We start from the raw sequence: 144179 nt of genomic DNA on the forward strand, positions 1-144179 counted from the left end.
TGGGCACTTAGGTTGCTTCGAAGTCTTATGTATTGTGAATAATGCTGCACTGAACATAGGAGTGCATGCATTGTTTTGAATGAGTGTTTTCATGTTATTTGGATAAACACCCAGAAGTGGAAAAGCTGGATCATATCATATTTCTATTTTTAATTTTTTGAGAAATCTCCATACTGTTTTCCATAGTGGCTGGACCAGTTTGCATTCCCACCAGCAGTGTATGAGGGTTCCCTCCACATCCTCTCCAACACTTGTTATTTCTTGCCTTTCTAATAATAGCCATTCTGATGGGTGTGAGGTGATATCTCATTGTAGTTTTTGATTTGCATTTCCCTAGTAATTAGTGATGTTGAACATCTTTTCGTGTGCCTGTTGGCCATCTGTATAACTTCTTTGGAAAAATGTCTGTTCATATCCTCTGCCCATTTTTTGATTGGGTTTTTTGTTGTTGAGTTGTATGAGTTCTTTATATATTTTGGATATTAACCTCTTCTCAGATATATGATTTGAAAATATCTTCTCCCAGTTGGTGGATTGTCTTTTTGTTTTATGATGGTTTCTTTTGCCTTGCAGAAGCTTTTTAGTCTGATGAAGTCCTATCTGTATATTTTTTATTTTGTTTCCTTTGCCTGAGGAGACATGATATTCAAAAAGATACTAAGAATGTACCGGCCATGTCTTCTCCTAGGAGTTTTATGGTTTCAAATCTTAGCTTCAAGTCTTTAATTCACTTTGAGTTAATTTTTGTGTAAAGTATAAGATAATGGTCTACTTTCATTATTTTGAATGTGGCTGTCCAGTTTCCCCAACACCATTTTTTGAAGAGACTTTCTTTTCTCCGTTGTATGTTCTTGACTCCTTTGTTGAAGATTAGCTGTCCATAGATGTGTGGTTCTTTCCCTGGGTGTTCAATTCTGTTCCATTGATCTGTGTGTCTGTTTTTGTGCCAGTACCGTGCTGTTTTGATTACTATAGCTTTGTAGTATATTTTGAAATCGGGGAGTGTGATACTTCATTCTTTTTTCTCAGGATTGCTTTGGCTATTCAGAGTCTTTTGGTGTTACACGTAAATTTTAGGATTCTTTATTCTATTTCCATGAAGAACGTCATTAGGATGCTGATTGGGATTGCATTGAATCTGTAGATTGCTTTAGATAATATAGACATTTTAACTATGTTAATTCTTGCAATCCATGAACACGGAATATCTTACCATTTCTCTATGTATTCTTCAATTTCTTTCAACAATGTCTTATAGTTTTCAGTGTACAGGTCTTTTACCTCCATGGCGAAGTTTATTCCTAAGTATTGTATTCTTTTTGTTATGATTGTGAATGGAATTGTATTCTTGATTTCTCTTTCTGCTTGTTCATTGTTATTGTATAGGAACACAACTGATTTTTGTATGTCGATTTTGTGCCCTGCAACTTTACTGTATTCTTTAATAGTTTTTTGGTGGATTCTTTAGGGTTTTCTATATATAGAATAATGTCATCCACAAATAGTGACAGTTTTCCTTCTTCCTTTCCAATTTAGATATGTTCTCTTTCTTTTTTCTTGTCTAATTGCTCTGGCTAGGACTTCCAATACTATGTTGAATAAGAGTGGTGAGAGTGGGCATCCTTGTCTTGCTCCTGTTCTTAGAGGAGCAGCTTTCAGTTTTTCACCATTGAATATGATATTGGCTGTAGGTTTGTCATACATGGACTTTATTATGTTGAGGTAACCTTCCTTTTATACCCATTTTATTGAGAATTTTTATCATAAATAGATGTTTAATCTTGTCAAATGCTTTCTCTGCATCTATTGATACGATCATGGGATTTATATTATTCATTTTGTTAATGTAGTGTATCACATTGATTGATTTGCAGATATTGAACCATCCCTGTGTCCCTGGAATAAATCCTGCTTGATCATAGTATATGATTCTTTTAATGTACTGTGGTTGTATGTGTTTCTTGTGTTAACAGTAAAGTATTTGTATTTTTGTAAAGTGATTTCTTTTATCACTATGTCATTTATAACACTCTATTTCACCTGTATTTCTTGAGATAATGCCATTTAATTCACTACAATAACCAATAACAAATTTAGCATAGTGGTTCTTCCACCTCCCTCCTTGAATTGTGTGCTAGAGCTGTTGTTCAAAGTACCACAAACTGGGGGGGCTTAAACAACAGAAATTTCTTGTCTCATAGTTCTGGAGGCCAGACATTCAAGATCAAGGTGTTGGCAGGGTTGGTTCCTTCTGAGGGTTGGGAGGGAAAGAGCTATCCCCGGCCTCTCTTCCAGCTTCTGGTAGCCTCAGACATTCCTTGGCAGGTAGACGGTGCTCTCCCTGTGTCTTCACATCATCTTCCCTCCGTATGTGTCTGTCTCTGAGTCCAAATTGCCCCTTTTTATAAAGATGCAGTCATATTGGTTAGGGCCCACCTAATTACTTCATTTGAACTTGATTATCTGCAAAGACCCTGTTTTCCAAATAAGGCCACATTCATAGTTAGTAGGCAATAGGATTTCAACATCTTTTGTCGGGGGGAAATTCCTGTCCCCTATTTCCTTCGCTATTCTTTCAGCAGTGTCTACTCTTCCCTCCACTTCTTCATTTCTGTGATAATTTTGTCTTTATTTCCACTTCTTTCTGAGCTGTCTTGAGCTTTTGTATGTCTGCTTTTAATTTGTTTCCTATAGTGATAATTGCATCATTAGATTTGTGTAATTCATGACAAAATATTTGGTCTAAATTTTCATCTGATGTATAGAAATATTTTTCTGGAGAGTGTTTTATGATTTCCCTTTTTTCTGTTCTTTTCATCCATTTTTTTCCTCGTTGTCTCTGTGTAGCTCCTATGCTGGTTCCATTCTGATTACTCACTTTCGAATGAATTGAGTTTTTACTGGATCAGCTGTTCATGGAAGGTCAATGCGGGAAAGGGGCAAGACCATGTTTCAAGTTAGGGAAATTTTTAAAAACAATTCTGGGATATATGTGGGAAAGTCATTTAGTCTCTTCTCCCTCATCTCCAACCAGATAAAATCATTCACAATGTAAATTGTCTCTTTTCCTACCTCCTTATGGACAGGTGATGATGATGATGATGATGATGATGATGATGATGAAGAGGAGGAGGAGGAGGTGGTGGAGGTGGGAGTAGCCTAGTCTAAGGGATTCTTCTTTAAACTTACTTCCTATATTTTTTGGAATCAACCTGTGCATCCCATTCCCCACAGTTACAAAATAATTACAAAATTATTTTGATTTTGTACTTCAGCATATGCCCTCAGCCTTGGTGAAATGCCTCTGCCAATTCTTTCTGAGATCTACAGTCCTGGGTGATCTCTCCCTCTCTGAATTTTCCTGAATCCTTGACTAATTCTCTTTGCTTTTGGCATTCTTTGCCAACTTTGAGGTTTAGGGTTTCAACTATTTCTTATTGAATATTATGAATATTTTATTGAATATTATGCTTGTGTTTGTGTTTCTCCTCCTTGCAGTTTTTGGGTAATTTTCTGAGAGAGAATGCATAATTCTGCTTTTACACCTCTGTATTTAATTCAAAAGTTGGAATCTGCATTTTGCAATCTCCTCCAGTGTTATAGTTTTAAAGATGACCACAAATTCTTTGACATTCTTCCCACTGAGAGGTGAAGTCTAATTTCCTTTCCCTTTGAATCTGGACTGGCTTTAGTCTCTCACTGAGAGAAACTCACTTGTAACAGAATGTGATGGAAACAACATTGCGTGACTCCTGAGGTAAGTCAGAGAGGCCATGCAGCTTCTGCCTTGTTTGCTGGAACACTTGCTCTTGGAGCCCTGAGCCATCATGTAAGAAAGCTGACTGCTTAAGGCTGCCATGCTGTGAGGAAGCCCAAACCACATAGAAAGGCTAAATGAAAAAACTGCATTGATAATTCCAGTTGAGCTCAGCCTTTGAGTCATCCCAGCCCAAGTACCAGACGCTGGTGAAGAAGACTCTGCTTTATTCCAGCCTCCAGTCATTTGGGACATCCCCAACTGCTGAAATCTTTTCAACTGCGTCACCTAGACGTTGCGAAGCAGAGTCAAGTTATCCTCCCTATATTCTGTCTAGATTCTTTACCCACAGAAGCCCTAAGCATAACAAAATGACTGATGTCTTATGCAACTAATTTGGAGGAGGTTTATTATGCAGCAATAGGCAATCAGAATGCCTGATGATACTTTTGCACAATAAAATTTGAGAACTGCTGTCTAGGATAATTTCCACTGCATTCAAGAAAGTCGATGCGGTGGCTTTGTGCTGTTTGAAGCTGGCTAAGCTAGAGCTACATTTCTCAGAATTTTCCTCCTGTGTGGTTCTGGGTTGGGATTTGTCACAAAGAAATTTGGGCAATATTTGAAAGGTGGAAGGGAAGAAGCAGTCATTTCTAGTGCTCTAAAGTGTAGAGCATCAGTTGCTATTGTAACTCAGACATGTTAGGGCTGATTTGCTGGTTTGCCTTGTTGGCACGTGGCAGAAGCCTGTAGCTTCTTCAGCTCCCGATGGACCTTTTCCTTTGGCTTCTTTGAGTCCTCAGCCAGGTGAAAGGGCAGCTCCATGATGAAAGATTCCAGAGACCGGGAGAGTTAGCACATCCCTGGGACAAAACAGTGAATGAGGACTGCTGCCCATCCCCCATTAAAAAAAAAAGCTTTGGTCCCTTTTACTGCGAGGAATTGAACAGAATGCACTTGCTAGGTCAGTACCATATACCAATGACGGAGGCTGTCTTGTTCTGTTTCAGTGAAGGTATCACATCTGCTATGACAACTGTGATTCAGACCACCACTTGGTTAAGCTTATGCAAGTTCATAGTAGTCAACCGGGAGCTGTCAGAGTCAATCTTGTTTCTTTTTTTAGAGTCAGAGAGGTGAATTAAAGAAAGATATGATGGGGACCATCATCCCTGCCTCCTTTAATTCTTTGAAAGTGGTGCTAATTTCTGTAATTCTTTCCAGTAAGTGGCATTCCTTCTGATATACTATCACAACTGGAAGGGGAGGCAGGTGATTTCAGAGCCTTTTACTTGGCCATTTCTACCAGAGTGTCTTTTATTCAACAGGTCAAGGAGGAGGTCTGAGCATTTTTCCAGTTTGTAAGTATAACTATCCCAAGGATGCACTAAGTGGCCTGACAATGCCTGGAAGGTTCATGTACCCATTGCACCCACTGAGAGGTTAGGTAAGCACTCCATTTATCTCCTGGCTTTTATAAGTTTCCACTCTTACTTGGGGACTATGATGGCATTTCAGGTCCCCTGGCATCAGTATTAGCCCAGACTGTGTATCCAATGGCCCTCAAAAGGTTTGAGTGTTCCCCTTTCCCTATGTATCTGGGAAATGGCTGCAGGTCCCTTTGAGTAACAAATGGGGAGGTGCTTGTTGTATGTACTTTCAGTGGCATGCAGGGTCCTTTATCAAGGGGATTAGGCTTCCTCTTCAATCTGTAGGCTCTGGGTCTGAGAACTGCCCTAGATCTGGAAAATGGGATTACAAGTACCCATGGTAGTGACTGATATCAGCCTTTTGCTCACTAGCTTTCAATTTTTGTGTGGTTATATAAACCAAGTAATATTCTAATCTGTTGCCTCTATATTGCTCCTGGTAACCCCATGGCCTATTAGCCATTGCCACAGATCCTGATAGATCAAGGGACCTTGACTATCACTTCAGCCTTGGTCTGTATCACAATAATTATGTTCACCTTGACTCTTAAGATTAGGTGCTACCATCTGGCCTCTGCTATTCTGGAATCCTATCACCCTGGTTGATGATAGAGTGCCCAATTCCATGGCAGAATCTCCTGCAACTGACTGTGATATACAGAGGACAGTTACTGCTGAACTTGTCAAAGGTGCTGGTGCCCCATCACCAGTGTTATACCTTATTGCTGTTGTGATGGGAGTTCCCTCTGGGCCTTCCTGGGGAACCTAGTTAGGCAGCAGTTTCTCTGATTCATAAAACAATCATTCTAACATTTATGCTTTCCTGAGCCTGCTAATACCTTCCTCAATGCTCTGTCAGGGCAGTTCCAGCATTTCTGTCTCATGGCAGGCCAACGTTGTGTCCAAGCTTCAAGGAGTCATCCCAACAGTATTTGAGAATGGACTTTAGGTGTCTTTGTCAGGACAGTAAGCCCCAGGTCATGAAAGAGTGCTCCCATGTCAATAATTGCTCCCTTATCCTGGGTTATATTCTTCCCTCTCTGTCTAACATCCTTAAGCTCCACTCTCGTACATGCCCTAGTTCCTGCTGATACGTGTTGGCCAGGCATTCAAATTCAGTGGGTGTATATACAGTATGCTTCCAGAATTTGCCTCTTGGGTTGTGCTGTGACTTGTACCTAGTCATTGGTTTGAAGACAATTAGGGAAGGTGGAGCCAGATCTTGAGGAAGACAAGCACCATTTCGTGAAGTACCTGGCTCAGGTGAGTTCTTTTGGGAGTCTCCAATTGAATGGGGGCTGTTCTCCTACAGCAAGGGGGAAGGGAGCTGCTTTTGTCAAACTGGAGGATTAAGAGGAAATTGAGGTTCAAGGTTGTTAGGCCCATGCACCCAGATATCCCCATCTTAGGTCTCTGATTTTTACTTTCATCCTATCAGGTCCTTGACCTTGACATGAGACCTGTGTAGGCTGTCGTTCAGTATTCTTTGAGCTCTGCTAGTCTAATAATTAAATCCTGCACTTGATTTTCAGTAGAGTCTGCCCTCTGTGACTACAAAGAATAAGGACCTCTTTAAACACTGCCATGGAGGCTTTCTCAATTTCACAGGATGTCTTGAGTTGTCTGGTTAACCCGAGTTCATCTTTTTATTTTTATTTTTTTCTTCAAGGCTTCTAAGGTCATAAACAAAAGCCAGCCAACTCCATAGTCTTTATAATTACAGTTATGCATTTCTTAATGGCAAGGATATGTTCTGAGAAATGAGTCATTAGGTGATTTCACTTTAGTGCCAACATCATAGAGTATATTCACAGAAACCCAGATAGTATAGCCTACTACACACCTAAGCTATAAGGCACTAAATCTTATGGGACCACTGTTGCATATGCAGTCTATAATTGACTGAAATGTCATTATGCGGCATGTGATTATATCTTTCTTACTTATCATCAGTAATGGAGTCCTTACCAATGTCTGACTGGTAAGTGACTCAGTTCCAGAATCTCATTCTGAGGGTCTTCTTTATAGAACTACTTCTACTACCAACTATTTTAGCCTAGGTTCTTCAAAAATGCAGAGCCTGAGGGGCTGGCCCTGTGGTGTAGCGGTTAAGTTTGCATGCTCTGCTTTGGCAGCCCAGGTTCACAGGTTTGGGTCCTGGGTGTGGACTTGCACACTTCTTATCTAAGCCATGCTGTGGCAGCATCTCACATATAAAATAGAGGAAGATTGGGACAGATGTTAGCTCAGTGACAATCTTCCTCAGCAAAAAAAAAAAAAAGAAAAAGAAAAAGAAAAAAAAAGAAAGAAAGAAAGAAAAGAAAAGTGCAGAGCCTGAGACAAGAACTTGCATGATGGTCATTATTTTGGAAAATGATCCTACAAGGAACAGAATAGAAAAGAATGAAGGAGGAAAGGAAGGAAAAATAACCTAAGAGCACCTCACTGAGTTGATCCCACTGTGGGGACCTAGAGGTTAATCCTGCTAGGGACTCTCTGGGAAGTCATGTAGAGTGTGCATAAAAATTGTCTGCTTGAAAGGGAAGAAGGAAATATTTATCACTGACTCCTGTTCTTGTACAAGGATTGCCCCTTGGGGTATTAACTCTTGCATTTCCGGTTTTCGGAAAAATTATTTGGTTCTTTTGTATCCTCTAAAGGTGATCAGTAATGCTTTTTTTTAAAGTATCATTATAAATTTATGGATTTTAACATATTTTATATGTCTTTCTCTATTGCAGTCACTATTGTTATTGATAACGTTCTACCTCTGTCTCTCGGGATCCTTTTCAAATTGTTTCGATTTTGACCGCCAGGAGCGCCTTCATATTGGTTCTTGAGACCTTTCGACATGACTCCAGTAGACTTCAATAGCTTCCTTGTTTTCTAGTATGACTAAGTATTCCAGATGGGAAGTGATCCATCTTTCTGAGGAGCCCCGGTTTCTTGTGAGAAATGGCATTTAGAGATTATAGTGTGAGCATTAGGGATCCTCATCAGCTTGGTCATTGCTTCCAGGCTTTTTCCCTGGGCAGAGCTAGAATATGTATTCTTGTGTGAAAAAGAAAGATACTTCATGAGTTAATACTCATATTTCCAATTCAAATAAAATATTATAGCTTTTTTTTGCCTAACTTCTTTGATTTTATATTTGTATTTCTTTACTCTTACTTATTAAGATAACTAATTTACTTTAACTTATTCTGTGTGTATATAATAATTTCAAAGCTTATTAACAAATTAAATATTTGCTTTATCCTATTATATGCATGTGTATAATAGTTTCATACTTTTGTTATTAGCAATATGACCAGGAATAAGATTTAAGGTTTCTTTGCAATTCTATTTTTTCCTTTAGAATATATCCCACTGGGAAGTTACAGTCAAACTGCTGTATTTTGAAGCTATTGAATTAATATTTCCTATATAGTTAAGACATCAACTTGACATATTTGATATTTTGTTTTCAATTTTCAGGGAATTATATTTTCCCATCTTGATTTAATTTTGTTTTACAATTATGTAAACCGTTTACATGGTTTCTAAGTTAGAAGTATAAAGCAAAGTAGGTTCGAGAAGTTCAGCTTCTCACCCTGTTCCCTCTAACCTGCTTCTTCTTTCCTCCTAAAAATAACCATTTTTCCATTGCATTTTAATTTATACTTCCATTTTTGAAAATATATGCATTTTAAAAATATTTCCTCCATTTTTAGGTAAAAGGTAGAATACTATACACTTTATCCTGGGCCCTACTTTTTTCACTTAACTGTACATCATAGAATTCACTCCATGGTGGTACACAGAAATGTTATTCCTTTCCACAGCTGCATAGTTCTCTATTGTGTGAATTTGCCCAGATATAGATTGAAGGTGGCACCAATAGATTTGGAGTCAGTAACTAGAAGGATAGAATTATCACTTATTGCAGTGGGGAAAACTGCAAAAGGAACATGTTTTGGGGGGAACGTCAGGAGTTTGGGTGAGGACACATTTTGTTTGATGTGCCTGTTGGACATCCAAGAAGAGCTATGAGTAGATAGTTTTGTCTATATGAGTCTGGAGTTCAAGAGGGAGGTACTGTCTGGACATATGTATACCTTGGAAGTGAATAGCCAGGGAGTGTGGTGAAGGAGTGGAGGAGTAGTTGTTCCAGGCTGGTCCGTTCTCCTCTGTTTTCATTAACTCTTAACTCTAGCTGAGATTTTGATTGCCTGATTTTACCCCCTGGACCTCTATTTCACTGATTTTCCTGGTGAACAGGAAGGCCATCATTGCCTCAAAGCAGAGTAGGGAAGAGGCAAGAGGAAACGGCAACTTGTTTTCACTAACCTATTTCTCCTTGCCAGTCTTCCGCCCCAGCTGTAGCCAACCCCACCCCCTTCAGGTGCGCTCTTTCCAGCTCCCCGGAGGTTTCTACTGTCGCTGTCGTTAGTTCCTGGAATCATGCTCCCTTTAAGCTTTTCCTTGGCTGATTCTGGGGAAGGGTGCCAGCATCTGTGCCAGGTTTCCCTCTTTGCAGGAACTTGAAATTCTATTCGATTTTTAAAATTAAACAAGGGAGGGGCTGGCCCCGTGGCCGAGTGGTTAAGTGTTTCGTTGGTTTGAATCCTGGGCGCGGACATGGCACTGCTCATCAAACCACTCTGAGGCAGCGTCCCACATGCCACAACTAGAAGGACCCACAATGAAGAATATACAACTATGTACCGGGGGAGCTTTGGGGAGAAAAAGGAAAAAATAAAATCTTTAAATAAAAAATTAAACAAGGGAAAGGAATATTTATTTTTTTAAGAGACGAAAGATGAGGAAACTCTGGTTTATCATCTATTTCAAATATCCTGCGAAGACATCCCAAAGAGACTGAACCTGATTGGAGTCAAGCTGAGGGAAACAGGGATTCCATAAAGCCTGGAACTGCATCCTGGGTGAGAAAATAAAAAATTGACTGCTGCTAGGAAAAAAAGTAATCTTTGTGAGGGAATGTTATAATATAAACACTCTGAAATTTGACTGTGGGTCAGCCTGTGTAATGTCTCCTTAAGGGGTATTTCCCCAGTCTGTAGTAAGCAAGGAGGAAGATAGCAGAGTTCATCACGAACAATTACATAGGAAAGTTATAATCAGTGTTAGATATAATCACCATTAAAATAAACAGAAGGGGGTATAAAATTAAACCAGATGACATAATTTGAGGTTAATAAAATTTAAATAGATATTATAAAAGTATTTCAATGGAAATTCATATCTACATTTTATATAATTTCTCTTGATGGACTATGTCCTTAATATGTTTTCTTTTTTCCTTTCTATTTCTGTTCTGGTGGCAACTTTAAATTTTTCTATGAGAAATGCACACATTATCCACTAATACAAGTGAATATGGAGTTGAAAGTGAACGTACTCCTGTAACAGCACTCTCCTTTCATGGAGACAACACAGCACACCTCCCAGAGATAACCGCTCTTGACAGTTTTGTATTTATCTTTCCTGTCTTAGCACTGGGTGGCTTATAAACAACAGAAATTTATTTATCACAGTTCTGGAGCCTGGGAAGTCCAAGATCAAGGTGCCAGCAGATTTGGTGTCTGGTGAGAACCTTCTTCCTGGTTCATAAATGGCTGTCTACTTGCTGTGTCCTCACATGGCAAAGGGGTAAGGGAGCTCTGTGAGGTCTCTTTTATTAGGGCACTAATCCCATTAGGCCCTCATGACCTAATCACTTCCAAATATCATCACATTGGGGATTAGGTTTCAACATGTGAATTTTGGGAGCACACAAACATTCAGTCCATTGCACCTTTTTATATACATTAAACATTTTTTACATGTACACAGATATACGGACATACACCCACAAGATTACACACACACACATGTCTCTCTGAAACTTTTGATAGGCATGTTCCCTTATTAGCACATTTAAGTCTATGTCATTATTTTAAGTAACTGAAATTCCTTTTTTGCATATACTAATAAATTACATTTTTATTTCATTGAAATGACACAAAAAGATAAAGTTGAAAGAATCATACCTTATTTTATTCTTTTAAAATTAAAGCATTATAAGGATGGTTCAACATCTGCAAATCAATCCATGTGATATACCATATTAACAAAATGAGGAAGAAAAACTACATGATCATCTCAATAGACACAGAGAAAGCATTTGACAAGATCCAACATCCATTTATGATAAAAATGCTCAATAAAATGGGTGCAGAAGGAAAGTACCTCAACATAATAAAGGCCATATATGACAAACACATAGACAACAACATACTCAGTGGAGAAAAACTGAAAACCATCCCTCTGAGAACAGGAACAAGACAAGATTGTCCACTCTCACCACTCTTATTCAACGTAGTACTGGAGGTTTTGGCCAGAGCAATTAGGCAGGAAAAAGAAATAAAAGAAATCCAAATAGGCAATGAAGAAGTGAAACTCTCACTGTTTGCAGAGAACATGATTTTATATATACAAAACCCTAAAAAATCAATCAGAAAGCTACTAGAAATAATCAACAATTACAGCAAAGTTGCAGGGTATAAAATCAACTTACATAAAAACCAATTGCATTTCTATACTCTAATAATGAACTAACAGAAAGAGAACTCAAGAAAACAATCCCATTCACAGTTGCAACAAAAAGAATAAAATATCTAGGAATAAATTTAACCAAGGAAGTGAAAGACCTATACAATGAAAACTACAAGACTTTCCTAAAAGAAATTGCTGACAACAGAAAGAAATGGAAAGACATTCCATGCACATGGATTGGAAGAGTAAACATAGTTCAAATGTCCATACTACCCAAAGCAATCTACAGATTCAATGCAATCCCAATCAGAATCCCACTGACATTCTCCACAGAAATAGAACAAAGAATCCTAAAATTCATCTGGGGCAACAAAAGACTCCAAATTGCTAAAGCAATCCTGAGAAAAAAGAACACAGCTGGAAGCATCACAATCCCTGACTTCAAAACATACTACAAAGCTACAGTAATCAAAACAGTATGGTACCGATACAAAAACAGGCACACAGATCAATGGAACAGAAATAAAACCACACATCTACAGATAGCTAATTTTCGACAAAGGAGCTGAGAACATACAATGGAGAAAGGAAATTCTCTTCAACAAATGGTGTTGGGAAAACTGGACAGCCACATGTAAAAGAATGAAAGTAGCCCATTCTCTTACACCATTCACAAAAATAAACTCAAAATGGATCAAAGACAGAGGTAAGACCAGAAATCATGAATTCTAGAGGAAAATATAGGCAGTACACTCTGACATCAGTCTTAAAAGCATCTTTTCAGATACCATGTCTTCTCAGACAAGGGAAACAATAGAAAGAATAAACAAATGGTACTTCATCAGCCTGAAGAGCTTCTACAAGGCAAGGGAAAGTAGGATTGAAATGAAAAGACACCCACCAACAGGGAAAAAATATTTGCAAATCATATATCCAACAAAGTGTTAATCTCCATAATATATAAAGAGCTCACAAACTCAACAACAAAAAATCAAACAACCCGATCAAAAAGTGGGCAGAGGATATGAACAGACATTTTTCCAAAGAAGATATGCAGATGACCAATAGGCACATGAAAAGATGCTCATCATCACTGATCATCAGGGAAATGCAAATCAAAACTCCGCTGAGATATCACCTTATGCCTGTTAGAATGGCTATAATAACCAAGACAAAAAATAACAAATGTTGGAGAGGTTGTGGAGAAAAAGGAACCCTCATACACTGCTGGTGGGAATGCAAACTGATCCAGCCACTATGGAAAACAGTATGTAGATTTCTCAAAAAATTAAAAATAGAGATACCATATTACCCAGCCATCCCACTACTGGGTATCTATCGAAAGAACTTGAAATCAGCAATTCCAAAAGTCCCATGCACTCCTGTGTTCATTGCAGCATTATTCACAGTAGCCAAGATGTGGAAGCAACCTAAGTGCCCACTGACTGATGACTGGATAAAGAAGACATGGTATATATATATAATGGAATACTACTCAGCCATAAAAAATGACAAAATCGTCCCATTCACAGCATGGATGGGCCTTGAGGGTATTACATTAAGTGAAATAAGCCAGATAGGGAAAGACAAACACTGTATGATTCCACTCATATGTGGAAGATAAACACATGGACAAAGAGAACAGATTAGTGGTTACCAGGGGAAAAGGGGGAGGGGGCAGGGGGTGGGCACAAAGGGTGAAGGGGCCCACCCATAAGATGACTGACAAATAATAATGTACAACTGAAATTTCACAATGTTGTAAACTATTGTAATCTCAATTAAAAAACATTGTTGGTGAAACATCTGTTCCCAGCAGGCTGAGAAGAGCAGATTGGTGAGCTCTGTCCGTGACTAAGGACAGCTGTAAACATACTTATAAACCCCAGATAATTTAGGGGGGAAAAAATCTCTTCTCTCTAAGGAATGTGAGGCTTGATTGCTGGAGAAATTAATGTTAAAGGATACGCGTTGCATTGGGAGACAAAACTTCATGTACTTAAGGCAAAGGGAAGGGGGGAGAAAAGAAAACATATTTTTGATAGAAAAGAGGAAATAACTTCAAACAAGATGTCTTAAGAAGCCTGCCTGAGTATTTCCTGCATTTTAAGGATCGCCGTGGGGAATGGGGATTAGGCCTTGTTCCCCAGGCTTCAGAAGGGAGAGTTAGAATTGCTGGGTGGTGGTCACGGGTCACCGTCACAAAGTTACCCAACAGTGGATTATCTGCTGCATGCCATGAGCTCTCAGGAGCCGATCAAGCCCAAGCAGAGATGAAACGACCGAGGATTACAGAAGCAATTCCCACTCGGTGGGGATTAGATTTGCAGACCTCTGAGAGACCTTCCAACAGTAAGATCCAATGTTATTACAAGAAACAACTACACACTCAAATTCCCTTCAGCAAGGCTGACACGCGACATGTGGGTGGGAGTGAGGTGGGGCGGCTCTGTGTGGTGGGGAGACTGTTGGCGGGCGTGGAGGGCCTGGGGGAATATTTCTATCAGGGCCTCACCAATATAAACAGTTTGATTGAAAATGTATTGCAAAATTCACGGGTGTTGGGGGGAGCGGGGTTGCAGAGCTCCCCTCAGGAGAGAAACAGGAGCTGGCAGGGGTATGTTTTGCCTGAATGGCACCTCACCCTACTTGGTCCTAGGTGCAGGAGGGGACTCAGAACATTGCAAGGAAGACACTTTAAAGCCTGGTGTGCCCTGAGGCATAAGGCCCAGAACAGGAGCTCCTTTTGCCCTCGTGTGAAGGCTGTGCTGCCCTTGAGTCTGAAATGGTCATTCTGGATTTACTTAGAAAGCATGAAATTAAAGTTGGTAGATGAATGATATCTGAGGCAAATACATTGAGTGTGATCAAGATTAAAGAAGATTTTTTGTTTATTATTCCATTTTAAATTTTTGCCAAATTTTCCCCTTCATTTAAATTAAAACTTAAGAACATGTGGTTTACCATGTACCAGGAATGTAAAGAGATGATATATTATCAATGAAATTAATATTTTAAAACCTGGATAATGATGTAATGGAAGAGAGATTGAAAATTAAATTGTTATTTCACTTGGAAAGAATTATATAATATTCTTCAGTATCTAATATTTCTAGCTCTAGTTTCAAGGTGAAAGAGAGATGTACACAGATTTTCTCAATAAGAGAACTCGATCGTAAAAAAGGCTGAGAAAAAAAGACGTTTGTATTATTAAAGAACAAGTTAATGTTATGTGAATGTCCTCTACCAGAAATCTATTTGTCTTAAAGATTATTAGTGAAGGAGAAAGTAGTTTTATGTTAATAAAAATCTCTGGAATAAGACAAAGGATTTCACGACTTTACGGCCAAGGTATTAAAAGGAAACATAAAAATAAATGTCTTTCACAGGCATGGGAAAGTGGCTTTATGGACAATCTCCTGAATAAAAACATAAAATGTTACCCCTGGAGGGCAGTAGAATGAAAATAAAGTGTTTGTGATGGTAATAAGAAAATAGCTCTAAGAATCCTACCTAATAGTCTTTAACGCTATTGACAAGGCAAATGACAACAAAAAATTTCAGGTCTTCAACTCCAAGGTAAGAGAGAAGGAAGAATAAATACGTCTAATTTTATGGAAGAGTAGCCGCTTGCAATGTCATTTCTCTAAGAAATCTTCCTCGGTTTTGTTTTTAGGCTCTTCCAAAGTTTGGGCAAATGCCCTTTATCAGCTCTGACTGAACCTCGATGCTTTTGACCTTGAGAGAGAAATTTCAGACAGCAAGAGCTAGAGGCCAGCAGAAGATTTCCTATCATCTTTATGACCTGTGTAGCTCCTGTCCTCTGCCTGAGGATTTCTTTCTTTTTTTAAAAAAAAATTATTTTGTTGAGGTCATATTGGTTTATAACATTGGGTAATTTCAGATGTGTGTTATTATATATCAGTTTCTATATAGACTGCGTTGTGCTCACCACCAGTAGTCTAATTTTTATCCATCATTTGCCCAATCCCGACCCCCTTCCCCTCTGGTAGCCACTAATCTATTCTCTTTATCCATGTGTTTTTATCTTCTACATATTACAGAAATCATACAGTCTTTGTCTTTCTCTGTCTGGCTTATTTCCTTAACATAGTACCCTCAAGGTCCATCCATGTCACAAATGGCACAATTTTTTTCCTTTTTATGGCTGAGTAGTATTCCATTGTATATATATACCACATCTTCTTTATCCATTCTTCAACTGATGGGCACTTGGGTTACTTCCACGTCTTGGTTATTGTAAATAATGCTGCAATGAACATAGGGGTGCATAAATCTCTTTGAATTATTGATTTCAAGTTCTTTGGGTAAATACCCAGTAGTAGAATAGCTGGGTCATATGGTATTTCTATTTTTAATTTTTTGAGAAATCTCCATACTGTTTTCCGTAGTGGCTGCACGAGTTTGCATTTCCACCAGCAGTGTATGAGGGTTCCCTTTTCTCCATATCTTCTCCAACATTTGTTATTTTTTGTCTTGTTAACTATAGCCATTCTGACAAGTATAAGGAGATATCCCATTGTAGTTTTGATTTGCATTCCCTAATAATTGTGAAGTTTAACATCTTTTCATTGGCTTGTTGGCCATCTGTGTATGTTCTTTGGAAAAATGTCTGTTCATATCCTCTGCCCATTTTTTGATTGGGTTGATTGTTTTTTTGTTGAGTTGTATGAGTTCTTTATATACTTTGGAAGTTAACCCCTCATCAGATATATGAGTTGGAAATATTTTCTGTCAGTTGTTGGGTGGTCTTTTTGTTTTGTTCATGGTTTCCTTTGCCTTGCAGAAGCTTTTTAGTCTGATGTAGTCCCATTTGTTTATTTTTTCTTTTGTTTCCCTTGCCTGAATAGGCATGGTATTTGAGAAGATGCTACTAAGAATGATGTCAAAGAGTGTACTGCCTGTATTTTCTTCTAGAATTTTTATGGTTTCATGTCTTACCTTCAAGTCTTTAATCTATTTTGAGTTAATTTTTGTGTATGGTGTAAGATAATGGTCTGCTTTCATTCTTTTGTATGTGGCTGTACAATTTTCACAACACTATTTATTGAAGAGACTTTCCTTTTCTCCATTGTATGTTCTTGACTCCTTTGTCAAAGATTACCTGTCCCTAGATGTATGGTTTTATTTCTGGGTTTTCAGTTCTGTTCCATTGATCCATGTGTCTGTTTATGTGCAGTTCCATGCTGTTTTGATTCCTATAGCTTTGCAGTATGTCTTGAGTTCAGGGACTGTGATACCTCCAGCTTTGTTATGTCCTCTTGGTGGAAGGTCCCTTTTATCATTATATACTGCTCTTCTTTGTCTCTCAATGTCTTTTTTTATCTTGAAGTCTATTTTGTCTCATATAATCATGGCAACACCCGCTTTCTTTTGCTTGTATCGTCTTCCATCGATTCACTACGAACCTATGTTTATGGAGCTGAGATGTGCTTCCTGGAGGCAGCATATTGTCAGGTCTTGTTTTTTAATCCATCCAGCCGTTCTGTGTCTTTTGATTGGAGAATTCAATCCATTTACATTAGAGTGATTATTGATATATGAAGGCTTAATATTGCCATTTTATCTCTTGTTTTCCAGTTGTTCTATATTCCATTGTTTCTTTTCCCTTGTATTTCTGACTGCCATTTCAGTTTGGTGGTTTGCTGTGATGGTTTTCTCAGTTTTCTCTTTATTTATGACTTGTGGCTCTGCTATGATTTTTTGTTTAGTGGTTACCATGATGTTTGTATAAAAGATCTCATAGATGAGGTAGTCTATTTTCTGATAACCTCTTATCTCCATTAGCCTAAGCAGGTTCTATCCCTTTCCTCTTCTCCTTGTGAGTTATCGTCCCCCATCTGAGAATTGTCACAAATTCTTCTTTCTTGTGTTGTGAATTTGTGACTAAATTGAAGCATTTATAATTGCTTTTGACCCTTTCCTTCCCTTTATCTTTTATTTCATAATTAAGTATTTACTAACCTATTCTAATATAGAGCTGCAACTTTCTGATTCTATCTGTCTGTTTATCTCCTTGCTCAAGGGTTTGCAAGCCATTGCTTTTGAGTTTCAGATGGGAGGGCTCCTTTAAATGTTTCTTGTAAGGCAGGTCTAGTGGTGATGAACTCCCTTTTGCTTATCTGGGAAAGCCTTTACTTCTCCATCATATCTGAAGGATAGTTTTACTGGAATAGAGTATTCTTGACTGATAGTTTTGGTCTTTCAGTATTTTAAATATATCATTCCAGTCTCTCCTAGCCTGTAAGTTTTCTGCTGAGAAATCTGCTGAAAGCCTGATAGAGATTCCTCTGTAGGTTATTTTCTTCTACCTTGCTGCCCTTAATATTTTTTCTTTGTCATTGGCTTTTGCCAGTTTTAATATTATATGACTTGGAGAAGGTCTTTTTCATTGATGTAATTAGGAATTCTTTTGGCTCATGTAAGTCCAGTTCTTTCCCCAGGTTTGGGAAGTTCTCAGCTATTATTTCTTTGAACAAGCTCTCTGCTCCTTCCTCCTTCCCTTCTCCCTCTTGAATACCTATAATGCTTATGTTGTTTTTCCTAATTGAGTTGGATATTTCTCAGAGAATTTCTTCTTTTTAAAAAAACTTAGTTCTTTGTCCTCCTCTACCTGAGCTTGTCTATATTTCTATCCCCTAAATCACTAATTCCTTCCTTCATAATATCAGCTCCATTTTTATGGTTTCTAGATTATTTTTTATCTCATTAATTGTGTTCTTCATATCCAGAATTTCTGTTTGGTTTGTTTTTTAGAGCTTCAATCTGTTTGGTGAAGTGTTCCGTCTGCACATTAATTTTAATCCTGAGCTCATCAAACTGTCTTTCTGAGTTTTCTTGTAACTTGAGTTTCTTCATGACAACCATTTTGAATTCTCTGTCATTTAGATTGTAAATTTCTGTGACTTAAGGATTGGTTTCTGGAGACTTCTCATTTTCCTTCTGCTCTGAAGTGTTACTGTAGTTCTTCATGGTGTTTGATGAATTGATCCTTTGCTGGCACATTTGTGGTAGTATCAGATTGCAGATTCCACTTGCCACCACCGGAGGGGGGCAGGAGCTATTTTCTGATTCTGCCCCATCTGCTGGAAGTTGTGCCAGTAGGGCTGCTCTGCATTTGCATGGGCTGGCCTCAGCTGCTTGGTGTGTCATGCACACATACACAGGTGAGGCCTCTGTGCTCCACTGACAGGGTGATTTTGTGCAAGCAGAACTGCTACACTCAGCAGGCGACTGGTGAGCTGCTGTGCTAGAGGGGAAGGGTGCTTCCTTTTTTGTGGCTGGCTCTGTGCTTGTGGGTGGCTTGCCCCAGCCACTGTGCTTGGTGAGTGTGGCTTCCTTGTGGGGGCTGCTGCTGCCGCTCAGCATGGAGTGTTCCTACAGGTGGGGCTACTGCCGCACAGTGGGTGCTCCCATGGGCTGGGCCGTCACTCCAAAAGTGTTCGTGATGTGCAGGCTTGGCTGCCCCCACCTCCTCTTACAGTTTCCTGGCTTCTGTGTGAGGACCTGTGACCTGGATCCCTGCCTCTGGGGAGAGGTAGGGGTCTGCTCACTCAGTTCCACTGCTTCCTGGGGGTCCGGTCCCCTTCCGATGTATGGCTGCGTGGATCTCTCAGGCATCCTGTTGTGCTGTTTAGGGAATCCTCTGTTGGTTAATGAATGTCCATTTAGTTGTAACTTAGAGGGGAGAGACAAAGAGGAACAACTCACTCTGCCATGATGCTGATGTCTGGATATCTTCCTTAAAGCTCCCAATGGCCCTCAGCCCAGACTCAGTGTGTCTCTGTCCAGACTTGGTATGTCTTTGTCCATCAGGACATGGATGAGAGAGGGCAATTGAGTGTCTGCTGGCATGACCTGGTGACTTTTCTAAGGAGTAGGATTGTTTTTGACTCCATATATGACTTTGCTCAGAGCAGATACTGTGGGCTCATGGAGATATTCCATCATAACCTCTACTTCATTTGGGTCACCAAGGGTCAAGTTTATTCCTGTCGCTTAGAAACATGAAAACATACAAGCATGGTTTCTCCATAACGAGAGACTTTTAATAGTAAAGCTATTAAAAATCCACCTTCTGCTCCCGTGCGTCAGATGTACAGCCTGGCTTCTGGGAAGAGGTTTATGCATCTTCAGTACCTTGTTTAAGAACAATAATTAGGAATGGTCTGTTAATCCCATCTGCTTCCCATGAGAAGAAAGAATTGCTACATGGCTGGATTAGGGTCTCTGATTCTATCCATGTTGAGATACATGCAACAACTAGGATAGGTGTTAACAGTTGGAGTAGAGAAGAAGAAAGTAGCTTGGGGGAGAATCTCTTTAAGACAAGGCAAAAAGAAGACAAAATAATATCATTGGGAAAACCTGGTGTATAAGAGAACAGAACTTCACACCTATCAAGCAGAGACACACAAAAAGAATATCTATGATAGGTTGAAGGTTTAGGGGGCGAATCAATCAATACCCATCTTCCCTGCATAGCTCTGACTGAACCGAGAATAAACTGAAGAGATGGGCGGATGGAGATAAAAATATCAGCTTCGTTATGGAAAGAAAGCTAGACTGAATGACATGGCCTAGATCTGTGGCCAAAAGGGCTTGCAAATTCTTTCTTTGAATTAGAGAGTTACTCAGTCTGGCATAGCAGGACAACTAAAAGCCCCTAAGCGACAGCAGAGAATAGACCAAAATGCATGCTCTGAAGGTAGGCAGACCAGTCCTGGTCTTTTATTCCTTGATCTCTCTGCAGCATTTAAAACAATTGATAACACTGTCACCCTCAAACACTTTTTTCTTTTGGCTTCCAGGGTACCAAATTCTCTTGGTTAGCCTTTGATCTCACTAGCTACTCCTACTGGTTTCCTCTGCTGGTTCTTCCTCTCCTCCATGAACTGTGGGTGTTGAAATGCTGCAGCGCTCAATCTCCCGTCCCCTCTCCTCCTCTCCCCTATCACACTCACTCTTTTAGTGATCTCATTCAGATATGGGCTACATCCTCATGACTCCCAAATTTACGTCTCCACCTAGGACTTCTCCCTGACCTCCTGATTCTTACATCCAACCACCTAATCACCATTTCCACTTACATGCCCAATTGGATGTCCAGTTTAGCACATCCCAGACAAACCTTGATCTTGCCTTGCTAGCCTGCTCCTCTCTGTCTCCCCTTCTCTAGTTTTCTAGTTGCTCAGGTCAAAAGCCTCAAAGTCTCCTTGATTCCTCTTTCTCTCACACTTCACAGCCAATTCATCAGCAAATCCTGTGCCTCTACCTTCAAAATAAATTAAGAATCTTACGACTTCTCCCCAGCTCCACTGCCACAACCCTCATCTAAGCCACCATCAATTCTCACCTGGAGTAGCCGAAGCTGTTCACCACCTCTACTACCCCATGGTGTAGTCTCAAAACAGCAAAGTTATCCAAAAGGATCCTTTCAAAATCCAAGTCAAATATACAACTCTGTGCCCAAAAACTTTCAAAGGTTTCCTATTTAACATAGACTAAAAGCCAAAGTCTTTACTTATGCCTACAAATTCTACATAACCTATTTCTGCTCTGGCCATATCTGACTTCATCTCTTGCTAGTCTCTCCCTAGAACCATCTTTTCCAGCCACATTCTTGCTAGTCCTCAAACAGACCAGGCGTGCTTCTACCTCAGAGGCTTTTCACTTGCTATTCAGGCTGCCTTGATGAATCTTTGTTCAAATGTCATCCTTTTACTGAGGGCTTCTCTAAGCATTCTATTTAAAATTGGACCCCCGCCCCCACACACACATCATCAGCAACTTCCACACTTCATTTCCCCTCCCTATTGTATTTTCCTCCATAATGTTTATCACCTTGTGACATAGCATATATTTTATTTACTTATCTACCTTCTCCTCTGCCTGGCTCCACTGCTCCCACAAACATATACACCACAAGGGAAGGGTTTTTGTCTGTTTTGTTTGATCTTACATCCACAGCATCTAAAATAGGTCCCGGAAGGTAGCAGTCACTCAAATATTTGTTGAACGAATAATTTTAAAAAGGAGGAATGAATAAATGAGTCCCAAACGGAAAGAAGCTTTGCTAAGCATGTCCTCCTTCCTTCTTCTGAATACATCAGTCAGAAAACTCACTGCTTCCATGATGCTGTAGTGGGAATCCCTCCATATAGAAATCTGCGGACTGGGAAATAAGTGTTCCCCCAAAAAGTGATGGAGGGAAGTTAAAAACCCATTACAAAACATCTCCTCAAATAAGACCAAGTCTTCAAGACTGGGGAAGTGGAGGACAGATTAGCTTCATACAAAATTTCTTCCTACAAAAAAGGTGAAGAACAAAACTCAGATTTTCTTTATTAAGTCAGCAAAAGAAAGAAAATGAGACATTTGTGATAGAAAGGAGGCAACACCTTTATGCAAAATCTCATTTCTAACCCACCTTTGGTCTTTAAGACTAGGGCAAGAAAGTCAGTAGGAGGAAGGAAATAATAAAAATGAGAGCAGAAATAAATGAAATAGAGACTAAAAAAACAATAGAAAGGATAAATGAAATTAAGAGGTGATTCTTTGAGAAGATAAACAAAATTGGCAAACTCTTAGCAAGACTCATTAGGAAAAAAGAGAGAAGACAAATAAATAAAATTAGAAATGAAAGAGGAGAAATTACCATGGATACCACAAAAATACAAAGGATTATAAGAGAATACTATGAGAAGCTATATGCCAACAAGTTGGATAACCTAGAATAAACGGATAAATTCTTAGACTCATACAACCTCCCAAAACTGAATCAAGAAGAAATAGAAAATCTGAATAGACCAATCACAAGTAAAGAGATTGAAACAATAATCAAAAACCTCCCAAAAAACAAAATTCCAGGACCAGATGGCTTCTCTGGTGAATTCCACTGAACATTCAAAGAAGATTTAATACCTATCCTTCTCAAACTATTCTGAAATATTGAATAAGATGGAATGCTGCCTACCTCATTCTACAAGGTCAACATTACCCTGATACCAGAACCAGACAAAGACTACACAAAAAAGGAAAATTACAGGTCGTTATCACTGATGAACATGGATGCAAAAATCCTCAACAAAATATTAGCAAATTGAATACAACAATACACTGAAAGGATCATACACCATGATCAAGTGAGATTTATTCCAGGGACATAGGATGGCTCAACACGTGCAAGTCAATCAATGTGACACATCACATTAACAAAATGAGGAATAAAAATCACACAATTATCTCAATAGATGCAGAGAAAGCATTTAACAAGATCCAACATCCATTTATGATAAAAACTCTCAATAAAATGGGTATGGAAGGAAAGTACCTCAATATAATAAAGGCCATATAAGACAAACTCACAGCCAGCATCATACTTAATGGTAAAAAACTGAAAGCCATCTCTCTGAGAATAGGAACAAGGCAAGGGCACCCACTGTCACCCCTCCTATTCAACATAGGACTGGAGGTAGTGGCCAAAGCAATTAGGCAAGAAAAAGAAATAATAGCCATCCAAATTGGAAAGGAAGAAGTAAAACTCTTGCTGTTTGTGGATGACATGATTCTATATATAGAAAATCCTAAAGAATCCACCAGAAAACTATTAGAAATAATCAACTGCAGCAAAGTTGCAGGGTACAAAATCAACTTATAGAAATCAGTTGTACTTCTATACAGTAATAATGAACTAACAGAAAGAGAAGTCAAAAATACAATCCAATTTACAATTGCAACAAAAAGAACAAAATATCTAGCAGAAAATTTAACCAAGGAGGTGAAAGACCAACATACTGAAAACTATAAGACGTTATTGAAAGAAATCGAAGAAGACAAAAAGAAATGGAAAGATATTCCATGTTCATGGATTGGAAGAATAAACGTAGTTAAAATGTCCATATTACCCAAAGCAATCTACAGATTCAATGCAATCCCAATCAGAATTCCAACGACATTCTTCACAGATATAGAACAAAGAACGCTAAAATTTATGTGGAACAACAAAAGACCCTTAATAACCAAAGCAATCCTGAGAAAAAAGAACAAAGCTGGAGATATCACGATCCCTGACTTCAAAATATACTACAAAGCTATAATAATCAAAACAGCATGGCACTGGCAGAAAAAAGGACACAGATCAATGGAACAGAATTTAAAGCCCAGAAATAAAACCATACATCTAGCGACAGCTGATCTTTGACAAAGGAGACAAGAACCTTCAGTAGAGAAAGGAAAGTCTCTTCAATAAACGGTGTTGGGAAAACTGGACAGCTGTCTGCAAAAGAATGAAAGTAGACCATTCTCTTACACCATACATAAAAATTAACTCAAACTTGATTAACGACTTGAAGGTAAGATCTGAAACCATAAAAATTCTAGAAGGAAATGTAGGGAGTACACTCTATGACATCATTCTTAGCAGTATCTTTTCAAATACCATGCCTATTCAGGCAAGGGAAACAAAAGAAAAAATAAACAAATGGGACTACATCAGACTAAAAAGCTTCTGCAAGGCAAAGGAAACTATGAACAAAATGAAAAGACAACCCATAAGTGGGAGAAAATATTTCAAATCATATATCTGACCAGGGGTTAGTTTCCAAAATATATAAAGAACTCACACAACTTAACAACAAAAAAACAACCCAATCAAAAAATGGGCAGAGGATATGAACATTTTTCCAATGAAGACATACAGATGGCCAACAGGCACATGAAAAGACATTTAACGTCACTAATTATTAGAGAATGCAAATCAAAACTACAATGAGATTTCATCTCACACCCATCTGAATGGCTATAATTAACAAGACAAAAAATAATAAATGTTGGAGAGGATGTGGAGAAAAGGGAACCCACACGCTGCTGATGGGAATGCAGACTGGTGCAGTCATTATAGAAAACAGTATGGAGATTTCTTCAAAAAATTAAAACTAGAAATACCATGTGACCCAGCTCTCCCACTACTAGGTATTTATCTGAAGAACATGAAATCAACAATTCAGAGAGATTTATGCACCCCTATGCTCATTGCAGCATTATTCACAATAGCCAAGATGTGGAAGTAACCCAAGTGCCCATCAACAGATGAATGGATCAAGAAGATGTGGTATATATATATATACAATAGAATACTATTCAGCCATAAAAAAATATACAATAGTGCCGTTTGTGACAGCCTAGATGGACCTTGAGGGCATTATGCTAAGTGAAATAAGCTTGGCAGAGAAAGACAAACACTGTATGATTTCCTTCATATGAGGAAGATAAACACGTGCATAAGGAGAACAGATTAGTGGTTACCAGAGGAGGAGGAGGTCAGGGGAGGGCAAAGAGGTAAAGGGGCACATATGTATGGCAATGCAAAAAACTAGACTATTGGTGGTGAGCACGATACAGTCTATATAGAAACTGAAAAATAAGAATGTACACCTGAAATTTACACAATGTTATAAGCCAATGTGTCCTCAATAAAATAATTTTAAAGAAAAGACTGGGGCAGAGAATAAAAAGTAACTACTCAGATGAAAGAATAAAATTTCTAAGTCTTGAAGACTAACATATAAAAGGAGAATATTCATGGTAAGAAAGAAAAAAGAAGAAATGAGTGAGATTTTCTGAACTGTATAAGTAAAAAGCAACTTTATACCTAATTTCTGGAAAAATGTCCTAGAGACTTTAGTTCTTTAAGGACAAGCTCTCGGAAGGAAAACAAAATAAAAGAAAAAATAATGAATGAAGATATTTAGTGGCAAAGGGAGAGTAGATTTATTTGTCTGACAACCTTTGCATGGTTTGTGGCTATTACATCCTTTCAGCTCTGCCATTGTGATTGCTCCTCTCAAAACCTCAAATAACACCCTAGATACGAATTAAGAATCACATCAAGTACTGTGTCATGTTTAACCCCAGGCTGATGAACCCAGCTCGTTGCCAAACCCAGAAATCCAGCCAGAAGTAAAGGGTGATCAGGTTTTATTAGATTACTTTAGAGGCAAGATTATAATGAAAAATCTTTAAGAAATAATTTTTTGGTTTAATGTAATTCATAAAATTACATTATAACAGTGTACTTCAAATAAGGAAAGCTGAAAGTATTAACTGTATAGGAATGAGAATAATGGATAGTATCTACTATAATTGTGTGTTAGGGAGAACTTACTTTTATTCAGTATACCTCATAAGATGGCCATTTACCTTCCCCTCATCGCAGACCAATATAGAGGGAAAGAGTTCATTTCCAAACATTGTGTGTTGGGCTGTCATTTAAGGTGCAGTTTCCACATAGCCCAGTGGTATCGCTCAAGGTGGAGAGAGCCAGGGAACCTCAGTGTCTGTGTGTGATTTGGTCCAGTCTTCTGATGAGATGCTGAGCTCTGGCTGCAGGGAGACTGGCTGCTGGAGGGGCAGGTATGCGTCAGGCCGGGCACAGGCCTATGGTCAGGCTCACAGGAGAAGAAATATAAGTTCTGTAAGGTTTAGTAGTTCATATAATAAGAGGAAAATAAACAGCACCTGTATTTTTTTTCTTGCCAGAACAGGAAATCAGGTGAAAAGTCAGAATTTGTGCATTCATTGTGTCTGAGAGTCAAGGCATGAGCAACCTAACGCATCATGACCTCTTTGTTGTAACTGGTCTCCCTGTCTCCACTCTTGTTTTTCTCCAATTTATTCTCCACATAGCAGCCAATTAGATCACATCACTTTTTGATTAAAGTCCTTCAATATCATGGCCTTCCATGTGTCCGCATGATCTGGCTTCTGCCTACCTCTTGCTTCTCAGCACCAGCTCTTTGCAACTATCCTCCAGGCACACTGGTTTCCTCCATAGAACCAAAGTCTTTTCTGACTTGGGCCTTCACACACTCTGTTCTTCACTCTCTACACAGCCAACTTCTACCCATTCTTCAGGTCTCAGCTTGAGTATCGGTTTCTCACAGGGCCACTTCCTCGCCCACTAGCTAATCTATGTTCTTATCACACAGATTAGTGAACAGTGCTTATTACAATTTATAATGATATATTATTTACTACTTGCTTAATGTCCGACTCCCCGACTAGACTGCAAGGCCTTCGAAGGCAAGGATCTTGCTGGCTTTGTCCACTATTTTATGTCCAGCTCTGCAGAAAGAATTGCCTAGGAGTGGCCCTTGAGAAGGACATAGCCAGTGGACTCCAGGAGCAGGGCACTTGATGTCAAGGGTCAACGTTTCTTATTCTGTGTTATGATTCCTTATGGAGATACAGAGATGAGATGACCGAGGTAATTATCAGAAAAGTTGAGTCCACCTAACTGGAGGGGGAGGGGAGAAGTGCCAGCCATGAGGCATGTGCGGAGTGTGTAAGCACTGTTAAGGGATAAACATGCAGAGGGCCTGGGTTTCCTGACGTTGTGCAGGCTGGGTGCTTGGACCATGGCGTGGGTGTGAAGAGCAGCAGTGAAAGAACTTGAGAGCATTTGGATGACATGACTCAAGGAATGTGAACTTAGAAGAAAAGTTTTATTAATTATAAAAAGTCCCCCCTCCTTTTTTTAAAAACTATTTTTCTAAATTGATTTCATCTTCTCCCATAATGTGCTAGTCATTCATTCATGAATTCTCATTTATCCAATAAACATCTGCGGCAATGTGCTCTGCATTGTATAGAGCTGAAAAAGATGCAGAAATCTCACTTCTACTCTTTAAGAACTCAACATTTAGATTTAGACATATATTCAAATCATTACAATACACAGCCATCTGTGATAAATACTCTAAGAAGGGCAGAAGAATGAAGTGTTCCAGTATGTCAGTTAGATGACCAGTGGTACCCTAATTTATTGACTTTTAGAACATTACTTACGACTTAACCAGTGAGCTAGAACTGCAGAACTAAAATGACTCAATGAGGGGTGTAGTCTAAATATTAAAAGATCAGTTCTGCATAGGTCCTGCCCAATCAGAGCACTCTGACTAATCCGCTAGGACTCCTGGCCAATTAGAACACATGTTGGCCAAATATCAGCTACATTCAACACTGAACACCTTCCATGAATCAGGTACTGCCCTAAAGGGGTTTTTAGTCTGGTTACCATGCTATAAGTGAGGCAGGGGTTACAAATAGTCTTCAATTTTTAGGCCAAATCAAACTGATAGGTGGCGGTACCTTGGATAGCTGAGGTGAGGACTCTAAAGCTGAGTGCAGGCTCACCGTGAAAGAGTGTGGTGACTGACAGTTGCCATGATGAAGAAAGGACAAACTGTAGCACACGTACCATGTATTTGATGTCCTTGCTTGTGATTAAAAAAACAGACAAACCTGCATTCCTCCTTCAAGCACGTAGGAACTGTGTGACTTGAGGCAAGTGGCTTTATCTATCTAGTTTATATACCCTCGTTGTAAGATTGGGGTAGTAATACCTATTTCATAGGACTATTGTGAGAATTAAACAGGACAGTATTGGAAGGACAGTATGGAGAACATTCTGTGAGAATTCCATTGTATGAAGTGACAGCTTCAATGAAAAGATTCTGCCCACTGTAGGATGGAGGTGAGATTCCAGCCTCACATTGAGGCTAACAACAGAAGGAGGAAAGAAAAGGAAGAGGAGAAAGCTTAAAAGTGAGAGAGACCCAAGAGGGTCCTGGTGGAGTAAGATGCAGTGATGGAGCCAAGAGCAGAGAGCTGGGAGAAGAGACGTGTCCAACAGATTTTTTTGGTGAAATGCTGTATGCCCTGTGACCCCTCCCCCCAACCCCTTGAATCTTCAGGAAAACTACACAAGTCACAATATGCTTGGTTCACTGGATTGTTTTTGGAAGTTGGTGAAGGGTCGAATTTTGGATTAAGGTTGGCTAGGGTCCAAAACAGTGTCTTCTCTTGTGAGTGAAGGTGGTAGCTATGGCCATGCCCATTACAACCACAACTGCTTTCGTAGACACACAAACAAGCTATGATGAGAGCCTGGAGGAAGGAGAGCTGCGTTGTCCTGGGTGGGTCTGTCCTTAATTACACTCTCATTCTTAAACACATGTTCCAGCCAGAGACTTGTTAAGAAGAAGCCTTTGTTTAAATCTCAGGGCCCAGAAAGCATTTTACAGTCTAGACTCAAGAAAGTTCCATAATCTAAACTGGATGAGTCCTTATGCTTTATTAAAGGACGCTCTGGGAACACAAACCTGTTTGTCTTCCTGATAAGCTATGCAACTCCTGGCCAGAGAGTCAAGTTTTCTGTAAGGAGAAGTGAGTATGCCACTTGTAAAAGCCCTTTTCCATCTTCCTGATTCAAATGCAAGGCCGATTTCATGGGATCCTTGACATTTGCGTCTAACTCCAAAATAATCTTTGAGGAGTACTTCTGCTTTTCTCAATCTCCCTGCTCTTGTTGCTATTTGCTACAGTACTTTCTTTTTGCTCTTTTGATCTCACACTTATTATTGCTTCCTGATTCTATCTCTTTGGCACCAGGGTAGCAGAGGGTACTACTCTGAGCCTGAGACGGGTCTGCCAGTGAGTGCAGCTTGTCCATGCCCCACTGACAGATGTAGGAATGGCTCCAGAAATCTGTGGAAGGGCTGAGGACCCTCCAAGGAGAGCTTTACCTTACACATGGTGACAGGTTCTAACTCAGGACATCAAGCTTAATTCAGGAACAAAGCTTTAGTCTCTAGAGGAGAAAGGCAATTCTAAGACCAGTGCTGGAACCCCCTCCCACCACCAAGAACTCAGCTCTATGTCCCATAAATGTAGGGTGACTAGTATAGCAGAGACTGGCTAGATGCTCCCAAACTGTTTCCTTTTCTTCCTGGCACATACCTTCCTGGCATACACACTCTGTGTCTGAGTTCTGGCCAAATCTATGTGGGCAGAAGTCACAGATACCACCTCCAGGCTTGGCCCGTAAAACATCCTGCATGATCAGGAGATGCAAATAACCCAGTGGAGGACTCCAAGGCCCTAAGGATGAAGAAGCCTGGACGGCAGGAGCCTGGGTCCTGAATGACTGGGAGGAATAGAGCCCCAGTGCTGCCTGTCTCTGTCCTCACCTTGACTGTGACACAAGCAGATATGAACTCTTATTCTCTAAAACCACTGAAATTGTGAAATTGTTATAGCAATAACTTTGCTCTGATTGACTTACTAAGTAAAAATGGAAAGCTCTGTTTAATGAAAATACTGCATCTGACCTTGAAGAATAGGCAGCATTGTGTTGGTATTTTTCTAATAAAGAGTAACATAAAGAGAAGGGAGAGGCAGTCTTTTCTAGTCGCCATTCTCTGAACAGCTTTGACATTTTAACAGCACTAAAATATGAAGTGGCATTGACTAGTGGGAGATATAGGAAGAAGTCACAAGTTTTGAAAGGAGGCAGAAATGGCCACGAGGCCTCTCAGTCTCAGTGGTACCAAGAGGGGGAGGTGGCAGCTGCTGGTGGACACAGTGGTACTTGTTCCAAGAGGAAGCGGTGAAAGCTAGTAGCAGGGTCAGGAACAGCAGAAGTGGCCACGGTGTCCAGGGAATGGTAAGTATTAAATGACCAGACTTGATCATGAGCCCATGTGGGACGCTTAGAGATTTTAAGCAATACTTGAGATATCACAATGGTGGTAAGAACCAGCGAATATGGGATCCCTCTATAAGGTTCTGGAACGAGGGAAGGGTGGGGAAGAATACTCCCACTGCAGATCAATGTAGGAAGAATAGAAGGGGCTCTTCTGGTTTCAGCTGTGATTTTCGTAAACAGAATTTCTTCTCTTTATAGCAGTCAGGCAGGTTAGACTGTCCACAGGCGTCCCTCCCCAGCCACCCTTGTCTCACTTCTCAGGGAGGCAAGCCAAGCTGGGAAGCCAGGAAGCCCCGGGCATTTGCTTTTCCCACAGTGATCTCAGTAGGTGTTCGGGCAGTGAAGCCACTTGCATTCCACCAGGTAACTAGAGAGGAATCTGCAGATTTTCTTCATCTAAAGGGCAAAGTTCCCTATTCATTTGGTGGCTGCTTTGAAATTTCTCCTTTAATTGGAAGAAAAGATGTTAAATTTGAGAGACACTGTTCTAAGCTGTGGTTCCTGTGGTAAAATGGGAAAAAAATGTAGAAGGATGGGAGAGATTTCCAGAGGCGGCAAGGAAGACAAAGAGGAAGAAACCCAGGGAGCTGGGAGGCGGGGATTCCTCGGCAGCTGCTTCCTCCTGAAAATTGTCTGGGCGAAACTGGGGGGACTATGGGGAGAGTGGGAACGCCATAAAGATTAGGCACGGAGAGCTGAGAGCTGCAGATGCCACATCTATGGGATGTGTATGCACTCACAGACGTTTATATGCATACACATAACCCTGTGTACACACACAGGTATTCTGGATGACTACACAGTCTGGAGCAAAGTTTTAATCAAACTTTAAACCGTACAATTTTATTTTACTTCTTCTGTGATTTTACAATCACATAAGAAGGGACTCTCCTAGAATATACCCTTTCACTAAGAAAAGTGGACATATTTTCTCCTTTTTCCCTATCCTGTGTAACCTGACTCTTCCGGTCCACCTGCACCCTCTCCTAGAAATGCAAGTTCCAGTTCTTCTGCAGCAAAAACAGACATGTCCTACATCCTGCTCGCCTTAAAGCTTATTTTTCTCGGTTTTCATATCTCAGGAATGTGTCCAGTTAGCTAATCTGATATCAGGCACGCCACTACTGGCTTATTGTGACTTGTAGTGCTTTTCCTCCTAGATGACCTACATAGATGTACAGTATGGTTTTTAACCATACCTCCAGAGAAGTGGCAAACAGTAGAAATTTTGGGTATTGTTGAATGCTGAAAGAATAAATAAATAAATTACGAACTCATCAAAATATTATAAAATTTATCTGTTATTAAGTGATTAAATTGTCAAAAATTAATAAATTATTAATATAAAGAAGAGCTAACACTTATAAAACACCAGGTGCCATGCACTGTTCTAAGTACTTTGAATGTATGGACTTAATTCTCAGGACAACTCTGTGGAATTGGACCTATTTCATCCCCATTTTGCAAATGAGGGAACTGAGGTAGACAGAGATTAAGTAACTAGTCCTAGATCTGGAGGCTAGGAAATGGTGGAGCTGGGATTTGACCTCATGTGGCCTGGCTCCAGAATTTGTGCTCTGTCAGAATTGGTCACATTTTTTCGTGGGGAAAAGGGTGTTGGGGATGGCTGTTAGAGACTCTCTGATTACACCCACGAGATAGTCCTATTGATGGGTTCTCATGGGAATGAGGCGGCATCCTAGCGAGAGGTATCTTAGAGTTTTTGTTTGACACTAAGTTGTCACATCACCTTTCTAGATCTCAGTTTTCTTTTCAATAAAACGAGGGTGGACTAGATGGCATCTAAGGTCCGTTCTAGTTCTAAGATAAATAACATCTTCAGCATAACTAAAATGCTGATCTCTTGGTGCCTGTGGGGAAGAGGCAGGTGAGTTCTTGCTTCCTAGACCCTTCACGCAAGAAGCTGAGGGGTAGGGTGCTGAGCAGACACCTGGAAAGAACTGGTAACAAGAGATGAGTGTTAGTGCTCCAGGAAACCTCCATCTTTGCCTAAGAAACATAAATTCTCACAGTAAGCTTGCGAAATAGGTAGTACAGTCTCCATTTTAAAAATGAAGCTGAAGCTTAGTCATACCAAGTGACTTGTCTAAGATGGCCCAATGAGTAAAGGATGCAGGCAAGATTCAAATCCCGTCTGTTTGACTCCAAAGCCCAAGCGCATTTCACAACCCGAGCCTCCGTTAATATCCATCTCATTCCTTTCTCCCTGCAAGCCTAGGGGGCAGTTTTTATTTCCCCATTTCACTGAGGAGGAAAGCGAGACTCAGAGTGGCAAAGCTACCAGCCAAGCAAGGGGTCCGGCTCGGAGAGGGCGGGAGAAAAGGCTGCAGACGCTGGCACGTGGCTGCGGATGCCGCAGCCCGGCGCCTCCTCCCGGCCCTCCTCGGCTGCGCGGCTCCCACCTTTCCAGGTCCCAGACGCGCGCACGACCCGCGCCGAACTACACTTCCCGGCAGGACGCGGGCGCGCGCACGCGCACTGGGGCCTCAGCCATGGCGACCGTGCTGTCCAGAGCGCTTAAGCTCCCGGGTAAGGAGGCGCAGCCTCGCGACCACCCGGCCCGCGCTGGGCCTGGGGAGACAGGGAGGCCAGGCTCTGGGGGCGAAGCCGGTTGGGGCCTGGCTCCAACCTGGGCGGAGCTGCAGAGGCGCGGAGGCGACGCGATGCAGCCCCCGCGGGCTAGGGTCCATGCGCCACCAGGGGGCGAGAGGGGCGCCCGGCGAGTGGCGGGTCGCGGGCGTGGGGCGAGCCTGGGAGACTCGGGGCTAGGGGCCGCTGGAGGCGCGCGGGGCAGGTGACCGGGAGCTGGTGGGCGCGCTGGCGCCGGCGACTGTCAGAGCGCGCGTCGCCGCCGTCCCAAGGGGTGGGCTGGTGAAGGGAGCATCCTTTCCCGAGCGCCGCGAAGGATGTACCGCAGGGTGTCCAGCTCCCGCTGTCTTGGGCTGGACCTGGGCGGGGGCAGGGAGCGGCAGGGCGACAAGAGACCCTCGGGAGTAGCCTCTGCACTTAATAACTACATTGACGCAGCCATGAGGTAGGTGGGACAGGGACTTCTCCTTCTAGTTTGCAGAAGAGGAAAATGAGAGTTATTTGGCTAATTGACTTGTCCAATTGGAAAAGCCTGGACTTGAACGCAGAGGGTCTTTTGACTCTACATCCTGGGCTTTTGATTCCACTTGGTCAGCCTCTGGCTGTCGAGGCTAAGCACTTAGGAGAGAAATGATTTGGCACCGCATGTTGCAGATACTGGACGGAATATTCTTTAAGGAGGCACTGGTGGTGATGACAGCTTCCAGAGCTAATTCAGGACTTTGGGCAGCAGCTCCAAGTTTTTTTTTTTTTCCCTTTCTCTTAAACCTCCGGAATGGGACTGTGCTGCTAGAAACTTGCTATTTTAATAAAAGTATATGTATTCTGCCCAAATAAATTTTAAACATTATGGCTTTAAAAAATGTTATGGTTCTACCTAAATAAATTTTAAACATTAAACTATAAACACTTGTTTGCTGATAACTTAAGATGTCAGTGGGAAAAGCAGTTCCTTTCACTGACATGTTAGAAAGGGCTCGTTGGGTGTCTGGTGGAGGTCCAGTATAAGGCTGCCGAGATCGCAGCGTCCTTGTTCTCAAGGAGCGTCCAGGGTGCTGTATTGTGCCATGGATGACACTGGGTTGGATATGAATTTGATATGAATTTGCATTTCTGTCCCCAGACTTCATGACCTCAGACATTTTTTTTTCACATGCGCTCATGAGAACATTGGAAGGAACATTGATAATATCTATCTTGGAATGTGTATGTAACTTGCAATGAAATGTGGGACATGTCCCTTTACCTGAGGATTAATTAACTTGGAAGAGTGTAGTCCAGTGTATTCTAAGTAGGATGATCATGTTTAGCTTTATTTCTTTATTTCTTTTAGATTCCCAGTTTTTTTTTTCAGCATACGGAATTGGTATTCTCTGAGGATGGGAATGCAGGAAAATCTTGCTTTTGAAACTCTTGAGCTCGTTTGCATTGTCAGATCCTGAGGCTGTGTGTTCTTACTCTCTGGAGTATTCAGTTGCAGTGACGTGGGCTGACAGACAGGGTAGGGAAAGCACAGTCTGGGCCTGGGGCCTGTGTGAGGACAGCAGCTTGGCCCTGAGCAGTCAGGTGTGTGTGATACTGTTTTTGGCCCAGATAGGACAGACAACCATATGTTCTTTTATGTAATGTGGTTGTTTTTTTTCCTTGTCTCCCTCTTGCCCTTTCTCTCCTCCACCCCAAATAAAATTTTTAGCTTTTCTATTAGGGAGAAGTTGTTGCTTTCTCATAGCTCTTTTTAGATATCTTGTCATTGGGACTGTGAGGCTGCTGTCCTGTTTGGCTACTGTGTTGTTACCTTAGTTAATCCTCACTGGTTTTTTTTCAAATTAAGGTATAATTGACATATAATATTACAGTATATTAGTTTCAGGGGTACAACATAATGATTTGACATTTGTGTATATTGAGAAATGATCACCACAGTGACATCCTCACTATTTTTATGTGTAAGGAAGCAGACTAGAATGGTGACTAAGAGCCTGAGACAGGCTTGGGTTCAAATGCATTCTTTACCAGATGAGTTACTTCATCTCATTCAGCTTTAGTTTCTTCATGTGTAATAATAATGTTTTTATGGAACATTCACTCTGTGCCACTCACTCTTCTATGTGTTTACCTCATAGGGTTATTTGGCATAGTGGGAGAGATGGATGTGCGTGAGAGGTTTGTTAACCTTTGACTCGGTAATTATTCAGTGTTAGCTGTTGTTATTATCATCATTAGCACCGTGATCATTTGTGAATGTGATACCTGAAGGGAGGCCTGAGGTAACCGGGCTGATGACAGATGTTGTCAGCCTCATGAAGAAAGAACAGGTGCTGGGAATGTATTTCAGCCTTAGAGCCTTCCAGAAGCCCAGGATAGAAAGATGTTTGGCTCACATGCATAGAATGAGGTTAATTAGTAACAGAAGGACAATGTAACATTCATAAAGCAGCCTGTGGGACAGCTTATCTCTTAAGTATATATTTTTTTAGTCTCTTTTAAAGTTTGAAGGTCAAACACTGAAGGGAATATCAGAGCACAGTATTATTATAATGGTTTGTTTTATTATGTGTAACTTGGATCAACTAATCCATGATGTGAAATCTTTACCTTTAGTTGTGGTAAAGTGTATGGTATAGTCTGTGTATAGTATAATACTGTTATAGAATAGTATATCATAGTATATTTCCCTGAAGACATTCGAGGATGGCACACTTGCATCTCTTGCCTATTTATGTTTTCTTCTATATCATTTTGGGAATACTATTTAACCAGCATCTTTGGTCTTCCCAAGCGGAAAAGTGATAGCCATGGAAAGCTCATTTATATAGATGTATTATGAAATCGCTGTCCTCTCTTTTATTCTTGAGAGCCTTTCATTGACTAAAAAATCTGAGTGGTGGTTGAAATCAGAGAAGTGAGCTGTGAAGTGTGAATGTTTCCAGCTCCTCAGCTCAAGTATAACTTCAGGCCAGTCACTGTACTCTATACGTCACTCTCTCTTGCTGTCTTCTGTAAATAGATTGAAAAATTGTTGACTTAGGAGTTCTCTCATCAAAACTTTCAGTCCGTAATAATTAAGCTGAAGTTTGTCTTTGCACTATCTGAAAAACTATACATTAATCAGCTAACAGTAAATATCCTTCTCAAGAGTTAGGTCAAGAACTGGCCCTACTCTTCTATGATCTTTTAAGGAAAGACTCGAGAGCCTGGTAGTCTCTGAGTTCTCGCATGCTTGCCTTTATACTTCAAAGATGTCCTGTCTGGGTCAGAGGTCTTAAACTTTGTACCCTGTGTTCTTTCTCAGAGGACGTTTTACACATTGCCGCACTATGTTTTGTAATGTATGTAACTGTGGAGAAGTCAGCCTGATATTTGTTCCTATCATTAGTGTCTCAATTCTTTTTCCCTTAGCTGGGCTGCTCATAGGATTCTTTCTCTGTTTTTGAAGTTCGGTGCCTTTACTAGGACATGTTTCAATAGTGATTACGATGCATCAGTTTTTCTTGGGACTCAGTGTACCCTTTATTCTACAGTTTTAGGTCTTGCTTTATTGCAGGAACTTTTTGGATGTATCTTTTAAATATTGTTTTTGGTTCCATTTTCTTTTCTGTTTTCTTCTTCAGTTATGCGTATATTGGGTCACCTTTGTGCTATCTGTCCCTTTCTTTTCATTCTTTTTAAATAAAGCCTTGATCTTTTCCAGAGGAGGCACATAGCTAGTCAGTTCAGACCTCGAAGCCAGGCTGCCTAGGTTTGAATCCTTGCAGTATTACTTACTTGCCGTTTAACTATGGGCCAGTTACTTAAACTTCCAAACTTAAGTTTCCTCATCTTTATTTATTTATTTATTATTTATTTTTTTTCCTAAAGATTGGCACCTGAGCTAACATCTGTTGCCACTCTTTTTCCCTTTTTTTTTCCTTCTTCTTCTTCTCTCCAAAGCCCCCCAGTACATAATTGTATATTCTAGTTGTGAGTGCCTTTGGTTGTGCTATGTGGGACGCCACCTCAGCATGGCCTGACGAGCTGTGCCATGTCCGCACCCAGGATCCAAACCAGCGAAACCCTGGGCCACCAAAGCAGAGCATGGGAACTTATCCACGCAGCACGGGGCCGGTCCCCTCCTCATCTTTAAAATGGAGGTAACGATGTGTCTACCTCAAAGAGCTGTTATGAAGATGTACAAAGATGAGGCATTACCAGGGCTTGGAAGAGTACATAGTAAATGCTTAGAACTGCCAGCCATTGTTATTTCCGTTTCATTTTGCTTGATTTTCTCCAGTCCACCGTTTATGGCTCTGACTCTGTTTTCAGCCGTGTCTGTTATTTTTGCTGGTCCCGATGAGGATCAGCCCTGTCTGTTTACTTTTCATCTCTATTGAATTGTCATTCCTTCTTAGAAAGGTTATGCTTTTTCTTTGAGCCCTTATTTCAGAGAAGCCTATTTTCTTTAATTTCTTGGATCTCACCGGGAAGTATCTGTTCATTATTTCTTCCATTTCATGGTATGGTTTGTCCAGCACTTGTTCTTGAGCTGATTTTGTTTGCTATGTTTTGCTGTAAATTCTTTCTTGAATGTAGAACTGTTTAGTATCTTACAGAATGAGTTCTAGTGATGGCTCCTTTTTGATTATTAATCATATTTAAATGGGCAGTTGTTTCACAGCTAGCTGTTGGCTCAGATATGGGCTGAGCCTGGGGCCCGGGGAGTGCACCAGGGCAGCTGGAAGCTGGAATTTCATCTCCACCTGTTAACTCAGGTCCCTTTCCCACCAGTGCTCTCCCTCGTGGATGTCTCTATCCTGGCTAGTGGGGCTGCTGGTGTGTCACAGGGCCTGAGAGTGCTGATACAACATTTACTTCTCCTTGTTTCTTGTGACGGTTTTCAGTTTATCACCCCTGAGCTCCACCTTCCCCTTTGTTGCCTGAGCTCTGAAAGTGGACCTGGGCCCTTTAAATACCAAGTTTCTCCTTCCTTGGATGCAGTCTATCTATCCTAGCTACCTGGTAGAGTTCCCTTGCCATCTATTTACTCTCCTATCATTGTTTAATGTTTGTTTATATTAAACCTGTCCTCGATGCTATCTAGTTTCTGTCTCCTGATTGGACCCAGGCTGTCAAAAAAAAAAAAAAAATCCATCTCTTCAGAACTAATTGTGCTTCCAGTTGCTTTTCTAGCCCACTGTGCTGACCACCTAGCTCACTTCTTGTAAAGAGAGAGGCTCATGCTTTTTCTCACTCAGTCTTAACCTCACTTTGACTCTCTGGTGTTGAATGGGGCTCATTGGTGCTTCTGGGACCCCACATTTTGACTTTCCAAGCAAGAGGTTACTGGTTTAGCTATATATCTGTGGAACAAACGTGGTAGTATAACTTAGTGGTTAGAACGGTGGACTCTGTAATTCAATTGCCTGAGTTTGGATCCTGGCTCTTATTTCTAGTTCTGTGATCTTAGGGCACTTACCTCTCTATATTTTCGAAAAATTTTCTTGTTGATAAAAGGGGGATAATAATAATACCTACCTCCTAGGGTTGTGAGGATTAAATGAATTAATACATGTAAGTACTTGAACCAGTGCCTGGAATGGTAGGCGCTCAGTGAATTTCCAGTTATCATCATTGTCATCATCGTTGTCGTCGTCATTGTTACTTCTGTGAACTCTGCTGTTGCTGGAGACCTGAGATATATGTGTCTATTCTTCCTGTGCTTTGTCAGTTGGATACCAGTTTCACTGCACTTGGCAACAGTTTTTCATAAATTGTAGTTTGGGAATGTGGCTGTTTTCTATTTTTTTCTATTTTAATCCCCTCCTCTCGGTTTTAGGGAGGGGACTGACAGAAATACCTTCCTTTGCCATCATGATGTAGAAGCGTCTAATCTTTTTAAAGGACTAATTTAACAGCAGCTTTATTTTTTAAAGAATGCTCTCAAATTATTTTTATAGGTTTATTAAAGATTTTATAATTTTCTGTAGCATATGCAGCCAGTTTTCTTCCTGCCTGTGATAGTCTTTGGTACAATAAAAATGCATTTCCTTTGAGCTGTTTTGTTAGCCAGTATTTTGGAAATGATTTCACTTTCGCAAAGGTCCTGTTTTAGGCTGATCTGTGTGTTGCAAGGTGGAAATTGACTAGCAAGATTGAATTTAGTAATTGTTGATTTTTTCACTTGATGCTAAAAATCCAACTGTACAATTATAGGAAGGCTTAAGTGTAGACAGCGCTTGGAAGTTTTAGTTGAATCAGTTGTGTTATGTGACTGCCAGGAAAGCTGGGACTATCTTAGGTTACAGTGATTGAATTGTAGTGTACTCTCCGGAGTAGGGAGGACACAGCTCTCCCTCACTTGCCCTGGTCAGACTGCGCCCCAGGCATTGTATCTACTTCTGGCAACCATACTTTAAAAAGCATAGATGTGTTACAATGTGTCCAGAGGAGAGTGGAGGGTGCCTGAAACAACACTTCTTCAAGTAATGGGTTGAAGAGGTGGAGATATTTCACCTGGAGATGAGAAGACTGGATGAGGGCAGCTGGGAGATAGAACTCCAACAATAATAATGGAAGCTGAAATTCATTGAGAGTGACTATAAGCCAGGCACTAAGGAGCACTTGTATGTTATCTTATTTAATCCTCCTAACAATCATATGAGGTAGGAACAATAATCATCTCACTTTGTAAACGGGGAAATTGAGGCTTACTAAAGTTAAGACACTTAATTGAGATCACACAGTTAGTAAGAGAGCCAGAATTTGACTTTGTTTTGCATTATTGTGAAGACTTGAGCTCTTAAACACCATATGTTTCTTATGATTGGTGTCTTCGAGTGTTTGAAGGACTTGCATCTGGGAGAGGGGTCCCAGAAATTAAAACTAGGGCAGGTAATTGGCAAGTGCCTGGAAATAGATCCTTGAAACAGTGTAAGGAACAGTTTCCTAGACTGCAGGGCAGTGAATTCCCTCTTGCTGCCTATGTGCACGTGTATGCTGAGTGACTGCTTGGTGGGTGTTTGTAAGGAGTTGCGAGTTTGAAATAGGGGTGGGGGCGGATTATGTGATCCTCAAAATCTCTTCCGACCCTGAGGTTTGGGGCTGCTGGGTATGTGTTTTCCTCTTTGTCAGGTGTATTTGTTTTTAAAATTTTTAAAATTGTGATAAAGTACGGATAACAAAATTTACTATCTTAAACATTTTTGACTGTACGGTTCGGTATTGTTAATTATATTCACACCGTTGTGCAACTCATCTCCAGAATTCATTCATCTTGCAAAGCTGAAACTTTATATACCTTAAATAACAACTCCCCATTGACCTCTACCCCAGGGCCTGGAAACCACCATTCTACTTTCTGTTTCTATGAATTTGACTACAGATAAGCAGAGTCATACAGTGTCTGTCTTTTGTGACTGGCTTATTTCACTTAGCATAATGTACTCAGGATTCATCTGTGTTGTAATGGGTGTCAGAATTTCCTTACTCTTTAAGGCTGAATGATATTCCATTGTATGTATATAGCACATTTGTTTTTATCCTGTCAGATGTATTCTTTTAGTTAAAAAAAACACTTTGAAAAGTATTAGAGTTAATTTTATTACAACCACCTATGGTTCTGTTTGCAAATTATTATAAATAAAGTTACCTGGGATGGGTAGGAAATGATATGCCCTAATTAATAAAATAATTTGGTTCATGAAGTAGGTCTATAAATTAGAGGTTATCTTGAATCTGTACTGACTCTGTGGCATGTCCTTGAAGTACTATTCTGAATTAAATTGCTAATAATTGGTTTATTTCTTACAATTTATGCCTTTAAAAATCAAGTCCTTGGGGCCGGCCCGGTGGTGCAGCAGTTAAGGTCGCACATTCTGCTTCTTGGCAGCCCCGGGTTCGCCGGTTCAGATCCTGGCTGCAGACATGGCACCACTTGGCAAAAGCCATGCTGTGGTAGGGATCCCATGTGTAAAGTAGAGGAAGATGGGCATGGATGTTAGCTCAGGGCCAGTCTTCCTCAGCAAAAAGAGGAGGATTGGCAGTAGTTAGCTCAGGGCTAATCTTCCTCAAAAAAAAAATCAAATCCAGTATTTATTGGACAAAATGAATAGCTTTGAAATTGAAAGTACATAGAAATTTCTAGTTAATAGAATGCTAGATTACTCAGTATCTTCTGTGTGTTTTTTGCATAGTACTTAATGTTTAAAATAATTCTCTGGAGTGTTCATTTTTTAATCAAACATTTATTGACTTTCTTTGTACCAAACGCTAAACTTCACACTAAAGATTTTAATTCCCATATTGATCTCAGTATAGTGTTTTATTGCTTCATTTTGTGTCTTAGAGCAAACTGAGACGTATGTATGGAGTGCCATCATTCCAGATCACAGTGAGCAGAGGAAGACACTGAGCATCAAGAATTCTTCTTTTTCCCTTTTCTTTAAAGTTTTTTTTTTTTGAGGAAGATTAGCCCTGAGCTAACATCTGCTGCCAATCCTCCTCTTTTTGCCGAGGAAGCCTGGCCCTGAGCTCACATCCGTGCCCATCTTCCTCTACTTTATATGTGGGACGCCTACCACAGCATGGCCTGACAAGCGGTGCCATGTCCATACCTGGGATCCGAACTGGTGAACCCTGGGCCGCCGAGAAGCAGAACGTGCGAACTTAACCACTGCACCACCGGGCCGGCCCCTTCTTTTTCCCTTTTTTATTAGCTGGGTTGTATATTCTTTTTTATATTTCTTCTTAACAAAAGATTTAACAATAGAGTTTACGTTAGTAACAGGTGACCAGATAATTTCAAAAAACAGAAACTTTTTCTTGGTTTTTACTTGGTTGTAGCATGAAATAAAGGCATAAAATCATCCAGTTGTTGGCAGTGAGGGCCAAGGGGTGGCTAGGGCGGAGGCATGCTTAAGCCCTTGGGTAATTTCCACCTCTTCGCCACCCTAAATAAGCACAGGTCTAAGTAAAAACAGGGTGCCTGTTGTGTAAACCAGCTTCAAGACAAGTCCTCTGCTTCTGCATCCCTGCTCCATCCCGCCCCTCCCAGAACACGTGGGCAGAAGGTAAACACCGGTGACCGGGACATGTGCTAAAAGGGCACTAGAATCACAGGAGGGTTCTCAGAAGGGGAGTTTCAGTAAAGCATCTCCAGGTGACATTTAATGTTTGACGGTCTAAGTGTTTCCATAGAGACAATGGGGAAGCCATGCAAATATTGCGCTGTGAGCAGCAGTGTACAGAGAGCAATTGTTCTCAAAGTTTAGGAAATCCCAGGAAAGACTGGAACATCACAGATCCAAGAACATGGCAGGAAATATGCACAATATGCACATTAGGCGCATGGAGGTTTGATGCAAGAGCTGTGGTCTTTTTCATTAGTGAGATGCAAACAAATTGAGAGTTTTTTTTTTTTAACTAAAAAGGTATTTGAAATTTGCTACTTTCTTTGTTTCCTTTCCAATTTTTTTACTCATTTGAAAGCAGTAATTCGAGAACACTGTGATTTTCTTTCTTCCCCCGTTCTTCATCCCCTTTGCTGGCATCTGTTTTATAGGTAGCCATGCAGGTCCAGACTTGAAAACCTAGATTCGTTGTTTTCTCTGTTCTCCTAGGTGTTTGCAGTTGCCGTGTGTTTGGAGAGGGTTTCTCCTTCCTCATTCTCCTTGACTCTGTCTATCTGTCTTTTCAGGGAAGAAGAGCCCGGACCTGGGGGAGTATGATCCGCTCACACAGGCTGACAGCGACGAGAGTGAGGATGATCTTGTGCTTAACCTGCAGCAGAAAAATGGAGGGGTCAAAAATGGGAAGAGTCCTCTGGGAGAAGCACCAGAGCCCGACTCGGATGCTGAGGTTGCAGGGGCTGCAAAGCCACGTCATTTGGAGGTCACCGCAGAGGGCTACCCCTCGGACCCCCTTGGGGGCCTGGAGCAGAAGGCAACCTCTTCCATTGTATCTTATGTGCGCACATCGGTCTTTCTGCTGACTCTGGTGATCTCAATGATCCTGGTGCTTGTGTGTGCTTTCCTGATCCCCTGTCCTCCCAGGGATCTGCATAGCACTTGGAGCCGCCACTTGGGCCCCCAGGGAGGTGAGTTGCAGGATTTTCTGGCCCAATTCCTTAAAACTTCATGATTACGTGTAATCCTGTAAGATTTCTGATTACACTGAAAATTTCCTCTGAGTCTTTAAAGATTAATGTGTGTTGTACAGCATTTTTTCCCCATGTGGGGAGGTAGCTAGAAGGTTACGCTTTGAAATAAAACAAAAAGATGCATTGATCCAGCTTTCAAAACTTGGGAAGATCACTGCTTTGTTGTGTGTGTTAGCCTTGGTCTTAGTGAGATGCAGAGAGGGCAGAGCATTGGTTTGGTGGGTCCTGCTATGTAGCTGGCACTAAGGGAGAGCAGAGCTGTCGGAAGGGCTGTTGGCAGACAAGGGTGAGGCTCCAGGCCTGGCCAGACCAGAGGCCAGTGCTCTTGTAGGACCCTCAGGCATTTGTTAATTATAGAGGCCTGACCTCATTTGAATTTTAACATAATTTCAAGTACATACAAGAGAGTCGCTTTCTTGCAGCAACTTTTCTGTCTTGCTCCTAATGGTTAGCGTGGTGCTACTCAAGTAATTCTAGCCATTTTGTCTCATTTTGGAGCAGGTTTCTTTAAAACAGCTTGCTCTGGGTCGGTCACGGGGACTAGGTCTAACCTGTCAGCGCTTAGCAGTCCTGTCTCTTGTGAACTGCATCAGGCTGAAGGGGTTCAGAACACATCACCCCGAAACATGTCACTTTGGCACGTTGATTATTTTGAGTTAAAGGCAGTTGAAAAAAGCGGATGCAAGAAGGGCACTCTGACCTGCAATTTGTCCTGAAAGCAGGAAATGAAACTGTCATGTGAAAGATGTCCTTCCTGTACCAGGAGGAAAGAAACATTCTTCTCACCAGAGACGGGGCGTTGAGGCCAAGGGAAGTCTGTGCAGACAGACCCCTTATCTTCCTGTCATCTCCTCATGTATTGTAGTTATTTTTCCACGGTGCCATTCTGTTCAACCTAGGATATAAGCGCTTAGGTCTAGACGCCTCCTTGGGTCTTCATTTTCCTGTGGGGACTCCCATGTGTATGTACGTATCAAACGAAATTTGAGTGCTTTTCTCTTGTTAATCTGTTTTACATCAGTCCCAACTAGAAACCCTAAGAGGGTAGAGGAAAGATTTTCCTTCCTCTACGATATTCCCAGACCCCTGTATCATCTCGGCCTAGAACTATTTTATCTCTGACACTTCTCTGATCTTAGTTGGATTGTCTTCTGATGAGTTCTCTGTTCTTGTTTTTGCTTTCTCTTAAGGCAAAACTGGGTGGATGTGGCTTATGATATGTTCCTACCACGCAGAATGTCTCTCCTTCTCTTCCTTTCTTTTTTGATTTTTCTAACTGAGCTCTTGTAATATATATATAGAGTGTAAAGACTAGTAACAAATTGTTGGCATATCCTCCACCCAGTTTAAGAAATAGGACGTTATAAAGGCCTCTGAAATCCCGTTTTCCTCCTTACCATATCCTCCTCTGTCCACCAAAGGATTCCACTCTCTTGAGTTTTTTGTCAATATTTCTTTACTTTTCTTTAAAATTTTACCACATAGATATATCTCCCTAAACTATATATTCTTTGATTTTGCCTGTTTTTGAACTTTACATAAATATAATCATATAGTCTTCTTTGACTTGCTGGTTCTTTATTCTTTGAGGCTCATCCGTATTGATGTATTGTAACCGGTTTATTCATTTTCACCACTGTCTAATTTTCCATGGTGTGACCATCCCATGATATATTGATCCATTTTGCTGTAGATGAGCATTTAGATGGCTTTTATTTTTTAAAAAATAGATAATGCTGCTGAGAAGATTCTTGTGCATGTTTCCTGATACAACGTATAAGAATTTCTCTAGGGCATAAACCTAGGAGTGAAGCAGTCCTAGTGGTTTATGTTTAATTACTTTCCATAGCGTTTGTACCAGTTTACACTGCCACTGGTGAGTTCTCTCCACATTCGGCAGGCATCCTCTGACTCACCACTGTTGGGGGTCGGGGTGGCACTACCTACCTTGTCACTGCCAGGTGGGGATGAAAGTCCTGGCTCCCCACCTGGCCTTCTCTGGGGTGGTGGGGAGGGTGCCTTGTTACAGGCAAGGGTGGAAGTCTAGGCTCCCACTTGGCCGTTGCTGTGGGGTAGGGGTGGGGCTGCCTCTTATCTGTGGTGTTCAGTTGGAGTAGAGCAGTTATCATCTAACATTTTTCTGTCTTGCTGTGCTGTGCCCCTCCTGGTCCTTTGGCCAAGGGAGCCAGCTTTTCTTGGGGCTTTTGTCTGTACCTGTTGGCTTCTGCAGCATCCTGGCTGGGATATATGAGGCCAAAAGAAGACCCAGGGAATCATCACCTTGTCATTCCTTGGGTCTTGCAGTCTCTAGCTAGGTTGCCTTCTCTCCACCGAGTCTTCTCATGTTTGTTTTATATATAATGTCCAGGGATTTTAGCTATACTTAGTGAGAGGAATAGGCAGAATTGTGTCTACTCTATCCTACCTGGGAAACAGAAGTCTGCCTGGTTTTTATGGAGGTGCTGGCAGCGCTCTGCATCCATTGCCTTTTTAACCTAGAGCAGAGAACTGGTTTGTGGTAACTTGCTAAGGATTTTTTCAATGTGTTTCTCAGGTGGGGACCTGTCTCCATTGGAGTTGGCTGATGTGAACGGAGATGGCCTGCGGGATGTACTTCTCTCCTTTGTAGCTTCAAGGAATGGGAGTGCAGTCGGTAAGAGATGTGTCTTCCATAGGCTGCAGTGGGAGAAGCTCATTGTTGGGGGGTGGGGGGGCGCTGTGAGCTAAGAAAAGGCATCAGGTTTGTCTCCTGAGGGGCATGTGGAAAAGGGTCTGCAGTGAATTGTCATCACAGATCTGCCATACACGATAAATCTCATCAGAAAACTCCTGCATGTAAGTAAAGCTCCTTTCAAGAAATTGTGGAGAGCTCTAGCTGGAGGGAGCTTTTAGTGGTCACCCAATCCAGTGAAGAACTGGAGATCCAGAGAAGTGGCTTGTCCACACACCTGCCGTGAAGAGCATTAGTACTTAGGGTCTTGAGTTTTCTCCAAGTCAATTTTCTGTTGCCTCTTAGATTGTAATAAATGTTGACTCTATCCTACCTCCCCATCCCTGGCAGGAAGCTTTTGTTCATGTTCTAGCATACCTTTACACACATACGTCTCGATGGGGTGTTTTCCTTTTACTCCTTCTGTTTACTCCTCTATCTCTTCTCTCTTTCCTGCTCTCTGCAGGATGGGAGGCTGGCCTGTATACATCACATCAGCAGGATCCCCTGCCTGCAGACTTCCAGTTTGGTTTGGCCAAGGGGAGCATAGGCAAGAAACTGGAGGCAAGGAGGAGAGTGAGGAGACAGTATTTATTCCCCTGGCTTCCTCCTTGCTGGGGTCACCTCAGGCTGGCTGCATCCTTTGTCATAGATCACAGCCTCTCTCAAGGTGGTCCTCTTACAGGACTTTCTTTTTCTGGATTCCAGGAATTGCTTCCTCCACTGTCTCTTTGGGCCTGTGAGTGGTAACAGTTTTGAGGGACTGGACTCCCTTGTGGTTCCTCTACACCCTGACCACATCTTTGTAAAGGCTTATTATTAAACCTTCCACAACTTACCCTAACTGAGCCTGCTGTTTTCTGGAGCCCCAACTAATGTACATGTCAACTGCAGAAAAAAGTTGCATTTTGTGCATTTTGAGCTTAGGTACATAGGGGCTTTTGGTTTGTCCTGCAACCTCCGTTAAAGGGGATTCGAACTGCAGTCTGTAAACTGATACAGGAACTCTAGTTTGAGACGAGGCTGCCCTCGTAACTACTTTTTAATCATTCAGGCCCTGGAATAAACATCTAGGTATGTTTTAGAGAATTGTAGGCTGCGTGCCTCTCTGATGTTATCAGAAATACCTTTCTGGGGCTTGTGCAGTAGGTGGAAGCAGTTTGGGCATACATCTATTACAGAGAGAACCTCCAGCCAAGAAACTGACTTTTATAGGATGTTGAATCTTAATTAGATTTTTTTCCTGCCTATGACTCATTAGTCTTTGAAGTAAAAATTTCCCCCATCCACTTTCAGAATTAGAGATTTTTGTTTTAGTCATTTGGTATTTTGCATGGTTTGCTACACATCAGGACTCATAATGACAAGGTCATGGGTTTTTACTCAATATAGACTGGCCTGATTTGGCCACAGATTGTAAAAATAATAACATAGCTAACATACGGTACTTTCTATGTGCTATTTACCATTGTGAGTGCATAACATATGTGATGAATGAATTTATCCCTCAACACAATCCAATGAGGTAGTTTATATTTTATCCCATTTGCAGATGGGGAAACTGAGACATGGTGAGGTGAAGCAACTTGCCCAACATCCCACAGCTGGTAATTAGTAGAGCTGGGATCAAAATCCTGGGAGGCTGGTTCTGGAATTCCTGTCTTTGACCCTTATGCCAAACTGCTGTGCCCATAACCCCAGCCAGTGGGTTCAAAGACCTGTGCCACTGAGCATAAGAAGGATTTAGTTTTTTAATTTGTTCATTTGTTCATCTCTTCATTCAACAACTGTGTGTTGAATGTCTGCTGTGCACCTTATATAGAACTGTGCTGTTTATATTGAGTTGAACAAGATGAGCATGGTTTCTGCCTCAAGGAGTCATGGTCTAGTGGGGAGGGGATAAGCTATCACCACCTGGAGAAAGATGAGTCTGAGAATTGAAAGGGAGTAAGCAGTGTCATTAAGTAGGAAGAACAGCACAGTATATTAATCACAGCATTCCTGGGAAGTCTGGAAGTTAACATCTATGACTGATTTGTCATATGTGTCACTGCGTCTCACAACAAGGTCTGAAACGGTGAGCCACAGTTTGTCACTTGTTTTTAGGTTGTATATTTAGATGAGAGTACTGAAGAGTAAGTACAGTGACGCTCTAAGGCTCACATTTTCTTATCTGTATTAGTTGTTGCTGGAAGTAGAAATTGTGTGAGATGGGTCATTATCCCTCTTCGGAAAGTGAATGTAAAACTGGCAAGAGAGAAAGTCATTACTCTGATGTGTTAATTAAGTGACATAAAGGATTATTTATTAGAGAGCTGAGCTGCTCTAATCCTTTACCAGCTGTCCTTGGACCTGGGTATGAAGTTTTCCCAAGTATTCTTTCCTGGCTGAGGCCAAATCAGCTGATTCCATGGAACTCTAGACCAGGAAGACCTGCTGATCATTGCTAAGTGTAATCTTCCGATTTATTTTTAAAAAATATTTTTTTCTGCTCTCAGGCAGCATTTGCTAGTGGTGATTAGAATCTAGGTATTTTATGTGTTCTGCACATATTCTAGATCAGTGTCACTTTGCTGAACATACCTTTCCCTCCTGATTCTTTTGTTCTCAACAACTGCTTTCCCATATTCTTGATTTTGCTCCTGTCTTTTATTCAGCAGACAGTTGGTTGCTGTATGTGCTAGGCACTTTGCAAGGCACCAAGGATACAGAAATTAATGTGACAGTCTTTATCCTTAAGGATATCACTCTAGTGGCGGCTGAGGGGACAGAATGTGGACAAGTGTGTTGGCAAGGTGCAAGAGTGGAGATGCATACAAGGCAGCCTGGCAGAGGCCCACAGCCTCTCGTCTTACATGACGATGTGTTGAGCAGCTGTGACAAGTGCTCTGCTTTCAGACCTTGTTGCCAGAAATATGGGACGGAGCTGAATACACAGGTGTGGGTTGCTGCCTTCCACCATTTACTTTTGGTTTCCTGGCTGCCTGCTCATCTCTCCCTCCTATCTCTTCTGCCTCCTTTCCTCTCTCATCTCTCTTGTGTGCTTTTAGGTGTCTCAAGGCCAGCTGCTGTTCTCGTGTGCCTTTCGGGGATGAATGGCAGCACGCTCTGGTCTACTCCCCTCCCTGAGGAGGCCCGAGATGTTACATGTATGGATCTGATGCCAGGAAGCGTGGCTGAAACCATCTGCCTCGTAACAGGGACACACAAGATGCTCAGTGTATTCAATGCGACATCAGGTAAAGATCATTTGCCGCAGAAGATCTCTGCTCTAAGGAGCCATAATCTCAGACCAGAACAATCTGGTGGGGAAGGGACCTTTCCACTCTCCTGTGGTGGAAAGTCTGAGTTCCTTCTCTGGAAGGTGGGTATTAAGGGAAGCAAGAGAAATGGTTTGAGGAGATTGAGTAATAGATCCACGGCTCAACCTGTTTGGTGATAGGATGGGGCTGACCTGAGTTACCCAAACAGAAACTGCCCTGAGGCCTTTGGTTTCCAAAGAGTTTCCCGACCCTGTTCTTTGTACCAAAGACAGCTGAGCTCTCTCTCTTCATATTGGATATGCATGGGGGCCATGTGTAAACTTGGGCATTAATACGTAAAAGCATGTCAGTGAAGAAACCAAGGTTTGTTGAGGCGTGTTGATTTAGCCTTTTAACTTCTTATTGCATTCAGACACACATGGCAAAAGGAGGGAAAAAGAGTTGAATGCAGTGTTCCTACAGAACCATAAATATACTGTCAGTATGCTTGTTAACACCTTGGACTCGAGTGCAGTTGAATAAATAGCGTCCTTCCCAGTTTGAGAGGTTGGAGTTTGGTGGTGGGGTACTTCTGAGTGAAAAAAATTGGAATACAAGTTAACTCTAGAACTGAAGTCATTTTGGAAACCTATGATTTCTTTGCTCTTGTGAACATATGGTAGAAGGAGAGAGGGTTGGTCGCCTGTGGATGGTTCCTTAATAATTGAAATAATCTCTAACAGATCAGTTCCTCTGCCCCAGACAAATAAGCTCCTCTTTCTTGAAGAGACTTCAGCACCTCCATTTTATCTAAAAACTCTAGGTGTGAAATTATTACATGGATTTGTTAGCCAGATACTTGAGGATTTCAGCTCATACTCCCTGCTTCCTTCCTCCCCATTGAGATAAAAACTAAAGGAAAGAAGTAAATGAGAGCTGCCATCTGTCTTTCAGCTCACTGAGTTTCTCTTTTCTGGCCTTGGAGCATTGTGTCTGCCTTCTCCAGAGGCCATAACTGTGACCATCCTGTTTGTCCTTCCCTAGGGAAAGCCATTTGGACTTTAAAACCAGACTACTTATCCAACGGTACCCTGGCCGCCCCAGGCGTAGTGCTGCCGGACTTGGACGGAGATGGCGTTAGAGATCTTGTGGTTCTGGCCATTGGAGATTCGCAGGTACGCTCCACGTTAAATGGTCCTCGTTTCTTATAAGGAATGCTTCAACTTTAGTTGTCCCACTTCCTAGGATTGTTATTATAAATGCTGCTTGAAACTTTCTTTTTATGAGGGCTTAGGTTTAAATAAATTCTCCTTGTGAGAGTAAGTGAGTAAATTACCATTCTGAACCCATTTTCCAGGGGGTCTCATTATGTTTCCGTTGACTGTGGTATAGTTGGGCTTTGGAGCCTGATAGGCCTGTGTTTGAATTCCTGCTCTGCTGCCTGTAGCTCCGTGGCCTTGGGCCAGCCGCACAACCTGCCCGGGCCCTGGTGTCTTCATATGTGACGTGGGAATGTTATATCTCCTTGCACGATTGTTATGAAAGTTAGACCAACGTATTTAAAGGGCCTTGAGTAGGGCCTAGTTTTCACCATGTGTATGTATTGTTGGTTTTATTATATTACATGTATTTAACTTTTATTTCAACAGTAAACCAGAAAGACAGACTGATAGAAAGTTCATAAAATACATATAGAAAAAGTTATAAGTTGGACAAGAAATAACAACAATGACCAAAGAAAGGAGAGTTGCAGTTTAGGCTGTGACAATACAGACTTTGACTCTAATACAGTGGTCCTTGAATTACGCTTCTCAATTTTGCTTTGCTTGAACTACAGTATACTGGAACTAGTTATCCTCTGCACAGATAAAATAGTAGTAGGTTTTTCCTTGAATCACAGGAAAGAATACATTAATGAACAGAACTATCTCAATTTTGTTTTTATTCCTGAAGCGTTTCTCGGAGCTTATGTCAAAGGTTCTCTAAAATGTTTTCTCAGACTTCGCAGCGTGAGTCTGCCAGGAAATCCTTGTAGACAAAAGAATTGAAGAGTTGGCAAAGAATGTTTGTGGAAAAATGTGAATAAGGTTATCTTGCCTCATTTGATAGCTTATTTTCATTTTTATGGACCATGTGTTTGCTATGGTGATTTTTGTAGTGCATATATAGAGGGGAGTTATAAAATCTACCAGTAAAATTCCTTAGGATAGAATTAAATCTATCAGTATTTTATGGTTTTCTGCCCAAGAGCATCGTAAACCAATTCAGAGTGCTCCACCCATCCCGAGTTTTGAGAAGCGCTGCTCTAGTGCACCAGGCCGTACTTTCTGTTCATGAGATGAGAGGAAAGAAGGTAGACGCTGAGGGAAATTTCTGAAGGCTACTCAGTTTTCGGGGTTGTTTCTGTTAGTTTTTCTTCAGCCAGCCAGTTGGTCTCGAAGTAGACTGAACCAAAAATTCAGGAACTATTCACATAATCTTTTTTTTTTTTTAATGAGGTAACCTTGGTTTTTAACATTATATAAATTTCAGGTGTACATCGCTGTATTTCAACTTCTGTGTAGATTTGTGACAACATGGATGGACCTTGAGGGTATTATGCTAAGTGAAATAAGTCAGACAGAGAAAGACAAATACTGTATGGTTTCACTCACATATCTTTTTTATCCCAGTCACTGTGAATAAACAGACGGGGTCCAGGGAAAATGTCAATGATTATATCCATCAGGGAGTGATCCAAAGTGGAAAGTAAGGGACTTGCTTTTTAATGGAGGTGTGGTTAGCAGAGGCATAGCAAGACATTGAACAAGTTTATATATCCCGAACACGTTTAAAAATCTTGGTCTTCATACCCCTGCTGGCTGCGGCTTAGCCAGCGGTGGTTGATGGGAGGGAGGGCCAGGCCTTCAGGGACTCTCTATGGTGGGAAGTCTCTATTAGAGGAGTTGGCTTCTTGCCTGCTCCTACTCTGTCTTTTTTTTTGTCTCTACCAAAAACCAAAAAACCGTTTATTGCCAACTTGCCTCACAGAATGTGCTCATTTGCATAACAGTGTACAGACATGGAATAGTCTCTGTTCTGCCTGAAAAGTGATAGACAGTAGTAGAAACACCTAGAGAAGCAATGGGTTTAGAGCAGTAGCTTCACATTTATACATCTTTTGACCTCTATACCAGCAACAGAGAACCTGAGGAACCTGTTTCCTCTGAGCCACAGGTATGGAAGGCTCTCTCCTCACAAGGAATGAAACGTCTTAGGTCTCTGAGTTAGAGTGATTGCATTCTTAGATCTGGGTTTAGAGTGAGGTGGGCTTGGGAGAACGGGACCTGGTTTGGGGTTAGAGAACTGATCTGGTCTAGAACATTAGTGGGAGGGGAAAAGCCATGTGGCTGACGCTTTCCCACCAAGCAGTAATCTCTGTTTCAGTATTCCAGACACATTGGCACCCACACTCTCCTTCAGTACTCAGGCTGATGGGAATAATGTGTGAGACAGTTCATTTCATTTTTGGTTAGCTCTAGAAAATTCTGTCATATTGGTGAGAAATTTGCTTTCTCATAGCTTCCATTCATTGTGCCGGCCTCAGCCCCATAGTGCTACTCTGAATGAATCTAATCCTTTTTCTACATGAAAGCCCTTTAGCCGTTAGCCTGGACCCTCCAAGCCTGCTGCTCTCAAGGCTAAATATCCCCAATTTCTCCTCCCGTTTCTCCTGCAACATGAATGCCAGACCCCTGTCTTTCTTGATTTCTTTCCCTTTGTACTCCTGTTTGTCCCATGTCTCTTTTAAAATGTAGTACCCCTATCTGAAAACTGTATTCCGTTTGTAATATAACCAGTTACATCAACATAAGGAAATTGTTACTTCTTTTGATATATAGACTCTGTATTTCTATAAATGCAGCCAAAGATTGTGATAGCCTTTCTAAGATTCAGTTTTGTTTATAATCAAACACCCACATCTTTTAATTAATCAATTAATTAATGGCCCAACTTCTTCCAGAGTTTGACCCATCTTTCAGCCTAAGACTTTTTTGAATTTTGAGTTTGTCCTACAGCATATTAGTTATCTTTCAGCTTTGTGATGAGCCTGAATTCCATTCATTCGAGTCTTTGATAAGAATGGTTATAGGCGTGGAGCAATAGCAGAATGCTGTGACATTCCACTGAAAACTTCCTTCTGGGTTGGCATTGACCCTTTCTCTGGGTTCGCTGAAAACCACGTCTCTTTATCTTATCCATGAATTTTGTCAAACTCTTTACTGAAGTCAAGATATCAGTACAGGCCTTATATTTCCCAACTGGTGACTCTATTCCCAAAAGAAAATCTTGTAGAGCACGGGTTGGCATCTGTGGCCTGTAGGCCAAATTTGGCCCACTGCTTATTTTTGTAATTAAAGTTTTATTGGGACACAGTTATGCCTATTCATTTGTGTATTATCTATGGCTGCCTTCATGCTATAGCGGCAGAGTAGAGTAGTTGCTGCAGAAGCCATCTGGCTCACAAAACCTAAAATATTACTGTCTGGCCCTTCACGGAAAGTTTGCTGGTCTCTGCTTGAGAGTAAGGTTGACAGTAGCCAGGCCAGACAGGTATGTTACCATGGGAGAGCGCTGCCTGCATTGGTTCTCGTTGGGACCAAATATGCCTGGGGATTTCGGGGTATGAGAGTAGAGAGCCGGGGGTCAGCTGTCTATATTTAGCTCTTGGCTAGAATTCTGTGCCTTAGGGGACTGTTCATCAGCAACAACTATGTTTCAGAGAAATTGCCCGCGCCACCATCGAGATGCCCTTTGCACGTATCTAACAGGAGAATGGGACCTTCGCCTCACTTTGTTACTTCTAGGGAAATAAGTGAAGCAGGTTTGGCTTTGTGCTTTCCAACCTGGGGACGTGTTTCTGAACCTTTAGCTAGTGAGGAAGCAATGACTGTCTGGAAAAACTATTTGATTAGGAAAAGATAGGGCTTCTCTTGACCTGACCCCCTTCTTTCACTTCTTCAGCCAGATCTGTGCTTTCTGCTGGTATCTGGCCGGACGGGGCATCCAGTGGGCCGACCTGTGAAGTACAACATCGTGGGAGTGGGGAATCTGATTGGTCCTCAGGTTTACATCACTGCAAATGGGGCTGTCTACATCCTGTTTGGCTTTGGTAAGAAGCAAGTCTTGTTTTTGCTAGTATTCCCTGTTGATGTAGGTAATTAGGCCTCCTTTGTGAGACAGTGTGAAGGCTCAGGAATTGCTGACATCAGGTCTCTCATCACCTCCTATTGCAGGGGCCTCTCATTCTCCCCCACCTATTGCTTTACCAGCTGCCTTCTCCAAAGAGAAGACTCTTTGTCCAGCATCTGCTTAATCACTTCCCTGTTCGCTCCATGTTGGACCAGTCTGGGTGGGCTGTATTAGAGGCATCTGATCAGGCTCTGTGTCTCTCACTCAGATCCTCACCCTGGGAGAGTTCTATTAAATTCCACTTCTTGGTGTTGGTTCTTCCTGTGGTGCTAGGAAATATCCAGGCTGTCGCCCTGAGGGACATTTTTGTTCAGGCCCAAAATCGAGACAGCTCACCGCCTTCTCTGCAGATAGAAGAGCCAGAGTGGGAGAAGCGAAGAGCCATCAACCTGTCTGAGCTCATTGACATTTACAGGTAGGGTACACGTCTGACCTCGTCACAGTGAGAGCTCCTGAGATGTCAGGTGCTGTGGCATCTCTGAGTTTGGTTGGGCTGCTGAATGTGTGGGCAGAGGTTTGGGGAAAACAGTGTTCGCCTTAATATGCCATCTTCCGATCTGGTTAACATGAGTGAGGAATTTTCTTCTCTTGGTAACATAATGTGTTGAGATCTATGTGTTGGTGACCATGATGTGTGATCACTTTGCACAAGGAAGGGTATTTGTCTAGGGTTCCGAGTCAGGGTGGGGTAGGGTGAAGCTGGGGAACTTTCAGGTAGAGAGAGAGAGATTTTTAAAAAACAACTGTTTATAAAACTGTACGGAAGTGTCTGCCCTACTCTTCTGCTGTATTTTTCTCTTAGTTGAAGAATCATTTTGGCAGAAGCAAGGATGGCATCCATGAAATCTTATTTTTTATTCTTGTTTATTTCTTAACTAAAAGCATGCAGTTTGTCATATGAGGTGGATTTTATGCATTTAACTCTAGGCCTGGGTAATAATTGTCTTCATTCTTTTCTACCAGAAGTTTCCAATTATTTTCTAGCATTTTCTTAGGCAATCTCATATTATTTCAGTGAATCTGATAGATGTTAAATAGAGTGGTCCCAGGTGTACAGAGAAAGAAATAATTTGAGGAGGTGTCTACCAAGAGTTGCTGTCCAAGCTTAATGACAGTTTCAAGCTCCTGTGCAGATCTCCATCTGCATTCCCTGCCACTCTGCTTGGCTCTGGTATCTTCCCCAGAGGATCCAGCGTGAGAGATGTGGCTCTGTGGCACTTCTCCTGTGAGCTGCTTTAGAACCTGCTTGAATGTTCTAGGGATCTTGGTTTCTAAAGGTCAAGAAAATGAGATTCATCTGGAATGACAGAGTGCCCCACTGGATAAGATAGTGGTGGGAGGTGAATTATACAAACATGTACATTGAAAGAAAAAGCCAAAATAAGTGGGTCAAGAATCCTGTCCAAGCCGGAGACTAACTGTTGGGGTCTTGTTTAATTCAGTGACGGTGTTGAGCTACTCCAGATGGTGAAGGCACCGGACGCCAACTGCAGCAACCTCCTGATTACCACCGGACAAGGCCTCGTCCTGCTTCGGGGGCAGAATCTTACACCGTACTGGACAGTGAGCCTTCAAGGCCTGCGCAGGTTCGCAGTGTGCTCCTCCTCACGTTTGCTGTTTTGATCCACTTTCTCACGTTTAAAAGTTGCCCAGAGTCCTTGTTTGATATCTGCGGCCAATGCTGGAGGAGCGGGGGAAGGAGGTCCTTGTTTTCCTATTTTTCTTCTTCACTGTTCACTGCCTTCTTTGTTCTGATCTGTAGCCAGCCTACTCCTGGGTATTTCACTGACGATGAGACGTTAGACTTCCTTCTGCAGATCGAGGATGGAGTTGGGATGAGAAAGGTAAAACTTTGGGACTCAAATCAATCAAAACATATATAGAGTATATACCTTGTATCCAGCCTTGCACTAGGCATTGTGAGAAATGAAAAGAACCTAAACTATGGTCCCTTCCTTCAAAGAACTCAAAGTCTGGCTTAGTGGAGAAAATGAAAACTCACAATTCAGTGTTAAAATCTATAGCATTGGAAGCTTTTCTACCTAACCTCCTTCCTGTGCAGGAGTTCCTTCTTCTGGATGCTTAACTTACAATTGGGCAGTAGGAGCCTTCTGAAGACTCTTGGTGGGGAAAGGCAGGTGTAAATCAGTTTAATGCTTCAATACATATATTCCTAGATTCAGGGAAGGTGGGATTCTGGGGCGGCTGGGTTGTTATGGAGGAGTTAGGGAAGCAGGGAAAGACGAGTTGTATTTCTGTGAGGAGGGGTGGGTGGGAAGGCCTGCCAGGTCAGGAACACCAAGATCAGGGGCCCAGACACAGAGTGTTCCAAGGACCCTGAATAGGTCTTTCTGATCTTACGTGAGGTTGCAAAGATAGACAATTTTCATTCCTTTAACGTTACAGGCAGAATTAGAGTTTTTAAAATTTGTTTTTTATGATTGACCGAGCTTTTTGGTTAGTCTTCACTGTAAAATATGTGTTTATATATTGCACACTGTTCCCTGAGAGCGAATCCAACAAACACTTAATCATCACCTCTGATGTGTGCCAAGCTGTGTGCTCGATGCACAGATGATGTCTTTGGGGACACAATGCTAACGAAGACAAGACCACTGTCTTGTGTAGCTCGTAGCCGTTGGGGTTCCTGTACACACGCAGCTCTACCCCATCGTGGTAAGTGCTGTAATGGAGGTTCACACAGTGCCGCAGGGATGCAGGGAGCCGAGAGAGTGACGGGAGTCAAGAGGTGCTTTGTGTTGGTTGGGGTTAGTTGTGCAGAATCGTGAGAGCAGAGAAGAGGTTTGCTGGATAGACAGACAAGGATGGGCTGACAGGCATTCCCGCCGGAGAGATCCGAATGAGCTCAGCTGGTGGAGGGCCCCGAAAGGCTGCAGGATTTGGATGAGGGACTGGAGGCAGCAGGGTTATTGTTCACGAGCAGAGGACAGAGCCGGTGACACAAGCTCACTGCAGGGAGAGTCTTCCAGCAGAGCCATCCAGGACAAAAGCAATGTCTGATTCCATTTCAAAGAAAATTCAGCTAGAGTTGGAAATGTTCATTGGCATTCCTAGCAGGATTAAGGGAGAAGGGTAGAGTATACAGGTTGGTTAAGAGCTGAGATGCTGAGGGTTCAGACCTGGGTTTTAATCCTGGCTCCACTACTTCTCGGTGACCTTGGTCAAGTTTCGTAATCTCTCCTAGCTGCAGTTTCTGTATCTATAAAACAGGAGTAGTAATACTGCCTACCATCATAGGGTTATTGTGGCAGTGAAATGAAATAATGTGTGTGACTGGATAAAACTATTTAGCGCAGTGTCTCTAGACTTCTTTTCTTCCCAAGACTACCTACCAAAGGGAATCCTGAACTGCCAGCCTGTTTTCCCCCTCTGCTTGGTCAGAGGAGTTTTTCTCTCCAGGTGGTTCCAAGGCCTTTTGTGAGGCAGAGTCTGAGTGTGGACAGAGAAGGGTGGGACCCGAGAGAGTGGAAGAATAGGGACATGATGGTCGGAAGAGGTGCAGTCCTGCCACTTAGCGCAGAACAGAGACACTGAGGAGAGAAGCTGTAAAGACACTGCGGCTGGAGGTAGACAGGGGAGCTCCTTGATTTTGGCAAATGAGAGGCTCTAGAACTGCGAGGTATTTGGGATAAGAAGGAGATATAAGTGCTGCAAAGGGTTATGAATTCAGTCCCCTTAATTATCCTTTGAGAGATGCACCCAAGGAGTGAATTTTCTCCTAATTTATTTTTTTGCCTGTTTCAACTATGCTTTTAAGTTTGAGACTACCCGCGGGCTGAGCTGGATCTGTCATGACATCAGTAGAGTCAAACACATAAAGCTTTTAGCACGGGGCATAGGACAGAGTATTCGCTTAGTCACCGTTCCCTGAGTGGTTGCTGCAGTTGTCAGCGTGAAGGAGCAGGAATGAGGCGCTGTTGGCAACTGGCTTCAGCACCACAGCTTCTGAGGGGCGGCTCTCTCTGTCCGAGGACTGTCATAGACACAGAGCAGTCTAAGTCACTTCCTGTCCCTGAGCCTCCATTTTCTCATCCGTAAAATGAGCGGTCGACTAGATGATTTATTCCCACTTGAGAATTCTACAGTCCTGTAAACTCTACAGATTGGGAGTGAGGGCCGCAGAGAATTGGGTCCTGGGCCCTCGTTGGTATTTAGTGCTCTTGGACACCCAATTTGTTCACCTCTAGGAAGCTCAACCTGTCAACGTACGTATCATTTGCATGTCTGTGGGGTTTTGTTCTGTGCTGTGTTGTCTCGGCCTGCTGCCTTTCTGAGGATGGGCTCTACTCACTGTCTTCTCTCTTGCAGATGGTGGTGGTGGATGGGGACTCCGGCTCCATCACATGGAGTTACAGTGCTCCGTGTCACATAAGAGAAACACCAACCACCTCAGCAGTTACCTCAGACCAGAAGTCTGTCTTCCTCTTCTGGGCTGAAGCGCTGTCAGCCGCACCTCCCAATTCAGTGAGTGAGCCTGGGAGGGTCCTTTTGTCGCTTTGCAGATGGCAGCCGCTCCGCAGGGCTGGCTCGGTCTGGAGGTATTGTTGGACCAGCCACGCTCCTGAGTTGTCATGGGTAGAACAAAACAGCGGGCCAAACAGGAACCTCTGTCATCCTGAGCTGTGCTTCCTGCCTTTGCCTTTCAGCCAGGCGACTGCAAGCTGGCAACAGTATCTGGCTCCCGGTTGCTGATGCTGGGGGCTGGATAGAGGATAAAAAGCCCTCTCAAGACCCTAGGTCCACATTTACAGATAGTTCACACGTGCTGTGGTTGTTGAAGAGAAATAATTAGGACTGGCCTGGAGTGGGCAGGGAAAGCTTCATGGAGCGAGACTCTGGGCTTTGAGGTGAATCAGCTGAGACTGCAGAAATGGGTGTGGGGGCAGGAACGGCAGAGCAGTTGGAGAAGGACACTGACTACACTGAAGTTCAAAGTTCACCCGAGGAAATTCGGGGAGAGAGGGTCAAACACACAGAAGGCAGATTTTAGAAAGTCTTACATGCTGTCCTGCAGTATTGTAACGGGGTTGGTGAGGCAGGGTGCCAGCCATAATAGATACCTGGGAGTTTTCAGTTAGACCCACCCTGATTTAGTTCAATTAAATACATGTTGAGCAGCACCTGCTGTGTGCCAGGCTCCGTGTTCTCTGTAGGGCCCTACGGATGACCTGGAAACAGTGCTGGCCCTCTGGAGGAGAAGACAGATGGCCCCCACATGATGGGGGCAGCCCGAAGGAGAAGAACCCTGAATTCATCAACTGTGCGCTCTGGGACAGGTCGCTTCCCTTTCCTGAGCCTTGTGCTCTTTATCCATTAATGAAAATGCTAATATATTCCCTCCCTTTGAGGATCAGATTTACTCAAAATCTAGATTGTAGTCCTCACTCTGCCATGCCCTCACATGTGACCATGGGCAGTTGACCTAACATTTTAGCTTTCTGGTCTCCTCATTTAATAAAATGAGGGGATGGGACCAGATGACTCTTAAAAGTAAGCATCTATAAATAGCCACTGAACAAAGGCCTGTTACGGGTGCTCTGACAGGGCTACAGATGGGAAGTTTAGATGGAGGCACAAAAGGAGGAGGAGATTAATTTTGTCTAGGGCAATTAGGGAGCTTTTCATGAAAGAGGTGGCATTCAAGTTGGGGACCCAGGGACGAGAAGTGTTTTAATGTGTGGAAATGGGCTAGAGAGGATGGTTAGACAGTGTAAGGGGGAAATAAGATTGGCAGAGGTTAGAGACAGCAAAGAGAAGCATGTGTTAGGTAATAGTCAGACATTTTTGAAGCATGGGATGGCACGTGAATAATTTTAGGCTGGAGAAGGCTGGAAAGGGCAGATTTGGGCTAAATGGTGTAAGACCTTGGTTTCCATGCAGAGGGATTTGGGCTTCATCCTGCAGGCATTGAGGAAGGAATGTGGCTATTTTCTTGTCATGTTAGCTGAGCCAGAGATCTGTCCCGTCATGCCTGGGGTCCTCAGGGCGTGTGGACAAAGCCGTCTTCTGCTTTGTGGGCATGTGGTAGGGGTGCGGCTACAAGCTTCCTGCCCATGTCTCGCCTCCCTTAGTGAACTTCTTCCCATGCTAAGGACATAGAAGGAAGCAGGGGTGATATTCATCTCTTGGGATTCCATTCCCTTCAGTAGGGGAGGCCCAGGATGATCCCAGGGAAGGGGAGGTGTTCGGGAGCTCAGTAGAGCTGTCGTTTACTAACCCGTATATGCTATTTCTGTGCTTTAACTGTACAGCCGCACACGTGTGCCAGGTATCACCCTTGCACAGAAGTCATGCTGATAAAGTTCCAGTGTGCATTTCGTCTCCTGTAGGGATGTTGGAGACTGACACTCAGGCCTTGGAATTTTTTGTTTTATAATTAATGACTTGCTTCTGTCTAGTTAATGTTCTGTTTATTTTAGGAACTGATAAGGTTTTCGTAATTTTTCGCTTGATACTTGCAACTGGCTTTAATATCCAGTGAGAGGAGGTGTCTTTGGCTGTGTTTTCCTCCATAGACTTTTTCCTTACAAAGCCCCCTCTACTGCAGAGGATGAACCAGTGTTCTAGTACGCCCTAGGCAGAAGACTGGGAGCTCTCTACATCAAATTTCTCTCCTAGGACATGCACATTTTTTCTCTTCCCTTTTTTTTTTTTTTCTTATAAGAGAGAAAGCGTTTTCTAGCTACAGTGGTTTGAAGAAGTTAGTGATTAGTCAGCATTTTGAGCTCTTTGAAATATGTCTCTTGTATATGGGAGTTTCCCTCAAACACATGGGTCGTAGCGTCTGAGAGGAGTGGGTGATCGCCACTGTCCCCTCTGCCCTTTTCATCAGAGGACCATCTATGTGGGCGTGTAGAGTTACCTCTGCCCTTCCTTTTTGCTTCTCATTGTCAGGATGTCCAAGGAACTGAGCCACCCAGCCTTCACCACCTTTATCTCCTGCATCCAGCATTCCCCTCCATTCTTCTGGATCTGGCCAATGCCACGGGCACAGTGACAGCTTCAGAGGGTACGTCCCAGTGACGGTGGGGGTCTGTGCACACAAATGAGGGGAGAGGATGGCCGGCTGTGTGTGAGGATACCATTGTCCTACCAAGGGAAGGATGTTTGCTTTCAAACGACAGTGGGAAGTGTGTGTGAGCCACTCTCCAGCATTTTCCCTGGTGTCCCTGGTCCCTGGGGCCATTGCCGTGGTGCTCCCTCTGGGAGGAGCGCCAGGCTCACAGGTGAGGACCCATACCTCTGAATATGCAAAAAGCTGAGGGGACAGTGCCATCTCGTTCCTTAAGCGTTCTAAGGTGGCAATGATTCAGGCAGCCTCTCATTCAGCAGACATTTATTGAGCATCAGTTGTATGCCAGGCACTGCACCGGGGCTGGGAATACAAAAAGACTAGTTTCTTCACGCTATGGGAGCTTAGGACTTGGAATTTACTGCAAGGTGTATGATGGAGGTGGGATGTTTTCTCAAGGCATTGGTTAGGGTCAGTGGAGACTCTCTGGACTAGAAAAAGCAAACATGCATAGGAATTGGAGCCAGAAGAAAAATTGAAAAAAGAGAAATCGCCCATAGTCTGACCACTCCTCACCAGCGTTAACATTTTGGAAGTATTCTTCTACTTTATGTATGTATCTAAATAAGATCATATAATAAAATTAGGATATTAGGAATCCTTGATTCAGGAAACCAGAGTCCTGGAAACTCAGCCACTGCCACCTGCTTTTCCGAAGGTGTCTGGGGGGGTCTCCTCCTCAGGGACCCCTTGCCTCAGGCTGGCCTAAGGGAATTGGCTCTTCCTGCTGGGGGAAGAGGGGGAGGGGGAAGACGAGACTGGCCACTTTTCTTTTCTTCTTTCCATATCCTCTTGCCATTCAAAGACTTGCTCTTTCCTTACAAACTCATTTGCCCTGAAATTGAAGCTAGTGCTCATGACTAATTTATTGGGATACGTTGGGAAGAATTGCTCATCTGGAATTTGCAAGCACACCTGTCCACTGGCTTTGTGTGTGGTGGGGGCCGGGGTGGGGGAGGTATCACCTTGCAGAATCCTGTGATTGGATCTAGATGAGCTATTTTTCAATATTAGCATAACATATTACTTGGTGAACATTAAATAATGGTAATTAAGAATTGAGACCATTTTTATTGCAACATTTATTTTAAAGATGAGGCAAAATAAACATTGGCTAGGTCAATAGCTTATGTGACCATGTAGTGACAGTTTAGGAATTCTTAGAATTTCTAGTTTTTCGTGCTCACTTTTCTACTGAATTGTTACCATAGTTGGCATATCCTCTCATTTCTTGATTTAGGGCTTTCTTAGAAGTGGCTTCAAGAAGGAAAGTTAGAAAGACCGAGAAGGATGTGCTGCTTCGTCAGCATCCATTCGTTCACCACTATGCACCACTGTCTAGCTCAGTGCCTTGCATTCATTTGGTGCTCACTAAACTTCTTAATGAATTAGTGAATGAGTTAATGAATGAATTTAATTGCTGAACCAGATCCCTCTCCTGTTACTGGAAGTTTTCTGTCCTTAATTGCTCTTTTTTTTTGTCCTTCCTCAGTTGGAATTAACGACCTCTGGAAAGATGCCTTTTATGTTACCAGGACAACAGGACCAAGTTCCGAAGGCCACCCAGCACCCCTGGTGGTCAGCAAGCTTAGTCTACGGTGGGCAATGATGGAGGGCCAAGTGGTCCAGCTAAAGGAGTCCACTCCCAAAATTGGCCGTGGGGAGCTGCGAAGATTCTTCTCTAGGATAAAGTTTGTTGATTCCCCCTACCAGGTGAATAGCTTCTGAAAGAAATATTGGGTCACTGTTGAGGGTTTAGGACAAGTACTACCAACTCCAGCTTTGCTCTATAGAAATTAGGGAGAGTGGAGCCTTCTCGAGTAGCTGGGTATCAAGAACCAGTTGTTTGAGACCAGCGCTGTTTTCTAAGGGTGCTTCATGACCATTAAGAAATGGTAGCATTTCCCTTGGTACCTACTTGCTAGCGGACATTTGGAAATGTGGGGTCATGGTTTTTATTGTCCCAGTGACTGAGGAGGGTGGATGCACTGGATTTTCTGGGTAGGCGCTAGTGATGCTAACGTCATGCAGGGCTTGTGGCAGTTACGTCTTACAAAGAATTATCTTGCTCAGAATGCTAACCCTCCCTGCCCCCTAAACACTAGGGTCTAGTTCAAGAGATTATCGTGGAAAAAGATAAGTCTCTGGATCTTTCTGGAGGGACACTTACAAACTGTTGGGGCTAGATAAAGGACAAGAAAATAAAGGAATATTCTGACCTTTAGGTTTCCTCCATGTGTCTACCATGAAGAACACTGAAGTCACTGATACTTGCTCCTTTTCCCCCTAGCTCTAGTCTGATGGGATCCTCAGTCTCAGAAGTGAACAGAATGGTACTGTCTCTCTCCTGTGTAAAATCTGTTCTTTGGAGAGAAGACTTCTTCAACCTCACCTCGCCACCTCTGCGTGATGGTTGCACAGCACTTTGGAAGGCATGCTGGACTTGATGACGGCACGATCCCCTTGGCGGGGATGTCTTACCTGCCTTTTCAATCCCTGCATTAACACCCCCTAAGCACTCTGTATGGATAGTTTGGAAATGTGAATCTTATAAGGGTTTTATTTTTTTGTGTCTAATTTATAAACTCTTGCTGGGAAATTCCAGTGGAGTTCACTGGAACATTTTGTTTTGCAATATGCCATGTGTGTGTATTTTTTAGTGTCTTGATGAGAAATATTTTCTAGATATGTCCTAAGCTCCAGGGACCCAGTTTCTTGTCCTTCTGAAATATATCTGCTTTGTTTGGTCATCTTGATTCTTCCAGATGGCCTTCCTTGGATTTTGAGGGCCACCCGTCATTTCTCTCCTTATCCTCTGCCCACCTGTCCCTTGGCTTCTTGCCAACCAGAGCAGCAGTGAGAGAGACTGATAGTGGGGGCCAAGTTCGCCCTCCCAGCGTCTTCATCTCTCTTGTCTTATGCATCCTGTCTTTTCACACCTTCCATCTCTATGTATTTAGTGACCATAGATATTCCTATCAGAAGGGGAGGAGCAAGAGAAATATAATTTATATGACCCACCTGTGACAAGGTTGTATGTTATCATGTGTTTTGATTGTTCTGCCTTTTTACTGCAGTAACTTCAGAAGTGCTTATGTGTGTGCCCTCCTCAACTTGGAGAACTGGGAGTCAGAACTGTTGAGGCAGCTGTCCGTATCCTGCTTCGTCTCTGCTCTGCTTTCTTAGCGTCTTCTCCTATGGGGCGTCCTCCTTACCTAAGCCTCTCATTTTGCTCTCTTTTATTCAGGGATATTTTTGCTTTGCTTGCATGAGAGCAGAGCTGTTTCTGGATTTTACTCTTGCTCCTTAAGTCCAGTATGCAGCCATTTTGCCCTGCACAGCTCTTTCCTGGTAGAGCCTTTGAAGCATTGTATTTTGAGAAAATTCCTCTGTAACTACTATAACCTTTATAATTGGTTGAGTTCTTTAGAATGATCTCCAATGCTTACTTCTTCTGTATAAATATGTTACTTCTATTAAGTTCTCTCCTAAACTTCCAAGTCATTGTAGCAGAAAATCCCACGTTAGCCGGTGGAGAACTGCTTTTCTTCTTGAATAATTTTGATATGTCATCTCTGAGTGCAACTCAGGTTCTCTCTTTACTTGAGCCTGTATCTTTTTAGCTTGTGTTAAGTAAAGGAATCCAGGAAATTTCAAGATTACAGAAAATTAGGGATCCCAAATTGAAAGGGCTATAGTTGAATTGCCCACTGGAAGGCATCACCACATAGTGAAAGGTTGGCAGCAATAGCTCCTCGCAAGCCTGTTGCCTGGCCTGCAGGTGGGCCTTCCAGGTTTCTGGGCACCCCCGCCTTAAGCCCCTGAAAACAAATTTGGTTTCAACACCTTGGAAGGCATGTGTGGGTCCAGCTCATTGTAAACTTGGGGGGACAATTAGAGGATGCCCGAGTGTGGGCATGGTTCCAGTTTCACTTCTAGATTTGAAGCTCCCTGGGCAGAAGAGCCTAGGATCTAGTTTGCTCTAGTAGAGAATTCTAAGGACTAATTTGTAGTTGAGTGAATACGTGAAATGTGGCTGCTGGTGCTGCGGCCTGGGCTGAGCCATCTAGGCTTAAAGCTGGTTCTCTGCCACGTTGAGGCTTTCTGGGAAGCCAGTTACTTTCGGCAGGAATAAAATGCACAGTAAAACAATGCCTGGTTTCGGGGGATTGTTTTGGGCAGAAGACTGTGTTTATGCTGAGTCCCAGAATACCTAAGAAGCAGCTAGAAAAGCATAGTGTCCCTGAATTCTTCATGGTGCGTTTGCAAACTAAACAACATAGATTGTTTTGACTATGGTAAATTTGAGTCGCTCCTTGCTAGACACGGTACATGTTCTAGGTTTCTTCGCCCTCTTGCAGGCAGTACAGAGGGTGTAAGTGGTGGCTGGGGATTGCGGAAGCTTCGTCTGACTGGTGTGGGTGCTGCGGTCTCTTGTCAAAAGTGTCCCTAAACTTCCTTCCCTTCTCAGGCAACCGCTCAACCAGATGTCTGAGGTAGGAAGCGCTCCTTTCTTCCCACTCCCAACATGGGTTGCCAGCAAAGCCAATATGACCACTACTTAGAAATAGTCACGGCTTCTGCAAATGCAAGGGTCTTCCTCCTCGCCTCTCTCCTCTCTCCTCCCCTTAGAAACTCCTCTGCCCCAGACAGCATCTGCCCCCTCCCCCAGATGGTCTCTCCTCACCCTTCTAGTGTGGTATGGGGATACCAACCCCCTTGAATGTGAATTGCTGTCCTTACTGCCCATATTAAAGAAGAGCCTGCTGGTATATTGTCAGGAAGCACTATTTAAAATGTGAATTGTTACAGAACAAATAAATACTACACACAGGAACATGCTTGTGCCATTCTCATTCTTCTTAGTCATCTGGGATGGCTTGTTTTCCCTTATGGAACAGAGAAAGGGCGAGTGGATGGATGAGAAGGTGGGGACCCAGAAAGGAGTGCGTGATGCAGCCTTGTTCCCTGGGGAGTCTCCGGTATGGTTCTCCACCGGGAAACCCCAGTCCCGTCTGAGTAGCCTCGGTGGGCCATTTCTGGACGTGGACCTGTCCCTGCGTGCTCTAGGGGCCATCTTATGTACAGTAGCCTCCTAGTGGCTTCTAGGATCATATTTAATTAAGCTTGCATCAGGTACCTACTGTGTGGATGCAGGACACTAACAGGCAGTGTGGAGGACATCTGTCCTCCGTGTCAAAGCTCCTACTGGTAGTGCCTTCATCTTTCATTCTGTGACTTCCAGGAAAATTCAGGTACACCATGGAAAGCTGAACCACAGTCAACTACCGTTGATTTGCCCACCTCCATTCCTCCCGATCCCAGACAGGTGACCAGACTGAGAAGCCCCTGAAGGGCAGAGACTGTATTTTACTCCTCTTTTTATCTCCATTGCTTATCCCAGAACCCGGCTCACAACAAGCAATCCGTAAAGGAGGGAGAGGATTTTGAACGTGTGAGATATGGGGGATGGCGAAATGACACAGCCGTGGGGGAACAATGGTGCCAGGCACACACCCCTTTACCGTAAGATACCCTTGTTCTTAGCCTCTAAACACCATGCTCAAGAAACAGACTTCGGCTTAAGCACATGTTGATAACACACACGTAAGGTTGGGCTCAGCCTGCTCTCCAAACACACTTACTCCTAACACTGTTCTTCCTCTACAGATGACCCAGGCACCTCTTCTTTTAGTTCCTGGCTGGTCCCTTGTCGAAATCCCTTGTTGTGTAGCTCTGAGTAGAAGTCAACGCCTTCAGAGACAGAGCGGATGGGCTGATTGTGATACTGGTGGTAGCCGGTCAAAGGCCCCCCCGGGTGGGCCGCACTTGACAGTTGCTGAAGGCAACACTGGTGGTGATGTGGGAGGGCGCTCAGGTTTCCTTGGAAGCTCTTACTGTGCTTGCACTTGAACTCCAGCACCAGCCTGGTGTATGTGTTGAAGGTGGTGACAGCCGATGCCATGCAGCAGGTGAAGGAAAGCCAGGCCATGCTGAGGACAAATGCACACACACAAAACGCGCCGTAAGAATCTGACTTTCTCACAGGTTTGAAAGAAGAATACCACGATCCCTTCTGACTAGTAAACTAGGCTGATTCTCTTACGGATTTAGGACTTGAGTGTGCTCTTGTCTACCACGTTGCAGGTAAAGAACTGTGGACAAGAGGACTTAGTTTGGTCTGACTCAGGTTCCATTTGGAACGTTTCAGAGTAAAAGAGAGTGACTCGTGTAGTGTTAGTCAGACTAGGAGTTTAACGGATTTGTTTTCACTGAATTGATTAATTATCAGTGCTGTGTGCTCTTTGATCCCTGGTGTGCGTGCACACAATTCTTTGGACCACTGTTTCCCAAGCTGCAGTTGCCCAGTGTAATCCCCAAGATTCCACAGACCTGTAGCTCAGCCGTGAACAGGGGACACAGCCCAGTGTACTATCATCTCCCTCCCCCCTCTTCAAGGTTATTCTCCTTTGCTCAGGTGCAAGGAGTGAAAATCCCTCTTCCATCTTTGTTTTAGGGTTAGCAGTCTTAGGGTCCACAAAGCTGAGCCCGAGAGTCGTTCAGGAAACATTTACTACAAATATGAAGGTATAGGTTGTCCAAGTAGAATTCGCCTATTATGAAAACAATGTGGGGGGCCAGCCCGGTGGCACAGCGGTTAAGTGCGCACATTCCGCTTTGGCGGCCTGGGTTCGCCAGTTCGGATCCTGGGTGCGGACATGGTACCACTTGGCACGCCATGCTGTGGTAGGCGTCCCACATATAAAGTAGAGGAAGATGGGCACGGATGTTAGCTCAGGGCTAGTCTTCCTCAGCGAAAAGAGGAGGATTGGCAGCAGTTAGCTCAGGGCTAATCTTCCTCAAAAAAAACAAAAACAAAAATGAAAAACAATGTGGTTCTTGGCTTCAGGGAGTTTATAATGGATGGAAGAGAAGCCGGAGATTAAAGAGACACTGGATGGATTCAATCAAGAAAACAAACACATTCCTAAAAACTTGGAAAGTCAAAGCCCTAAATCTCCCCATGATTCTGGGAAGCCCAGGAAACAGGAAGTGGTGTGAGGTTAGTGAGGGATTTCATGAGGCCGAGTGATGGTTAAAGCCAGGCCACAGGCTGGTACTGCGTGTTCCTATCTGCTGCCTCTGACAGACTACGTAGGCGCAGGCTGAGGAGACTTCTGAGGAGAGTTTTATGGTCTGAGCGTTGCAGTTGCAATGCCAAGAAGGGCCTGAAGATAGATAAAAGGTGAGAAATGATGAGTCTGGAAAATGAGCTCAACTGATACAGTGGCTGGTGGAGGAGATCAAAGGCCCCTGAATAAAACAGCGCATATTATACCATGAGAAAAGGGGATGGGGTCTCAAAACTGCCGTGTATTGCCTCTGTTAGCATGGAGACTCCAGCCCAGCACTGTCTTTTCTGCACGTCAAAGTACTTAGCACTTATCCCAGGCAGTTAATATAAGTCCAAGTTGGCACCTATGCGGTGGAGGGAGTGGGGCCCTCAAGGGAGCAGGTGAGGAACTCTTAAAGGGCGTGTCTATCTTGAATGTGTTTGTTTTGTCATGGTTGTCGCTTCTGTCTTTTTAAGAGAAAATATAAAATAACTGGTCCCTTAGTTCTTGAAGGGTTAGAGAATGACTGGTAGGGGAGGTTTTATTTCTAAGTTTATTTCTTATTTCAGTGGAATGAGAATGGAAGTAGGCGGAAGTTACTCTTTGTTACAGGAGAAGAGTAAGACATTCACAGGGAATAGAGGTCAGTCCAAATTTCAAGGCTAATTCTCCATTTCTCTGTCCTCCAATACCTTGAACCATAAAATCTATAAAATAGAGAGCATCATTTTAAGCCAAACCAAATCAGTCTTGTTTCCCGAGGGCAACTCCAACTACATAGCAGGTGGAGAAGCAGTTGCTACAGCTGTATCAGCAGAAAAACTGGAGACAACATCCTCACAAAACAAGCCAGAGGCATCCTCTCTGCACCTCCTCAGAAGGTGGGGAAAGAGTGGTTGTGGCCTGATGGCCCAGCCCGCTGACTGACTGACAGACTCCTGAGATGAGGGGTGAAGAGAAGGCAGAAGAACACAGAGCCAGCATCTAGAGAGAACCAGATCTAATGAAGATTGGCTGGGGAAGGGGCGAAAAGGTTCAGGAGATGGCAAGCACTTACTAGAAGGCCCAGCCATAATTCCAAGAGTGTGGCCTCCAGTCTTCTGGACCCAAGTTGGCAGTTGCCTGGAATACTTGTGAATACATCATATGGGCCACCATTCCCAGAAGACCTAAGGAGGGAATAGGAAGGCAGTGCCCTTAGAGAGAGGCTGGCATTGCCATTGACAGGGAGGATGATTTTGGAGCAACCTCCTCATTTTGCCTCAGGTACAGGCTGCGTTGAGGCGTCTCATGACCCATATGCCACCATTCCCAGGGAGACAAATCTGCAGTGGGGGCTTCTCCTTGACTCCAGAGCTTTGCAATAGGGTCCCCCAGACTCCAGGTTTAGAGCGATGGAGCAAGTTCCTGAGTCAATGCTGCACCCAGGGTTGCTGCTGCTCCCTCTGACTTCTTCCCACGTGTACCCACGGTGTGAGCCTTATTCTTGATCTTTCATATGTATCATACTTTATCCAACAGTGTGTTGAAAAGTTGTGGGTGTGTCATAACTGACAAGTAAAACTGTATTTTACCTAGGGAGAAAACTTGCAAATAAAAGGAACCTAGAGATAAATTTTTTGCAAAGTACATAGTGTACTTTGCAAAATATATATATATATATATATGATCTAATATAAAATTTTCCATGTTACTTCAATTTAAAATTAAAGATGCTATAATGTACTTCTACCTCCATTCGTTTTACTGCCTCTCGGCTTCTCCTTCCTCCCCTGGGGACAGAGGCTCAAGCCATCCAGCTTGGGCTTCAAAGGCAGCGGAGGAAAGCCACTCTCTACAGCTCGAAGGTGCTCACCTGACAGGACAGAGGAGATGGCCGCAAAGGCGCTCAGCTTGAGGCCGCAGCCAGGGTTCCTTGTGAACAGCAAGTCCGTTAGTAGGAGGAGGAAGCTGATGAATTCAAGTCCAATGTAGGTGAACTGGGCTCCCAGTGATAACCATAGGATCTCTGTCAGAAACCAGAGGAAGAAGAACCCGCACCCTGACAGTTAACAAACGGGGAACAAATGACGGCTGTGAGAAGTGAAAAGCCTTCTGAGCCAGAGAAGGGGAGAATGAGACAGAGCTGAAAGCGGCTGGGGGCATTCCTTAATTTGGGCTTCTTTCTTCTCACCCCACAGCTCCCACTCTGCTCAGTATCCAATATATCATCAAGTAACCTCAGTGGACTATAAATACTCTTAGGGAGACTTGAGAAGAAATCATCCAATTGTCATAAAATCTGGCAGGGATGTAACTTTGCTATTTATCATTTTTGTTTCTCTTTTTCCTTATTTAACTTTGGAACAATCAGTGTTGTTTCCTTTCTCCCTCTCTCCCTCCCTCTCTTCTATTTTACAAAAAAAAAAAAATTATTGGAGAAAAAAAAGGAAAAACTAAGCTTTCAACATGGTTCCTTGGCAACAAGAGGAGGTTAGAGCTGTCGGTGGTTTTCTGTTTGTGAACTGTATTTGTCCCTGCTGTTCCTTTTTTGCATCCCTGCGTATGAATGAAAGTCAGCTCTAGAGGGAGTTAGTGTCACCCTGTGGGGCTCAGAAGAGAAAAGCAGGAGATCACAGTACAGTTTAGATCCAGAGAGGCCCAAGTCAACAGTGAAATTTGTTATCAAGCCCACATACTTGCCACAAGCCCCAAGGGAGGGTGGGGGAGGAAAGCCTTCTCCATCAACCGCTTCCCTCCAAATCGGAGAGCGGCGTGACGTAGGCCTTGCAACGTGGCAAATTCCAGTAGTCCCTTCTCACCTCTCTCGGTTGGTGGTGTGAGTTCATTGAAACTTCGGCACCTCTCCCCTGAAACACAGACAAGGTACCACTTCATGAAGGCACTTCCTGGGACAACGGGGATGAAGACTTTCCCCGATCCCATACCTGGCGCGGCTCCGTTTGTTGTGACACAGTGCCTGCCCAGCATATAGCAGGCAGACAATAAATGGGTCTTTGAAAGCAGGAAAGAATGCGTGGATGAATGAGTGGCATCAGCAAGAGTCATCCAAGATTAATTTCTCTCTCCTCAATTCCTGATAACGAAGGAGATCCCGTTGTCCTGAGTGTGCCTACACAGGGAAGCCTTCCAGTTCCCGTGTCGGGAGGCGGTAACGGTCCTAGTGATCACCAATACCTTCTGCTGCCCGCACCACTGCTCTGAATGGCTCGGAAATGGTTTCCAGGACTGGGGTTGGAGCCATGCTAAGTGGCACAGTAATAACTTAAATCTGAATCTAAATACACACGCATTTATATTCCTTTTCCTCCTTTTCCCCTAAGCCCAAATGGGCAGAAGTAGTAGATCACAAATGGTACATGATTCTGGGCTGCAGAAAACCCTTACTACCAGGTGACCTTTGAAGGCTTTGAGCAGGGAGGGGTTGTCCTCAGTCCAGTTGCTCCTAACCTGAGGACTGCACGGTAACTAAGGCACACTGACCCAGTGCAGGAGAGCTGGGAGGGTCTGTCTTCAGCTCCTGGAAGACGTCCTCACCGATCTAGTCGCCCTCTCTGGGCTTCAGTTCCCCTCCCTTTGAAAGTGTAACAATAATACTTTGAATGAGAAAACCCTTTTTGTGGGAGGGGGAGGGGGAAGAAGGGTGATCCTCTCTGATCCTTTCATCTCACAGATGAGAACCCAAGGCCTGTAGAAATGAAGTTCAAGGTCACAGCTGGGTGGAAACAGGGCTTTTTCTCTCATATTCATCTCTCCTTGTTTTGTCTCTAACAGTAATGCTAGCTCACTAGAATGGAAATTCTCCCAAGGTGAAAAGTCTAAATGAACCCCTTTAAGGATAATGCTATTTTAAACCAGTGAGTCTACTACACAGTCAGGAGGTGAAAAGCCATGGAGACTTTCAACTTGTTAAAAGGGAATCCTATGGAAAAGAACGCAGTGCAGAGGCAGGAGGAATCCTATGGGAAAGGACACGATGCAGAGGCGGGAGGTTCTGAGCCTCGGGAGAGGCCCCGTGGGCTGTGCAGGAGGGCTGTACTCCCCTCTGGTTCTTTGCCTGCATCAGATCCCTTGGGGAAAAATAAATCAGGAGTGAGGCGGCTACCTGGTTCTTCCACGATTTCCTCACAGGATAGCCACATGCCACTGCGGAAGGTACGGAAGGAGAAGCGGTCATCCCCAGCCTCCCAGCTGTATTGCACCACCTCCTGGGATGATGCGTTGGTGTTGCCTCCATCCAAGGGCAGTGGCAGGTCAAGGCACCTGGCTGCCAGACCTTTCCCGCACAGGGGCTTGGGCACCTTCTGTATGCCCACAAACCAGTAGTTGCTGAGCAGGGATGTTGTGGAGAGGCTGAGTGATAGCATGTTGAGGATGGCAGATAGGAATGTCCGTTGGCCAGAGAAGCCCTTCGGGAGCTCCATCTGTAACAGACAAACACAGGGGGACAGCCTGATTTCAGTGTCTCCTGGGACATCTGGACACCCTTCCCTGAGGCTCCCTAAGCTCAAGCCACTTTCCTCCAATATGACGGGCATGACCAGCCGCTGGGTGTTTTCTCCCAGGAGGCCTGAGGAAGCTTGGCTTCAGGAGTGGCCTGGAGTAGGCATGAGAGCAATGATGTTTATTTAAGCTGGACCCTGTTATACTAAAATGCTTACTGAGGATGATCTGAGTAAGCTCATCCTTATCATCAGATAATAACTTCAGTCAGAATGTGATGAAGCCACCGAGGCTAAGATACATCAGGCTGAGAAAAAGAATTAGGAGCAGTCCAAATGCTCCTGCTGGTGATTATTTATGGTTTTGTCTATATTGGAAGGTAGTAGCACTGACTGACTGAGGTATTTGTTAGTGTAACAATGTGAGTTTTTGATGTCACCTTCAGTAAAGGGGGATAGGTCCTATCAACGAATGTTAAACTAGATCACCCAGGGAGGGTGGTGCAGATGAAGGCTTTGGGGCCCTGAAGATAAAAGAGGGCAGGGGACTAACTGGGATGTGGGGCTATTGAAATCCCTGGGGAGGAGATGGGCTGAGTTCTGAGAGAGGTGGTGATCAGGTCCAGCTTCCATCCACTGCCACTGAGATGTTAGAATCTCAAATGGGAGGCGGCTGCATGGTGCCCACAGAGGCTGGACACCAAGTGTCGAGGCCATGGAGCCATGGGGAGGGTGCTCTTGGCTGGTGGAGAGGAATGTGGAGGGACATCTCCACAGCTTGATACCGCAGTGGTGCTTGTCATAGTGGGGGGACAGTGTATGGCAACAGAAAGCTTTGTGGCCCATGTGGCTCTGGTTTGAGCCCCTGACCTTCTTGTCATTTTTAGCCTAAGAGACAAGGAGCGTGAGCTGAAAAATAACTCCTATTAGATGTTTCAACTTTGATGAGTGATGGCTTGGAGCCAGATTTAATTTGATTTAGAAAAATAAAGAAATCTGACAGGTCTTGCACTGTGTGTTATAGAGAAGTTTATACTGTTATATTAATACGTGCTGAACGGAAAAGAGGCCCATACTTAGTTGCTGACAGACGCTTCTTAAAGTAAACCATCTTGAGCTCTCCGGGGGATCTCTTATATCAGAATTAATCAGACCTAAATCTGCTTAGCTTAAGAGATGTAAATAAAGCCACAGCTAAATGGGACAGGCCCATAAATCTGCCTCTCTCATCATCTCCGGCTTAACATTTCTACATTTAACAGAGAACTTTATCTTAGAAATATAACAGTTTGTTCTTCAGAATTTCCAGAGATGAAAAGCATGCATACCACAGACAAAGCACAGATTATTTATGGCAATAAGAAATATACAAGGTTCATATGTATATAAAAACCAATATACAAAACATATGCTAAAACAGCTTCTGGAAAGCAATCTGCTAATACGACTTTTTTTTAAAGCACTCAAGAAATTAACTCCACCAAGAATTGTCAGTCCGTGCAAGACTCTGGGTGACCTTGCTAAGGACTGAAAAACCACAGCATCTGGAAGGAGGAAAGATCTTATATTGCCAGATATGGGAGTCTTCTGTTGCCCCTGTCCCCAAAAAAGAATGTTTTCACCTTGAAAATCCTACTGGTTTTAGTTATTAGTTCATAGTTCTGTTACTCTGAGTTATCCTTTCTAATTATTTTTACATCGATTGCCTGAATAGGGAATGGACTTCAGGTAAAACACCTTCACTAATCATTATAAAGATTAAACTAAGGCTTTAGGTAATTCTACACGTTCAATAATTTTATTTTCAATCTTACATGGCTTGGAAATTTGTCTGCTATCACATCACATCACATCACATCACATCATCACATCACATCACATCACATCACATCGGATTTTCACTTTACTCTCAATCCATTTCCAATTACACATGTTCATAAGTTACTCTTCAGAAATAAGAATAATGAACCCCAAACCATGTACAAACACTTTGTGGTGGCATCAAGGTGACAACCAACTTAAGGAGAGGTGATCTGAGAAACAAAGGGTGGAAAAGAGCTTGAAATGAAGCACAATGAGGCTGTTTCCTGGAGGAGTGTGCACCAAGGAGAGACTCAAGGAGCCTCATTCAAGAATTATCTTGATAATTGAATGAGAATCCATTCAAGAGCCTTCTCAAGAATTACCTTCAACACATATAGTGCCATGCCTTTCATTATCCACTGCCCCGCCCAAAAATATGCCTTTTCTCTCAGGATCCAGATACTTCTGGAATTGGAAGAAAAAATCTAAATTTGCAATGGTTTCCTTAAGGTGATCATGAAGAAGTAGCAGCCATAAGAGAAGTTCTATCTTTGCGTATGCTGACAAGCTGCTCCCCTAAGTGGCTCTTTATAGAGAAGGGACAAAGTGAGGCTTCCCTGACACTCGGCTCACATCATTAGGAAGTGCATAGGTGCCAAAATGTCAGTAATTCTTCTATCAACAAAGGCTAACAGAAAAACTTGGAATTAACATAGGCAAGTAAGGACAACAAGTTGATGAGACAGGCACATCTCTTAAAAGAATCAGGTGCAACACAGCTATGGGATGTATGTTCTCAGCAATAAGGGGGGAAGCTGGTTACCTTGGCCATGGTCAGCGTCTTGCAGTTTGTCCCAGAGGACCGCAGGATGCCATCTGCGCAGCAAATCCCTTTGGTTTAGTGTTGAAAGAATGCAAACTGCCTTCCTGCCCTCCTCTTTCCCCTCCCAACCCTCCCCTTCTGTCTTCTGTTTTGGAGGGCCTCGTGATTAAATGCCGCTCTGCGGGGAACTTGGGCATTTAATAATTGACAATGCAATCCTGGCCCAGCTGTTCTGGGAGATTAAACAGGAGAGTTTGCCAATAGGGATAGGGGATTAAGCACAGAGAAGTAAGGACTTGCCTTTGCAGAGAGAAGTTTCTTTAAAAAGTAAATGATGATTTCGTTTCCATCTAACTGCCCTTCCCTAGGTAACTGGTGTGAATGGATTGGGCTTGATTTTACGGCAGACACAGAAAATATGAGAGGGTCACCACTACTACAAAAGTTCCCATTCCCTTGAGTAGGGTTTCCATCCCTTTTATAAGCTCTTCTCTCTGCAGTGTCAAGGCCTCCGAGCCACGAGTATAGCTTCTTTGTGCCCTGGTGGTCTCCACCTTCCAGTTAGCATCATTAGTAAGGATTATTAAGTACCCCCCTCCACATGGAACACGGCAACACAGTGAGACAGTGTGGAGTGCGGATGCGGGTAAGGATACAGATGGAGAAGGATGGGAGAGGAATAGATTCCAGGGTCAGCAATGCTATGGCTCTATCCCATTTCTCTCCCAATCTTCCGGCAAAGGAATGAAAATTTTTTTTAAAAAACGTTTTCTAAAACTTAAAGTAATCTGACAGATCAATGAGGGGTTGATTGCATATCTTCTTGCCGCCAGTCACTTAGAAGGACAAGTTGTTCTTTCTGTCCTCAAAAATCGTACCAATTAATTGGGGTGACAAGGCGGGGAGCCATTCTGCAGCTGCTGTGGTTCCCTGAACACCTCACGGACCTTCATCCCCCAGGCCTTCACGGATGCTCTTCCTTCTGCCTGGACAATCTCTTATTGCCTAGTGATCCGCCTCTCATCAAGATCAGTGGGAAAAGTCACGCATCCTTTGAAAATGTTTTTCTCCCCAAGACAGAACAGTTCCCTCCTCTCTGTGCTTGTCAGACTGTACCCCTCTCATAACACTTTCTGTATTCCATTAGAATTATTTGTCTTGATTTTAAAGTCCTCAAAGTCCTCTCCTTGATTGGAGAGCAGTTCTCAGTTCTGACTGAGTGTCAGAACAATTTTTGGAAATTTGGAAAATGTGCAGATTCGTGGGTCCCCACCCTGAGATTCCAGAGTAGTTCTGGGGTGAGGCCCAGGAATCTGTAATTCTAGAAAGCTCTTTGTATATACCCAGGCATGGACTTCTGGTTTCCGATTCTGCATATAACGAGCTTGGAAGTCGCCACTCTGTCCTGACAGGTAAAATATATAGCCAGAGAATGAATAGACCATAAAATGACATCTGTTTGACTCATCTGGGGCTTACATTTAACGAAACCTTCTGTACCCTACCCTGCCCTTCCCCCACCTCTCCCAGATTTGCCACCAAATCATGTTTTCCCCATTCTCTATTTGTGCAGTTAGTTTAGAGAATCAAAGGCAGGCTCCCCTAACTTCAGATTGTTTGAATTAATCCACATTTTAGCCAAATGAGTCTCTTTGGATCTTGCTTCTGTCACCCAGTATTTCTACCCTTCTTAGCCTGATGTTAACAGCAAATTTGATACAAACGTGTGTCTGTCCAAGCTTGATTTCCGTATCACCCAAAGACCCTTTATGCATTGGGATAGAACTCCCCAGCCCTTGGGAAAAGGAGAGCAGAAATTTCTGGTCGCTTTTCCTGTTGAATGGGCTGTTGGTTTCCTGGCTACATCGTTTTCAGCGCAAACGCTGGGTGGCACCATCTCCTCATCTTTTTCCTCTTCAGGCCCAGGCTTCCCCCACCAGTCAGCGAGTGTGGGCGGAGGTAGGGCTCCTCCCGTAGGATTGTTCTCTTTTTTCTTCATTTGGCCTCCTCCCCACATACTAATCTATAGAACACCATGTGTCAGCCTAATGGAATTCAGGACTCCGAGTGAACTCGGGGACACCGGCCACTCCCTCGAGGACGTCTTGTAGGATTGTTTCCTGTAGCACATTTTTTGTGGCCCATTCCAGTTTTCAGTGACTCAATAGATCCTCAAATACTTCCCATGGGAAATACGAGTCCACAGTATCAGAAAATACAGTCAGCCAATATTTCCTGATGAGTTTTGCGTACATTTTTCTTTACTTAATCGTATCCTCGTTCCCTTTCCACCCGAGAACAGTGAACAATTCTTTTCCCTTCTCTCTGCTTACACCCTTCAAATACTTGCAGACACTTCTCATATCCCGCTTGAGTCACTGTTTGGCATAGCTTATGTCTTGGGTTTTTATTGCCTCTGCTCATAAACCACACCCCCGATGCCTTAATAGCCTGAAATTTGCCTTTTCCAGGGAAAAGGGGATGGGAGCGGCAGAGTCTTGAGTGGGTTACATGAGGAGGCTTGGAGGTAGATTTAGAAGTGAAGCTCGTGAAACTTCAGCTTTGTGGTCCCCCTGGTACTCGGGCCCCTTCCAAGACCCTGTCACCTAATTTGTACTTGTCATTTTGTATTACTTTTCTTAAAGAGGGCCTCCAAAATTATATTATTTTAGGCCTCCCCAACACCTGAATCTACCCCTTAGGTGGCTATGCTTTCTGTGTGGGTGCTCGGCTGGGGTACAAGCTGTGACCAATCTTGAGACCCACCTCGCTCCCCAAGGACCCTAAGCCACAAGGTCTAATTTCCTCTTTTTGACAAAACATGAGTTTCTCTGACTGGTCACAAATATCAGAGCCCAGCATCCCACTCACTTCCTTTCATTGTAATTTGGGCATGTTAATATTTTTTCCTTCTCTTTCCCTTCTTAGAACAGGAAAAGTGATGGCTAGTCAACGCAATATAAATATAACTAGGTTAGGCTCAGAAGCTCGTGAGTTAGCACAGACTGAAGATTGCACATGTCAAAACAGTTTTTCACTTTGGTGTGTTGGACTGTTACCATTTCAGGATGACCCCACAGGGATAAACCTGCAACTCAACATTTATGACATTTATGACATCACAAAGCCAATGGGTGGGACTACTCCATATTTACTAAGGTCCTCACTCACTGTTTCCTATACTACAAAACTACATTTACTAGGTATGAATAAAGAGAAACTGGTCTTGGGACATCCACACATACTTTGAAAACAGCAATTTAATTTATTGTTTTGGGAGTACACTGTAGACGAGAGGTGAGTCAAACAATGGTCAGAACGCTGAGCCAGAGAAGACGGTATAGAACACCACTGCCCTAATGTCAAAGCCTGGGGGTAAGGCATCAGTGGGGTTTTTCCACGTATGCCTACTGGCATCTTCTCCCAAGAAAGGTCTGTTTGCCCTCCCTGGCAGAAGTATCTCTCCTTCTCCCAGGAGTCAGATTTCTGACCCATGTCCCATTAACTAACTCCTTTCTGTGACTCAGTAGACAGAAGGCTGGAATGGAGTGTTAATGTTTCCACGTCTCTGGCTCTGATCTACATGCCCCTGTTCCTGCATGTTCTATGTGTGCCTCTCTCATGCAACTCATCACACGGGTTCCTTGTCGTTTATGCTCACTTGACTTTAAGTTGCTAGATACAGAAGGAGCTATGTTTTATTCATTGTTGAGTCTCAGAGCCTAGCACTGTCTAACATCCATGAATGAATGAATGAAGTTTGTAATGGAAATGAGGCTCATGAATATAATTAGGAAGCCTATGAGTGAAGATGTGAATAAAGTGTCCAAACAGCCTTCTATTAGTAAAGGAGACACGAATCCTTCTGATTCTCATACATGAGAGCAGTGAGAAGCTAAAAAGAGGGTCCGCAAGTCCACAGAACACCCTACGCCTCTCTACACAGATGTACCCATAGTTTCATCAAACAGATCCTCTGCCAATCCATTTCCTCCCACCTGTGGAAACATTCCTGCTTTCTGATGAGCTAAGGCCAGAAAACAGCAATGATCTCATAAACGAGCATTATCTTTAGTTCACAGAGACCAGGGTACAAACAGATTGCTCAAAACCCAGTGACAGATTGGAAATGTTATGTCCTTTCCCAAGCTACGTGATTCCCTACTAATTTAGGGCCCTTTTGGATGATGGATCTTGAACCATCGAGGATTTTGCAGCTCTAATTACATTTTTTACTTCAATGGCTCACATTTGACTCATTCACTGATGAAGAAAATTAAAGTCTTCACACAGAATATTTTGACATTGGCCTCCCAGCCCAGAAAGGAAGAGTAAAGACACCAAAATGCCCAGGCTGAGCGTCCAAAATATGAACATCTCTATAAGACACACAGCTTTGGCATTTCCCAGCTTCAGGTTAATCTCAATTGTAACTGTGTTTAATGTCCACATGGCTCCAAACGCTCACAGAATATAAAGGACTCCTGTCTTCCTAACATGGGTCCTGAGTTCTGGGAACACTTCTACTTAGGTTCAATGGAAAAGACCAAAGAAAAGTATTTTGGGGCCTCTCCTCTCTGTCGCCTTTCCCTTTCCGCTTGTTAAAGGGATTGTTAGAGGGCTTTGGCGAATGCAGTCATTTCCAGGAGAGGAAGCGGCCTTTCTTCCATGCCCCAAGCAGCTGGAGTGAATCAGAGGGGCAGCCACAGCTGCACATCCTGTGGGGCAATCGCTCACGCGCGGGTGACGGGGCCCTCGGGCCCGCTGGGGGTCTTGGGGACCCCGGGCCGGGCGGGATGGAGGCCTAGCGGGAGTGGCCCCTCAGGGGTGCTTAGGGCGCGGCCACCGGGGAGCAGAGCTGGGCCGCCCCCTTTACATTCCGCGTGCGCCCCTCGTTCCTTCTTTTCCTGCTCTCTCTCTTTCTCCCCCTCCCCCTGCAGTGGCGGTACCCGTGCCCAGCCTAGTGCCCCCGGCTGCCCTCGGCCCCCCTTGGTCGATGAGTAACCACCCCCCTCCTGGTTTACTACGGCGCCCCCGGTTGCCTAGCAGCGGGCGCGCGTTGCCATGGCGACACGCCGGGAGCGTGTTTTGAATTGTTTGGCGCGGCCCCGCCCTAGCGGCCGCGCGTCTCCCACTTCCCGAGCGGGTGGGGCTGAGGCCGGACCTTTTGTTCCTCTCCATCTTCCTCCCACTGATGAGAACCGCGTCCCGGGTGCCCCCCTACAGAAGAGGAGCCGGGAGAGCAGGACGCAGGGAGGGCGAGCCGCGGGGTCGGGGACCCCAAGGAGCGCGGCAGCCACGTGGCCCCGAGCTGGGCCCAATGGGGCGGCGGCCGGCTCCTCTGCTTCCCTGGCGAGGCGTGGCAGAAGCGGGTGCAGAGACCGGGTCGTCGGGTAAATTCCTCACCCCAAGGCCTGTAGGCCCAGGGGCAGGAGGTGCCTGTTGCTGTGGGACTCTAAGTCTGGCATTTCCCAGCCCCCTGCCCTTCCGGTAAAGGTACCGGTCCCTGGCCCTAGTTATAAAGTCAGGCTCTGTCTTTGCCTCACTTCGTGGATCTGAGAGATGAGACTTCGGTACCTTGAACCCTAAGCAGATGTGAGTTCTAGTTGCTGTTCCACGTGCGCCTGGACTAATGATTTTGGCCGAGTTACATAGCCTCTCTGAGCGACTGTTTCTTCAGAGAGAAATTAGGAGAAAGAGTTGTCCTTCACATTTCTGCTGTGAAGATCTAAAGAGGTAGAGTGAACATGGAAAGGAGGGGGAAGGGAACCCGAGCCGGGTACCACACACCTCACTAGACTCTTCACAAACATCTCATTTAATCCTCACAACCAGCCTGAAGCAGAGGTGGCCACTCCCTTCCAGACCTGGGGAATCAGACTCGGAGCATTTGATTTGCTCAAGGCCACCACGCTAGGAAAGGCTGGAGTCATTATTCGACACCTCCTGACTCATGGCCAGGCTGCCGCTCAGTAAAGGGGAGGCACAGTCGCCTCAAAACGCCAGAAGATGGAAACTCACACAGAAGGAGACAATGGATTAAGTGTAGTTTATACTTCACAGATACATACTGATGCCCAGACTCATTGCCTCCCATATTGCCTCTGTGATTCTCCTCACAGACCAATTTAAAAAAATTTACTATGGCTGGCTTTTTCTGTCATGTTCCTATCAACTTCTGAGGATTCTCCTATTTATGATCTATTCACTTCCAGGTGCTTCTGAACTAGAGAAGCCGGCTGAGTCCATACTCTGAGGGCTCTTCAGAACCACTAGCTCTTCTCTGCAGTCCCAGAAGTGTCCCTTTCTTAGGTCCTATCCTGTTCTTCTGAGATCTTAACTTCCGATCCATGAACAGCACACCACATTACTCTATGTGCGTGCGTGTGTGTCTTTTGTTTCTCTGGCTAATTCGAAGCTTCATTTTTTTCCTCTCGTGAGAGAGGCATGATATGAGAAAGAACTTTTGCTTTTTTAGTAACCCTTTGAGCTGAAAGTTGGAAGATCCCAACTTTCTCAAATGGGAGGCAAGTCACTTCCAGATGTGCATTTTACCCTAAACAAGCCAAGACATCTTTGCTGGCTGTGAAGGTCTTCTTGGGTCTGGAAGGATCCCTGCAGATTCTCCCAGATTCTCTGAGACCAGAAAGAGCCGAAGGTTGTGTTCTCCTCCTTAGTTCCAGATCAGAGCTGGCTTTCAACAGGACCATGGGGATGCCTCACCACTCTCTGGCAGAGAACTTACCATCTGCTCTTTCAGTTCACTAGAATGATATACATCTCTATCGTTGCTACCACCACTGGGCCTTTTACCAGGGACCAGATTTTGGCAACAGGAATCAGACAGATGGAGGGGAAAAAGACGTGCTAGAGGGCTCCTAGCAGTCCTGGGAGCAGAGAGGAAAAGTGAGATGAAGAGGCAAAGGAGGAAGAAATGGAAGTTTTAATGGAAGAACATGGAAACAGCAAGAGGCCAAGGTATGGACATTGCCAGGTTTATCAATAAAAACTGGGCTTGAGTAACCACTTTTTATTCCATTTTGTATAATCCTACAGTGTATTCCCAAGCTCCTTACCATGAGCAAGTAAAATAAATTAAATTGATGAATTTGTATAACCTGCGTTACAAATCCAACATTAAGGGTACTACATGTGAGATGTTCATGAGACTTCAAAAATCCAGGCACCTACCTTCTGGGTGAGACAAACATTTTGAGTCAGTTTGGAGGGATTGCTCATTCACTTTTGAAGTCCGAGGCAAAGATGTTTCAGTTGCTCTTCTGCTCTCTTAATCGGTTGTGTGGAATGAGTATCTAGCCTGAAGATGAATCAGGTCCCCTCTTGCCAGCAGAGGGGTCAGGTGGTGTGAGGTGCGCTGGAGAGGATGGAAAGGATGTCCTGCAGCCAGGACACCAGTCTGGGTGGGGCTGGCTGACATATGAAGTTTTCTCTGTGACATCACAGTGGCAGGCCAGGATCTCCTGCTGCTCCCCTGTCTCTTGCCCCCGCCCCCAGAAGGACAGGGGCCACTCTGGGGTATCTGCCAGAGGCCCGGCTGTCTTCTGAGTCATCCACATCAGTGCTTCTGTTACTGCACATAAGAATCACCTGGGCATCTTAGTAAGCTATCAGGTTCTGAAGGCCTGGGGTGGCTCCCACATGATGCTAATCAGACCACGCTGGGTTGTAAGACTCTAGACCAGCGCTGTGAAAGAGAAATACTAAATGAGCCACATTTGTAATCTAAAATTTTCTGGTAGCCACATTCAAAAAAGTGAAATAGACACACACACTGCAACATACCACGATATGTTATGCAGTAAAAATAATGTAATCCTCCCCCAAATGAATAAAGTTGGGTTCAATGGAAAAATATTTTACATGGCTTCTATTTTAAAAATTTAGAATGAAATAAAATTAGAAATTTACTTCCTTGGTTGTGCTAGCCACATTATAAGGGCTCAGTAGCCATCCATGTTTGGTAGCTACAGTATTGGATAACACAGCTCTAGACCATTCCCAGAAAAGGTAACGATGTGTGGAAATTACTATTCTAAAGGACTACTAACTGGAAACCTAGTAGATGTTCACTCCCGTAATTTTATCATGTACATGATGAGGATTTGGGTGCTATTAACAGTGAGACATAACTTAGACTTGAAGAGAAGGATGGCGTCTTCCCCAGTATTCCAGCTAAGAGCCTGGCTGGGGGCTTTCCGCCCAGGGAGACATGTCACGCTCGGTCCATCTCTGAGCTTTTACCTGGGTGCCCCTCACTGGGATTCCTTCCTCTTCCTTGCCACCCCATCTAATTCCCACACAAGCTTCAGGGCACATGATTTCAGTCTCAATTCAACCCAAAGTCTTCCCTTGTTATTCTAGCCCTCATTTATCTCCCTTTCCTCTGAACTTGGGTAGCGTGTATGGTCTGGCTTACAATGGGGAGCTTCTTTACATGGGATCCTGAACTGCTGGCTTTGCTTTAGGGTATGAGCCTGTTTCTCTCATGAATTCTAAGCTGCTTGAGGACAGAACCTATTTCTTTACTTTTATTGTGCTTAATATAGTGCTGAGGACATCATAGCTGCTTAATAAATATGTATTATTTTATTTAATAAGCTAAAATACCAAGTAAATGTCTAAGAAAGAGCATCAGATCTAAAGTATCAATAAGTTAAAAGGAAGAATGTGCCTTGTTCTCAGCTCGTCTCAACTTGATCAAGGTGTCAGTTCTCCTTAAGTTAATTTATAAATTTAGTATAATCCTAATACAAATACCAATGAGTATTTTGAAAGAGCAAGACAAATTGATATTAAAGTTTATATGGGAAAACAAATGTGCAAGACTACCTAGGAAAACACTGGATAAAAAGAGTTCTGGGGGGGGGGGGGGGCTAGCCCTAACAGATATTGAAACCTGCTGCAAAGCCTGTGTAATTAAAACTGTGTGATATTGGTGCGTGACTAGACAAACAGACCAATGAAATAGAAGAGATGATCCAGAAATAAACACAGCTACATATAGACATCCAGGACATGACAAAAGTGAGATCTATAGTCAATGGGGCAAAGATGATCTTTTTAACAAATGGCATTGGGACAAATTGGATAGCCATTTAGAAAAATATAAATTATATCCATTTTTTTATACCATATACCAGAATAAGCTTCAAATGGACTAGATATCTAAAGGTAAAAAATGAAATTATACAAGTACAGGAAGAAAGCAAGGGTGAATTCCTCTACAACCTGGGTGTAAATAAAAGTTTTTAACTATGACTAAAGATCTAGATACTAGATAAGAAGAGGCTGATAAATTTGACTGCATTAAAAAAAAACAAGACTTCTTCATGGCAAAAATCACCATAAACAGAATAGAAAACAAGTCACAAACTGGGAGAAAGTATTTGTAATGCATATAACACATAAAAGGCCAATGTCCCTAATGTACAAAGAAATTGTTAAAAATTAACAGCGAAAAAAGACCAAAATTGCTATAGAAAAAAAGGCAAAATTCAGGAAAAGGTAAGTCACAAAAACAGACATGTAAGTGGCCCTAAATATGTGAAAAGCTGTTCAACTTCACTTATAGTAAAAGTAATGCAAATTAAACCTACAATGAGGTATCATTTCTTATCCGTCAGATTGGCAAAATTCAAAAGCTTGACGATTATCCTCTGTTGATGAGGCTATGGGGAAACAGCCACTTCCATTCATTGCTGGTGGGACTTCAATATGTCCCAGCCCTACGGAGGAGAATTTGGCAGGATTTAACAAAGCTACGTATGCTTTTATCCCTTGATCACAGAAATCCTACTTCTAGGAATTTACCCTGAAGATGCGCCTCTGTCAATATCAGGATACGTATGCACAAAGGTATTCATTGCGGCACTATTTGTAATTGTAAAATATTGCAAACTACCTGAATCTCCAAGCACAGGAAAGTAGGTGAATAAAATATGGTACATACACACAATGGAGTACTGTGCAACTGTGTAAAAAAAGACCCGAAAAGACAAAACGAGGGAGATTTCTATGAACTGACGTGAAATGATTTTCAGGAAATATTAACTGAAAAAATGGAAAGTGCTAAAGAGGGTATATAGTATGCTATTTTTGGTGTAAGAAAGAAGGGGAAATAAAACATACATATATCTGCTTATTGTTACCGAAAGAAACACAGGAAAGACAAACCAGAATACAATGAGGCTGATTCCTTACTGGAGGAAGAGGATGGCAGTGATTCAGGAGGGAGTGACGCTTGTCTGAGAATAATATTTTTTGTATAGTTTTGACTTTTGGAAGCACATTAATGTTGTACGCATTTGAAAGTAAAATTAAAACAAGATGGGAAGGGAAAGAAAAACCTTAAACTGAAAACATATTGAAACAAATGAACCTAATTGTTTTTCAGATAAATACTACAACTACACTGAAGGGGAAAAAGCAAAAGAAAGAGCAAATTCAAGGAACTCATGAACATAGCGTTTGACCATTTACCTTCTGTCTTGGGTGAGGTTGAGTGAGGGAGAATTGCACCCAACTCCTGAGCTCTTTTTAGTATGTAGACCTTATTCATCCTGTGGTGATGTGCCATGCAGTATTGGAACTATTTTAGATGCATTGTGACACTGGGCAAATGCAAATGTGTTAATGCTGTTGGGAGCTAGAATTCCCATATGGGAAAGGGACATCAGAATGTGGAATGGGGGAAGGCAAGAAGGGACTCTATGGGGGTGGATTGGAATTAGAGGCATCAGTGTGAACTCATGACTTCATATATGTGTGTGTATGTATATATATATATATGCACACATATGTATACGTATATATACATTTGTGCCCATGTATATATATTTGTGTGTATGTATATGTATACTATGTAGGTGTGTATTAAATTTATCTGTATATGTATAAATACACGTATATTTTTTCTAGCTTTGTCTACTGAAAGGGCCTAGAAGCAAAGACTCCCCAGTAGCAATGAGCACCTAGCGCTCAAATCTTGTCCTGTAATACTAAGAGCTCCTCAAAGAAATGGCCAATTCCAGAACTGGGACAAGGTAGGTACAAGATGAACTTGGAACATTATGCCAGAAAGTAAAGAAATGCTTGAAAAAAATATGATGAGGGGCATTTTACAAGGATACACAAACCACCTGGAAGGGATTTCTGCTGGTTAGTACAGCATTGAATGATAAACCATTGGAGAAAACAGGAATTAATGAGCTCATATTGATAAACACATAGGCAGATAGAGTAAACAAACAAACAAGGGAGAAAGGAAGGCTCTTGTTTACTGCACAAAGCAAGGAGAGGACTAGGAAATGGGGAAGGCACGCTGGAGTTGGGAAATCATCATTTTGCAACTATTATAGTAAAGACAGGTTTACACAATCATTGCAATCATGAATGACACTGCATATAAGGGAAACTTTTGATGAGACGCAGACTATTCTGATGGTCTTAAAGTGTCTTTCCATAGATTGCCTATTAATTACAAGGGGAAAAGTAACTGTACAGTAAAGAAATCAGATGACGCTTTGACCAGGTGGTTAAAATTGGCATGACCAATGAAGAGCAGATGGACATTGTGTGTCACTAGATGTGAAACCCTGAGCAGGGCATAGCGTCACTTGTGTGGTGTTCAGGTGGAGACTGTGTAACCTGAATCTAAACACAAGAAAACACTGAGCAAATCCAAAATGGTCACTTTATATTAAAAAAAAGTTGGACTGTATTCTTCAAAAATGTCAATGTCACAAAAGGCAAGGAGCTAGGGAAATATTCCAGATTAAGGAAATTAATGAGACAAGACAACTACATGCAATATCAGATCCTAGTCTGGATTCTGTGCTGGAGAAGGAATGAAAATAAAAAGAAAGGACTTTACTGAGTCAATTGACAGAATTGGAAACCTGACGCTTGATTAGGTAAAAGTATTGCATCAATGCTAAATTTAGTAAAGTTGATAACTGCATTATGGTTACGTAAGAAAATATCCTTAATCTTAAAAAATACACAATAAAGTATTTAAGGAATTTATTATCAGAAGCTTTAGAAAAGTTTATCTATGAGACAGAGAATGAGAGAGTGCAAATGGTAAAGCAAATGAGGTAAAATTGTAACAATAGGTAAATTTGGGCAAAGGGTAGATGGCTATTCTTTGTATTATTCTTATTCTTGCAATTTTTCCATGAATTTTAAATTATTTCTGACATCCCTCCCCCAAAATATTAAAAGTGTCTAGAGACCCCTAAACAGTTCCTGACTATGTTTTGAGAGTAGATGTGGATATGTCTGGAGCTGGCGTTAGATCTTTTTGGGACCAGGGCTTTTGTCCCATTGTGGCTTCTGGTCTTCATTACAATTGATCTCTCGTTTGTTCTGTTATTGTTCACAAAGTGGGACCACTGTGTCCACACGTTGCACCTGGTTCATTCCCGGGGGCAAAAGGTCTACTTTCCTCATCTCTGAAATTCCTGCGGTGTCTGAAACACAGGTGCTTGCTCAGTTCTCATTTACTGACTCGAAAGGGATCGAATGAGCGCAGATTGTTCTGGTGTCTGAAGCTTTTGGGTGGTGCTCTGGAGAAAAACCTCTTGAAAGTCAAGGAGAGTAGCCGTCTCAGCAGCATCTCCAAGATCTCCCCTTCTGGGTCTGGTGGAAGTTGTATAATAAACAGAACTGGGTGCAGAGTTTAGCAGAAAAAATGGTTGTGGTAGGCTCAAAATGCACCCCCAACCCCCAAAGATATCCACGTCCTAATCTCAGGAACCTGTGAATGTCACCTTATATGCCAAAAAACGACTTTGCAGATATGATGAAATTAAGGGCTTTGGGTTGGGGAGATTATCCTGGATCATCAGGGTGGGCCCTAAATGCAGCCACGTGCATCCTTATCGGAGGGAGGCAGAGCGAGATTTGACACACAGAGAAGAGGAGAAGACAATGTGGCCATGGAGGCACAGACTGGAGTGATGTGGCCACAAGCCAAGGAATGCTGGCAGCCACCAGAAGTTGGAAGAGGCAAGGAAGTATTCGCTCCTGAGCCTCTAGAGGGAGTGCAGCCCTGTTAACACCTTGATTTGGGCCAATGAAACAGCTTGCAGACTTGAGCCTCTAGAAATCCAAGAGTGTAAATTTCTGCTATTTTAAGCCATCAAGTTTGTGTTAATTTGTTACAGCAGCCTTAGGAAACTAATACAGTGATAGAAATGGAAATTGCTTCAACTCACATCCTCACCCTCAGCTCATACACACACTTTCAGGAAGGTATGTTCTCTCTGAGCCTTATTGCTTTTAATTTTTGACATGGAACAACTGGCTATGTAGGGATTCTGTGAGTAAAGGAGCAAAGGTCTGAAAAATACAACCTCTTCATGCAAGCCTTCCTTTCTCTAACACACAAAGGTAGGTGGCTCCCAACCTTGCCTTCTTTCCCCGATCCATTCAGACATCACAGGCGCAACATGATGCAAACTGACTGTATGAATAATTCCACCTCTCGTCTTTTTCTTTCTTAAGTCATTGCTTGGCTGAGAAATGATCCAATTCAGAGTTAAAAAAAACCCAATTGCATACTGATTAGTCATACTCTCCTTAATTAAATTCAACGTACTTAAGTTCCTCATCAGTAGTAATAATAATAATAAATAGTATTATATTATTATTTGTAATATAATGTAATGTATAACATAATATTGGCTAGCTAATATTCATTGACCTACTTACAAGGTACTGTGCTATGGGCTTTTTGTTCATTGCCTTATTTAATCCCTATAATGCAGTTAGGTGGATTTATTAATACTGTTTTACCCACGAGGAACCTGAGGATGTGACTATACAGCTTGTGACATGTGACTTTCTGATAAGTTACAGCAGGACCGCAGTTCTCGGGGGAGTTCTGTGCAAGCAGGAGTACCGTGGCCTGGACACACGTTTTGCTGACCTTGCTAGGATGATTAACAAATATGGCAGAAGTTCAGAGACGGTGAATCTCCATGGAGGCAAACTGAGAGTGGACAGGGCTGGTGGAGAGGAATTCCAGTGGGGTTTGGAGCCTGCTGAGTCATCATTGATTCCAACATAACTGCCAGTTTTAAGTGGATCAGTACTCATGGGAGTCTGCTCAAGGTTCCATCCATCTCTGGCATCATGTGGCTTGAGAGAGTTCCAGGGCAGGAGTTTTCTCAAACGTGGGTCATTTCCAGCTTGACTTTGAAGATTCCAAGCCATCTGCCTGCTCTGCTGGGTAAAGCGTACTATTTCTAACATTTGGATGTGATACTAACCGTGTAGCAAAGAATGGTTCAAAAATGCGTGGATGGCACTTCTGCTTACACTTCAGCCTCAAGACTGGTTGTAATATTCTGGCCTTCCCTCTTGATGTAAGGAGTTGCTGCTACTGTAGGAAGATGAGGGGATGGATTGTAAGGAGAATGGAGTGGCAGGGTTGGCGCCGAAACTCTCAGGTAAGTCATTGAAACAGTGAATAATCTGTTTCCTCATCTTTAAAAGGTTTCATAAACCCTTTCCTACTTCCTTCATAAGGATGTCATAAAGCTAAAATGAGGAAATGTCAGCTTCTTAAGAGTTTTAGATTTAGACAGGCCTTGGGTCAAATCTACTTTTTCGACTTATAAGCTACATGACTTTGAGCCAGTTTATTCAAAATCTCTCTAGTTCTCAGTTTCCTTATCTGAACAGTGGAGATAATGACAGCTACTTCACAGGGTCCTTGAGGGAATTAAATGAGATAATAAATATAGAATATTTCATAGTGCCGGGCACAGAGTAAACATCTCATTAATAGAACTTATTATTATTAATAGTCATAATTGACAGAGAAGGAATTAAAAAGGTTAAAAGGAATTGTGCAGTATATTACTTGTAGTCATAGTAAATGCAAGGCTCACAAAATCTAAGCCTGCCTTTGAAAATATGCAAATACGTTTTTTTATTTCCTAATGGCAGCGAGCAAGACAAATATACTTGTTCAAGCAATTAGCTTTAGAAATAGAGGTATGACCAAACCCTAACGATTTTCCCCTGGCCGAGACGTTGTCCACCTATATTTAGATTTCATGGACTCCTATTAATCCTGGCATCTTGTGGAGCATGTGATGCCATGTGTAACCTGATACGCATCTTCTCCTAATTCCTCTGAAGACTGTAAATTCCCTGAGAATAAAGACAGCATTTTCTCTGTGGCCATAAAGCCCTGCAGGGCTTGCGAGGACTGCGTGGGTGTGCAATACTTGCAGGACTAATTGGTGCCTGGGTGCAGTGGGAGTTGTTATTAACTTTTCCACCAGTGTGAGCCCGGGGAGTGGGGTTGCGCGAGCGTGGGGTGGGAGCAGGGGAGAGGTGAGGGATTTGCTGGGGATTTGGAGCCTCTCACGCAGGAGAGCACACCCTTCTCTCCCTGGGCATTCTATCTGCAGTGGGAGGAGTGAAAGCAGATTCTGAAGCAAAGCAGAGAGGATTGGTTAGACCTCCTTTCTTTCTTCTTTGAAGTACTGACTTTCGTTCGGTTAGACACCAAAGTCTATGCTCTGACACTCGCCAGCCCTGGGAGCTGGAATCTGTCCTTAGGTCACTTTGAGTCTCAGTTTTCTTATTTTTAAAATGGACATGATAGTATCATTTCTGTTTACTTCCCGGGCTTGTCATAAGCATCCGCTGAGACAGCGTACATAAAAGCGAGGCCGTTGGAGAGCCGGATACACAGGCTTCAGTACACACAAGTCCCGTCACGATGTCACTCTCCTAAGGGCGTGGGTCTTTATTGAGGGTTTCTTGCCCAGAGATAGGAATCAGCTACCTTCAGAGCATCATGTACTTTGCTGGCTTCCAGGAAGGATTGCTGTACAGAGCACTTTCGGGGACATGCCCCCTCCGTGGCCCTAGGGCTGCAGCTCACAGACTGTGCTGTCAATCCCTCCAAAGCAACACAGATTCAAACCTGCTCTTCGGAAGCAAGAGGAGATGTGCATGAATGTGGCCCTCTCACTCTACACTTCTGTGTTTGCACCGACCAGTCACTGTTTTGCCAGATCCCCTATGGCTCCTGGCAGGCATTTAGGTGGCAACTGGCAGTGTTTGTGGTGCTGTTGGGGACCCCAGAACAGAATTTCCCTGGGGGAAGATAACCAGTCCCCAACTATTTTGGCTTCCTGGTGCTTTCAGGGTCTTCTATGAATATTTCTACCTGGACACCTCCCCTGTCCATTCCATGTTTTGCCAGATTTCCCCGTCTACAGAACTTGTGGTGTTGGGTAACCCTCTTGTACACCTGGTCCATGGAGCTTGAAGCCTGACCCGGCTAATGACAAAATCAGCTGATGACATGTAGGTCTCCTATCTGTGCCTCCTTCGGTCCTTCAGGAGAAGGGACACTACCAGTTGTCACCATTACCACCCATCATTTTTTTTTTTGTTTTGGTGAGGAAGATTCGTCCTGAGCTAACATCTGTTGCCAATCTTTCCTATTTTTTTTGCTTGAGGAAGATTAGCCCTGAGCTAACATCTGCACTAATCTTCCTCCACTTTATATGTGGGTCACCACCACAGCATGGTTGACAAGTGGTATAGGTCTGCACTGGGCATCTGAACCCGAGAACCTGGGCTGACGAAGAAGAGTGCACTGAACTTAACCACTATGCCATGGGGCTGGCCCCCAACGCATCATTTTTTTTTTTTTTGAGGAAGATTGGCCCTCAGCTAACATCTACCATCAATCCTAATCTTTTTGCTGAGGAAGATTGGCCCTGAGCTAACATCCATGCCCATCTTCCTCTACTTTATATGTGGGAAGCCTGCCACAGCATGGCTTGATAAGTAGTGTGTAGGTCTGCACCTGGGATCAGAACTTGCAAACCCTGGGCCACTGAAGCAGAGTGCATGAACCTAACGGCTATGCCACCGGGCCGGCGCCCCATCATGTCATTTTTTGAGGCAATTTCCAGAACACAGGGGCCGTCTGAGGCTGCTTTTGCCCCCCTCATTGGTAATCACAAGATATGGAGTGGGACAGAGGTAACTGATCCCCTGGAAAAGTCTGGGGGCTTCCTTGCTTACATTTCTCATCAGCTCTGTTCCTTTTCACAAACACTTCAAGACGTTCATGGGCAAATTCCCTTCCTGCATTCTCCCCATTTCATTACTTCACCTGAAGGAAGGCATTTCCAGGGCAATTTCAAGCTCCTTTAGACTTTAATCCCCCAATCACTGAACTTCACAGTTAGAAAGGGCCTTGGGAACATCTGTCCTAAAGGTTTCATGTGGACCCTGAGGCTCCAAGAGGGGAGGTGATTAAGTTACGGTCCCAAATCCAAGCAGGGGACAAGGCGACTCCCAGCCGAGCGGCCCCTGTTCTCTCACACTGCATGGACCCAAGTTCCTCTTTGCTAGAATCGCAGCTTCATAAACTAGGAGGAAACTTTAGAGAGCCTGGCCCTCTGATTGAGGTGGCATTGTCTGGCACCGGAGACTGCATGAGGATCTAGTTATTTCATCTTCCTGTATGACTTTCCTTGACTGTGGTCTCCTAAGAGGCTCTCTCTCGTTTTTTTTGGTTTGCTTTTTCTCTTAATTCCTCCCTCCCTATAAACCGTAATTAAAAATTACTATTTAACCCTAGGCTTGTGATACATTTTCTTAAAAAAAAAAAAAAGCACAAAGCAAAACAAAGTAACAACAACAAGAAGAAGCTGGAAAAGGAAAGGACAGCGGCATCCCTGAGCCTGTTTTCCACCAGCACACAGAGGCTCCAGGCCTGGTCCTCACTTGCTCCTTCTGCCTTCCCTCTCATTTGTTTTGAACTCGATTCTTTCACCAAGTTCCCTAGGCCCCGAAGAACACCCCGCTCGCAGAGCTCAGTCCCTCTCCACCCTGCCTGTCACAGGCCCTGGAATTCCAAGTCAAACAGAACTCTCCTGCCTTTTCCATTGAGAACAACATTCCTGGGCTTGTTTCCTCTGCTGGTTGGAGCTCACAGATAGAGCAACATGGAGCAAGCTTGGGAAGGAATATGTTCAATTACCACATTTGAAATGATGTAAAAGTAGATAAAAAGTATAATCCTTTTACTGACAAGGCATTAACAGGATTATTATCTCAAAAAGTCTTGTATATGCAAATTTGAAAATTACATGCTTGGAGATGCTTTGAAACCTACACAAGTTATCCAAGGAGCTGAGGGGCTGTGTTCCCTCTATCTAGTGACCAGTAATTTAGATCCAAACCAGGATTCTTTTAGAAGTGAAAGGATGTGTTACTAACAAGGATGCTGTTGGTCTTCTAGTTGGTGCTTAGATACCTTTACTCAGCCTAGGCAGTCCAGGAGTCTTTGGACCACTCTGAGCATTAGCTGAAATTAGCTTCTTTGCCTTTGTGAAAATTCTTGCCCCTGGGGTCACCAGGCAGGGCCTCATCCCTCTTCCCATGAAAACAGATCAGATCTTTGAATTTAGCTCTTGTGTCTTCTGAGTCTTTTCTTTTCCAGGCTATCTCTAGTCCCTTCACAATTCCCTATTTGCTGGAGTCTCCTGATCTTTCACCATCCTGTTGCTCCTGTAAATGAGCTCCACTTTGTCTGTATTTGCAAGTTTACACCCCGAGCTAAATGCAGTCCTCCTTCAGCCTCTAGCTGTTAGATCCTTCAATCTGACCTGACACAGCAGCTTCTTAGACAGACTCGAGGAACAGATGCCCAGCAGATCCCCTGATTTTCCTGAGCTTCCTTTCGCATGCTTTCTTGGGCACAGTGGAGAGGACTGGCATTCATCAATGACAAGACCAGGGGTACTGATGGAGGAACGAGCTCGGGAGTCTGGGGGCTCTATTCCCGCCTTGGTCAAGAGTTGGTCAAGTCTTATGAAATGGACAGGATTAAATAGCTTTGTCTCTCTTTCTGTCATGCGCTTAGTTTCCAAAATCAGCCTGCTTGGATTGAAATCCTGTCTTGTACCACTTCTAAGATGTTTAAATTTGAGCAAGTTACTTAACCTCCGTGTGCCTCCGTGTCCTCGTCTGGAACATGGAAAATCATACTGTTGTCAGGTTGAAGTGAAAGGTACTGAGAACACCATCTGGCAACGTGGTCAGTCTCCCCCATGCTACGCTTGTTCTGAGTGTTATTGGTCTCCCTGCCCTCCTCTTTTCTTGGTGCTGTTGGTCATTCCTGGGGAGGTTTTCTGAAGCAGCAAAAACTGCAGGTCACCTGAGTGCCTCAGGCTGAAAACTCACCTCTGCCCTCTAGATTGCAGGTGGCTCAGTGGGAGGATAATCACACCCAAAGCCTGTCATTAATCCCTTTCAGGCTCCTGGGGCCTTTCATCCTAAAGCATTCCAGGGCCCTTGAATAAAAGAAGCAAAAACACTCATTAAAACATCAACATTTGTGTGGCAGGTACCACAAGTCGCTCTCATACTTCCAGTCACAAAATTGCTCCTTATCTGAAGTTTTGGTTTTAAGAGGTTAATTTCTTCCAAGTCATCTTTAAACTTCGGTGACTTAAATTCAGAGCTGAACTCAGAGTCTCGTTTTCGTCTTTCCTTCCCCCCTGGCAAGCCAGAGACGCCGGCCCTGAGCACTCGCTCCAGCTCTCTTTCCTCTGATGGAGGAAGAGGAAGACACAGGAAAAAAGAGGAAGGCAGGAACCGAGGATTTCTGCAAAATAACATCACAAACAGCGAAGAGAACTGGGCTTTTCATCTTAAGCTCTCAAAGCTATTTATACTTGACATTATCTGCTATCTGCTGTCAGGCAAAATTGTACTTAATTTATAGAGAGAGCATTTTGACTTGCCCAAGTTTAGAATTTCACCTTTTAGGCATAAAAAACAACAACAATATATTGGTTTGTGAGAAGATCAGTCCCATTGTTTCTGATTTTTAATTAACTCTGCAGTGTTCATCAATCAAGGGTGTGTCAGAGGTCTGCTCTGGTCCCAGCCGGGCGGCGGTGGCATGGTTGGCCTGGCTGCCTGCATGGGAGTGACCGCATAGAGGGTTATTTGGAGGTTGTCAATGTGATACTGAGCCCTAAGGGGCCGGCGACCTGCAAGTGGGTCCTTTTGCCCGGAGCCGCTGGCGCCAATAGAACGAGACTGGGTTTGGGTTTGGAATAGCAGAGTAGAAAGTTTATTCATTGATTAATGAATGGAGGAGGCAGAGCTCGTGCTCTAAAATAATTTTTCCCCAAAGGGAAAGTGAGCACAGTTCTTATGAGACGTGAAGGGGCAGGGTCTCCACGACATTTCTTGGGGCAGCGGCATTTGGCACATGCTCAGATCTTCCCTTCGTGTGCACAGCACCTTTTGCATTTTTCCTTTTGCGCCTGGCACCCGATCGCCATCCTGGACTTTTCTGGCTTGGAGCGATTCTGCTGTGTGGCCATCTGGCATCGTTCTGCCTTGGCTCCTCTAAGCAAACGCAGCTTAGAAACAAAGTATTGGACGTGGAGAGTGTTTTAGGAATGCCTCTGGGTGACAAGTGTACAACTATGAATGGTCAAGGCTGGCTGTCAGTCTAGCTCACTAGCATTCAATCGCATTGCAGATCCCTTATACCTTGGTGAAAGAAAGAGATGGCGACATTCCAGTTCTTGACGGCCCGAGTGAACACTCTCAATAGGATGTGTCATCTCCCTAGAGATAACCTGAACCTATCAGGAAGATTAGGATCTATCAATCTGAGTGGATCTTTTCACAACTCAGGTTTTTAAAGAATACGTTTTCCCATCTCTAGTGGTAACAGATGCCTAGGTTTCCCCCTTGGCCTCTGTCCCACACGTGGCTGGCTGGGATGGAGGCAGCATATGATGAAGTGGACTATAGTCTCTCACTGTCACTGCCCTCTTGGGTTTGGTGGCACTTATCCTTAATTTCTAGTTTCTTTAGGCAGAAGGAAAGAGAGAAGTGAATTAACATTCAGTGAATACTTATAATGCACCAGACACATTATGTTCATGATTTCACTTAATTTCACAGGTTGAATGTTACCCTAGAGCCCTGTTTTTTTTTTGAAAATCCAAGGTAAGGAACATGGGGAATGATAAGTACAGAGCATAGGAGATAAGGGGACTGGAAGATTCTCACTGTAGTGTGTAAGGGAGGAAGAATTATTCCTTTACCCTTTAGGTCCTCCTGGCAGGTCTCAGAATTAAGTTGACATTAGATGGAGTAACAGGAGAAAATAAAACAAAGCTTAAAACATGTATAGATAGGAGAAACCCAGGAAATCTGAATAACTTGCCAAAATGGCTGAAGCCATTGCCTTAAATACCATCTCTTGCAAAAGACAAAGGAGGGTGTTGGGTGTAGTGGTTTGGGACTTCAAAGGGGCAGAAGGAAATTTACATGGCCATAGAAAGAAAAGCAAATGTTTGATAAACAAATGTTGACCATGCGTTGCAAAGATAATGAGAGATGGAGAGGACTTTGATTAAATCGCCCTTGTTAGGTTCCTCCCTGTCTATCACACCTAGTTTATATTATACTATAGTTATGATATTACCTCCTTGCTGGAACAGGCCTTCTGTCTTAAATTCCTTTAGGCAGTTAGGAAGAAGGTCAAAGTTTCTTTCAGAGTCTTTTGTTTTTTTAAATATAATCAAGCCAAGGAGACACATTTTGGGGTGGCAAATTCTGATCCCCCACAGTACCCTCCTTTATTCTCTCTACTCACAGGAGATGAAGTGCTGAAATGTGGCCAGATTCTAACACAGAGAGATTTCCACGTTTAGGCACTTTCTGAGAATGCAAATGCTCATTTGCAGGCTTGTGAAATGACAGATTCTTATTACTTTGTGGACTATCTTACTGAATGACAGTAGCGTTTTGGATTTGTGCTGGGGCTCTGTAGAAACAGTTTAGTATCTTTGGTATAACTCACTGAGAGAGCGTTCCCAGCTCTTAGTTAACCATGTGTCTATGGTGCATAGCTGTTAGACCGTGAGGCCATGAGCAAGGCACCACTACCCACCTTGCAGGACAAGTGCCTTGGAGGGAATAAACTGCCTGGATACTCCAAATGTGTATGATGATGGCACTAATATAATAACTGTTTGTAGTATCAGCTTAATTTTGGCTCTTATTGCTTTAGTTTTGCTTTGGCTCATAAAAGTTATTGCTTGCTGACCATAATAGCTCGGAACTTAATACTATAATATCTTTTAGGACTAGAAGACATGTTTTGTGGCTCAGAGATCCCAGGAACAGAGCAAAGATGTGGCTTCTGAGGTTTGACCCTGACTGTTTCCTGTAGGTGGCCAGATGGTCTGTTCCACACGCTGAGTTGCTGGAAAGAACTTATATGAATTATTGCAGTTTACTTTGCATATATAAATACTTAGGTTTGTGCTTAATAATACACTTGATGCAAATATCCTATGAACACATTAACTGCTAAATCAGCCTTTCAGATAAGTTCAATGGGCTTGCCATCCCACAAACAGCTTTTACCAAGCTGCCCTTTCTCCAGGCTATAAAGCCTGTATCACGGAGACAGTAAAACTGATTAGAAACAATTAACATTCTTTCCTATTGACTTTTCTTGAGCTTCTCTTGGTAATAGGTATGTAGAATGGTGACATATGAGACTTAGTCAATTTACCAGTGTTGACTGGGCATCTTTGCCATAAAGCTAAGTGTAGATGCCTGATCCAGCAGAGGAGGCAGATCTGATCCCTTCTCTCGACCACTAATCATCAAGTCAGGAGCTAAAAATAACACTCAAGAAGTAAGCATCAAAATTTTTGATGATATGTGTAAAGTATGTGACTAACCTCTGTCGTGGAGTATTTGAAAAGGTCATCATGGAGATAAAGAAATGAGCTGGGTCTTGAAGAAGGTGTAGAGTTTGTATTGCTAATAATAATTATTTATAATGGAGCACATTAGCATTTATAGTAAGCCCTTTTTATGATCCCCATACCATGTCTCTGAGATGAGATGGTGGAAGGAAAGAATAGAATTTGTTGAGTAAATATCCAAAGTGGACAAGATGACACCTGCACATGAGGTGGGTTTCATTACAGAAGAGGAATCCTGAGCTTAGTGAACCCAAGTCTTTTATAAAGGGCAGTAAGCCTTCTTGATTTTTGTTCCAAAGGGAAACTATCTTCAAGGCTGTTTATTATCCAAGTGTCCTTGAAAAGATAAATCTGGAACAAAGGGTAGTCTGTGCCTCTCTCACAAGACATGAAAACTTGTGAGAGACCCCTGGAGAATTGTCTCCCAACAACTTGTTCAAGGTTACCCAGCTAGTAAGCATCAGGGCTAGGATTAGAACCAAAGTAGCCAAGATAAATGTAACGATCTCACTTGTTCCCCGTCCCAGACATCAGACTTAAATTGTCCCAACACCTGGGACAACTCTTCCTATTTGGGATGTTTTCTGGTTAGGCTGGCTCATATAAGGCATCCTTTATCAATAAATTGGGCTCCTTCTTTGTCCCTTGGGGCCAAGCTCCAATCTTGGGCTCTATTCTTGGGGTGTCTCTTGCCTTGTTAGTCAGGGCTGAAGTGCTATAGTTGTCAACCCAGTTTCACAGTCCTAGGAATTCCACTGCCATATCCTGGGCCACTTTTGGCCAGCATCATGCCTGGATCTTTGTGTCTTCTACTGCAGGTGTGCCACTGTACTTGCTCCAGTTGCCACACTTGCAGAAGCTCCTTGATGCTGACCTGCCCACCAAGACCTTTATCTTGTCCCTCCGTCTACTATTCCAAGGCTGCTCCATAGGCCCAGTGGAACTTCAAATATATACTCCCGTGTGCTTGTCTGACCATGCTCAGTGTGTTTTGTTTCTGGGTCATTGTCTAGTTGCTTATTTGATTTCGTTCTAGTGGGAGAAGGAGGTGGTGATGGGGAGATCAAGGATGAACAGTATAAGCAGAGTACTGCAGGGGGATGAGTATAGTGGACCAGCCAGGAGGCCAGTCTGATTAGAGCCAAGGAGAAGACTGGCACAGAAGACACTCTGAGTGGCAGGCTGAAGAATACCAGTGGAACACCATGACTGAATCATAGAACATCATGCGACTTCATGGTGGTGTGCACAGACTGATGGAGAGAGCGTGGATTTTGGAATCAGACAGAACTGGGTTTGAATCCTGGATGTGCTACGTACTAGTGTGTGACCTTGGAACTTCTGCTCTGTGTCTCAGGGTTTCTCATCTAGAAATGGTGGCAATAGTACCTCCCTTGTGGGGCTGTGATGGACATTGTTGATGATACAGATACAAAATCTAGCACAGTGGCTTCAAATTTTAAATGCTCAATAAGTGGTAGCTGTTATACATTTATCATTATGGGATGTTTGCCCCAGAAGAGGCCTTGGAGCTTATTTATTCTAACCCCCTTATTCTAGACGTGAGAAAAACGAAGCACAGAGCAGTCAGCAAAGTCATCTGTTTGCCCAACCTTGCCAGCTAGTGACAGAATCTTACTCATTGGACACTTACTATTTATCAAAAAGTGCTTGGTAGTGTACAGTCAGACACGTGTTAGTTGGTGACTTTGCTGCAAGGAGTCAGGAGCACCCTCTGGAGACACAGACTAGGAGTCTAATTCTCGCTTACTCTGTGCTGGGGGAACTTTCCTATTTAGCCAGAGACTAGATGTAAACCAGTAAAGCGCTCCCGTGACGTAGCTACCACCTTTCTTCTATTCCCCAAGCCTCCCTCACTCTTTGCTGCCACTTAGGGCCACTTCATCCAGCAAATTCCTACTCATCCTGTAGGTTTTGACTTAAGTGCCATTTTCTCAATGAAATCTTCCCAGATCCTCCCAGCAAGGTGAGGTTGTCTGCCATATGCTCCTGTATCACCCTGTGCTTCTCTCTACAGTGTTCCTTGAGCTCCTTATAACATCATCAGTACCCATCTTTCCTGCTAGGTAACCTCTGTAAGAGCAGCAGTTGGCTGATCTTATTCTCTGGGGCACCCCTAGAGCCTGGCAGAGAGTAGATGCTTAATGAATGTTGGTTAAATGATTAAATAAGATCTACTAAATACAATAGTTGTTCCAGAATTTTGGAGTTGCTGCTTGGAATGTAAAAAATACTCTAAAGATGAGAAGATAGCCTCAGAATAAAGGAAAGTTCTTCCCAAGAAGGGCAATTAGAAAAGTTATACTGATATGTACGTATTTATGTAATATGCATCATACCTACACAGACACAAGTGTATTGCATTACCCTTATTTTTCTCATTTCGCTTTGCAGTGACACTTCATCAGGGACTTACTTGGCCCAAGGACTGGCATTTGGAAACTGCTATGCTAAAAGTCATAGCCATTAATTAACTGTAGCAATTGCTATTACTCCACATTGCTGAGGAAAGCAAATTTCAGAGTCCCAAAGGTTCTCATGAAAAATGTACCAAATGTACATCCATCTTTTATTTCCTCTTGGTCCGGTTTTCACCCCTAGTTCTACTTTTTTTTTTAATGAAAACCCTACCTCATCATGATGGCTCATTTAGTTCCCAGGGCATACTGTCCAGGCAAAGGAGGGAGCAGCACGTGCAGAAAAGGACCATTCCTCTGGGAAGTGTCATTTAGCCAAACTGGTGCATGACTCCTTATAGTGGGACCCGGGGACACCATGTACAGTTGTGCAGACTGCACCCTGCCCAGGGTCCCCAGCTGAGAGGAGTGGGCTCTCTCACCAAGCTATGCATCCGGATGGGGACTGCCTCTGCAAGGAGGATAAGGTCACATGTTTCTAAGTCACACAAAGGAGAAAGGGCTGGAGGTGGTGGTGATTCAATGAGTCCATAGAGTGTGTTGGTTTAGAGAACGTGGGCTTTGCAGTCAGAGAGAATAGGTTTGGATCTCTGCGCCACCACTTACCTTGGCAACCTTGGGCAAGTTTGTAAGCCTCAGTTTCCTCGACTGTAAAACAAGAATAACACAATATTTATTTCATAAGGTTGTTGGGAGGATTCAATGAGATAATGTAGGCAGAAGGCTCAGCAGAGTGGCAGGGCCGTATTTAGTCTTCATCATGCTGCCTATGTTGATCATTGATGGTGCCATGATGCCTGTGGCCATCCTCTGCTTAGAGACAGAGAACTCACACGCCCTTTGCTGTCCTCTCCTTACCTCACTGCCTTGGCCCAACTTGTGGTTTCCCTTAATGTGCCCACCATTCTTGTTTACTAAAATCACAAATCCAAATACCATCCTAGACCTCTCTCTCTTCTTCTCCCTCAACTCCAATATCTAAGCGGTCACTAAAGTCTATCAATTCTACCAGCTCCATCTCCATTTCACCGCTATTGCCCCTGCTACTTGGTCCAGAACAGTGTAATTCCTCTCTTGGACAACAGCAGCGGCTTCCAGGCTGGCTCCCATCCCCAATCTTTCAGAAATGCAATTCTGATTGCATGTATTCTCTTGCTTACGATTATCTCTGTTTGCCTGCAGATAAAGACCAAAGTTCTTTGGGAGTCATTATGGTTCTGCAAGACCTGGCCTGCCTCCTCACTGCTCCTACCTCAATTTCTGTGTTCCAGAGACACGACACTCTCTATGAACTCTCAACAGCTTTATTGTCTCTGTGCTTTAGACATGTTGCTCTCCCTTCCTGGAATGCTGTTAATAATGGTGATGGTCAAGTGGAGGAGGATGATAATAAGGATAACAGCCTCCATGTATTGGGAGTTTACAGCATACCATTTTTGGTGCTTAGTGTTCACATTCATAATCTGACTTTCCCCAACCTCGGTCCCCTGGTGAACTCATCAAATATGATTATGATATTTTAAAATATATCTCTGTATTTATTCACATGAGTGCTTCACTTGTAGTCCAGAGGGCGTGACTTTGCCTGTCTCTTACCTACAGGGGGAGCCTGTGTTGACGTGTATGGTAGCTGGAGCTGCACCTCCTACTCTTTATTTCCCCCTCTTTTAAATAGTCTTGAATTTATAGAGAAGTTTTAGGTTCACAACAAAATTGAATGGAAAGCCCAAAGAGTTCCCTCATACTTTCTACCTCCCCCTCGCAGCCTCACCCAGTATCCCCCGCGTGGTCCATTTATTACAATTGATGATGAACCAACATTGATATGTCATCACCACCCAAAGTCCATAGTTCACCTTAGGGTTCATTCTTGGTGTTGCACGTTCTATGAGTTTTGACAAAGATATGATAACACTTATCCACCATCGTAGGATTATGCAGTACAGTTTCACTGCCCTAAAAATCCTCTGTGTTCCACCTATTCATCCTTCCCACCCATCAACCCCTGGCAACCACTGATCTTTTGACTGTCACCATAATTTTGGCCAGAACGTCATATAGTTGAATCATACAGTATGTAGCATTTTCAGACTGGCTTCTTTCATTTCGTAATATGTCTTAAGTTTCCTTCATGTCTCTTCATGGCCTGATAGCTCATTTCTTTCTGTACTGAATAATATTCCATTGTCTGGATGCACCACAGTTTGTTTGTCTGCTCACTTCCTGAAGGACATCTTGGTTGCTTCCAAGTTCTGGCAGTTACAAATAAAGCAGCCATAAACATCCGTGTGCAGGTTTCTGTGTGGACACACTTTCCAACTGCTTTGTGTAAATACCAAGGAGCATGATTGCTGGGTCATTTGGTAACAGTATATTTAGTTTTGTAACGAAGTGCCAAAATGTCATCCAAAGTGGCCGTACCATTTTGCATTCCCAGCAGTAAATGAATGAGAGTTCCTGTTATTTCACGTCCTCACTAGCATTTGGTGTTGTCAGTGTTCTGGATTTGGCCATTCTAATTGGTGTGTAGTTGTATCTCATTGTTATTTTAATATGCAATTCCTTAATGATAAATGATGTTGAGCATCTTTTCACATGCTTAGTTTCCATCTGCATGTTTTCTTTGGTGAGGTGTCTGATCAGATCTTTTGGCCACTTTTTAATCTGGTTGTTTCTTATTGTTGAATTTTAAGCATTCTTTGTATATTTTGGATGACAATCCTTTATCAGATGTGTCTTTTGCAAATATTTTCTCCCAGTCTTTGGCTTATCGTCTCATTCTCTTGAGCTCCTACTCATCTTTAAAGCACAGCTCAGAGCTCACCTTCTGTGACACTGGGCCTGTCTCTTCCTCTCCCCAGCAGTTGAGCTCTGTTGACTTTGTGCTGTCACTGTACCTTTCACAAACATCCATCGTATTGTAAATATTTACCCACCAGACTGTGAGATTCTTGGGAAGAGGGTCATGCCACTCGTTTTTGCATTTCCAGAAAAAAGCACAGTGTCTGGTACCAATTAGGTACCCAATGCATGTGTGTTGAATGAACTGAGGTGTAAAATGAGGACATGTGAACAGGATTCCCATGACTCCGTCCTAAGCACAGAGTGAGTTTTTCTTCAGCAGAGGTAGTGAGAAACATGCCCTGCGAATGGCATTCTGGTCTTGGCCACATTACCTCTTCACCTGGACACAGGTATTTTTGCCAGATTGTGGATGCAAGCCATCCAATCCCCACCAGAGAAGCCACAAGAAGCTGAATGCTCCCCTACTCATGACAAGGATGTCTGTAAGGGGCTTGCTGGTGGCCCAGTGGTTAAGTTCGCACACTCTCCTTCTGCGGCCTGGGGCTCAATGATTTTGGATCCTGGGTGCGGACCTATGCACAGCTCATCGAACTGTGCTGTGGCGGCATTCCACATAGAAGAACTAGAATGACCTACAACTAGGATATACAACTATGTGCTGGGGCTTTGGGGAGAAAAAAAAGAAAAGACGAAGATTGGCAACAGATGTTAGTCAGGGCCAATCTTCCTCACCAAATAAAAGAAAGCATACTTAAACCAAAAAAAAAAAAAATCTGTAAAATGTCCCTAGGCTCTCCATGGACAGGGAACCTGTTCATTGCTGGCAGGTAATCTTTCAGAGACTGTACCCCAACTCAGCTCTTCCTGCTCCTTTTTCCGTGTCTGCGTATCTAGAACCTTCACTTTGAAGGCATATTTTACTCTTCTGTCTGCCTCTTCTGGTTTCCTGAACTGAGCTGTACTTGCAAGAATATGTGCGTGCCTAGGTGGCGAAATTCCTTCTGCATTCTTTCATGGGTCAGAGTGTTGCAAACTTTAAATCAAAACCCTTTCCTTACTCTTCTCCCTCTGCCTCAGCTTTCCTTCTGCTTTTTCTTCTTATCTTTGCCTCTCTTCCCTTTGGCTAGCAGTGTTTTTGTAAAATCCTCCCTCCCTGACCCATCTAATTTTTAGCATTTAGCTCCGAATACATTCCATTCTGTTTCAGGACACTTTTCCCTCAATAGGGCTTCTATTGGGACCAGACTCTGCATCCAGAGTTGGGTTAAGCCCTAGGGGGATGCAGTTGGGAGAAGAAAGAACTTTCACATGATTTACAGGCTTGTGACTACTTGGCTTAATAGATGTGAATGCTGAGACATTCAGATGAAAAGTCAGGAAAAATCCTGTAAAAGATCCCCAGATGTTTTGTCTACAAGACTTCAGGCCTTTGAAGTTAGGCAGGAAAAACATGTGGATTCTTGACTGAATTTCGCAATTTTCACAGGGTGTTTTAGGGCTATTTAGATAATAGGCATTATTCGCATCTTGGATCAATTTAGGTAATTTAAAACGTTGCTGAAGTATTACATGCCTGTTGTAAAAAATTCAAATAATATTGAAGTCTACAGGTTAGAATCTTAAATGCCCTTTTACTTTCCCTCTAATTTTACTGTTTGCTAAAATGAATTCACAGATCAAATATGTATGCTTTGGGACCTTTTGTCTGTGTTTTGGCGTACACTCATAGTTCCATTATTATTTTTTATGTAAATGGTGTAGAGAAGGAAGACAATTCCTCTACCCACTCTAGGTCCTTCTGGCTGGCTTATGAATTAAATTGACATGGAACAGAATAAGAGGAGAAAATCCAACAAAGCTTTATAACATGTATACATGGGAGAAACCCAGGAAAACTGGGTAACTCACCAGAACGGCCAAGGTGCCAGCTTAAATATCATCTTCAGCTAAAGACAGGGCAGGGTTTTGGGGGTAATAGTTTGGGACTTTAAAGAGGAGGAGGGCAATTCACATGGACATGGACAAGCAAATGTTTGGTAAAGTGAACTTTGATAAGAATGGGCTTAGCAAGGACCCTTGAAGTCTACCAATACCCAGAGTTGTCTGTGGTTATCTTAAATTTCTCTTAGGCAGTTGTGGGGAGGTCAAAGTTTCTGTCAGAGTCTTCCATTCTTGAAAATAATCCAGGCAAAGAGATACATTTTGGGGTGGCCAATTCTGACCCCCCACCATGGTCATTTCATACTACTCATTCTGTGCTGCTCATTTTCTCAATGAACCAGTAAACCCTGGAAATCGTTCATGTCATACATACAGAACGACTTCACTCTATTTTGATCTGTATAGGGTTCTGTATCATGGGTATGCTGATATCTAACCACTTCCCCAGAGAGGGATGTTTGGGTTGTTTCTTTTCTTTTTTTCCTTTCCTTTCTTTTTCTACGTTAAACGAAAAAAGCAGAAAATATCCTTACACATGTTTTTCCCTGTGTGTGTATTTCTGTTGGATGTTGTCAAGCTTTACAAATTTTTGCTGATTCCAAGTGAGATTGAACATTCTCTTTTATTTTTGGCAGTTTGTTTTCCTTTACTTCAAATTGTCTGTTAATTTGCTTTGTTTACTGTTCTTAAGAGTTATATGTATTATTCATTTTAGGGGGCCTTTCCTCAACATTTTATTATGAAAATTTTCAAGCATACAGAAAAGTTGAAGAAATTGTGTAGTAAACATCTATATACCTACCTTCTAGAACTGATAATTAATGTTTTGCTATATTTACTTTATCAGATATGTTTTCATCTATCTATCCCTTTATTCGTTTATCAATCTACCGTTTGTACATTTCAAAGTAAGTTACAGATATCAGTACACTAAATCCTTCTGATGGTTATAACAGAATTTAATATTTGTTTACGGTCCTTTTTATTTTTTTAGGTAAAATTTACATACAGCAAAATACAAAAATCTAGAAGGTAAAATTCAATGTAGAAAGCTTTTTATATATTAAGAGTAGTAATCTTTCCCATTTTATATATATGGCAAGTATTTTCTCCAAATCTGCCTCTGACTTTTTAACTTTGTTATAATATCTTTCACATTTAGAAATGGAAAATTTGCATAATCAATTTATCAATCCATTTTCTTTATGCATTCTAGGTTTTGTATCTTACTTAGGAAGACTTTTCCCATCCTAATATTATTTTTTAAAATTCCATCTTTTTCTCATTGCTTTTGTAGTTCTATTTTAATTTTTAAAATCCATGTTAAATTATACTTTTGCATAGCGTGGGATATAACCTAATTTTTGCAATGGGAAACCAATTGTCCCAAAGCCAAATGCTCTTTTTAGAATTATCTCCTGCAGTCTTTGACTGGCAGCTCTCTCTAAAACTGAGAAGAAATTGGAAGAGTGAAGAGAGGAGAAGGCAGGGAAGCAGGGACGGAGACAGGATGAGATTTTTAGAGTAAAGATTCTAGAGGTCTCCTTAAAATTTGTCTTCAACCATTGAATAAAGTTATTCCCGGCATAAAAGAGTGAAAATGCAAGTTTAGTTTTCAACAGTGTCTACCAAATAGTATTATTTTCTCACTTAACATGGTAAGATGATTCAGAGTTTGAGAATTATATAACAAAGTTTCTGTGTCTTTTCAGTGGAACTTATCTGTGAAGAAGTCGGAGTCAAGCTATGAAGCTCGTAAGATATAAACTGCAGCGTTACTGACTGGTGAGTCCGTAGACATGTGAAATGAGAGAGAGAAAGACAGCGGCCCAGAGCAGACAAATGGAGGATCTGATCTACACTCTGCTGATTACTTTGAGGTAGAGACAATGCAGCCTTTGGGAAGGGAGTATGATCTATGGTAAGCATTGCCCTTTGAGAAATGAGGGAGCAAAAGAAATGTGAATAGTAGTTCTTTTGAGAACACATCTACAATACTTCCTTAGTCTTGGAGATGTCACTGCTGTGTCAGAAGACAATCAGTTGGACTGCACCAGAGAAAAGAAGAAATTCCTTGTAAGGATATGTTAAGATAATATATTCAAAAGCATTTTATAAAATACACTGTGCAACATAAAGGCAAATTCTGTTATTATCATGATATAAGGAAAGAAGAAGAAAGTATATGGTTTTTTTTTTGGCTCCATGATAAACACTTGCAGGTGTCAAGAGAATTATATGTAGGAGTTCACATGTATCATGTTTTTCTCCAAACACAATATCCAGTTATTCAAGATCGCCTCAGAAAATAGTATTGTACCATAGGACTTAGCCATTCCACACCAAGAGAAATGAAGGGATATATTCATGCAAAGACTTGTACACAAATGTCCATAGAAGCTTTGTTTGTAATAGCCCCCAACTGGAAACAACCCAAACATCCATCAACAAGTGAAGAAGTAAACAAATGAGCTATATCCATACAATGGAATACTATTCAGCCATGAAAAAGAAGTGAAGCATGATACACCCAACAACATGGAATAAATCTCAAAATGATTATACTGACTGAAAAAATTTGGACAAAAGAGAGCACTTGCTTTTTGATTCTCTTTATATAAATTTCTAGCAAGCTTTAGGGGAAAGAAAGACAGAGATTACAAAAGGGCACAAGGAAAGTTTGGGCATGTTCATTATCTTGATTGTGCCAATGGTTTTATGAATGCATATGTACGTCAAAACTTTTCAAATTGTACAGTCTAAACAGCGTATTTTATTGTATGTCAATTATACCTCAATATAGCTGTTCAAAAAGATAATATCAAAAGATAGCTATTCACTTTGAAAAACATAATGTTTTCCGAAAAATCCAAAGTTAAATTTTTTAAGCAAGCAAGATTTACCACTGCATTCAATCCACAATTTGATTTAGAAAAATCCAGTTATACCACATATTTTTAGAATTCAAATTTTTCAAAGAATTTTTCTTAGAGTTGAAGGAGTCCATGTTGAAATGGAAAATGAGTCAGAGGGAAACATAAGAGGTTTATAAAGGCATTGTTTCACCACAACACTCTTAGGGTTATAGAATTAGTTCTCCAAAGGGAAATTATAGAAGCCCCATGGCCGTAGTCAAGAAAATCCAACCATACTAGGACTCAGCTAAGAACAGAGCTCAAAACTTGTAAAGGATTTCATTTGAAGATGTAAGCTTTTCCAAACACCAATTAACAGAGTCTCACACCGCGCTGGGAGCAGAGGGTACAGTCATCACTCCGGTTTCAGACCGAGAAGGAATCTGAAAGACAGCCTGTCCGAGGTCACCTGGCGAGGTGCTGACTCAGGGGTGAGGCTTGAGTTCTGCCTCCTGGCCCTTCCCTTACTCCAACCAACAAAGAATTCTCTGGCCCTACCCAAGACTGTGTAGGGGGAAGAAATCTCTTGGCTTAACCACTCTGCTTTGGAATGAGATGGCTTTAGAGACCTCACCAAGGGTGCGATTCAAGGGGTCCGAGGCTAATCTCATCTCCTCACTTCCTCCCTCACTGTTTTGGACCAGTTCATTGCTATGTTCGTTGAACTCTTTGTGAGTGACAGAATATGTTATTGAAGTCGAAATGATTTCTCAGTACATTCAAAATCAGGATTTTCACCCTTTTGCTTTTCATCTGTTTTCAGAGAGCCATTTAGCACAAAGCAGAGATTCTTTCAACTCCATGGAAACTCTGGGAAACTCTCAATCCTGTTGGATTGATTATGCAATACATTTGGAGTCTCCTGGACCCATGGAGGGAAAGACTCTTAGACACAAAGTATCAGCAAGTGGAACATTGGGCATATCCTGGGAGAGGTTTACTCCTGAATTTTGAGGAATATTGTAGTCTATCAGAGGTTCCCCCTTGTCTGGAGTGTGACCCTTCTTGGGTTTGGCTCACAAATGTGGAGGAACCAGTTAATTTAGATGTCAGATCCTATGATCAGAAGCAATCTTTTCCTGGATGACATACGGCACGATGTTCTAACCAATGTGAGACTCATTTATTGCAAGTTTCTGTTGTGGCTCTTATGGTAACGCTTGACTTATCTGGGAGTTGCTCACACAGCATGCGCAGCCATCTGAAACACAGCTGAGAAGCCAGAAGGAAGCAGAAAAGGCCTTGGGGTGGCCATCATGGGCATCAAAAATTCACAGAGCTGCTCCTCCTCTCTTAGAGACTATTTACTTTTATTTCAGGCATGACCTAATAAACTTAATTCTGTTCTACAGCAGATTAGCATCAGTGCATTAATGGGGCAGGGAGAAACTTCTAGAAACAGAAGCAAGAAGCTGGCAGCTTCATGGTGAGGGAAGAGACAGCAGAATATAAAAGCACAATAAGAATGCAAAAAACATCATCTGAGTAAGGGCAGACAGCGTTTCATAATTCCAAAGCCCAAGAGTTCGTTATTTTTCCACATCAAAGTTCAATATTGGAGGTTATAATTATTTATTATTTGTTCTACAAACATGTATTGGGAGCCTGAGTACTCCACCGGCTACTGAATATGTGATGACAGACGTGGTTCTGTCCTTATTGAGGGTAATAAATGATGGTGGGTGAGCTTTATTTATAAAAATAGAGAATAATACAAGATATTTAGAAAGGTTTTCATAACAATGAAAAATGTTTAACTGATTTGATTCCCCAAATTTTAAGCTCCAGCAATCTTGGAGAATCAATTATGTAAAACAGCTCATTCCCCACTAGACCTAATGAATGAGGCATTAATTATATTAGCATGACATTGTTATTAGTTTTAAATCAAGAACAGTGTGCATATGTGTTATTTTCTGAAGACACAGGTGTCTGCGTTATCCTGTAATTATTGATGACTCCTGTGACATTGTCTATTTCAGCTCAATGAAGGCGGTCTCCCACTCCTTGGGTGAGGAGACTGGGCCCAAGCTCGAGTGTTTGATGTTCGGAGGTGACAGATTTGAGGAAGGAGAAAGTAAAGGGACAGCCAGGGATAAAAGGGACCCTTAATTTTCATCTGTTTATGGAGGACTCTCATTTTATCAACCTTGCTCTTTACTTCTCTCCCAGTCCCCCTTTCTAATGCACGAAAATAAAGATCTAAAAGAAAGAGACTTAATGGAATTAGAACAGAGGGTGGGGCTGCCTGGGGATGTACTGTGCTTTTAAAACAAAGCGAAACAAAATGCCTCTTGATTGCCAAGGCAAGAAATTTCTGCCCAACTGGAAGGGCTGGTTGCTGGAATGCAGGAATCCTTGAGGGGACTTTCTGGAAAGGCTGGAGGAGGTGTGGCTGTGGGAGAACTCCTCTGGGCATCTACACCCGCCTGCAGCCTGGCTGGGGGAGTGAGTCAGGTCTACCAGCGGTGTCAGGGCAGTGAGATGAGTCTGACCCAGCAGAGGGATCTGGTCAGAATGTGACTACATTCCGTGAAGGTCATCTCTGTGTCAAGGAACACTGTGGGCCCAGCAAGCCAAAGAGGATTGAATTGAACAGCGAGTCTGGAGCCAGAATCAGAACCAGAGCCAGCATCAATCCATGGATAAGACCTCTCCTCACTCAGCTTACTTCAGCTGCAGTCTTCTCTGGGTGTTTTTCTCGTCATTGTACCCTTAGTACCTAGCACAGCTCTTAGCATGAAGTAAGTGCTCAGTAACGTTGAATGAATGAATGGACTTAGGGAACTTCTCTGCCAGCCTCTTACCATATAATAAACTGTATTCCTGAAACTACTTGCCATCCCTGATTTAAAACACACACACACACACACACACACACACACACACCCCAAGAAACCAAACAAACAGTCCCCTAGGAAATCCAGGGAGTCAGATCCAAGGAAATTAATCAGATGCTAAAATTGGGAGAAATTGGGCAAATAACCCCGACACATTATTATTGCCTACTACTTCACAAAAGTTTCCATAGAGTAGAAATAAATATTTATTTTTTCCTAGTAAAGAGTTTGGTGGTTTCCTGTTATTACTTTATTTACTCTTAGAGATGGAGTGTGCACTCAGAAGTGTTTGGTTAGACAAGCTTTAACCTGAGGAGCGAGCAGTCTAATTATAATAAAGACAAACAAGCATAAATACACACAAGTGCTTCTCTCATCAAGGTAACCTCCAGGCTGGGCCTCTGTTCTGTGGCTTCTGAACACTCATAACTTTTTTTTTTTTGAGGAAGATTAGCCCTGAGCTAACTACTGCCAATCTGCCTCTTTTTGCTGAGGAAAACTGGCCCTGAGCTAACATCCATGCCCATCTTCCTCTACTTTATATGTGGGATACATACCGCAGCATGGGTTTTTGCCAAGTGGTGCCATGTCTGCACCTGGGATCCGAACCGGCAAACCCTGGGCTGCCAAGAAGCTAAATGTGAACTTAACCGCTGTGCCACCGGGCCAGCCCCTGACCTGTAACTTTTAAATACGGCGTCCAGGATGTCAGTGCATTCCAGGTATCTGAATTTATGGAGGTAGATTGGTGGCTCTGTCTCCCTGAAGCCTAACCTTTGAACCCACAGGTAAGCAATAGCTGTCCTTCCCCACTACTCTATGGATAGCACTACTCAGTGTCCCCAGAAGCCACTATACAAATTGTTACCAGTCCACCACCAGTGAAGGAGCTCGCGCCCAATTGTAAACCCACTGTGTCACTAAGCACACTGTTAGGTTCTATTGACTTTTTAGAATAAGACCTTCTAGATCAGAGATTGGTGAGCTTTTTCTAGAAAGGGCCAGATGGTAAATATTTTAGACTTTGTAAGACATTTCTGTCACAACTACTCAATGCTGCCATTGAGCAGTGTAAAGCAGCCACAGACAATGCATACATGAATGCGTGTAGCTGAGTTCCAACACAACTTTTTTCCCCCAAAAGTGGCACAGGCAAAATGCCTACTTGGTTAGATGTGGCTTGGGGGGTGGGGGAGGGACTATAGTTTGCCATCTTCCGTTCTGGATGAAGGGTGATGTTCATGATTACATCTGGTGAAAGTTCCCTATCTTGAGTACCACTGGACTAGACAACCTATGAAGGGCCATGTCAGGCAGGATCCTAAGGCCCGTCTGTCTGCTACTGGTGAGACCACCAACACCAATGTTACAGGGATGGTTATAGTTTCTTTTCACAGATAATGATTTTATAAGAGTAAAGATCCACCCCTCGGTCACATTGCCTTTCCTTGCAAACTCACCAATGTCTTTGCCACCATTGCCAACCTTATAATTTCATTTAGTAAATGCCCACCCTCCTTTTGCCCTATCTCCTTCCCAATCTTCTTCTATACTGCTACTTACCTTCTTGCCTCTCTCTCACTTCTAGTTCTCTGCTCTGGTTAATCTGGTTTTTGGCGGGTCACCCCAGCTTCCACTTGCTACCACGAATAGTGCTTCTTCCACTGATGTCTCCTGAGGCAGATGCTCCTTTCTCATTTGTAGTCACAAAATGGTCAGGGCCAGGGTTTTGTTGTTGTTGCTGTCTTTCTTCCTATTTAGGTGTCCAGATCCTGCCTCCGGAGGTCTGCACTATTTAGGTCTTCTGCCTCTTACATCTCTGGGCTCCATTTCTTAAAGACTTCCCTGCATTTGCCACCAAAAAGACCCTAACCTCCAGGAGTAAGTTTCCATGCTGTGCTTCTTGTTGCTGAATGTTTCTCTCCCTTTCGATCGAGTTTCCACCTGAGCTCACCTCTACCATTTCCTAAATTGCTTCCCTGACCTCTTGACCTCTTCTGGGTTGCCGTCAAGAAGCATCAATGTTTTCTCTGTATGAAAAGTTACCCAATTGATCCTTCTTGTCTCTATTTTTCTTGTTTCATTCAGGTTCTTTGGCATTGAGTCTTTGATTTGTACTCTCACAGTCAATATAATGAACCATAGTTTTTTCCAGGAGTCAACCTCCCTCACCGAATTGTATAATCTTTCTTTATGTATCTTCTTGTGAGGCTGTGAGCTTTTCCTTCATTGAACCCAAATGATCAGCATAGTGCATGACATAGAGAGAGATGTTCAGAAAACGTTTCTTGAATTAATGGATGGAATAATGGATGAACAAAAACTGAGGATTTTTCATCTCCCATAAAATGAAGTGGAAGGAAGAGATAAGAGGAGAAAGAAATTGAAAAAACAAAACCTTTAAGATGACCTTATTTGTCTCCTTACCAAAGATACGCATGTGTCCTCTGTGCCACCAGCAATGGGAACTCCTTTTCTTCTTGGCTCAGCCAAGCAGTCATCAGCTGTCACCTTCAGGTCCTCATCTCTCTTTGATCTATTATTATGGGTGATCAAGAGTTGATTTATCTACTAAAAAGTTTTTCCTCTTGTACTACACTGTTATTTCCAGGTTCTCAGCCTTTCTGAGGATTCCAGAAGGCTGATCTCTGGATAACTGAAGTGTTCTAGGCAGTTCTCAGGAATCCTTGTCAAGAATAGAATAGATCCTCAATTCTCAAGCCCTGATAACAGGAAGCCAGTCCTATTAATCCAACAGCATAAAGCTTCTGATTCCTGTAGTAAATTTTATTGGCAGTGGTGCCAGCAGCAGAATTCATTTAATTAAGCTCCTTATTGCTCATGTTGTCATGATAAGCACTGTGGACAGTTCTCATTTTCTAACGATTGCACTTTGTCAGATATCTTCTAATGAAGCCGTGATGTGTGCTGCTTTGGAAAGTGAATAATAGCTCACGTTTAGGTGTCTTCTAAGAAGGGATCGGATAGCAGTTTGAAAAGGATGTTGAAGAGGGGAGCGGGCTGAGAGTTTCCCTCGGCCCCTGACTGTGGCGTAGGCAGTGGGAAACACTGGCATCGTTCAACTTTTCTTTTAACAAACGTTGACTGAGCACCGGCTTCTACTAGACCCTGTGCCAGGCCGAGAAGACCCCGAAACAAATAACACAAGTTGCTGCCCTTCAGAAGCTCACAGCCAGGAACAGTCCTTCTGGGGACAGTCAGAGAAGTCACCACAGGGTGCTGTGCAGAAGTCACATGGTATTCAGAGATTCAGTCCACTGTCAGCATCTAAAGTGAAATGACAAATAGTCCAGAAAACCACTCCCTCAAAAATCCCTGAAATCAACTCTAAGAAACTTCCTTCATCTTTCTTTGCATTTCAGCTAAAGCTTCCCTTTTTTTTCTAAAGAAGGCTAAGGTGTATTTTATAGGGGGTGGGGAATAAAAAGATGTCTTTCTCTTTCTTTTCTCCTTCTTTCAGTTTGCTGAGCATGTATGGTTAAGCCCATGCAAGTTAAGTGTACCTGTGCTGCATCCCTTTGGTTATCCTGAAAATAGAAGTTTGCGTGAATACAAAAGTGCTCTGAAAGCACAGAGGAAAGTGTTCTAACTTTGCCTGAGGAAATCTAGGAAGGCTTTACTGAGGAGGTGCCATTTGAACTAATGGAGGCTTAAGAGCTTTCAAAACACAGGGAATAATGTGAACAGAAGCCCATAGCTACGGAAGAACATGGTTTCTTCAGGGAATGCTCTAGCGTTTATGTTTGGGGCAGGGATGATGGTAGTGGAGAAGGTGGGGAATGGTGAGAGAAGAGAAGCTCGTCAGGGCACGACCCTGAAGGAACCAGAACACGCCACATGGCTAGGACGGCTGGAGGAAAGAGTGAGTGGGAACACTGTGTCCAGCCCCTGGCAGCCCGCCATGCTCTGCCCTCCCTCTTCTTCGCTTGCCACTTCCCTCCACTGTTCAGTACTTCCGGAAATGACCAGATGCGCTATTTTCTGCCTCCGTCCTGGTGTGCTGGCTCTGACTCACGGAGTATCGTTTTTTGGCTGAAGACGAGGGTGCATTTCTACTTCCTAAGCCTCTTTTTATCTCAGGCTCACCAAGTCATCTGGAGACGTTGAATCACTACTGATCTCTATGATGGCCCTAACGTTAGGTGGTTTCATGTGTTTACTTAATAGTTAGACTGTGGCACAGCTGCTCTCAGGGAACCCATGAACCAGAGTTTGGCCTGGATGGGAACTTAGGTGATATTCTGCTTTCTGCTTTGTCTTTCAGACCATGAGATGGAAATCTTCAGGAACCACGGAAGTATTGCCTTCTTCACTTCCCTGGAAAGAAAGGGAGAGTGAGTTCCATAGTTAGATACCTTTCAAGAAATTAAAGAAATGAGTATGGAATTTCCAAACTAGAATTTGCTCAAGATAACTTAGGTATTATACTGAAAGCCTGGAGGGATTTTTATCAATTCGAATTAGATCAGGTCACGTATAACACAGAAACCAAAATAACAATGTTGTAAACAAAATAGAAATTTATTTTTCTTTTAAATGTAAGAAACCTAGAGGTAAGTACTGTCTATGATCATGGACAGCACCAGCGACTCAAACTTCTGTCTTAATACTCTGCTATCCTGTGCATGTGGCTTCCACCTCATGGTCCTAGGTGGCTGCTCAAGCTCCAGCCATCACATTCACACTCTAAGCAGCAGAAGGAAGGAAGGAAGGGGAATGATGGGAGTGGGGTATGGCACTTGACACCTGTCCTATAAAGAGATTTCCTGGAAGCTGCCACACATCACTTCTGCGTATAACACATTGGCCAGAACTTAGTGGAGGCTGGGAAGTGTGTCATTTCTCCATTTGACAGGATGAGAATAGATACTGTAGTAGGCAGCTAGCAGTCTCTGCCACACCCCGTGAGCAAGAGCCCAGCACTGTACATGTGATCAGAGATTTGACACACTCTCACCTATCCTTGGTAACAAAGAGGCCTGCGCCTCAGAGATTCTGGTAACAGTGGTAGGGGCCCCTCCAGAGGGTCATTAACCCCCACACTTCATACTCATGAAGTCTGATCTGTGTGACAGGATCAGCACTGGTCTTATTGAAATGCTGAGGAAGTGAGGGCTAACACCATCTGCTACCACACTAGCCCCCAGATTGCTTGAGAACATCAACACAGACAAATCCTGCCTGTTGACATTTCCTCCACATAATGTCCACTCATTCCGGGCAGTCTTACATGCCAGGGCCCTCATGGAACCACTTTCTCAGATTCCCTACCTTTTCCCCAGACCCTCAGCGATTTGAATGCTCCACAAGAGGTACCTGGCATCTTTTTAGCAATCATGAACATGAATTTCCTCTGTTCCCTGGACAATACCTATAAGAGTGGTGACCAAGGGCACAGGAGGTGAAGAGGAGGAAGAGGAAGAAGTAGTTTAAGGAGGGAATTAATGGTGGGTGGAGAGAAGGAGGAAGGAAATGGGTGGGGCCAGCCTGCCCTATCTAAATAGGTGAATAAATCTAGTTTCTTTTCAGGATCCTTTCCTATCTTTGAACACAATCCCCTTCACTTGTTCTCCGTGTCCTCACACCCCTCTGTCACCCATGTCAGGGTCCTCCTTAGCACCACCATGGCCAATCTTTCCTTCTGGTTGTCCCAGTCAAAAGCAACCTCTACAATACTGTGTCTTTAGGGATTCCCATAAGCGATAACCCTTAAACAATGGCTAATAAATCATGGGATCTCAAAACATGTTCTGTTTATCCACTCTCCTCAATAAGTGTGATAAGCTTATTCACTTCCACAATGATCAAGATAAGAACGCGTTCCTCCCAAAAGCCATATTTACATTGTAAGAGCAATTTCTAAGCCTAAACCCAAAGATATATTAATCACCTGCAGTAGACTCCTGGCAAAGGGAAAAGAACTAGGTAGGAGGTGTGCCTGTTGGGCTAGGGCTGGGGTTCCAGGGCCCTAGCAAGAAGGAGGGAGAGGTGAAATAGGGCTCACTTTCAGCACCAAACTGCTGTGTGCCCAGCACAATGTCAACTCCATACTAAGTGACTGATTCATAATGAATAAAAGTGTGAATGAAGGTTTAATGAATGGATAATTTACAAAGCTGTGGGGTCAGGTGGAGAGAACCAGGAAGGGATGGTGCAACATGCAGGATGAACGTGGTAGAAAAGCCATACTACATCTTAGCCCGAAGGCTCAGGGGAAAGAGCGGCTATCAGCCCTGGAGAGAGCCATGGCTTTCGGAGTTTGACAGGAGTTGTGGCATTTGGTAGAACACGGCCACTGCCCAAACGTGGCCTGACAGGAGAGAATAAACCCCAGACCTTTATCTCTTCCCACCCTCCAGGCTTTCATGTGTGCCTCCTGTTGCCCAAACCCCCTGGAAGCCAAAGATGCAAGGGAGCCTAGGTAGTAGTCTTAAGAGTTCAGCCTCACCAGGGCAGGACTAAGGTGGAAAGCAGACCTGGAGGGGCAAATAGCACATTAGCCTTAAGAAGCGTATTCTTGAGTGCAGGAGACAGACTAGCATGCCCAGAATTCTAATAAAGGGCAGTGAGATAAGACAAGGAGAAGACTGGACTGGGGGACTTTGCTGAGGGAGAGGCTCCCCCTTAGGGGCTGAGGGAGACAAAGTTGGGTACTTATTAGGACCACTTGGCGGAGAATTTCAAGACTTAGGGCTGACAAAACAAAACAATACAGAGAAGCCATCAAGGTCCTTAATAGAATATATCATCTGAGTCTTTTTATAAAAAAAATTCAGTGGCTGTTGGCAGGCCCTGAGTATGGGCTAGACGTCTCCAAATTCTCGGATCAGCTATAACTATCAATCAGAGTAACTCTTCTTCCCTTCCTCCCTCCCTCCCTCCCTCCCTCCCTTCCTTCCTTCCTCCCTTCCTTCCTTCCTTCCTTCCTTCCTTCCTTCCTTCCTTCCTTCCTTCCTTCCTTCTTTCTCCCTCTCTCCCTCCCTCCTTCCTTTCCTTCCAGCAAATATTACTGGAGTCCTTTGCACGTGGCAGGCATTGTGCCTGCCACCTGCTTCTGCTTGGTGTCAGTCCTGGGGTGGCTCTTCCTCACCATTGCCCCTTTCTCTCTGCCCTGCAGACTAGCCTTTCCAGACCCTTTTTGAGGGACAGTGAAACTTCCTCGTTTCTTGGCAGGCAACCATTGTTGTCTAGGGTGGAAAGAGGGGACATGCGAAGGCTGTTCAAAAGGAGTAAGCCATGTGGAATATGTAACCTAAAGTGTGGACAGAGGAGTGGAAGGAAAGATCGAGATTCTGGAAATTCCGGACTAGAAGGTAAAGGCTGTGAGGTGACAGGGAAGAGGCATCTCTGAGAGATTTAGTTCAATGTTATAGGGGAAATGTAGTAAAATGATAGCTCCTGTCCCTTTTCTTTCACTCCTTCTACAAGCCATCAGCACAAATATGGCGGAAAAGCCACCTCAGCAGGGAAGGCAGAGCCCTCTCTTAGCTCTCTTGACACAGAACTGACCCTTTTTAGGTCTAAACCAGGGATTCAGTAGTGTACAAGGTGCAGTAGTCCCAGAACCCTTAAGCAATGCAGACAGGCTTGTGGACACTTGCGACAAATTTCTGGCAGTTCCCTCTGCCAATATGCCTCCCTCACCCTGTCTGTAGGGACCTGCCTGTTTATCTTTCCCTCCTTCTGCCAATGATCAGTGATCTGATTGCATCATTTCTTTGGAGAACTACTTTCCAGTCTGTCTCTCCTCTGTCCCTTGGAGCCACCGCTCCTTAATAGCTCAGTATGTCTGGCCAACCTATTCGGAAGTATCTCTGAGGCGTCCCCCCCAGATTCCAATTTTAATTGAGTAGCTACCTGTTTGCTGACAATGTATTTCATCACTTTTACAACTTCTCCCTTCCCTCATGAGCATCAAATGTCAATAGGGTCTCCGTCTTGGTCTCTACTTTGAGCAGCACAGTGGTGAAGAGCGTTGACATCAGACTGTCGGGGCGTTGGAGTCTGCTTCTTCTATTAGCAGCAATGTGATCTTGGAGAAGTCACTTAACCTCTTTGAGCCTGTTACCTCTTGTGTAAAATGGGAATGGTAATAGTTCCAATTTTGTAGGACTGTTATTGGGATTAAAGGAGTCAATATGTATAAAATGCTGGACCCTCAGTCTGACCCACTGTGAGTTCTCGGTAACAGTATTTGTTTATTAGTATCATTGTTGCGGTTGTTGTTATGGCCCAGGGCACAGCATGGTCCACTGTAGAGTGCAGTGTGCTGATTTTATCTCTAAATTGCATTCTGCGCTCAGTGACAGCGCTCTTCTAAGCACAGGGATGACTTAGTTCTCAGGTTTATCTCCATGTAAAACTCATCTTCTCAAGAGGAGACAAGGGTGAGGTTCAAGATCTAGTCATTAAAGGCAGCTGTAAGCTTCTTTCAGCATTTCCTTACAATCAGAGAATCAACTTATGTTGGAGCTAACGGTGCTTAGAGAACTTTTAGCCTACACTGGGCAATTATCAGTTGAAAAAAAATGCTTAAAGTTATGATCTGGGGCAGCCTAGACTAGAAGAGAGGGTCTCTTAATACTCAATGTAGTGTTCTTTCTACACCACTAGGGTTTTTCATGTTTTATGTCTTTTCTCTCTCTCTATCTCATCTATTTGAATCTTTTTCTCTCAAATTAAGTCTTTCCCAATGCCCCCGTTTCTGAAGAGGGAAAGCTGTGCTGCTCGCGTTGAAGGGAGATGCAGGGCCTGGACCCCTGCACACTGGCCTTTGCTTTGCCCTCTGCAGGGCCCTTGAGACTGCCCACATCACTGTCTTGTCAGGACTTGTGCATCTGTTTCTTTAACATGCTGTCAAATTCCGTTTTCCTAACCAGTTTTTCTGGTATATGGAGTTTTGGAACCTATTCTCTTTTAAAAGGGGGTTGTCAGCTAATACGCTCCTATAATACATTGAAAACGGACAAGTTTTTGGACAGATCACCTTGAACTTTGGTCTTTGCAAGGAGCCTGGAAGCCAGCCTGACTCTCTAAGATCGGCCAAGTTCTGGAGGATGGGAAGGACCCTAAAGCAAACAAGCCTACACCCCGCTTTCATCAACCCACATATTTCTGTCCTCAGCTTGCAGCACACCCAGGGTTGAGTTCCAGAAATTCCATTTAATTTCCTTGGCTTCTATATTTACTCAGTTACAACTTGACCAGAAGGAGTCTTGGCACTAAAAACCTGCAAGTAAAAGGCTATTTCTTTGAACTTTGTTGCCCAATTTTGTAGACATTTTAGGTTTAGATAAGGTTTTGGGTGGCCAGTCTATTCTTTCTACATGTTGTTCTGAAAATGAACCCAAACTCTGCCACCTTCTGAGATTTCCTGGTCATATTGTGGCAGTAACAAGCTAACATTCCTGATTCTAAAGCCAAGTTTTTCTGAGGGTTGTTTCTCCTCTCTGCTCCTTCCCCCAGCCATGCAACTCTCCTTACCTTCGGATCGGGGGTGCGGGGAGAGTGAGGGGTGTGTGTGTGAAGTCTGAGCATCCTCCCCAGGACCCGTGAATGGCTGCTTAGAGGCATCTGTGTGTCTGCTCACCTTGTTCACTTGAGAAGATAGGAAGATTTTTTGGAAGCATCGTATCAGCTTTCTCAGCTAGTGTTTGTTTTTCGTGACCAAGATCTGCTCTAGTCAATTGAGCCTTCCACTGTATGGGTTGAAATGAGAGCTAAATGTGTAGTTTCTCTCCTACTCAGATAGCTGCGTATGCGTGTGTATGCACGTGTGTGAGCGTGAGAGCGAAAAGGGCAGGTTTAAGGAGTCCCATTATCTTCTAAGCTCCGTGACATGATAGATATATAGATCAGTGCAATAGAACTGAGAGTCCAGAAATAAATCCATGTGTCTGTAGTCAACTGATTTTTGACAAGGGTGCCAAGACCCTTCAGTGGGGGAAAGAATAGTCTTTCCAACAAACGGTGCTGGGCTGACTGGATATCCACACACAAAAGAGTGAAGTTGGACCCTTATCTCACACCATATGCAAAAATTACCTCAAAATAGATCCAAGATTTAATTGTAAGAGGTAAAACTCTTAGAAGAAAGCATAGGGGTAAATCTTCATGATCTTGAATTTGGCAATGAAATTTTAGATATGACACCAAAAGCATGAGCCATAAAAGAAAAATTAGGTAAACTAGACTTCATCAAAATTAAAATATTTTGCGCTTCAAAGGACACTATCCAGAAAATGTAAGGACAACCTGCAGAATAGCAGAAAATATTTGCAAATGATGTATCTGTTAAGAGACTTGCATCTACAATATACAAAGACCTCTTACAACTCAATAATAAAAAGACAAATAACCCAACTAAAAAAATGGCAAAGTATCTAAAAGATGTTTTTCCAAAGAAGATATACAAATGGGCACTAAACACATGAAAAGATGCTCAACATTATTAGTCATCAGGGAAATGCAAATCAAATCCACAATGAAATGCTACTTCATACCTGCTAGGATATAGAATCAAAAAGTCAGAAATAACAAGTTTTGGTGATATGTGGAGAAATCAGAACTCACATATTCTGTTGATGGGGATATAAAATGGTACGGCCACTTTGGAAAATAGTCTGGCAGCTCCTCAAATGGTTAAATAAAGAGTTAACACATGACCCAACAATTTCACTGTTAGGTAAATACCCAAAAGAAGTGAAAACATATGTCCACAAAAGAAGTTGCGTATGAATATTTATAGCAGCATTATTTGTAATAGAAAAAAGTTGAAAACAACCCGATGTCCATGAACTGATGAATGGATAACAAAATGTGGTGTATCCATACAATGGAATATTGTTTTTCCATAAAAATGAATACAGTCCTGATCCACGCTACAACATAGATGAACCTTGAAAGCATGCTAAGTACAGCAAGCCAGTCACAACAGACCACATACTGTATGGTTCCATTTATATAAAATGTCCAGAAGAGGCAAGTCTATAGAAAAAGGAAAGTAGATTAGTATTTGCTTAAGGCTGGGGAGTATAGGGAGGCTGACAGCTAAAAGGTGTGGGATTTCTTCTTGAGATGATTAAAATGTTTTAAAATTGACTGTGGTGATGGCTACACATATATGTAACATGCGAAAAACCACTGAAATGTACACTTTTAGCCGGAGAACTGTAGAGTGTATGAATTATATTTCAATAAAGCCGTTAATTGAAAAACAGATTTTGGGAGGAGCTATAATGATCTGAATTCTTCATGGGGACTGGAGGATTCACTTTCAAGTTGCTCCTGGCTGTTGTCAGGAGGCCTTTCTTCCTCAAAATGTGAACTTCTCCACTGGGCTGCTGTATTAGTCAATGTTCTTCAGAGAAACAGAACCAATAGGATATCTATCGATCTACCTATTTATTATAAGAATTGGCTTATGCAGTTATGGCGGTTGAGAAGTCCCATGATCTGCTGTCTGCAAGCTGGAGACCCAGGAAAGTTGGTGGTGTAATTTAGTCAGAGTCCAAAGGCCTGAGAATCGGGGGCACCTTGGGTGTAAATCTCAGTCTGAGCCTGAAAGCCTGAAAAGCAGGAGTGCCAGTGTCCAAGGATAGGAGAAGATGGATGGCTCAGCTCAAGCAGAGAGAGCAAATTCGCCTTTCCTCTATCTTCTTTGTTCTATTGGGGCCCTCAATGGATTGGATGATGCCTAACTGCATTGGGGAGGGTGATCTCTTTACTCAGCCTAATTATTCGAGTGCTAATCTCTTCCAGAGACACTCTTACAGACACGCCCAGAAATAATGTTTTACCAGTTATCTGGGCATTCCTTAGCCAAGTCAAGTTGACAATACAAAATTTACCATCACAGCTGCTGAGTGCTCTCATGTGATGGCAGCTGACTTCTCCCAGAGAGAGTGACCCAAGAGGGAATAAGACGAAGCTGCAATGTCTTTATGACCTGACTTGGAGGTCACATCCATCTTTTTGGTAATATTCTATTGGCTGTCCAGGTCAGCACTATTTGGTGTGGGGGTGGCCACGGAGGGGCATGAATACCAGAGGCGAGAATTATTTGGTATCATCTTGGAGGCTGCCTACCACAAATATCTGCCTCACAGTGTAGCTCTCATCATCAAATGAGGTAACGGGTCTGAAACACTGTAAACTTTAGCCTACTGTATAAATATTGGGTATTATTTTATCATTGACTTGGATTTGTTGTCCAAAGCTAATTAAAGTTTACTTATTCATGGTTCCTGCTTTAATTGCTCAAAATTCTTACAGTGTCTTGGATTCTACAACTGTCTGTAAAATAGAGGCACGTTTTTGAGACTATGTTCCTCGTTGGCATTTAGTTGCCAGGAGGAAACAGATAAAAGGGAGAAGCTGGCAGTTCTAGGATTACCAGGAGTGAGAGCCAAAGGACCATTTTAGCTCAATTCTGTTGCCCTGCTTGTCAACTCAGCATTTGTCTCCTCACAGCTTTATTACGTGGGCTGAAAAGATGCAACAGAGAAAATTGCAAAATTCACAACGAGAAGGGGAAAGAAACCCAGGACTGGGACCCAAGAAGAAACACTGAGTGTCCTCGGGTGATTGGCCAGGGAACGGCGCTTATCTGGAATCTGGTCCAGCTTCAGGCCGGCCCCAGGAGGGCGGGTTCAGACAGGATGGAGATGAGGGTGTGGTAGGACCGTAGCCAGATGGCTGTAAGTGGCCCGTTCCCTCCCTGCCTCCCTCCCGTGTTTACGGCTTCTGGAACACACCGCTCCCTGGCCTCTAAAGCCCTTGACGGTAGTGGATTTCAGGCTGCCTTCTGCTGTTCTTGGGTTATGATTCTATCACAGACAACACATGGACTTTAGGCTCTATACGATGATAAAATATAACCCCACGTTCACCAGAGCAGAATCTGATGATTTGGGTAGTTACTATCATGACCTGGATGTTTCCTTTCAACGTTCTGAGTCCAGTCCTGTATCTCCAGCGGCTCTCTTAGGAGTCTAGTCTCTCATGTTTACTCCCTCAACTGTCAAAGAAATCTGTTTTCTCACCTATCCAGAAAACTCTGTCATAATTTTATAAATATTAACATCTGTGTTAGACATTTCCAGAATGTTCAGGTATCTTATTTCATTTAATCATCAGTGTGACCCTGTGACATAGGTAATATTACTTTCATTCGAAAGCTGAGAGAAAGGAAACATGAAAGATTGAGCAATTGGTTTAGTAGGGCACAGCTAGTAACTGACTCCCAAATGCAGCTCTCCAGGCCTTCTGCTGACCGCATCCCAGACAGGAGGGGTTCTCTTAACTTACAGCACCTCTGCTCTTTCTTGGGGGAAGAGAGTGACCTACTGAAGTAACCCATTACACATAAATAATGCTTTATACAGGCTGTGGAGGCCATTCTCCCTACACACTCTGTTCAGGGTCGGGGCATTACCCAGGAGCTCCCATCCAGCTAGTTTAGAAGTTAATGAGAAGACTGAGCGATCCTGGGAGTGGCCAGAGACCACGTATAGACGAGTTGACAATAACTCAAGGTTAAGGTCAGCTCTGCAAACCCCAGATAAATTCTGGAGTCATTCCTATCTTCTGAGGCTCCTCCAGATTGGACGTGCTCAGAGGAGGCATGGCACTGGTTTGGGCTCCATCCTAGTGTGGATTCCTGCTTGGGATGGGGCAAAAACTGCACTGACCTCCGTGGGTGTGTGGTGGCGGGAGGGAGCACACAGTTTTGCCTTATGCAGAGATCTGATCACCCTGGTCATCTTGTGACACTCCTTAGCATCTAGCAAGCACAAGTTAGCACAGAGCACGTACTCAAACGTTTTTTGAATTTAACCAAATGATAAGCAATATTTTGTCTTGTTTTTTTCCCCCTCCAGGAAACCTATTGTACAAATGAAATACACTTAACTGAAATTTCTCTCTCTCCTTCCATTCTCCCCCTTTCTTTCTTTTTTTTCTTGCCTCCCATACATTCATTTATATAGGATGTTAACATTTTCAGTGTCTTGCAGTCTCCTCAAGCCCTACACAGAGAAGGGCAGAATACAAACAAATAAGGAGCCTCCCAAAATAATCTCATTTGATCTGTTCATCATTTTTACTCAGAATGCACATCAAATATAATTTGCCATTAACTGATTCTACCTCAAATCTGGGTGTTTGTTCTATTTTATTTTTCTGCTTCCTGCATTAAGAAGCTATTATCCTTTGTCCTCCACTCCCACCCCTGGAGGGAGAAAAAAAAATCCTCTTGTTTTCTGTGGGTGGCCTGTGTGGGTTCCTGAGCAGATGTTCAAGGAGTTAGATTTCAGCATCTGTAAATTTGGGCGTGAGTCCCTTTGGTCAGCCGTTAGTATTCACTAAACTGCTACCTGAGTACCTCCCTCCCCACCTCTATTACTTTTTTCACTTTATTTTCGACTCCATTATTTAAATGAACTCTTCCACTTTCTGAGTGTGTAGTTTCTTACAGTAATAAGTACCAGTGGCCTAATATCCAGGGCAGATTTCAAAATTATTTAGGTCATACGAATACTGACAATTCTTTTCTCAGCTGATTCAGGGACTTCAAGGACATCAGAAAAGTGATATTTAGCAATTAGCCTCAAGAAAATGATACACGATCTCTTGACCAAGCTCCACAGTTTTCTTTGAACAACTTAACCGAAGTTTTTCAATACAGAATGCTGCAGTGCAGCCCAACATCTTCTGTGTTTATCTTCTTTGAAGGAGACAGCGTGGAAGCGATGCGGAGGAAGTTCTGAAGCTCCCTTAGGAGAAACGGCCCTTTCTGGCAGGTGGTGGAGAAATCAAATCACCAGATTGAAAAACACAGCCCTTGATGTGATAATCACTTTCAGGGAATACGTATTCGAAAATTTAAATTTAGCAACCTGATTGAAAGTGACCATACATTTCTACATTATAAAATGTATGATTCTGAAAGACGGATGGGAGAAAACCTGTAGGAGAAGAGGAATGAAAATCAATTAACTGGATTCCAAGAACTGAAAGTGTCCCCTGGGAAGGGTTTTTAAAAGACAAAGAAGTCCAAGAGAACTGCTTGTTTCATAAGAAAACAATACGGTTTTAATAACATAAGGAAAAACAATCTTGATCCATGAGAAAGCAGGGAAGGGGAGAAAGCAATTAACTTGGCAGGGCCAAGGGTTGCTTGAAAATGATCTCAGAGGTGGAAGTTCGCCAGGCTACCAGTGAAAAGGATGGAAAAAAAATGGAAACAATTTGCTGAGAAAACCAGAAAAGCCAAAGCAGGAAATGAAATGCAACTAGCAAAGGACATAAAGAGAAACAGGGAAAAAATGTATTATTTAAATACTTAAGCCATAAGTGAGAGAGAGAGAGAAAAATGTTACTCTTCATAAATGAAAAAAGAAAGCTAAAAATATGGAAAGTTTAAAAAGTTTTAAATTATGGAAGTGATATTTCATGTCTAATCCCTCCATTCATGCACAACCATTTTGTGTGCATTTTGAAAAACATTTTGGTACATTTTCTTCTAGACCTGAGCTATAGAATACTTGAAATGTGGCAAGCTCAAATTGAGATGTGCTGTGTCAAATACACACTGGATTTTGAAGATTTAGTAAAAAAAATTACGTTAATTATTTTTATATTGATTACATGTTGAAATTATTATATTTTGAACAATAGTGTTAAATACAATATATTATTAAAATTAATTTCACCTAAATTACACAAATGGGTCACATTATATTTCTACTGGAGAGTGCTGTTCTACTCTTTATTTTCTACACAAGATAATCAGGAATTCTTTGTTAACCTAGAATCATCTGAAGTTAATCAATTAAAATAGAAATCAAAATTTTATAAAAAGTACTTAAAAAGATTAATTATGATTTTTACCTTGAAAATGTAGTAAAAATTGTACAAATAGCTTTATTATAAACCCTTAAAATAAAATTTAGGTTATACTTGGAATTATACATCAATTCTTAGAAGAAAATATTAATAAATAAAATGTTGGGGGAGGGGATCGTGGGATAATTTTTCCAGAGAAAATGAAAGCTAGCTTAATGCTACATCTTTCACTTCACATTTGATTATTTTGTAACACAATCATAAAGAAGCCAATATTGCAAAAATGTTTGAAGAGTTCATCAATTTCCTCAATGGCCTCTCATAATACTTTAACAGTCAAATTACTCTCTTTTGCATGGAATGTCTTGTTACCATTCTTCTTCACTTTCTCTTCAATTTTTTATTGATCTAACTTTCCAGATCCTTATTTGTTAGTGGCTTTGCATGTGATTTGGGCGGGTTCTCTAAACGCCTTCTCCTCATTTCATTAAATCTTGCAACTACGGAGACTCAGATAATGAATATGCGGATAATGAGGACCCCGTGTATATTTACATAGCTGGGGGAACACTGTCATACGGGTCTATACCCTATATCCACTTGACACTACAGCACAGTTGTTTCCCAATAGCTTTAAGAATTCTTAACAAACACCATCGTAAGTGAATGACTACATAATGGTCCATCTTACGGGTAAACCATAATCTGTAATTTATTGAATCATTTCCTTAATTTGGATTGTTTATGTTGGTTAATTATTTTGCTATTATAAACAATGCAAAAAATAACTTCTCTGAACCTAAATTTTTATTACATTCCTGTTTTTTTTTTCTGATAGATATCTAGAAATGTAACCACAAGGTAGAAAATTATAGACATTTTTATCCAAACTCTGGAATAGTTTTTCCGAATGTTAGTTGTAATTTATACTTTTGAGTGTTCACGGAATCATAGCTTTGCCAACAATGAGTAATACCAAGAAAAATATTTTTGTTAATCTAATATGTGAAAATGATACCTATTTACTTTTTATTTGAATTTCTTTGATAGTGGGTTTAAGATGTTTCTTAACTATTTATATTTTATTATTCGGAAGTTCTCTGTTCATGTTATTTTTTTCATTTATCTAGGGTGGATGTTTTTGTATTTTACCTATTTCCAAGAAGTTTGATATATTAAAGATATTAACCTTTTGTCTAGTACATTTGTAAAAACCTAGGTTTTTACTTTTTATTATTATTGAAGATTTCAAACATATAGCAATGAACAGAGAATATTTATAAGAATTCTTTATGGTCACCACTAGTTTTAAAATCTTAAATTTTGCCATATTTGGCAAAGCCTTACAGAAACAATTGAATCCCCCGTGGGACTCCACCCAAGTTGTCACCCTCCGCCTGTTCCAGGAGCCTTTTCTTTATGCTTCTCATTGTCATTTCTGTGCATGTTCTTATATTTACTACACATTTTTGTGTCCATAAATTATACAGAGTTTTGTTTTTCAAGTTCTAAAAATGTGTATAAACGGTGTGATGTGTCATTCAAGAGGTGGTTTCTTTTTTCTTGCTCAAATGAATTTTTTGGGATTTATCCATGTTAATACACTAACTTCTATAGATATTTAATCGTAACTATTCATTCTTCTGTTTAGACTTTTTTTTTTTTTACTATTACAGATAATGCAAAAGAAATTTAAAACAAGCCTCCTGGGGCTGGCCCGGTGGCACAGTGGTTAAGTGTGCACATTCTCGTTCGTGGTCCTGGGGTTCGCTGGTTCAGATCCCGGGTGTAGACATGGCACCACTTGGCAAGCCATGCTGTGGCAGGTGTCCCACGTATAAAGTAGAGGAAGATGGGCATGGATGTTAGCTCAGGGCCAGTCTTCCTCAGCAAAAAAAAAAAAAAAAAAAAAAAGAGGATGCTTGGTACCAGATGTTAGCTCAGGGCTGATCTTCCTCAAAAAAATAAATAAACGAATAAATAAAACAAGCCTCTGCATGCATTTGTGCTATAGTTTTTTGAAGGTTCCTTAGGAGAATTCCCTGGTCCTAGAGATGCATGTCCTTAATTTTACTACATCGTGCCATATTTTCATCCATAGTGGGCTGTACCGATTTACATTCTCACCAGCAGTTGTAAGAATTCCTATTTCTCTGCATCCGTGAAACAATTTGGTATTGACAAGCTTTAATTTTTTTTCAAACTTCCATTTTCTTGATTCTAGTGAGGTTGAACATCTTTTCATAAAGATGTTGGCCATTTGGATTTCTCTTTCTGTATATTTCCTATTTGTATCCTTTGACCATTTTTCTGTTGGGTTGTTTGTTCTTTCATGTTGAATTGTGTAAGCATTTCCTGTTCTCTGGACATTAATCCTTTTTTGATTATATGCAATGAAAATTTCATCTCTCAGTCTGTGACCTGTCTTTATGCTTCACTTTTATAGTAAAGAATTTTAGAAAATCCAATTTAATCAAATTAATTCATTTTTCTCATATAAAGTTACTACTTTTTTGTCTTGTTTAAGAAAATCTCAGGGCCGGCCCTGTGGCTGAGTGATTAAGTTCATGCACTCTGCTTTGGCGGCCTGGGGTTCACCAGTTCAGATCCTAGGCATGGATCTACGCACCACTCATCAAGCCACGCTGTGGAGGCATCCCACATAGAAGGACTAGAATGACTTACAACTAGGATATATACCTATGTACTGGGGCTTTGGGGAGAAAAAAAAGGAGGAAGTCTGGCAACAGATGTTAGCTCAGGGCCAATCTTCCTCAAAAAAAAAAGGAGAATCTCTACTGTGAGACCATGGAGATATTCTCCCGTTTTTCCTCTAAAAGGTATGAGGCTTTCTTTTCAGATTTATGCTTTAATCCATTTGGAATTTATTTCTGGTTGGTGGGAGGGAGAGATACAATTTTGTGGGGAATCAGTTGTATCAGGATCATTTATTAAATATCCCATCTTTTCTTTAAAAAATCTCCATTTATGTATTTATTTCTTTATTTGCTGAGAAAGATTAGCTCTGAGCTAACATCTGTGCCAATCTTCCTCCACTTTATCTGTGGGCTGCCACCACAGCATGGCTAACAAGTAGTGTAGGTCCTCACCTGGGATCTGAACCCACGAACCCAGGCTGCCGAAGCGGAGTGTGCCGAACTTAACCACTATGCCACAGGGCTGACCCCTCCATTGACTTTTTAAGGTCATTTCACTCATATACCAAGTTTGAATTTGTATGAGAGTCTGTTTCTGAACTCTCTATTCTGTTCTGTTGGCTTATTTGTCCATCCTTTGCTAACACACTCTGTCAATAAATCTTCTTTTTTTTTTTTTTGAGGAAGATTAGCCCTGAGCTAACATCTGCTGCCAATCCTCCTCTTTTTGCTGAGGGAGACTGGTCCTGAGCTACATTGCACCCATCTTCCTCTACTTTATAAATGGAATGCCTACCACAGCACAGCTTTCCAAGTGGTGCCATGTCCTGACCCAGGATCCAAACAGCAGTGAAGCCTGGGCTGCTGAAGTGGAAAGTGAGCACTTAACCGCTGTGCCACTGGGCTGGCCTCTGTCAACAAATCTTCTTTATAATGAGTCTTGATCCCTGGGAGGGCAAGCCTTGCCTCTCACTTTATTTATCTACTTCAGGGATGTCTTGGATATTTTAGCCCTTTTCCCTTACATGTGAATTTTAGTATTAAATAAATATTTGAATGGAATCATAGTTCTTTTATAGATTTGTTTAGGGAGAATTGCTGTCTTTTCAATATTGAGTCTTCCATTCACGGACATGTTTTATTTCTCCGTTCATTCAGGTCTTTTTTTATGTACTTCAATACAGTACTTTTCTTAACAAAGATTTTATACAATATTTATTAGTTTTATAGGTGTCTTACAGATTTTGTTGATTTTGTGAATGAGATTTTTCCATAAAGTTTTCTAATTGATTAGTACTTATTTAGAGACATCTGTTGACTTTTTAACAGCTTTATTGAGATGTAATTCACATATCACACAATTCATCCATTTAAAGTATACAATTTAATGCTTTTTAATGTATTCAAAGATATATGCAACCATCACCACAGTCCCTTTTAGAATATTTTCATTATCTCAAGAAGAAACTCACTGTCTTTCAGCTAACCTCCTGCTCTCCCATCCCCCCCCCCCTCCTCCAGCCCCAAGCAACCACTAATCTGCTTTCTGTCGCTATAGATTTCCCCATTCTGGACTTTCATATGAGTGGAATAACATAATATGTGGTCTTTGTGACTGTCTTCTTTCACTTAGCACATGTTTTAAGGTTTATCTCTGTTGCGGCATGTATCCGTACTTGATTACCTTCTAAGGTTGAATAGTACTTCATTGTATATACATATTCTATTGATTTCTATATATTGATTTTGTTTCTAATAACTGCTGATGCTTTTATTAATTTTATTGATATTAATTTTCTATGTAGATTTTCTATAGATAATCCTATCCTCTGCCAATAGGGGTAGTTTTGTAAAACAGATAGTCCCTTTCTTCAAAAAGCCTAACATTTCCTTAGAAAAGTACGAGAAGCTGAAGGCGGGAACATGAATAACAAGTATTCAGCATTGTCTATGTGCTAAGTACACTTTTAGATACTTTAGAAGTGTATTCTGATTTAATAAGTACAATAATTTTTATCCATTTTATAGATTAGATGTCTGAGGCTTCTAGAATTAAGTGATTAGCTCAAAACCAGGATTCAAACCAAGACTTTCTAGCTCTAAAGTCCAGGCTTTTGTGATATGTAAGTGGCATATGTCATGGTTGTCAAGAGCATTTTAAGTTAAGGTGGCCAGGATATTAATGGTTTCCAGAAAATAATGGATTTAAATGATCCCCTCAATGGTGCGTAGGCATGAGGTAGAGAGGAGCAGTAGATGATAATTGAAGCAGGGGTGGAGGAGGTGAGCAAAGGCACAGAGTCAGGAAAGCACTAAATAGCCTGGAGATCAAAGGGTAGACCAGTTGGCTGTAATGTACTAGTTGTGTAAGCTGGTCTTGAGAAATAAATCTAGATAGGTTGGAGGATTATCTAATGAACACTCTTATCATGACATGCAGCACAGATTGAAGTAGGAAAAGTCAGAATCTCAGGCAGGACGCCATTGCTGTAGTTAAAGTGAGTAATAATAAAGACTCTGCATCAATCTTAGGATGGAGTCCAACCAAAGAACTTACCCTGGTTGACCACGCCTGACATGGTCTTTCCCCTCCCTTTTCTCTAGCCTCATTTTTGTCCCTGGCTGTCTCAGCTCCAGCCTCACTGACCTCTCTCAGTTTCTTGAAGTTACTGTGTTCTTTCTGACCAAATGGTCTTTGAATAAATTATTCCATCAGTAAGTAACTTTCTTCCTTCTCGCCACAAGCCATGTCCACTTTTCTAGTCAACTTCTACTCACACTTCATGTCTCAAGCCTTAATTGTGTCCTTGTCTTTCAGAATATTCATTTCAATTTGTAGGTACTATATATTCATTAATATTTTCTTGAGGAACATTAGTTTCTTCCACCAGCTTATAAATATCATTGCTGGACTAGGGAGCAGTCTGTGTCTATTTTTACTTACCTAGTTCCTAGCACAAAGCCTGGTGCAGAATAGGCATTCCAGACATATCTGTTAAATGAATGAATAAAAGAATGAATTACTTGAATTAGGAAGGATGAAGTCAGTAAGAATAAAATGGGCAAGAAGGAAAGGAGGTTGCAAAAGTTTTTAAGAAGAACTGACTTGACTTGGTGATTAAATAGAGGAATGAGAGAGGTGGAGGAATTAGGAATGGTTTTCAAGTTTAGCCCCTAAGTGATTAATTAAGAGAGAAGTTATAATATTAACAAAAATGCAGAAGCCAGAAAGATGATGAATTTAATTTTAGATATCAAATCACTATGAAAGCCCCAAGGAAGACAACATCGAATAGGCATTTTTGGGTAAAAATAGTCTTATATGTAGATACAGATGTTGGACACATTTTCAGAATGAAGCAAACATCCATCCCAGAGAGTGGGTGAAATTAACAAGGGAAAGAGAATACACAGAATAGCAGAGCCCCAGGGAACTGAATCTTGACAAACGTCCATGGTAAGGAGGCAGTAAAAGGAAGAGGTGTTGACAAAGGGGACATGGGAGCAGGCAGAGAGCAGAAACATGAGGGTTGTGTGTTGCCACAGGAGCCACAGGAGGACAGAATCCCATTGAGTGGAACATCAATATTACACAGGAAGAATGAGGACCAAAAATTAGTCATTGACCTTTTGACAATTCCTTGGTGACCTTTGGGAGTAAAGCTTCTACAGAGCATGAGGTGAGGCAAAAATACTCATTTCAGAAAGAGACTACTTGTCCAGATCACTGATTTAAAAAGTGTGGCAATGGAAAGAAAATGCAAATAGGATTGTAAATAGTGGAAGAAACATCAAGGAACATGCCTCACCTTACTAGAAATCTCAATGTGCCCACAGACAGAGGAGAAAAAGTCTGGGGAGAGGAGAAACTGAAGGGGCTGTGGGATGGGGTCAGCCATGCTTATGGAGGGAAGACAGTTCAGGAAGAAGTGATGAAGCAGGTGGTGTAGCTAACTTGAGTAAAAGAGGATGCTCCTTCTGGAAGGAACAAAGTCTTTGAGGTGGAGAAAGAGGACAAGGCATCAATCTTAGTCAGATAGGAGATTATCATTTCTTGTCAAAACTGCTGAAGACAACAACAAAAGATCCTATATAACCAAAGAAATCTTGAGAAAAAAGCACAAAACTGGAGGTCTCACATTCCCTTATTTCAAAATATGCTAAACAGCTACAGTAATCAAAACAGCATGATACTGGCAGAAAAAGAGACACGCAGATCAAGGGAACAGAATTGAGCACCCAGAAATAAACCCACATATCTATGGACAGCTAATTTTGATAAAGGATCCAAGAACGTACAATGGAGAAAGGAAAGTCTCTTCAGTAAACGATGTTGGGAAACTGGACAGCCACATGCAAAAGAATGAAAGTAGACCATTATCTTACACCATCCACAAAAATTAACTCAAAATCGATTAAAGACTTGAATGTAAGAGGTGAAACCATTAAACTCCTAGAAGAAAACACAGGCCGTAAGCTCTTTGACATCGGTCTTAGCAATATCTTTTTGAATATCATCTCTCCTCAGGCAAGAGAAACAAAAGGAAAAATAAACAAATGGGACTACATCAAACTAAAAAGCTTCTGCACAGCAAAGGAAACCTCATAAAATGAAAAGACAATCTACCAATTTGTGCAAGTAGAAGATAATTGCAAATCATATATCCAATAAGGGATTAACATCCAAAATATGTAAAGAGCTTGTACAATTCAACAACAACAAAAAATCCAATTAAAAAATGTTCAAAGGATATGAACAGACATTTTTCTAAAGAATATATACAGATGGCCAACGGGCACATGAAAAGATGTTCAACATCACTAATTATTAGGGAAATGCCAATCAAGACCACAATGAGATATCACCTCAAGCCCATCAGAATGACTATTATTGAAAAGACAGGAAATAATGAGTGTTAGAGAGGATGTGGAGAAAAGGAAACACTCATACGCTGCTGGTGGGAATATAAACTGGTGCAGCCACTATGGAAAACAATATGGATGTTCCTCAAAATATTAAAAATAGAAATACCATATGATCCAGCTTCTGAGCATTTATCCAAAAAACACAAAAACACTAGTGCAAAAAGATACATGCATCTCTATGTTCATTGTAGCATTATTCCCAATAGCCAAGAGTTGGAAGCAACCTAAGTGCCCCTCAGCAGATGAACAGATAAAGAAGATGTGGTGTATGTATAGATGGAATACTACTTAGCCATTGAAAAGATGAAATCTTGCCATTTGTGACAACATGGATGGACCTTGAGGGTATTATGCTAAGGGAAACAAGTCAGACAGAGTAAGCCAAATACCCTATGATTTCACTCATTTGTGGAAGATAAAACAAAAACAACAACAAACAAACACATAGACACAGAGAATAGATCGGTGGTTACCAGAGGGGAAGTAGGGAGGAGGGGAGGTCGAAGGGAGTAAAGGGGCACATGTGTACAGCGACAGACGGCAACTAGACTTTTGGTGGTGAACATGATGTAGTCTACACAGAAGTTGAAATATAACGATGTATTCTTGAAATTTATAGTGTTATAAACCAGTGTTACCTCAACAAAAAATTAATTAAAAAAAAAGACCGCTGAGGGGCCTGCCAGGTGGCACAGTGGTTAAGTTCGAATGTTCTGCTTCAGTGGCCTGGGATTCGCTGGTTTGGATCCCAAGTGTGGACCTACGCACTGCTTGTCAAGCCATGCTGTGGCAGGCGTCCCACATATAAAGTAGAGGAAGATGGGCACGGATGTTAGCTCAGGGTCAGTCTTCCTCAGCGAAAAAGAGGAGGATTGGTGGCAGTTGTCAGCTTAGGGCTAATCTTCCTCAAAAAAAAAAAAAAGACTGCTGAAGATACTGGAGTGGGAGGGGAAAGCTGAGTGCTTGAAGGATGTGGAGCAATTGGGACTAGGCATCCACATCCCCAATATTCTCCACTTGCACAAACTCAGGCTGAGAAAAAAAGTGTTCTTGCCCTAGAGCAAGCTGCCTGTTTGCCAGACCAGTAGTGACACAGCCTCTTTAAAATGCCCCAGAAGCCATGAGAACTAAAAACAGAAAAAAAAAAAAAAAAAGCAGCTTCAAGGGCTGACAGGGAGTAGCAGCCATAGTGCATTCTGGGATGGTGCTCACAGCTGGCCCCAGCCGCACCACACGTGCCCCTGCCGTGCTCCCTCTGAGGACTGTGGGAAGGGCACTTTCCTGTGTACACAGGTGGAGGAGAACACGTTTCCCATCTCCAGCCCTGCCTCTGGCCCAGCCCAGCTGCCAACACCCTTCCTCTGGGCTGTGAACTCTAACGCATGGTCAGGCATAGGGCGCCTTGGAGGCAGTAATGAAAATCCCTTAGATTTCCTCTCCATAGTTTCAAAAGGGCTTTCCCAAAATATGATCTCATTGCATTCTCATGGGACCTTGGCATTATCATACTCAATTTAAAGATGCCAATCGTTAAATGTCTTGAGTAAGGCCATGCAGCTAATATGCAGCTAGGCCTTTTGATTTGAAAAACCTGGCTCTTTCAAACACCCACATTGTCTACACCTGACTGATCTACTTTCCAGGTGAGGAGGTGGGTTCTGGGAATTGGGAGGCAAGAACGGAAAGAACAAGAAAAGGTGGATGATAGACCTGGGTGGGTGTTTGCCACCCAGCCTGAGCTTGCTGCGGGCACCCCTTTCCTTCTGTGGGTCGGGAAGCCATTCTCATTTCTGCTAGAGGGAACTGATGGTGCCTATAAATTTAAAGTCGTCTCATGGAAATAAAAGGCTTAGTGAGTTCCTAGAAGGAGCAGAACAGGCAATTTACGTGTGAGTTTGGTGGTGATGGAGGTGCTTGGGACATTGATAGGAGGGAGAAACGTCTGAATCTATACTTGTCAATCTTAGGCAAACCCCATCACTGGAAATACAAGAGGGAAACGGCCTATTTCCTCCTCCTTCACCTTGGATGTGTGCTGGTCCACTCCTAGGTGAAGGGCACGGACCAGATGTGTGACCCTGGGCGAATCGCTCCATCTCTCTGGGCTTGGGCTTCCTTTCCTGGAAAACGATGAAGTCGCGCTAGATGATGATTCCTAAGGTCTGACTAACTTGAATAGTCTTTGAGTCCAGGATTCTTAGGAAAATGGAAATCATTAGAGCAGGAGGAGAAAAGTTTCTTCATGTGGGCTTCCTGTTCAGGGCCTTTTCTGATTTCCCACAGGGGCAATGAAATCTTTAACGAGCCCGTGAAACAACATCGTGTTCTTGGAGGTGGGTTGTGCCCTTGTGCTATTTGCAAAACTAACTATCCAAACTAGTCAATTAACCAACTAACATCCAACTAATCAACTGACTGACTGACTAACACATACCTGAACAGCAGCCAGAGAGCAGGGGAGGAGCCATTGCAAACATCCTCTTCTGTGGAGAACAGTGATTGGCGTCTACAGCAGGGAGTGGCGCTGAGGCCTCCCCTCAGCAATCCTGGAGCTGCAGTGTCCAGCAGACCCCCAATGTGAACAACGTGGCCAACTGAACCCGTCTTATGGCCAGGCCATTGTGCCTCGGAATGAATCATTTCTAAGTAAGAAGTTTCTCAAAAGCTTGAATGGCTGGACGGCAGCCCCGGGATGTTTCCTGAGACAAACCTGCAACTGCTTGGTGCTCTTAGCTTGCAGGGCACGGCGATTTGGGTTTCATCTGGCCGTGCCAAGTGTGGAGAGGCCCCGTGTGCACTTTCAGTCACATGACCTGGTGACTCAGGCCGTTTCTGGTTCATGCTTGTTGGATATGGGAACAGGGAGGAAAGGTGAGAAAACCCTTCGCTGTGGCTCTCTGGGAGGGTCCGGGGTTGAGTAATAGTCTTGTTATATGGGTTGCCCTGAGCTCTTTTTACGTGAGCATAATAAAGTTATCTTATAGCCACAGAATTGCCATTTTCAGACGAGGTTTCCGGAGCTCATGTATTCCATCTCCCGTTTCCAACAGGAGTAAGCTAAAGTCATCCGAGGGAAAAGAAAATCTACATTTCACCACTTCCTTTAGGGAAATAGTTTGGTATTTAACCACCTCATCACCAGAAATATTTTTTGTGCTATTTAACCTGAATCCACCCTGCCACGTTTCAGCCGGATTCCTCTCACTCTGGGAGACACGGTGGAAAATTCTTTCCACGACAGTAGGAATGTCTAAGTAACCTCAAGAGAAGATGCTTATTCCAAATTTATTCTCTCTTGCCTGCCAATCTATAGCTCTCTGTTCTTTCAAACTAGATTTTAATGGTTACCCCCTTTAGGAACCTTTCCCTCTTGAACCATTCTTTTCCACGAAGCAGACCAGGACACACAAGCTCAGAGTTTATCGTGCGTGTGCTCTTCTTGATGTGCTATTCTGAAAATACTTCGAGTCTATTTCAGGGCACGGTGCTCTGTATTTCCAAGGAGGACAGGCTCTCTTTATGGCAACCATGGTGTGTGACAGATGCCTGGGCTTGGAGTCAGAAGTCCTGCACTGTCACTTACCAGCTGTTACTTGAGGCAGCTTCCTCAGTCTCTGAGAGGTTCGGGTTACTCACCTGGAAAACAGGGAAAATGGGGCTTTAACTTCTGGGGTCATTGTGAAGATAAATAAAGGAATGGATGTACAATGATAAGGATAACGGTTTACACTTACCAGGGGACCCACAGACACTAATTCACATCCTGAAAGGGCACGTCTACCACTTCTGTTCCTGCAGTTTTTCTTGATAAGGCCTCAGTACACTGCTTTGCCCACAGAACAAGCTTAATGAGTACTGCTGACTGACTATCTGGTGGCTGAGGACAAGCAAACTGGAAAGGATTTAAGGCCATTCTGCGGTCTGGTGAAGTCTGGAGAAGTCCAAGATTGAGGGTCCCCGACTCCCAGTGGGGAGGAGATGGGGAAGATGGTGCAGGGTGTTTGTCTGAGCTGGGCAACGAGGCAGGGCAAGATCTGTGGAAGAGGAACCGAGGGGGGATACAAAAACTGAGGCTTTAGTCCTAGAAGAGAAGTCTGGTACAGGCCTGTGTGGGAGAAAAAAGGGGCTAGTAACATTCTCATTTAAAAAATCTGTGTAAATTGACCCGCTCTTGGAATTCACCTTTGTGCTGCATTCTCTCTATGACTGTGTCACTTCAATAAATCCATTCTGATTCTTATCTGCGGGAGGCAGGGCTTCTCTATCCAGGTGCACAGTTTGATTACCTAGGAAGGCGCAGAAGTTACTGCGGCGGAAATAATTTATGTTCCCCAGAAAACATAGGATCTTGCCTCCCTCTGGCTCCTTAGCCCTTCTTCCGCCCCAGGTCTGAGGCCATGAGAGGGCCGCAGCCATGCGCTGGGGAGTACAGGGGACGAATGTCCCCGCTGCTCTAATGTGAGGGCTTGAGCAATCCGGGAGGTTCTGTCGAAGGAAATGAGATTTGGGGAGGAAACACTAATCCTGGAGATTACTGAAGGCCAGGGAGAGGTTTGTTTCTAGAGGGTGAGGCCGGCCCTTTTTTCTCTCTAGGACAGATGAATGGAGGGGGGGAGGGGAGAGATGCTGTCCGAAGGTCAAGGAAAACTCACCTCTTGGCTCAAAGCAAGGGAAGCCATCTGGCAGCAGGTGCTCCTTTGTTTTTCTGTGCTTAGCGCCTCGACCCACGGTCTGGTACCAGGTGGTGAGGAGATGCGCGTGCGTGGCGCTTTCTGTTTTGCGCGATCTCAGGCGCAGAGAGCCCAGTGAAACACATTCCGCAGTTCATTAACAGGCGGTGCCAGGTCGCATTCTGGTTTTATTTTGGTTATTTGTTTTTCCCTTTCATCCGGAGTCTTCACTCTCATTCCCTTTCTGCCCCCCTCCCTCATTTGCCACTCCCCCCAACTGCCAACCGCTGACTCAAACGTGACAGTCTCTAATGACAGGACGGGTACCCTTGTGCATGGGCTCCTAGGGACCTCTGTGAGAACTTCTCTGGACACACACCCAGCATGGGGGGTTGCTGGGCATAGGTATATGAATGCTTGATTTCACTAAGTACTGCCTGGTGGTTTTCCAGAATGGCTGTGCCGGTTTAATGCTGCTCCAGAAATACATGGATAAGTCTATTTCCCTGAATCTTCTCCAGCACTTGGTATTACCTAGCTTTCTAATCTTTGTATATTGGATGTGTATAAAGTAGTGTACCACTGTTTTAAAATTTGTATTTCTCTGATTTCTAGGCCTTCCTAGAAATACATATCTCATCTCATACTTGGCATCCACTCTCTAAATTGTGTATTACACGTTTTGCTAATTTTTCTTTTGAGTTTCTGATCTTTTTCATGTTGATTTGCAAGTTTCTCGTATATGTTAGACATATAAATATCTATGTATGTTGATACCATAATCTTTTCTTATGTTGTTCTTAATTAGTTTTGGAATCAAGGTTATATTTATTAGCCTTATAAAGTATTTACTATTTTAATTTCTATAATGGTTATTTATTTATGCAAGCTTTTAATTTACTCTTCACCAATTTTGGCACTTTATAAATTCACTATAATGTCTAGGTATGGATTACCCCTTATCTGTGTTATATAATGCTCCATAAGTCTTTTTGATTCTGCTTCTCTACTCCATATCTTAATATTCATTTGTTTTTTTTGGAAAAAAATTAAAATTTATGTGTTGTCTATTTTTTCTTAAGTAACATAAGCTTCACAGTGTTCTCTTGTACTTATTTCTCTTCTTAAAGGAGTACTTCTTCCAAGAGAATATTTAAAGAGCTTTTACATATGCCTGAGATATCATTAATTTGCCCCCAATTTTAAAGATAGTTTCATTGGAGTTCAAATTCTACATTGGAGATTCTTGTCTTTCAACACTGAAAAAATTATTCTGTTGCTTAGCATCCATTATTGATATTAAGGATTCCTGTTTCTTTTCAGGGTATCTACACCTTTTCTCTGGAAACTTTTAGAATTGTCATTTTGTTTTTGGATTCCTGAAACACAACTTTATTTGCTTTATCTTCTGAGCTCTCATGACATGACAGCAAAGGAGTAAAAATGGGTGTAAACTTCCAACAACGAAGAGAATATGGACAGCAAGAGGGAGATATGAGCTGAGAGAACCCCTACTTCTCCACCCTTAGGTCGAGAGGAATGACCGTTCCTCTCTAAAGAAACTGAACAAACTATTCTTAGTGTGGGAGCCAATGCCACACCTGGGCTCCGTTTCTACTCACCCTGAAATGGAGCCTAGCAGTCAACAAGGCCTGCTGGTGCACAGCAAGCTCACAGTCAGCTTTGCTAGAACTGCCAATGACTGGTATTTGAGGGAACTGTGATCCATGAAAAAGAAACATTGTGAAATACAGAAATGACACCGTTGGAAACAAGAGATAATTTAGGGTAAATAAGGACCTTGAAAGAAACTACTTTGTATCCTCAGAGACATTTATGAAGACACTGCATCAATTAAACAAGATGATGATGCTATGAAAATGCTAATAAAAAGTTGGAGGATAAAATGGAGGAAAAGTAAAAGAAAAAGACAGAGAGTATAAAAAGAGCAACAACAAAATAATATTTAAAATAACCCAGAATGACAGTTAGAATCAACAGCTAACTGATAGGAGATCCAAAAAGAAAAATATGAGAGAAGAAATCACAAAGAAACATTACAAGAGAATTTCTCAGAGTTGAAAGATACAAAAGTTAAGACAGAGTTATTTACCTGGTATCCACTCTAATGAATAAAAGACAGCAAATGCAACATTTAAAAATTCATAACATTAACAACACAAGAGAGACCTTAAATAGTTCCAGAGAGAGAAAAATGAAGAAAAATGACAACTTGTAAATAAATGGGCATCAAAGACTTGTAAGAGCAATACTAGATGCTAGAAGACAATAAAGAAATGCTTCAACTTATGAAGGAAAATGATATTCAACTAGAATTCTATATCCAGCAAAAATAGTTGTGAATTTTGAAGGCGGAAGAAATGAGATTTTCAGACAGATGAGGTGTTGGAAAGGCTTAATTCCATGCGCCTTTTAAGGGAAGTCATTTGAGGACACACTCCAGCAAAATGAGGGTGTAAAGCAAGCCAGGGAGAGACACAGGATTCTGGAAACAGTATCTCCAACCTTGGAAAATAGTGAAGAGAAATGCAGATGGCAGTTTTGCTATAGTTCTAGAGAGATCTGTACAGATTTTACAGATGAAGGAAACACTATGTTGTATCCTCCACCATTTATGAAGATAGCATAAGGACAGAAAATTAAGTCGACTGACCAAGATCACATATGTGGTAAGTAGTAAGTTAGCAATCTGGACCCAGCCAGACTGACTTCGGCGTCTGAATTCTTACTTGTCTTATGTTGTTTCTTCTTGAACTTAAAGTGATTAAAGTTTCCACTGGGAAAATGAAAATTGTAGTATGTTCCATGTGTGCTAAACACTCATTTATTAGAGTCAGAATGCAAAAAAAAAGCCTATGTAAAATTGCCAAATTAAGAAATAATTTTATAGAAATCAAGAAATAGTTCCTAGAGAAATGAAGGTAACCACCAGGGGAGAAAATTTAAAAAAGAGCGAAGGGGGATTTAATTGAGGGAGAGGCGATAGGGAGGAGGAAGAGGAAGACAATAGGTTGTTTCTTTGATTTTAAGTCTTCTGCACCATTTAAATATGTAAATCGTGTGCACATATTACTTTGGAAAATTTTCAATTTTGTTTCTGTGTGTTTTAAAAAGAGTAAATAGGGGTTGTTTGGAAGATAAGCCAAATGAGGAATTACAGCAATATGCAAAGGCACAGAAGAGTAGGAGTTGATGGCTTGGTGGAGAATGGTATGGTTTATGATGGCTGGACTGTAGGGTGGTTGGGGGTTGGTAGGAGAAGCTGGAGATGACTCTGGAAAAGCAGACTGGGGCAAGGCTGTGGAAAGCATCGAATGCCATGCTAAGAAGTTTGGAATTTCCTTTGTTGGCACTGGGGAACTAGGCAAAGTTTTGAGCAGCATGATTCCATCTGTTTTAGAAGGCTCATCCGTACGGCAATATGGAGTACGGCTTGGAGTGTGGGAATGGCAGGAAGCAGGAGGGCCAGAGCAGGGGCTGTCACAAGCATCTGAAGAGACTCTTACAGGCCGGAATGAAGGCTTTCGACCTGTGAGAAAACTGAAGCTCCATAACTGTGACTGGAATGCAAAATGTTCCTGCCACTTTCTTTAGCTGCCTCCCTGGACTGCAGTCTGCTGTCCAGCATCCTCCTGTTGCCTGGGTGGCCCCTGCACAGGGACACACTGAAAGGGCAGCAGGTGGGGGCTGTGGGTGGGCCACGTGGAATCGCCCCACCTCTCCTCATTCAGCAGCCACTAGGAGCCCATGCCTGGGTGGCTTCTCATTTCAGCTTTTCAGACCTTACCATAAACTTTTTGGCCACTTCTCAAGACATGTTTTAGTTTTTAGCACAGGATTTTTACCAACGTCGCCTCACCCCCCTCCACACCGTTTAATGATTCCCTCGGTTTTTATAAGAGTTTTTTAGTTTTTTCCTCCTGCCTTGCCAAATCATCTAAGAAGTAGAATTTTTTTCCTCCTCCTTTTATTATTAGCATCTTTGAAACAATCAAATGGAAAAAATGAATGCTGGTAAACTTCTGGCCCCCTGCTTTCTAGGTTCACACCCAGTGGCATCCTCCCTCTGAGGCTTATTAACATTCTCTCCTACTAAGTGTGTGTGTCTGTGTGACCAGGAGCTTCAGCCCTGTCTCTCCTGTTCCATTATTTCCTCCCTGCCTTCTCACCTGCTTCCATCCCTCCCCTTCCCCTGCCCTCTGGTTGCCAGGCAACATGGCTCAGGGGCAAGAGAGGCTGATGGAAGTGCCCAGCCCAGCTAAATAGCACTGATGTTTCTCTCTCTTGTAGCAGCCTGGCTGGGAGTTGGGCAACGTGCTGAAGGTCAAAGGTGTGGCAGTCCATAGCTGGGGCAGTCCCTCCTCTAGGCGCCAACGTGACTCAGGAGGGGAAATACTTGAAGGCAGGGCATGGGGTGAAGTAAGGAAGTTAGTTTTCCCTTCACATCCAAGAGGACAGGTGCAGGAGAGGGTCAAAGTTGAGCTGAACAGGTCTTGATGCATTTCCAGAAGGTGAATTCCATTTCTCTCCGTGCCTCTCCTTCCACGGACTGCACTTGAGATTTAGATTTGACACCGCAAAAATGACGAACTTGCTTGTTAGCTGAGGTTGCATTTTTGGGTTGGGGATCTACTTCCCCAGTACCATGTTATTCAAAATAGGGTCCTGGGACTAGCAGCATAGGTATCACCTGGGAGCTTGTTAGAAATGCAAACCTCAATCTCACCTCAGACCTGCTGAACAAGAATCTGCATTTTGTCAGAATGGCCAGGTAATGTGTGCGCA

The 144179-nt window shown here is 42.6% G+C and overlaps 2 protein-coding genes and 3 long non-coding RNA genes across 7 annotated transcripts in view; 3 read left to right on the forward strand and 2 right to left on the reverse strand.

Annotated features, from left to right (window-relative positions):
• Window positions 1-32689: 32689 nt before the first annotated feature.
• Window positions 32690-66146, forward strand: FAM234B (family with sequence similarity 234 member B). Of its 2 annotated transcripts, XM_014834212.3 has the most exons (13): window positions 32690-32842; window positions 42573-42971; window positions 45589-45687; window positions 48795-48983; window positions 50031-50161; window positions 53991-54138; window positions 54492-54633; window positions 55661-55804; window positions 55981-56062; window positions 58548-58703; window positions 61134-61248; window positions 62804-63024; window positions 63602-66146. In XM_014834212.3, exons 1-13 carry the CDS (start codon window positions 32806-32808, stop codon window positions 63605-63607), a joined length of 1869 nt encoding a protein of 622 aa, XP_014689698.3. In that variant the 5' UTR covers window positions 32690-32805; the 3' UTR covers window positions 63608-66146. The 2 variants fall into 2 exon arrangements, with proteins under 2 accessions (XP_014689698.3, XP_070351340.1); XM_070495239.1 differs by lacking the exon at window positions 63602-66146 and having other exon boundaries at window positions 62804-63536.
• GSG1 (germ cell associated 1) lies at window positions 66084-75633 on the reverse strand. Its single transcript, XM_070495240.1, has 6 exons — window positions 75495-75633; window positions 72532-72850; window positions 71105-71275; window positions 70282-70434; window positions 69484-69595; window positions 66084-67304 (listed from the first exon to the last, which is right to left on the reverse strand). Exons 1-6 carry the CDS (start codon window positions 75501-75503, stop codon window positions 66959-66961), a joined length of 1110 nt encoding a protein of 369 aa, XP_070351341.1. The 5' UTR covers window positions 75504-75633; the 3' UTR covers window positions 66084-66958.
• A 4994-nt stretch (window positions 75634-80627) lies between these two features.
• LOC106826727 (uncharacterized) lies at window positions 80628-111242 on the forward strand. Of its 2 annotated transcripts, none has more exons than XR_011497199.1 (6): window positions 80628-81230; window positions 82255-82472; window positions 85909-86006; window positions 86433-86557; window positions 89370-89968; window positions 107211-111242. It is a non-coding gene; the product is annotated as an uncharacterized lncRNA (long non-coding RNA). The 2 variants fall into 2 exon arrangements; XR_011497198.1 differs by having other exon boundaries at window positions 80685-81230; window positions 82172-82472.
• An 11775-nt stretch (window positions 111243-123017) lies between these two features.
• On the reverse strand, window positions 123018-137276 carry LOC139041655 (uncharacterized). The gene is made up of 3 exons (XR_011497200.1): window positions 137138-137276; window positions 132722-132769; window positions 123018-126240 (listed from the first exon to the last, which is right to left on the reverse strand). It is a non-coding gene; the product is annotated as an uncharacterized lncRNA (long non-coding RNA).
• Window positions 137277-137448: 172 nt separating this feature from the next.
• Window positions 137449-144179, forward strand: part of LOC123287812 (uncharacterized) — an 8981-nt gene continuing 2250 nt past the window's right edge. Inside the window, exons 1-2 of the long non-coding RNA XR_011497201.1 lie at window positions 137449-137574; window positions 140697-142063. This is a non-coding gene — a long non-coding RNA (uncharacterized lncRNA). The remainder of the gene's footprint in view (window positions 137575-140696; window positions 142064-144179) is intronic.

Source organism: Equus asinus, chromosome 22 (assembly GCF_041296235.1).
Source record: "Equus asinus isolate D_3611 breed Donkey chromosome 22, EquAss-T2T_v2, whole genome shotgun sequence".
Lineage (NCBI taxonomy): Eukaryota > Metazoa > Chordata > Mammalia > Perissodactyla > Equidae > Equus > Equus asinus.

Excerpts from the sequence above, each read along its gene's own strand:
- FAM234B (XM_070495239.1), top strand. The coding sequence starts at position 32,806 with ATGGCGACCGTGCTGTCCAGAGCGCTTAAGCTCCCGG. Across the intron at positions 50,162-53,990 it reads TGGCCATTGGAGATTCGCAG|CCAGATCTGTGCTTTCTGCT; the intron begins GTACGCTCCACG and ends TCACTTCTTCAG. Across the intron at positions 58,704-61,133 it reads CAGCCGCACCTCCCAATTCA|GATGTCCAAGGAACTGAGCC; the intron begins GTGAGTGAGCCT and ends TCTCATTGTCAG.
- GSG1 (XM_070495240.1), bottom strand. Across the intron at positions 71,276-72,531 it reads GGAAATCGTGGAAGAACCAG|GGGAGAGGTGCCGAAGTTTC; the intron begins GTAGCCGCCTCA and ends TCTGTGTTTCAG. Across the intron at positions 67,305-69,483 it reads AATTATGGCTGGGCCTTCTA|CATGGCCTGGCTTTCCTTCA; the intron begins GTAAGTGCTTGC and ends ATTTGTCCTCAG.